The sequence below is a fragment of the Pangasianodon hypophthalmus genome, chromosome 30, assembly GCF_027358585.1.
Source record: "Pangasianodon hypophthalmus isolate fPanHyp1 chromosome 30, fPanHyp1.pri, whole genome shotgun sequence".
NCBI lineage: Eukaryota > Metazoa > Chordata > Actinopteri > Siluriformes > Pangasiidae > Pangasianodon > Pangasianodon hypophthalmus.
The window spans coordinates 979,465-1,115,215 of NC_069739.1; the positions used below are offsets into that span (position 1 = coordinate 979,465).

The 135,751-nt window shown below is 42.1% G+C and overlaps 16 protein-coding genes and 1 long non-coding RNA gene across 17 annotated transcripts; all 17 read right to left on the minus strand.

Annotated features, from left to right (window-relative positions):
• Positions 1–4,027: 4,027 nt before the first annotated feature.
• LOC128317888 (trace amine-associated receptor 13c-like) lies at positions 4,028–5,020 on the minus strand. Its single transcript, XM_053231876.1, has one exon. It carries the CDS (start codon positions 5,018–5,020, stop codon positions 4,028–4,030), a length of 993 nt encoding a protein of 330 aa, XP_053087851.1.
• A 9,654-nt stretch (positions 5,021–14,674) lies between these two features.
• On the minus strand, positions 14,675–15,667 carry LOC113543377 (trace amine-associated receptor 13c-like). Its single transcript, XM_026941540.3, has one exon. The coding sequence runs from the start codon at positions 15,665–15,667 to the stop codon at positions 14,675–14,677; it is 993 nt and encodes a 330-aa protein (XP_026797341.3).
• Positions 15,668–22,849: 7,182 nt separating this feature from the next.
• On the minus strand, positions 22,850–24,158 carry LOC128317882 (uncharacterized). The gene is made up of 3 exons (XR_008301311.1): positions 23,967–24,158; positions 23,792–23,864; positions 22,850–23,701 (listed from the first exon to the last, which is right to left on the minus strand). It is a non-coding gene; the product is annotated as an uncharacterized LOC128317882 (long non-coding RNA).
• Positions 24,159–28,108: 3,950 nt separating this feature from the next.
• Positions 28,109–29,146, minus strand: LOC117596624 (trace amine-associated receptor 13c-like). The gene has a single exon (XM_034302168.2). The coding sequence runs from the start codon at positions 29,099–29,101 to the stop codon at positions 28,109–28,111; it is 993 nt and encodes a 330-aa protein (XP_034158059.2). The 5' UTR covers positions 29,102–29,146.
• A 3,326-nt stretch (positions 29,147–32,472) lies between these two features.
• Positions 32,473–33,465, minus strand: LOC128317886 (trace amine-associated receptor 13c-like). Its single transcript, XM_053231874.1, has one exon. The coding sequence runs from the start codon at positions 33,463–33,465 to the stop codon at positions 32,473–32,475; it is 993 nt and encodes a 330-aa protein (XP_053087849.1).
• Positions 33,466–39,225: 5,760 nt separating this feature from the next.
• LOC117596631 (trace amine-associated receptor 13c-like) lies at positions 39,226–40,218 on the minus strand. Its single transcript, XM_034302176.1, has one exon. The coding sequence runs from the start codon at positions 40,216–40,218 to the stop codon at positions 39,226–39,228; it is 993 nt and encodes a 330-aa protein (XP_034158067.1).
• Positions 40,219–49,980: 9,762 nt separating this feature from the next.
• On the minus strand, positions 49,981–51,046 carry LOC113535117 (trace amine-associated receptor 13c-like). The gene has a single exon (XM_026928292.3). The coding sequence runs from the start codon at positions 51,044–51,046 to the stop codon at positions 50,054–50,056; it is 993 nt and encodes a 330-aa protein (XP_026784093.3). The 3' UTR covers positions 49,981–50,053.
• Positions 51,047–54,223: 3,177 nt separating this feature from the next.
• LOC113535915 (trace amine-associated receptor 13c-like) lies at positions 54,224–55,216 on the minus strand. The gene has a single exon (XM_026929489.3). It carries the CDS (start codon positions 55,214–55,216, stop codon positions 54,224–54,226), a length of 993 nt encoding a protein of 330 aa, XP_026785290.2.
• A 5,060-nt stretch (positions 55,217–60,276) lies between these two features.
• LOC117596637 (trace amine-associated receptor 13c-like) lies at positions 60,277–61,306 on the minus strand. The gene has a single exon (XM_034302191.2). It carries the CDS (start codon positions 61,267–61,269, stop codon positions 60,277–60,279), a length of 993 nt encoding a protein of 330 aa, XP_034158082.2. The 5' UTR covers positions 61,270–61,306.
• Positions 61,307–67,582: 6,276 nt separating this feature from the next.
• On the minus strand, positions 67,583–68,575 carry LOC113535171 (trace amine-associated receptor 13c-like). The gene has a single exon (XM_026928372.2). The coding sequence runs from the start codon at positions 68,573–68,575 to the stop codon at positions 67,583–67,585; it is 993 nt and encodes a 330-aa protein (XP_026784173.1).
• Positions 68,576–75,696: 7,121 nt separating this feature from the next.
• LOC117596633 (trace amine-associated receptor 7f-like) lies at positions 75,697–76,834 on the minus strand. Its single transcript, XM_034302180.2, has one exon. The coding sequence runs from the start codon at positions 76,832–76,834 to the stop codon at positions 75,842–75,844; it is 993 nt and encodes a 330-aa protein (XP_034158071.1). The 3' UTR covers positions 75,697–75,841.
• An 18,426-nt stretch (positions 76,835–95,260) lies between these two features.
• Positions 95,261–96,253, minus strand: LOC117596527 (trace amine-associated receptor 13c-like). The gene has a single exon (XM_034301855.2). The coding sequence runs from the start codon at positions 96,251–96,253 to the stop codon at positions 95,261–95,263; it is 993 nt and encodes a 330-aa protein (XP_034157746.2).
• Positions 96,254–99,191: 2,938 nt separating this feature from the next.
• Positions 99,192–100,184, minus strand: LOC113535597 (trace amine-associated receptor 13c-like). Its single transcript, XM_026929036.3, has one exon. It carries the CDS (start codon positions 100,182–100,184, stop codon positions 99,192–99,194), a length of 993 nt encoding a protein of 330 aa, XP_026784837.3.
• An 8,076-nt stretch (positions 100,185–108,260) lies between these two features.
• LOC128317883 (trace amine-associated receptor 13c-like) lies at positions 108,261–109,253 on the minus strand. The gene has a single exon (XM_053231869.1). It carries the CDS (start codon positions 109,251–109,253, stop codon positions 108,261–108,263), a length of 993 nt encoding a protein of 330 aa, XP_053087844.1.
• A 2,127-nt stretch (positions 109,254–111,380) lies between these two features.
• LOC113533619 (trace amine-associated receptor 13c-like) lies at positions 111,381–112,373 on the minus strand. The gene has a single exon (XM_026925880.3). It carries the CDS (start codon positions 112,371–112,373, stop codon positions 111,381–111,383), a length of 993 nt encoding a protein of 330 aa, XP_026781681.3.
• A 2,027-nt stretch (positions 112,374–114,400) lies between these two features.
• Positions 114,401–115,393, minus strand: LOC113533612 (trace amine-associated receptor 13c-like). The gene has a single exon (XM_026925869.2). The coding sequence runs from the start codon at positions 115,391–115,393 to the stop codon at positions 114,401–114,403; it is 993 nt and encodes a 330-aa protein (XP_026781670.2).
• A 4,813-nt stretch (positions 115,394–120,206) lies between these two features.
• Positions 120,207–121,257, minus strand: LOC117596528 (trace amine-associated receptor 13c-like). The gene has a single exon (XM_034301856.2). The coding sequence runs from the start codon at positions 121,197–121,199 to the stop codon at positions 120,207–120,209; it is 993 nt and encodes a 330-aa protein (XP_034157747.2). The 5' UTR covers positions 121,200–121,257.
• Positions 121,258–135,751: the final 14,494 nt, after the last annotated feature.

Consider the following 135,751-nt stretch of genomic DNA (forward strand, 5'->3'; position numbering starts at 1 on the left):
CCAAAACATTTCTCCAGCTACAGTAAAGGAACATGTTGTTACATGTTGACACTATAAGACACAGTATGATTATCATAAATAGGAACTGTTGATGGGATATAATCTCAATCCTATTTGTTGTTGGTAGTTCAGCGGTTAAGACCTTGGCCTATTGATTAGAAGGTTGTGAGTTCAAATCCCAGCACTACCAAGCTACCAATGGTGGGCCCTTAAGCAAGGCCCTTAACCCTCAACTGCTCAGTTATATAAAAGAGATAAATGTAAACTACTCTGGATAAGGATGTTGGCCAAATGTTGTGTTTTATTCTGTCAAGTGGACAGAACCCTGCCCCTTCCCCTTGCTTATATTCTCTTCACTGGACTCGTGGAGTGCCCTTGCTTTCTGTCAAGGTAAGTGGGGAATGTTTTGAGTTCCCTAATATTAAATAAAATCTATCAATGTATGGTCGACCTAGTTAACATTAGATAAGTACATAGATAACATTATACAACAGAGACCGGTGAAGCAATTTGATTGGACAAGCAGTGTTCCAAGACATATGCAGATATAACAACACTGGTATATTTCTGGTGCACACACGTACAGTAAGATATAAACTGCAGGAAATACAGATCTCTCTGGATTGGAGAAAGGCACACAGTGATCAGATTGGTTTAATTCCTTCAGGTTCGTGAATCCAGTGTTTACAACTACAGTTTAATGAAACAACTTAGTACAAATTAATGGTCCAAGTAGTTAACATTGGAATTTCTCTGATGTTTTTTTAGAAATTGACCCTCAATTTTGATTGATGCTTTAATACATATGATGTTGGAACAAATGGCACAGAAGTGTGTTTGCTCCTTCTATTATAAAAAACTTCAAATTTCTACATATTAACCTGTCATCCCAATCGGAGTGGAAAAGGAACCAACAACCAGGTAAACTCCTCTTGCGTTTGAATGTCCTGTGTCACTCGATATAAACTGTCTTTAATAATTGAAAAACAGGGGTGGGAGAGTGCAGCATTAGGCTGAATTTGCTGACCATCGACTAGTCTCTCTTGGTTGAAGGAGTGCCTGAGGCTCTCATTGCACAACTGCCCCAAGGGGAAATCCTCAAGGGAAATCCCCACCAAGAGAGGAAGAGCAGAGCTCCCCCTGCTCTTGATGTCCCCCTGACAGGGAGCTGACGTCGACAGCCCCAGGACCGCCTCCCCAGCCAATGCTGAACGCATCCAACGCCGTTTCCTACAACTGCAGGACCCATCCACAAACATTTCTTTCACTAATGCTCGGAACCACTCCCAGAAGTGAATAATGACTGGCACTAGCGGATATTGACGAACATTCCCACGCACACACCTCACCGTCACCAAACGTGCCTTTCCCAATGCCTCACCTTGAACCAAGCATTGATGGATTGAGGTCTGGTTACAGCCTGAATCCACCAATGCATGATATGTACCCCCTTGAACACTCACCGGTATGCGGTACGTCCCGGTTCGATCACGGGGCAGAAGTCTTGGTTTTGCCCGGGCTCCCTGCAGCGCCAGCACACAGGCCCAGACCTTTATCCCACACCTGCAGCCCTGGATTCACCCACCTGGGGGAGAGAGGAGACAGACACAGGGGGAGAGGAAGGGGAATGGGTTTCGGGGGAATTAGCCCCCATTTTCATGGGGCTGGCACAGAGAAAGGGCGAAAAGGTGGGAGAGAGACACGAGAGCGAGAGAGAGAGATGGAGAAGGGAGGGGCTCACCTGCTCCTGGATACGCTGCCATGTGGTTCGCTGCCAGCTGGATGGCCTCTTCGAGAGATGCCAGTCAGTGGCACTGGACCCACTACGCCATCCCTTCCGGAAGTTGGGTGACAAACTGCTCCAGCACCACGAGGTCGATCCCATCCCCCCAGCAGGTGTCCCGGAGTTTCTGGGTGAACGCGAATGGGTGGCGGATCTCACGAAAGGTCAGCATCCGGAAGCGCTGATGGTGATGTTCTGGGGTGCAGCCGACCCGTTGCAACAGCCTGTTTCAGGTCCGAGTAGACCAGCATGTTGGCGACTGGCAGCTGCTGGGCCGTGAGTTGGGCTTCACCCGTCAGGAGCGGCAACAGACGGGCTGCACACTGATCCTCGGGCCAGCCCCACGCCACTGCGGAGCACTCATACAGTTCCAAAAACACTTCCTGATTGTCCTGTGGTACCATCTTGGTCAGGGCGGCGTGGCTCCACAGCTGCGGTGCCAAGCTGCTGGACCAGGCCCTGGAGCACCTCCCGATCCACTGCCTTGATATTGAGCAGCTCCGTGAGTCACTGCTCCTGGTCTCGGTGCAGCTGGAGAACGGCCTGATGCTGGGTCTGGTGGAGTCTGGCGAGAGAGGAGATGATGTCGGCCAGTGGTGAGGGCGCCATGATGGCATCTTCCTCAAGTATCCCGGGTTTCAGCACCAGCGTAACAATCTCACAGGTTCGGGAGGAAATGAGGAAGCAGGAGGCAGGCTTAGAACAACTGAGGTGATTTATTCTCAATTTTTTCTTGCGCTTTCAGCAGTCTATTTAAGTTCCACATGCACACATATACCCACATGCACATGGCTCTGTGTTGGTTCATGCTCTCTCTCTCTCTCGAAGCACTCATCTCTCTCTCTTATCCTCGCCCCCACTCACTGCAACACAGAATACTTGCTGGTCAAATTCCCCACAGATGTGCATTCTTCACCACTCACCTTCTCCGGCTCCGCCCTCCATTCACAAATTGACAATTGACCACACCCCTGCTTGTCAACAGTTAGGTACTAACAAACCAAAGATCCCCAAGAGAACTTGCCACAACAACAGCTTCTTCCTGTGTGCTATCAACCTCATTAACCAAGACCAATGATGTTTTCTGGATTATCGACTCATACTTATTTAAGCTGGGCAGTTTATCACCTAACTTATTAATACTATATTTATTAGATACAACAATAATGGGTGGGCTACAATAACTAGTGCAATACCAATGCCTGCGCTGAATGCACAGCACATACTATTTGGACACTATCTCAAAGAATGTACCTACAGATGTCTCACGCTATGTTGTACTTTACAATCAAGCAAAATCAAAACCAGAATAACCATGCACAGGATTAAGGCTTGGTAATGTCAGGTGAGCAAACGCTGAGCGCTACTTTGTGAAGTGTGTGTGTTTGTGTGAGTCCTATTTATGTGATGGTGAGTGATTAGCAACAGGTAACTTAGTAGTGATGCTACTAAGAAAGTGAACAAGGTTCAAGTATTATTGCTGTACCCTTTCTGTACACACTTTATCTTGGGTCACACCAAGGTTTCATTGCCACCTAACCATGCTTTCTTTCTTAAAGCCAGTAACTTGTCTTACAGATTTGCTGTTTTGGTGTTGAAGAAGATAATACAGTTTAAAATCATGTAATTGTTACATTTTTCCTGAGCAGCTCAAACACACTGCCTGGTGAATAAATCCCTGATGCAAATATTCACTACAGAAGCATTCAAAAATCTATCCAGAAGCTATTTAAATCTATTTAAATATTTTGGAAACTAATTGACTCTATCTAAGTTAGGCCATACTGATTTTAAGTTAAAGGTTATTTTTCTAACTTTTCCGAATTCATACTTTATCTTTTTTATTTTAATGTCACTTGCACATTTGTCATATTTATGATTTAAATTAGGCCAAAGGGTTTTTCCCCCATTCATACTTTTAATGTCACATGCACATTGCAGTCATAATATGAAAGTTTTAAAACTTTTATAAAACGTGCAAACTGTATTTGTAATGCAGTGTCAGAAATCACAGGCATTCACTAAGCATTCTCATCTGCCTTTAAAACGCCTTAATATGCCTAAATATCTGTACAACACAGTAGATTTGATTTATGAAGATGAGATGTCTTCGTATGTGAATGCAGTAGTAAAATTATTCACTAGCATTGAAAAATAAATATAATTTTACTACTGCTTCTTTGTTATCTAAAAAAAAAAAAGAAATATTTAGGCACATCATCAGAAGGAGTGAAGAAAGGCTATTTATGAAAGAACATTTATTAATGCAGAGCCTGTTTGGAATATTTGCAGAGTTATAATTAATTTAATGCACCTCCTAAAGCACGGGTACAACAAAGCATATATAATTGGATTAATGGTGGAATTAAGAAAACACACAATCACAAGTTTCTGAAATGTTTTTGTCTGTATTTCAATAACATTACCTAATAAACTGTAAATAAAATATGGAAGTATACACATCAGAAACACAGAGACTAAAATACCGAGGACTTTAGCTGCTTTTCTCTCAGATTTCATTGAGTGTGAGGTGATTTTCTGTGTTTTAGACTGTGTGTGATTATTAAGCTCTCTGATAGCAGTGACATGTTTCTTAGCAATCATAAAAACTAGAGTATACAATATGATAATGACAGAAAGTGGAAATATAAATGAATATATAAGGTCAATTACAGACCAAACCTCATTCAGAAAGAGAAAACACTCTCCAGGACACATTACAAAACCCTTGAAGTTTCCACTGAAATACAAGAGTGCCAAGTTATAGGCCACCACCACACACCAGTCAAAAACAATTACAATACAAGTGATCCTTACAGACACTCTGTTCATGTAGAGAAAGGGGTTTGAGAGAGCCAAATACCGATCCACAGCAATGAGAGCGATATTATAGCTGGACGAGACTGTGAGGAAACCAGTAATCAAACAAAAACTGGTACAGAAAGCTCTCCCCAAAATCCAGCAAGACTCAATAGTCCAGATTAACATCGGCGGCATTACAAAAGCACCAATGAAGAAATCCGACACAGCCAGAGAGAGCACGAGCATGTTTGTTGGTGTGTGAAGCTGCTTGAAGTGAAAAACAGAGATGATGACAACCATATTTCCACACATTGTAAGTAGAATCACAGCAGCTGAACACACATACAGTAAGATATAAACTGCAGGAGATACAGATCTCTCTGGACAGGAGAAATGCTCACAGTGATCAGACTGGTTAAACTCCGTCAGGTTCATGAATACAGTGTTTCTCTAATGTCTACAGAGTTTCAAGAAATACCTCATATTTTGGATGCTAACATTGTCACAATCAAATGACTTATGGCTCAAATGGCTCTGGTGGTTTTATAGTTTAAAAATTAGTCACGCCCCCTGAGTTTGAGTGGCAGCATATGAATACATATGATGTCATGCCATGTTGGAACAAAAGACCTAGTACTTACTAGTGAAAGAGTTAAACCTGTCATTATGCAAACTTGTGTGTAGCAAAGTCTCAATTAAATATCAACACAAAGTTTTTATGTTGAGAACCTGCCCTCTGGATAAAGAATAAGTGTAAAAATGGGTAATTAAACATTTTCAGAATAAATTATGATTCCATATTAATTGTGTGTCGCTGTCTCTTCATGGCTTGGACCCAAAAAAATTTCTCCAGCTACAGTAAAGGAACATGTTGTTACATGTTGACACTATATGACACAGTATGATTATCATAAATAGGAACTGTTGATGGGATATAATCTCAATCCTATTTGTTGTTGGTAGCTCAGCAGTTAAGACCTTGGCCTATTGATTGGACGGTTGTGAGTTCAAATCCCAGCACTACCAAGCTGCCAATGGTGGGCCCCTAAGCAAGGCCCTTAATCCTCAACTGCTCAGTTATATAAATGTAAACTGCTCTGGATAAGGATGTTGTGTTCTATTCTGTCAAGCTAAAGTTGTCTTTTAGTCACTTACTAACATGGACAAAGTGCAAGTAGGGATGTGTCATTCAACATCTCACAACACAGTGGTATTGTCTGGCTTTAGGGAAACTTAAAATGTCCTGTCCCATTTCTTATGACTTGTACAGGTGTTATGAACTATCTACTATTAACTAAGACTTCCTGAAAGCCCTGGTCCTTCCCCTAGCTTACAGTCTCTTCATTGGACTCGTGGAGTGCCCTTGCTTTCTGTCAAGGTAAGTGGGGAATGTTTTGAGTTCCCTAATATTAAACAAAATCTATCAATGTATGGTCGACCTAGCTAACATTAGATAAGTACATAGATAACATTATACAACAGTTTCCGGTCCACCAATTTGATTGGACAAGCAGTGTTCCAAGATATATGCAGATATAACAACACTGGTATATTTCTGGTGCACACACGTACAGTAAGATATAAACTGCAGGAAATACAGATCTCTCTGGATTGGAGAAAGGCACACAGTGATCAGATTGGTTTAACTCCATCAGGTTCGTGAATCCAGTGTTTACAACTACAGTTTAATGAAACAACTTAGTACAAATTAATGGTCCAAGTAGTTAACATTGGAATTTCTCTGATGTTTTTATAGAAATTGATCACAGCATCAATTTTGATTGATGCCTTAATACATATGATGTCATTCCTTGTTGGAACAAATGGCACAGAAGTGTGTTTGCTCCTTCTATTATAAAAAACTTTTTAAACATATTAACCTGTGCAAAGAAACAAACATACCAAAATTTGTTACATTTTTGTTGAAGCAGCATCACTACAAAGACCACAAACAGATGTAACAGCATCACTCAGAGCAGAGCTTTCTCTTTAATAAAGATCCACAACTACTGGGACCTTTAGCAGGGCCCTTAAACCTTGCAGTAGTGTTGAATAAATACATCAGCCAAATGGGTAAAAGTAAATGTAATGAAGGGTCAGACTGGACATGCTGGATAGCAGAACACTGGTCAAACTCACAGCCATCATACTCAACCAATCCCACCCATTTCATGGCACAATCAGTGCACAGAGGAGGACACTGAGTTACAAGTTTTAGTCAAGCACAGCATTAGCTCCTCCAGCTGAACTTGGATACTTGCACTGCTCTGTATTTTGCCTATATGAATAGTCGCATACACTGTCACTTAACTTGTTTCACAGTAATTACAGTAAAGTTACTGACTCTTGATGAGACATATGCCACAATAAACATAAAATGTAAAAGGTTATCATCCAGAAGGGTTCACTTCTAATTTTCTTAAAAGGGAAAAATTCTTGACTCTTGACAGGTTAAATCTGAATGCAGTTAACCATCTTCCCAACATAATCACCACAATTCAGTGAGTGCTGTATAATAGCAAATGTTGTGCATTCAGTAAACAATGATTCTCAAGCGCAATCACCAACTACAAAAGTAGAACCAGCCATGTTCAACCCTCACAACTCCCATACTTGTTTTTGACCTAAACAAATTCTACTGCCAATATGAACAACAATATCCAATATTCAAATAACAACCCCTTGTCCTCCCTTTCCTTTCTTTAGCCTGTTCCCTGCATCTTCAGGTCCCTGTAGTTACCCCATATCTCTGATATCTCTCTTAGTTCCCCAGATTCACAACCCAGCACCTCTGTGAACGGCCATGACACCTCTCATCTCTGAGGTCCAAGTCTGCAAAATTTTCAATAAACAAAATGTTAGGAAAGCTGCAAGACTAGATAGAGTATCACCAGGTATACTAAACACTGTGCCAACCAACTGGCCCCTGTTTTCACCACCATATTTAACCTTAGGAATATGTACCATTCCTACCTGCTTTAAGACGTCAATAATTGTTCAACAGCCTGAGTTGCCTTAACATGCCTTAAAATGCCTTAACATGACTAAATATCTGTACAACACTGTAGATTTGATTTACAAATATGAGATGTGTCTTCACATGTGAATGCTGTATAGAAAATTATTCACAAGCATTGAAAAATAAATATAATTTTACTACTGCTTCTTTGTTATCACAAAAAAAAAAGAAACATCTTTCCTCTCAGAAACATATGGTTACCTGGTTGGGTGGCATGATCAGAAATTTTCTGGCTCTGTGTCCTTGCTCTGGCAGTTGATGGGACTGAGCAGGTAGCTGATGAGCTTCTTAGCAGTACAGATTACTTGTTGTAATAGTGTAACAATCTCACGGGTTCGGGCAGAAATGAGGAAGCAGGAGGCAGGCTTAGAACAACTCAGAGGCGATTTAATCTCATTTTTTTGTCCGGTTTCAGTGGTGTATTTAAGTTCCACACACACATACACCTGCACGCATATGGCTCTGTGCTGGTTCGTGCTCTCTCTCTCAAGGTGCTCATCTGTCTCTCTTTTACCCTCGCCCCTGCTCACTGCAACACAGAATACTCGTTAGTCAAATTTCCCGCATTCCTTACCACTCACCTTCTACGGCTACGCCGTCCATTCACAAATCGGTGCTCGACCATGCCATCGCTTCCACATACCCCCACTGGCAGACTCAGGCCGGGGAGCCATGCGGCTTGCCGCCGACTCCCCCCCGCAGAGAGAGGAAATCCACCACAGCCATCTGCACCCCCCAGGCCTGTGGACCACCTCGAACTTAAATGGCTGAAGTGCCAGACACCAACGAGTGATTCGCACGTTGGCATCCTTCATGCAGTGGAGCCACTGGAGCGGAGCGTGGTCCGAACAGATGGTGAAAGCCCATCCCAAAAGATAGTATCGGATGGTGAGGACAGCCCACTTGATGGCCAGACACTCCTTCTCTATCGTGCTGTATTTGTGTCTCACGCCGAGAGCTTGCGGCTGATGTACAGCACGGGGCACTCCTCTCCCTCCACCACCTGGGACAACACAGCCCCCATCCCTCTGTCCGATGCGTCCATCTTCAAAATAAAAGGGAGAGAGAAGTCAGGAGAATGCAAAAGTGGTCTGCCACAGACTGCAGCTTTTACCTGAGTGAAAGCCTGCTGGCACGGCTCTGTCCACCGGACCGGATTTGGTACTCCCTTTTTAGTGAGATCAGTCAGCGGGCTGGATATGTCCGAATAGTTAGGCACAAACCTACAATAATAGCCAGCCGGCCCTAGAAACTGTCTCAGCTCCGTTTTGTCTTGGGTCTCGGGCAGGCTGCAATCGCTGCTGTCTTGTCAATTTGGGGGCGTACCTGCCCATGACCCAAGTGGAAGCCCAGATACCGTACTTCCACCCATCCAATCGCACACTTCTTTGGGTTCGCCGTGAGTCCCGCTCATCTCAGCGATCTTAGGACAGCCCTCAGGTGCTGCATGTGCCACTGCCAATCATTACTGTAGATAATATCATCCAAACAAGCAGCGGCATAAGCAGCATGCTGGCAGAGGATTCTGTCCATGAGTCACTAGAATGTCGCGGAGGCTCGAAACAACCCAAAAGGAAGAGTCATGACTTGGTGTAACCCAATCGGAGTGGAAAAGGCTGTTTTTTTTCATGAGATTTTGGAGTCAAGGGGATCTGCCAATATCCCTTTGTCAAATCCAGTGTCAAATAAAAGCAAGCCGCACCTAACCAATCAAGCAGTTTGTCAATGCGAGGCATTGGGTATGCATCAAACATAGACAGCATTGACTTTTCTAAAGTCCACACAAAACCAGACAGTCCCATCAGCCTTGGGCACCAAAACCACTGAGCTGCTCCAGTCACTGTGGGACTCCTCGAGTACTCCCATGTTGAGCATAGCTTTGAGTTCCTCCTGAACCACATTTTTTCTTGTGTTCGGGCAGACAATAGGGGCAGCTGCGTACTACTACTCCTGGAGTTGTCTCTACGTGGTGCTCTATGAAATCACTGTGACCGAGGAGAAGCAAGAACACATCGGAAAACTCCACTTGCAATTTTGTAACGTCCGTGATTTGGGACGGAGAGAGGTGGTCTCCGTAAGGGACCAGGGTGGATTGAGCTGCCGTTTTTAGAGTTACTTCTGATCCTAGCTCCTTCCTCTCCAAAACAACCATCGCCAAATCCATAGGAACCTCCAGCCTCCCTCCACGGTCTAAGGGGTTAAGGGGGTACACCTGCCACGCATCATCTCTATCCATTCGCCTTACTTCATAGTCGACATCCACAACCAGTCATGTGACCTCAAAGGGCCTTTGCCACTTGGCAAGTAATTTCGAACTCAACGCAGGTAGTACAACGAGCACTTTATCTCCTGGTGCAACCTCCCATAGCCGAGTACCCCTGTTATACAGATTAACGTTCTTAATTAACGGTGTAGCAAATTCTCCTGTGTTATATGGCTTAAAGTGTGGAGTTTTGCTCTCAGGTCAAGAACATACTGAATTTCATTTTTACTGATGGAATGTCTCTCTTCCCAGTTTTCCAGAATCACATCGAGCACGCCGTGAGGCTTCTGCCCTTAGAATAACTCGCCGGGTAAAACCCCATGGAGGCTTGCGGGACCTCTCGTTCTGCAAATAACAGGGGGTCTAGCCACTTATCCCAGTTTCACACATCATCGTGAATAAACTTACAAATGATGTTTTTCAACGTTTGATTGAAACATGAATTACATGCAGAGATGTTCTGCAGAGGCCCTGCTTCCGGGTATCGCATTGCATAGTTCACTAGAACCACTACAAAGCGATTCCCTTGTGTAGTTCACTCTAATGGCCTGATGAGGTCCATGCCAATTGTTTTGAAGGGGACCTCAATTAATGGGAGTGGGCGCAAGGGTGGATGGCCGGCGGATTCCCCAGCTGACATTCGCAACATGCCATGCACCATCTGCAAACATTGCCGCGAATGCCCAGCCAATAGAAGCAGGTCATGAGACGGTCCAGCGTTTTATCCTGTCCTAAGTGCCCCACCATCGGATTATGGTGAGCTGCCTGGAATAATAATCCCTGACGGCTCTTCGGAACCAACAACTAGGTAAACTCCTCTTGTGTTTGAGTGTCCTGCGTCACTCGATATAACCTGTCTTTAATAGTCGAAAAATAGGGGTGGGAGTGCGCAGCATTAGACTGAATTTGCTGACCATCAATTACTCTCCCTTGGTCGAAGGTGTGCTTGAGGCTCTCATTGCACGGCTGCTCCAAGGGGAAATCCTCAAGGGAAATCCCCACCAACAAAGGAGGAGCAGAGCTACCCCTGCTCTCAATGTCCCCCTGACGTGCAGCTGACGTTGACGGCCTCGGCACCGCCTCCCCAGCCAATGCTGAACACATCCCACACTGTTTCCCACTACTGCAGGACCCATCCACAAACATTTATTTCGCTAATGCTCAGAACCCTGGCCAATTAGTTGCCAGCATTATTGGATGGGTGAGGCGAGGACTAACCCGCCACCTATACTCTATTTTTGGTCCCAGAAATGAATAAGGACTGGCACAAGCGGATATTCATGAACATCCCTGTGCACACACCTCACCTTCATCAAATGTGCCTTTCCCAATGCCTCACCTTGAACCAAGCATTGATGGATTGAGGTCTGGTTACAGCCTGAATCCACCAATGCGTGATATGTACCCCCTTGAACACTCACTGGTATGCGGTACGTCCTGGCTCGATTGGGGGTTGCCTACGGCGCATCAGGGATCCGGACCAATGCCCGCACATCCATCACGGGGCAGTGGTCTTGGGTATGCCAGGGCTCCCTGCAGCGCCAGCACACAGGCCCAGACCTTACTCCCACACCTGCGTCCCCGGATTCACCCACCTGGGGGAGAGAGGAGACAGACACAGGGGGAGAGGAAGGAGAAGGGAAAGCACAGGTTTGGGAAATGGGTTTCGGGTTTAGGGTGAATTAGCCCCCATTTTCGTGGAGCTGGCACAGAGAAAGGGAGAGAAGGTGGGAGAGAGACACGAGAGCGAGAGAGAGAGATGGAGAAGGGAGGGGCTCACCTGCTCCTGGATACGCTGCCATGTGGTCCTCTGCCAGCTGGACGGACTCTTTGAGAGATGCCAGTCAGTGCCACTGGACCCACTATGCCATCCCTTCCGGAAGTTGGGCGACGAACTGCTCCACGAGGTTGATCCCACCACCCCAGCAGGTGTCCCGGAGTTTCTGGGTCAATGCGAATGGGTGGCGGATCTCACGGAAGGTCAGCATCCATAAGTGCTGATGGTGATGTTCTGGGGTGCAGCCAACCTGTTACAAAACAGCCCATTTCAGTTCCGTGTAGACCAGCATGTTGGCGACTGGCAGCTGCTGGGCCGTGAGTTGGGCTTCACCTGTCAGGAGCGGCAACAGACTAATACGGGCTGCACACACTGATCCTCGGGCCAGCCCCACGCCACTGTGGAGCACTCATACAGTTCCAAAACCGCTTTCCGATCGTCCTGTGGTCCCATCTTGGTCAGGGCGGCGTGGCTCCACAGCTGTGGTCCCAACCTGCCGGACCAGGCCCTGGAGCACCTGCCGATCCACTGCCTTGATGTTGAGCAGCTCTGTGATTCACTGCTCTTGGTCTCAGTGTATCCCGGGTTTCAGCACCAGCGTAACAATCTCACGGGTTTGGGAGGAAATGAGGAAGCAGGAAGCAGGAGGCAGGCTTAGAACAACTCAGGGGTGATTAATTCTCAATTTTTTTCTTGTGCTTTCAGCGGTCTATTTAAGTTCCACACACACATATACACCCACATGCACATGGCTCTGTGTTGGTTCGTGCTCTCTCTCTCTCTCGAAGCACTCATCTCTCTCTCTTATCCTCGCCCCCACTCACTGCAACACAGAATACTTGTTGGTCAAATTCCCCACAGATGTGCATTCTTCACCACTCACCTTCTCTGGCTCCGCCTTCCATTCACAAATCGACAATTGAACACACTCCCGCTTGTCAACAGGCAGGTACTAACAAACCAAAGATCCCCAAGAGAACTTGCCACAACAACAGCTTCTTCCTGTGTGCTATCAACCTCATCAACCAAGACCAATGATGTTTTCTGGGTTATCGACTCATACTTATTTAAGCTGGGCAGTTTATCACCTAACTTATTAACACTATATTTATTAGATAAAACAATAATGGGTGGGCTACAATAACTAGTGCAATACCAATGCCTGTGCTGAATGCACAGCACATACTATTTGGACACTATCTCAAAGAATGTACCTACAGATTGTTTTTCACTCATAAAATCTGATCTGTCTCATGCTGTGTTGTACTTTACAATCAAGCAAGATCAAAATAAGAATAACAATGCACGGGATAATGTCAGGTGAGCAAACACTGAGCGCTACTTTGTGAAGTGTGTGTGTGTGTGTGTGTGTGAGTGTGTGTGTGAGACCTATTTATGTGATGGTGAGTGATTAGGAACAGGTAGCTGAGTTCAATTCTGGAGTGGAAGTGATGCTACTAAGAAACAGTGTAGTTTATCACCTAATGTATTAATACTATATTTATTAGATAAAACATTCATATCTGGAATATACGTGTTATTGTTTTGCACTTGTAAAGTCTAATCTGTCGCTGTATCTGTATGTTCACTTGTTGTACGTTAGATGTCTACAGCAGCAATCACACCAAGAGAAATTCTGATACATATCTGTGGATCTCTGATCACATAATTTATTGGCGAATAAAGTGTGTTCTGATTCTGATAAGTAGTGTGAGCAAAGGGGAAGTGTTTTTTTTTTTTCTTCCAGCACTCTGTCTCTAAGCTTTTTCCATGGTATGGTATGGTATGGCTGTAATTTCTGTCTGCCATGTGGGGTTTGAAAAGCCATCTGTCATTTAGCACTCTGTTATTTGGTTGATTTTTTTTAAGGGCACACGTCATTTAAGGCAACCTTAAAGCATTTGGCAATCATGGAATCTAGCCATAGTTCTAGATTCGCTTTCACCATCACCCTTTGAACCTTTGGAGGTTTTAGCCCTCTGCTGTTAAAAAAAATCTGTTCTGATACTCATGCTGATATCTACTAAGCAAGTAAGCAGGCTTCAAGTGTTATCTGTGTACCCCTTCTGTACACACTTTATCTTGGGTCACACCAAGGTTACACTGCCACCTTACCATGCTTTCCTTCCTAAAGTTAGTGATTCGTCCATACTGATTCTGTTTCAGTGGTTATTTTTAAAATTTTTCCTAACTCATACTTTATCTTTTTATTTTAATGTAACATGCATATTAGTCATATTTATGATTTAAATTAGGCCAAAGGGCTTTTCCTCTATACATACTTTTAATGTCACATGCACATTGCAGTCATAATATGAAAGTTTTAAGACTTTTATAAAATGTGCAAACTGTATTTGTAATGCAATGTCAGAAAACACAGGCATTCACTCAGCATTCTCATCTGCCTTTAAAATGCCTTAATATGCCTAAATATCTGTACAACACTATAGATTTGTTTTACGAAGATGAGGTGTCTTCGCATGTGAATGCAGTAGTAAAATTATTCACTAGCATTGAAAAATAAATATATTTTTACTATTGCTTCTTTGTTATTTCATAATTGTGTCTGTAGGAGAGATTACATGTTAAGAGAGAAAAGAAATTGTAAATTTCAAAACTCTTAAATTATAATAGTAATCTATTTTCCAATTTTAACATCAACTGTTTAAAAAATAACTTATTCATTTATTGTGATAAGTCTTTTTCTTTTGAAAACCTGTTTGTATTTGGCCTATATATGTTAATCCGTACAATTCTTGACATTCACTGTATGTTATTATGTAATATGATACAGTATAATATATATATAATATTGAGGGGCGATTTGATTTGTTACAGAAGTTTAAATTATATATAATATAATAGCAATATTGGGCCATGTGATCAGAAGAAGCAAAAAAGTTTATCAATGATAGAACATTTATTAATGCAGAGTTCAGTGGGAATATTTGCAGAATTATTACAGCAATATAATATATAATATAACAGCAATATTTAGGCACATTATCAGAAGGTATGAAAAAAGGTTTTTCATGAAAGAACATTTATTAATGCAGAGTCTGTTTGGAATATTCGCAGAGTTATACTTAATTTAATGCACCTCCTAAACCACGGGTAAAACAGAGCATAAATAAGCGGATTAATGGTGGAATTAAGACAAGCCACAACCACAAGTTTCTGAATTGTTTCTGTCGGTATTTCAATAACATTACCTAACAAACCGTAAATAACATATGGAAGTAAACAGATCAGAAACACAGACACTAAAATGCCGAGGACTTTAGCTGCTTTTCGCTCAGATTTCATTGAGTGTGAGGTGATTTTCTGTGTTTTGGGCTGTGTGTGATTATTAAGCTCTCTGATAGCAGTGGCATGTTTCTTAGCAATCACAAAAACTAGAGTATACAATATGATTATGACAGAGAGTGGAAATATAAATGATACAACATAATCAATTACAGTCCAAACCTCATTGAAAAAGAGAAAACACTCTCCAGGACACATTACAGAACTTGTGAAGTTTCCATTGAAATATATGAGTGCCAAGATGTAGGCCCCCAGCAGAGACCAGTCAAAAACAATTACAATACAAGTGATCCTCACAGAGACACTGTTCATGTAGAGAAAGGGGTTTGAGAGAGCCAAATACCGATCCACAGCAATCAGAGCGATATTATAGATTGATATGTTTATGAGGAAACCACTAATCAACCAAAAGATGGTGCAGAAACCTCTCCCAAAAATCCAGCATGTTTCAATAGTCCAGATTAACACTGGTGGCATTACAAAAACGCCAACAAGGAAATCCGACACAGCCAGAGAGAGCACGAGCGTGTTGGTCGGTGTGTGAAGCTGCTTGAAGTGTAAAACAGAGATGATGACAAGCAGATTTCCACACACTGTTAGCAGAACCACAGCAGCTGAACACATGTACAGTAAGATATAAACTGCAGGAGATACAGATCTCTCTGGACAGGAGAAATGCTCACAGTGTTCAGTCTGATTAAACTCGATCAGGTTCATGAATACAGCATTTCTCTAATGTCTACAGAGTATAAAGTAAACTAGTAACAGTAAAAAGTCATAATCAAATGATGTATGGCTCAAACAGCAGTAGTGCTTTTATAGTTCAGAAATTGAACACGCCCCACTAATTTGAGTGACAGCATAATACATATGATGTCATGCCTTGTTGGAACAAAAGGCCTAATCTAAATATCAACAGAGTGTCTCCTGATGTGCTCTTGACGGGACAGATGGGATGCCTTTGCTTTGTGTCAGGGTAAATGGAGAATATTTTAAGATCATTAATACGAAATCAAATCCATCCATGTATGTTCAGTGTAGTGAACATTAGACAACTATATAGCTAGCATCAGTTAATTATATTTATTAGGAATGCCACCAAAAAAACAAAACTTCTCACAAAATGGTCAAAAACAGAAAAGATAAGAAGGATGAAGATGTTGACCTAATAAGGTTAAACAGACTTACAGTGTAGTGCCAAATCTAACAAGTAGTATTAATGGTGATGATAATTACAAAATGAATAAACATGCCTTTTTTTCCCTACACTGTTCAGTTGTCAGACACATTTAAACACAGTAAGAGAACCGTGAAAAATGTTGGCCATGGCAGGAACTGTACCCAGTCCTTCTGGTTATCAGAGAACAGAATGTTCTCAGGAAGCAGCCGATCTCCTGGTTGACTCTTTCCACCTGCCCATTGGCTTGTGGGTGGTATCCTGTGGTCAAGTTTACTGTTACCCCAGTTTGTCCATGAAGCTGGCCCAGACTCAAGAGTTGAACTGAGTGCCTCTGTAAATGACAATGTCCTCTGGAATCCCAAAGTACTGGACCATGTGGTTAAAGAGGAGCTCAGGGTGTGGCAAAGGCTGTTGGCAGGCCTGGCAGCCGAATGAGGCATAGCGATTTTGAGAATCAATCAATGATAACCAGGATGACGGTGTGACCGTGGCATTTGGGGAGGTTGCAGGTGAGATAGTGTGATTATAAGTCATTCCATTTCTATGAAATCATTCCACTTGTATGAGATTTTGCTTGCATTAACAACATGAGGTTGTTTTGTCGGGCCTAAAGGGTTTGTAACTGGCTTTATGGAAAAGACAGGGCCTGTAAGAAAGAATTATTTGAATTTAACTGGTTTCCTAGACCTGACAGAGTGGTTTTGTTCCTTTCATGTTCATACTAGGCTGATTCCTCAATTGCTGCTGGGGTCATATTAAACTCTCCTCAATTAGCAATCTACACAGTTTCTGGTTCCGTACCTCATGTCTACATTGCTAAGAAACATGGGACATGGCAAAATTCAGATGCATGTGTGGCGGGTGAGTGCAGTACAGGTTTTAACACAAGCCCAAGTTCATCTACTTATAGAAGATTCGACTACGCCACCTGGGGGATTTTCACCCAGGAAATAGAGATAAACCCTAAAGATTATTATTAGGTCACACAGGTTCGCTTCTCTTATAAAAAAAAAAAAGGTAGGCAGGAAACGTAGGGATCGTATAAAAATACAAAATTTATTCACAATGAATTCAACAAGATAGAAAAATTGCTTAAAATAATCACAATGATAAGGGGCCACTCCTAGCAGCTCACTCTCAAATGACAGTCCAATAAACAAAGACAGACCAACCTACAGGGCTGAGGTTACCCACAGGAGTGATCACCAGCCCTATTTATCCAAAAAAACACACACCCCACCGTGCACTCAGATCACACACCCAAACACTTCAAAAGTGCCACACGGCAAACGTTGACGCAGCCACCACCACCCGTGGAACCCCAGCTTCTGAAAGAAAATCAAAAACAAAATAGATAAATCTTATAACAGAAATGAAATTACAATATACAAATATTCAAAAAAAGGAAGAAAAACAAACTCAATTCAAACTACGAGGAAAACAGGACTCGTAAGTCTGTATGCCAGCTCCAATAATCAAATAGACGATCCTCCGCCCCGAGATAAAACAAAGAAATTAAATAAACGAAAAATAAAAAAAAGAAGAAACCAAACAGCAGCAGCAATCCCCTTTTATTAGTTGCGAGGTAACAGCGTTCTTGCAGCGCGGTAGCAAAAACGACAGAGCGGCAACAATAATCGCCCAGAATGAAAGGGAGAATCCTGTGGCAAATACGAACAACAAAACAGTGTTACTAATTACATGATCACCCACTAAAATACCCCACTCGTAACCACATGCAAAACACTTACCAACAAGGACAAATGTGCTTTATGATCTGTTCACAGGCCAGGATACACAGCCTTCATATAACCCGCTGCTAAACTAAAGTACAGGGAACTGCACATTACTCAATCCGACCGCCAAACTGTCAAGCCCCGAGCGAAGCTAGATCCGTTTGCTACAAAACAGCTTTAACTCACATACCTGAAAGGAGGGCAGTCATCAACTCCACTTTTTGAAGCAACCGAAGGAGACACGCACAGATGAAAAGACAAGCTAGGATGCAACAAACAAATCATTAATGCCACATGAACAGTAATTGGAAGGGTCAGCGAGCTGCTACCTGCTAACAGCACATACCTGAAACCACCGTCAATAAACAGAAAGGGGAGGATCCGGACGTGACGCATCACAGGCTGCAACCAACCCGCTCTAAAATAGGAAGCACTCATCACTAATTGGTGGTCACAAGTGTCAATCACCACCACTTACCTCATTCATACTGTCACAGTCCACCCCCAGCTTCTGCATCGTCGCCCTGACGATGAACTAAACAAAAACCTACCCTCTAAACTTTCAGTCCCAAGGACGGAACCAAGCAACAGCTGTACTACCCACTATACTAGACACTGTACCAGCCCCCAATGATCGTGGGAGATGATGTACATTAGAGTGCTGCCCAGCCGTACTCCTTCCAGTCCTCCTCACCACACTCTCACCCTTCACGGCAGAACTTAAAGGAGGATTCATTAACGGCTGCCCATGCACCTCTGCCTCAGGAATTTCTTCTACTCCCTGGGCTTCACCAGACCCCTGAGGGACAGACTGGTCAATACTCCAAGGTGCTTGCCCACTACTAACCTGTGGTGTTTCAGGCACCAAGACAAACAAATCTCCCTCCTCCAACTCCTCTTCCCGAGGCCGCACAGATTCCACTAAGGGAATGTCCTGCAATAGGGGGGAGGGGTTCCTGCCAATCTGAGGTTTCAGCAAGGATCGGTGCACATGTTTTAACTTACCTAAATCTGTGGTGGGGGCAATAGTATACACCACACCCCCTTCCTTGGGTACCTTCACGATCTGATACACCACTGAGCTCCACAGGTCGTGGATTTTATGTCGACCTCTCACACTATAGTCGCGGAGATATACCAACTGACCCTCCTTCAGTGGTGATTCTCGTACCTGCAGATCATGCCTGGCCTTTCGGCGATCGGCCGCGGCCCCCAACCGCTCACGAACACCCTCAAAAGCCACCTGCAACCGATCCTGATGCTCCAGGACCCACCGATGAACACTACCGGCCAGTGGCTCCTCGACTCTACCAAGCAGGAAGTCGACTGGAAGTCTAGGCTCCTGCCCGAACATCAAAAAATAAGGGCATTCCCCTGTAGCTTGATGAGGAGTAGTGTTATAGGCAAAGAGTAGCTGGGGAAGACAAGATGGCCAATCCCCCTTCTTTGACACAGGCAAGGTGTGCAAAAGATTATGCAACGTTCGGTTGAAACGTTCGCACTAGCCGTTTCCAGCAGGGTGGTATGGAGTAGTGCGCGACTTCTCAACTCCGTACAAGCAACACAGCTGCTGAATGAGGGCTGACTCAAAATTACTGCCTTGGTCCGAATGGATACGACCAGGCACCCCAAATTTACAGAACCATTCAACCACAAGAACCTGTGCCACCGTCTCAGCTTGTTGGTTTCTGGTAGGTACAGCCTAGGTGTATTTGGAGAAAATATCGGTCATGACCAACACATTCTCAAAACCAGAACGTCAGGGCTCCAACACAGTGAAATCCAAGGCCAGAATCTCATTTGGCCGTGCAGCCAACAGATGTCCCATGAAGCTAACAGGGGCGGACGGAACACCCTTGGCACACTGGCACCTCTCACACTCATGGCACCAGCGGGCAATATCCGAGGACATCCCCGGCCAATAACATCGCTGCCCCACCAACTGAGTGGTGCGCTCGACCCCCTGGTGCCCATGCTGTTGGTGCAGTTGTGTCAACACCTCCGACTTCATGGCTGCCGGCAATAGCACTTGGAGGACCTCCTCTCCACCATCCGGGCGAAACACCCGATGATAAAGCACCCCCTCGTTCTCCACCAGGCGATCCCACTGCCGAAACAAAATCACAGCAGACCGGGAGAGTTTCTTATGCTCCTCAGAGCTGGGTGGCGATTTCCACCTCCAAAACACCAACAGCTCCCCGATAACTGAATCGGCTCGCTGCTGAGAACACATATCACTGATTGAATAACCAGGAAATTATACAATTTGGTTCACCTGAGTCACCAATCCACCTTGGGCAGCGTGAGGCAATGCAACTGGAACAGCTGCACCCGGGCACAAATCCTGAACTTCTTCCACCACAGGGAGATTTTGGCGTGACAAGGCATCAGCATTGCGGTTGCTCTTACCTGACCTATATTTAAGCTCAAAATCAAAGGCTGCCAACTGGGCAGCCCAGCACTGTTCCATGGCACCTAACTTAGCTGAGGTCAGGTAGCTAAGAGGATTATTATCTGTGTAGACTACACACTTATGCCCCAGTAGGTATTCCCGGAACTTCTCAGTCATGGCCCACTTGAGAGCAAGAAACTCCAGCTTCATCGAACCGTAGTTAGATGTATTGCGCTCAGCGGGCCTAAGACCTCGGCTACCATAAGCTATGGGACGCACCTTACCTTGTTGCTCTTGTGAAAGAACTGCCCCTAGTCCCCCATGACTGGCGTCCACCTCCAAGATAAAAGGAAGTGAAAAGTCGGCATAGGCGAGCACAGGGGCTGTGGTAAGTCTACTCTTTAACTCTTCAAAGCTACTCTGACATCCAGTAGACCAGGCTTCAGCAAACTCACGGGACCCATACTTTGACTGCTTCGGGGTTGCCAGCTCCGCCACCAGCCTGTGAAGGGGAGCAGCTAGCCTCGCAAACCCCTCCACAAAACGTCTGTAGTAGCTAGCAAACCCCAAAAATGACCGCAACCCCGCAACACTGGTTGGCCGAGGCCACTGTGAAATTGCCTCAATCTTACCTGGGTCGGTGGAGACCCCTTCTGATGAAATCACATGACCCAAGTACTGCACTTCCCATTTAAAGAAGGCACACTTGGACAACTTGGCCTTCAAACCTTCCCTAAGTAACCGGCTTAAGACTACCTCCATCCGAGCTAGGTGTTGATCAACTGAAGAGGAAAACACAACAATGTCATCCAGGTACAAGAGAAGAGACTGGCACTGTTGGTCCCCAAACAACCGTTCCATTAAATGTTGGAAGGTGCTGGGGGCGTTGCAAAGCCCAAACGGCATCCTGTTCCATTCAAAGAGCCCGAACGGAGTACAAGAAGCAGTCTTGGGTCTATCTGCCTCACTAACAGGGACCTGATTGTACCTGCTGGCAAGGTCCATGGTAGAAAACCAACGGGCCCCTGCCAGCGAGTCTAGTGTCTCCTCAATAAAGGGTAGAGGGAAGGCATCCTTCCTGGTCTTAGAATTTAAATGACGGTAGTCTACACACTTGCGTAGGCTACCGTCCTTCTTTTTGACCAGGACGATGGGCGAAGCATAAGGGCTACAGCTCTCTCTAATTATCTGGGCCTCAAGCAGTTGGTTAATGTGTGCCTTCACTACCTCATACTCAGAGGGAGGAATGCGCCTATACCGCTGCCGCACAGGGACCTCATCTAGCAAGGGAATGTCATGGGAAATGAGATGAGTGCATCCCAAATCCCCATCGTGTATAGAAAACACAGACGAATACTTATCCAGTAACGCCCTCACCTTACCTTGTTCTTCCAATGACAACACAGACAAATCAATAGCCCTGATCTGTTGTTGTACAGACGGGAACGCCTGCATAACTTGTGTACTCACCCTAGCCGAAACCACCTGAACTTCAGTGACCTCTGGGGGTAAGCTAACCACATAAACATGGTTGACAGTGCCTACGACCGTGCTAGCATACATCACTACATCTATCGTGCCCACATTAACCACAGGCACATAGGCTGTACCACGGTCCACCTGTACTAGAGCAGGAAATGCCAACAACCCTGCTGGAAGACCAGAATCTAGTGGCTCAAACAATACTGTACCACTCGAGTACTGTGCAGAGCACATTATGGCAACCAATTTCATGGTGCCCCCGGGATGTGACACGCCCGGCGTCCACGCACTTTAACTCGACCCCCCTGATCCGAGACTGGTTCCAGATTCAAGATGATGGCAATGTTGTAAGGCCTGGAAAACAGAAACAGGGGCCTGTGATACAACAGGTAAATCAAGTCGTGCCATGCTGGCCAAAGAGCTCTCGGTAGCAGCGGCTCAGGACATTCATTCCCAAGACTCCAGGAACCTGAGCACACAAACCACCTGGAGGATCTCTGACCACCAGCACTTCGCAACCTAAGACCACTCGCCCACAAAGCTGTACATCAAGCTCTAAATAGCCGATATAAGGAATAGAGAGGCCATTCGCGGCCCGGAGCTGTAACTAATAGCACGACCTAAGCTGTTCCTGACCCCAAGACCCAAAATTCGTCAAGAAACAACTCTCTGTAATGGTGGACACCATAGAACCAGTGTCCACCAGGCAAGGTACATTGATCCCACCCATACACACGTCAAGTTGCGGACACGATGACATAAAATGAGACATAAAATCTGCATCAGTTAGAACACCAGAGCCTGTCTTTTCCCCAACCAAGCCGTGGCCCTGCAGCTTGGCGGGAACTAGTTTTCCTGTGACTGTGACTGCACACCCCTTGTTAAAGCTGAATCTGCACGCGCTGATGGAAAACGAGAAGGTCTCCGCTCCATAATTACAAACCACACAATCACTTACCACCACTGATGAAAATACAAGACTCAGAGGGTCTACTCTTCACACCAACCCACAAAGTGAAAAACTGCTGCTGTCCAGTTTCTGCAAAAGAGAATAGAATACAGAATATCCAAAACACAAAACCAACACATACGATACCCACGTCTCTGCACTACACAATAGAGAATCCTGCCGACTATGCCAGAATGTGGCGGAGTGAGTGCAGTACAGGTTTTAACACAAGCCCAAGTTCATCTACTTATAGAAGATTCGACTACGCCACCTGGGGGATTTTCACCCAGGAAATAGAGATAAACCCTAAAGATTATTATTAGGTCACACAGGTTCGCTTCTCTTATAAAAAAAAAAAAGGTAGGCAGGAAACGTAGGGATCGTATAAAAATACAAAATTTATTCACAATGAATTCAACAAGATAGAAAAATTGCTTAAAATAATCACAATGATAAGGGGCCACTCCTAGCAGCTCACTCTCAAATGACAGTCCAATAAACAAAGACAGACCAACCTACAGGGCTGAGGTTACCCACAGGAGTGATCACCAGCCCTATTTATCCAAAAAAACACACTTCCACACACCCCGCCGTGCACTCAGATCACACACCCAAACACTTCAAAAGTGTCACACGGCAAACGTTGACGCAGCCACCACCACCCGTGGAACCCCAGCTCCTGAAAGAAAATCAAAAACAAAATAGATAAATCTTATAACAGAAATGAAATTACAATATACAAATATTCAAAAAAAGGAAGAAAAACAAACTCAATTCAAACTACGAGGAAAACAGGACTCGTAAGTCTGTACGCCAGCTCCAATAATCAAATAGACGATCCTCCGCCCCGAGATAAAACAAAGAAATTAAATAAACGAAAAATAAAAAAAAGAAGAAACCAGACAGCAGCAGCAATCCCCTTTTATTAGTTGCGAGGTAACAGCGTTCTTGCAGCGCGGTAGCAAAAACGACAGCGCGGCAACAATAATCGCCCAGAACGAAAGGGAGAATCCTGCGGCAAATACGAACAACAAAACAGTGTTACTAATTACATGATCACCCACTAAAATACCCCACTCGTAACCACATGCAAGACACTTACCAACGAGGACAAATGTGCTTTATGATCCGTTCACAGACCAGGATACACAGCCTTCATATAACCCGCTGCTAAACTAAAGTACAGGGAACTGCACATTACTCAATCCGACCGCCAAACTGTCAAGCCCCGAGCGAAGCTAGATCCGTTTGCTACAAAACGGCTTTAACTCACATACCTGAAAGGAGGGCAGTCATCAACTCCACTATTTGAAGCAACCGAAGGAGACACGCACAGATGAAAAGACAAGCTAGGATGCAACAAACAAATCATTAATGCCACATGAACAGTAATTGGAAGGGTCAGCGAGCTGCTACCTGCTAACAGCACATACCTGAAACCACCGTCAATAAACAGAAAGGGGAGGATCCGGACGTGACGCATCACAGGCTGCAACCAACCCGCTCTAAAATAGGAAGCACTCATCACTAATTGGTGGTCACAAGTGTCAATCACCACCACTTACCTCATTCATACTGTCACACATGGGTTGCTTTCCTGGAACAAAGGCAGGATTGGAAACCTATAGGTAAAGTAGAATACTCACCAAAAACTGGTGCCAATAGATATCTGTTAAATAAGTCGGTTATTGTAAGTAGATCACAGCATTTTGTTAATGCTCCTGGGAAACAGAAACTTACTACTATTCCTCAGCATTTTAATGCTATTGATACTTCCACATAATACCCTTTACTTGCTGAAGTTCCTCTGTGTCTTTGGGCAAAGGATGAGTTTGATGTGGGATGGATGATGGGAGCAACAACTCTTGTCAGGCGTCCCCAGTAAATAGCCTGCTACATCCTGTCTGGAGGTCTTCAAGGATGTGGCATTTTTTACAAGATCTGATGCTAGCATAAAATTGTGCTTTTACCTCTACCCCAATAGTGCCTAACTTGGTGAGATTCATACTGTCTACAGTTTTTAAAGAAATACCACAAATCACAATCAAATGACTTATGGCTCAAATGGTGGTTTTATAGTTTAAAAATTACTCACACCCCCTGAGTTTGAGTGGCAGTGTATGAATACATACTGTATGATGTAATGTCATGTTGGAACAAAAGGACTAGTACTTACTAGTGAAAGAGTTAAACCTGTCATTATGCAAACTTGTGTGTAACAAAGTCTCAATTAAATATCAACACAAAGTTTTTATGTTGAGAACCTGCCCTCTGGATAAAGAATAAGTGTAAAAATGGGTAATAAAACATTTTCAGAATAAATCATAATTCCATATTGATTGTGTGTCCCTGTCTCTTCATGGCTTTGTCCCAAAAAATTTCTCCAGCTACAGTAAAGGAACATGTTATATTTAGACACACTATAAGATACAGTATGATTATCATAAATAGGAACTGTTGATGGGATATAATCTCAATACTATTCGTTGTTGGTAGTTCAGCGGTTATGACAGAGGAATTTCAGCATCAGAGGATATCTGTAATGATACAGAATTTCCAACACTGCTTAGGTATTACATGTAGTTTCATGTAGTTTTATTCTGTCAAGCTAAATTCTTCTTTGAGTCACTTGCCCTACCCTACTCACCTTAGTACTGGTGAGTATCCTATCTCATGTTAACTCTGGAGAAGCCTATCTCATGTGAACTCTGGAATAAGAAGGAGACCACCTGATTGAGATGTTTGGTACCAGAGCGCAAATGGCATTGCACCTGCCTGCTACCATTTATTTTGTAGGTGGTGAGTCCACAGCATGGCCCGACTGGGTTGTGTGGGTGGCTAGGTCACCAGTGCCTAAACCCAACAAAAAGGGGGGGTGGTCTCCAGGATGGACACACAAATTTTATCCAATTGTTATTACTCAGCACTTTTTCCCATTTCTCCATAGTTTTCATGTCCCAGTCAGTGTCACAGAATGGAGATGAAGGAGGATGAAAGTGCAGATTAGTTTATTGAATGTGACAAAACATGAAACACAAGGATTCGGAAACAAAACAAGGATTAGAGTGGCAAGACAACAACATGAACATGACATGAGTAAATACAATGATACTGACAACAGAAGAAAAAAGCTAGACACTGAGTTCTGTACAAGACATTACTTAAATACTAGTACTCATTAAACATAAATGTGAATCAAGTGCAAACAGTCATGTGACGTATCATGATCATGTGAGCTACAGTGGCTGACAGGAGTCGTAGTCCTGTGCTGTATTCAGTAGATAATGGTCACAAGGTGTTGCTACATAAATTGCAGTTGGTTTCTCAAGACTGGAAATACTTCAGCCATATTCTTTCCCCCGTAGGTGGTAGGTGTTTAGGCCTAGATCGAATTGCAGCAATTATTTCATTGCCAAGACCCAAGATGAAGCAACAGATGATGACTCTATTGGGCATGGCTGGCTACTACCACATGTGGATAGCTGAATATGCTGAAATTGTTCAACCATTGTAAGACTTAGCTCATGGACTATTCTGTCAGAGCCACTATCAAGCAGCACTGTTGCACCACAAGGGTGCGTACTCTCTCCTATACTATAATCATTACAGCCCACTCACTCTATTAACTGCTAGAGCAAGGACACAGGGCCAAAAAAATTGTTATTGAAAACCCATCTGGGTAGCCACCTGTTTCAGAAGCTGCGAATAGGCAGGCACTACTGAACCAAGAGAACTCATCACCACAACAGCTTCTTCCCATTAACTATCAACCTCATCAATCAAGACCAGTAATATTTTCTGGGCTCTCGACTCATACTTACCCAAGCTGTGCAGTTTATCACCTAATGTATTAATACTATATTTATTAGATACAACATTCATATCTGGAATATACGTGTTATTGTTTTGCACTTGTAAAGTCTAATCTGTCTCTGTATCTGTATGTTCACTTGTGGCATCGTTCAATGTTTACAGGATAATTGTTGACACTATGTTGTACGTTAGATGTCTACAGCAGCAATCACACCAAGAGAAATTCTGATACATATTTGTGGATCTCTGATCACATAATTTATTGGCGAATAAAGTGTGTTCTGATTCTGATAAGTAGTGTGAGCAAAGGGGAAGTGTTTTTTTTTTTTCTTCCAGCACTCTGTCTCTAAGCTTTTTCCATGGTATGGTATGGTATGGCTGTAATTTCTGTCTGCCATGTGGGGTTTGAAAAGCCATCTGTCATTTAGCACTCTGTTATTTGGTTGATTTTTTTTAAGGGCACACGTCATTTAAGGCAACCTTAAAGCATTTGGCAATCATGGAATCTAGCCATAGTTCTAGATTCGCTTTCACCATCACCCTTTGAACCTTTGGAGGTTTTAGCCCTCTGCTGTTAAAATAAATCTGTTCTGATACTCATGCTGATATCTACTAAGCAAGTAAGCAGGCTTCAAGTGTTATCTGTGTACCCCTTCTGTACACACTTTATCTTGGGTCACACCAAGGTTAAACTGCCACCTTACCATGCTTTCCTTCCTAAAGTTAGTGATTCGTCCATACTGATTCTGTGTCAGTGGTTATTTTTAAAATTTTTCCTAACTCATACTTTATCTTTTTATTTTAATGTAACTTGCATATTAGTCATATTTATGATTTAAATTAAGCCAAAGGGCTTTTCCTCTATACATACTTTTAATGTCACATGCACATTGCAGTCATAATATGAAAGTTTTAAGACTTTTATAAAATGTGCAAACTGTATTTGTAATGCAGTGTCAGAAAACACAGGCATTCACTAAGCATTCTCATCTGCCTTTAAAATGCCTTAATATGCCTAAATATCTGTACAACACTATATATTTGATTTACGAAGATGAGTAGTAAAAGTAGTAAAATTATTCACTAGCATTGAAAAATAAATATATTTTTACTATTGCTTCTTTGTTATTTCATAATTGTGACTGTAGGAGAGATTACATGTTAAGAGAGAAAAGAAATTGTAAATTTCAAAACTCTTAAATTATAATAGTAATCTATTTTCCAATTTTAACATCAATATTTTAAAAAATCACAATAAATGAATAAGTTATAAGTCTTTTTCTTTTGAAAACCTGTTTGTATTTGGCCTATATATGTTAATCCGTACAATTCTTGACATTCACTGTATGTTATTATGTAATATAATACAGTATAATATATATATAATATTGAGGGGCGATTTGATTTGTTACAGAATTTTAAATTATATATAATATAATAGCAATATTGGGCCATGTGATCAGAAGAAGAAAAAAAGTTTATCAATGAAAGAACATTTATTAATGTAGAGTTCAGTGGGAATATTTGCAGAATTATTACAGCAATATAATATATAATATAACAGCAATATTTAGGCACATTATCAGAAGGTATGAAAAAAGGCTTTTCATGAAAGAACATTTATTAATGCAGAGTCTGTTTGGAATATTCGCAGAGTTATAATTAATTTAATACACTTCCTAAACCACGGGTAAAACAGAGCATAAATAAGCGGATTAATGGTGGAATTAAGACAAAACAAGATTGAGACTTCTTGAAATGTTTCTGTCTGTATTTCAATAACATCACCTAACAAACTATAAATAAAATATGGAAGTAAACATGCCAAAAACACAGACACTAAAATGCCGAGGACTTTAGCTGCTTTTCTCTCAGATTTCATCGAGTGTGAGGTGATTTTCTGTGTTTTAGGCCGTGTGTGATTATTAAGCTCTCTGATAGCAGCGGCATGTTTCTTAGCAATCACAAAAACTCGAGTATACAATATGATTATGAGAGAAAGTGGAAATATAAATGAATATACAAGATCAATTACAGACCAAACCTCATTCAGAGAGAGAAAACACTCTCCAGGGCACATTACAGAACTTGTGAAGTTTCCATTGAAATATATGAGTGCTAAGTTATAGGCCACCACCAGAGACCAGTCAAAAACAATTACAAAGCGAGTGATCCTCACAGAGACACTGTTCATGTAGAGAAAGGGGTTTGAGAGAGCCAAATACCGATCCACAGCAATCAGAGCGATATTATAGACTGATAGGATTGTGAGGAAACCACTAATCAACCAAAAGATGGTGCAGAAACCTCTCCCAAAAATCCAGCATGTTTCAATAGTCCAGATTAACATTGGCGGCATTACAAAAACGCCAACAAGGAAATCCGACACAGCCAGAGAGAGCACGAGCGTGTTGGTCGGTATGTGAAGCTGCTTGAAGTGTAAAACAGAGATGATGACAAGCAGATTTCCACACACTGTTAGCAGAACCACAGCAGCTGAACACACGTACAGTAAGATATAAACTGCAGGAGATACAGATCTTTCTGGACAGGAGAAATGCACACAGCGATCAGACTGATTAAACTCCGTCAGGTTCATGAATACAGCATTTCTCTAATGTCTACAGAGTATAAAGTAAACCAGTAACAGTAAAAAGTCATGATCAAATGATGTATGGCTCAAACAGCAGTAGTGCTTTTATAGTTCAGAAATTGAACACGCCCCACTAATTTGAGTGACAGCATAATACATATGATGTCGTGCCTTGTTGGAACAAAAGGCCTAAACTAAATATCAACAGAGTGTCTCCTGATGTGCTCTTGACGGGACAGATGGGACACGTGGGATGCCTTTGCTTTGTGTCAGGGAAAATGGAGAATATTTTAAGATCATTAATACGAAATCAAATCCATCCATGTATGTTCAATGTAGTGAACATTAGACACGTATATAGCTAACATCAGTTAATTATATTTATTAGGAATGCCACCAAAAAAACAAAACTTCTCACAAAATGGTCAAAAACAGAAAAGGTAAGAAGGATGAAGATGTTGACCTAAAAAGGTTAAATAGACTTACAGTGTAGTGCCAAATCTAACAAGTAGTATTAATGGTGATGATAATTACAAAATGAATAAACATGCCTTTTTTTCCCTACACTGTTCAGTTGTCAGACACATTTAAACACAGTAAGAGAACCGTGAAAAATGTTGGCCATGGCAGGAACTGGGCCCAGTCCTTCTGGTTATCAGAGAACAGAATGTTCTCAGGAAGCAGCCGATCTCCTGGTTGACTCTTTCCACCTGCCCATTGGCTTGTGGGTGGTAACCTGTGGTCAAGTTTACTGTTACCCCAGTTTGTCCATGAAGCTGGCCCAGACTCAAGAGTTGAACTGAGTGCCTCTGTAAATGACAATGTCCTCTGGAATCCCAAAGTACTGGACCATGTGGTTAAAGAGGAGCTCAGGGTGTGGCAAAGGCTGTTGGCAGGCCTGGCAGCAGAATGAGGCATAGCGATTTTGAGAATCAATCAATGATAACCAGGATGACGGTGTGACCGTGGCATTTGGGGAGGTTGCAGGTGAGATAGTGTGATTATAAGTCATTCCATTTCTATGAATGAGATTTTTTTTTCTATTGTATGAGATTTTGCTTGCATTAACAACATGAGGTTGTTTTGTCGGGCCTAAAGGGTTTGTAACTGGCTTTATGGAAAAGACAGGGCCTGTAAGAAAGAATTATTTGAATTTAACTGGTTTCCTAGACCTGACAGAGTGGTTTTGTTCCTTTCATGTTCATACTAGGCTGATTCCTCAATTGCTGCTGGGGTCATATTAAACTCTCCTCAATTAGCAATCTACACAGTTTCTGGTTCCGTACCTCATGTCTACATTGCTAAGAAACAAGGGACATGGCAACATTCAGATGCATGTGTGGCGGGTGAGTGCAGTACAGGTTTTAACACAAGCCCAAGTTCATCTACTTATAGAAGATTCGACTACGCCACCTGGGGGATTTTCACCCAGGAAATAGAGATAAACCCTAAAGATTATTATTAGGTCACACAGGTTCGCTTCTCTTATAAAAAAAAAAAAGGTAGGCAGGAAACGTAGGGATCGTATAAAAATACAAAATTTATTCACAATGAATTCAACAAGATAGAAAAATTGCTTAAAATAATCACAATGATAAGGGGCCACTCCTAGCAGCTCACTCTCAAATGACAGTCCAATAAACAAAGACAGACCAACCTACAGGGCTGAGGTTACCCACAGGAGTGATCACCAGCCCTATTTATCCAAAAAAACACACTTCCACACACCCCGCCGTGCACTCAGATCACACACCCAAACACTTCAAAAGTGTCACACGGCAAACGTTGACAAACAACAAACAAATCATTAATGCCACATGAACAGTAATTGGAAGGGTCAGCGAGCTGCTACCTGCTAACAGCACATACCTGAAACCACCGTCAATAAACAGAAAGGGGAGGATCCGGACGTGACACATCACAGGCTGCAACCAACCCGCTCTAAAATAGGAAGCACTCATCACTAATTGGTGGTCACAAGTGTCAATCACCACCACTTACCTCATTCATACTGTCACACATGGGTTGCTTTCCTGGAACAAAGGCAGGATTGGAAACCTATAGGTAAAGTAGAATACTCACCAAAAACTGGTGCCAATAGATATCCGTTAAATAAATCAGTTATTCTAAGTAGATCACAGCATTTTGTTAATGCTCCTGGGAAACAGAAACTTACTACTATTCCTCAGCATTTTAATGCTATTGATACTTCCACATAATACCCTTTACTTGCTGAAGTTCCTCTGTGTCTTTGGGCAAAGGATGAGTTTGATGTGGGATGGATGAAGGGAGCAACAACTCTTGTCAGGCCTCCCCAGTAAATAGCCTGCTACGTCCTGTCTGGAGGTCTTCAAGGATTTGGCATTTTTTACAAGATCTGACGCTAGCAAAAAATTGTGCTTTCACCTCTACCCAAATAGTGCCTAATTCAACCAATACATTATTTTCACTACTGGCAAATGGGGCCTGATTTTCAGTTATTGATGTAGCTAAGGCTTTTTTTCAGCATTTCTGTATACCTTGCTTGACAATTTTGGTTTTCCTTTACCTTCTGTGGGAAATGATGGACATGGACAGTTATGCCACAAGGCTACATAGAGCCACCCACTATCTTTTCAGATGTATTAACTAGAAAGCTCAAGTGTTTCAACCCCAAAAATGGCAGTGTTGATTATCTCTTACTGTGTTCATTCACTAAAAGAGCCTGTGAGGAAGACAAACTGCATTTGCTCTGTTATACAGCAGATAATGGTCACAAGGTGGCGCCAAATAAATTGCAGTTGGTTATTCAAGAGTTGAAAAACTTTGGGCATATTCTCTCCCCCACGGTTGGTGTTTAGGCCTAGATCGAATTGCAGCAATTATTTCATTACCAAAACCCAAGATGAAGCAACAGATGATGACTTTATTGGGCATGGCATCTACTAAGCAAGTCAGTGACTCATCTTACAGTTTCGCTATTTTGGAGTTGAAGAAGATGATACTGTAGTACTGACATTTGTCATATTTATGATTTAAATTAGGCCAAAAGGGTTTTCCCCTATACATACTTTTAATGTCACATGCACATTGCAGTCATGACATGAAACTTTTAAGACTTTTATAAAACATGCAAACTGTATTTGTAATGCAATGTCAGAAAACACAGGCATTCACTCAGCATTCTCATCTGCCTTTAAAATGCCTTAATCTGCCTAAATATCTGTACAACACAGTAGATTTAATTTACAAAGATGAGATGTATCTTCACATGTGAATGCTGTACAGAAAATTATTCACTAGCATTGAAAAATAAATATAATTTTACTACTGCTGCTTTGTTATCTCAAAAAAAGAAACATTTAGGCACATCATCAAAAGGAGTGAAGAAAGGCTATTTATGAAACAACATTTATTAATGCAGAGTCTGTTTGAAATATTTGCAGAGTTATAATTAATTTAATGCACCTCCTAAACCACGGGTAAAACAAAGCATAAATAAGCGGATTAATGGTGGAATTAAGATAACACACAATCACAAGTTTCTGAAATGTTTTTGTCTGTATTTCAATAACATTACCTAACAAACTGTAAAGAAAATATGGAAGTAAACACATCAGAAACACAGACACTAAAATGCCGAGGACTTTAGCTGCTTTTCTCTCAGATTTCATTGAGTGTGAGGTGATTTTCTGTGTTTTAGGCTGTGTGTGATTATTAAGCTCTCTGATAGCAGTGGCATGTTTCCTAGCAATCACAAAAACTAGAGTATACAATATGATTATGACAGAGAGTGGAAATATAAATGAATATATAAGGTTTGTTACAGCCCAAAAGTGATTGAAAAAGAGAAAACACTCTCCAGGGCACATTACAAAAGTCATGACGTTTCCATTGAAATATGTGAGCGCTAAGATATAGGCCACCACCACACCCCAGTCAAAAAGAATTACAATACAAGTGATCCTTACAGACACTCTGTTCATGTAGAGAAAGGGGTTTGAGAGAGCCAAATACCGATCCACAGCAATCAGAGCGATATTATAGATGGACGAGATTGTGAGGAAACCACCAATCAACCAAAAACTGGAACAGAAACTTCTCCCAAAAATCCAGCATGACTCATTAGTCCAGATTAACACTGGTGGCATTACAAAAGCACCAATGAAGAAATCCGAAACAGCCAGAGAGAGCACGAGCATGTTGGTTGGTGTGTGAAGCTGCTTGAAGTGAAAAACAGAGATGATGACAACCATATTTCCACACATTGTTAGAAGAACCACAGCAGCTGAACACATGTACAGTAAGATATAAACTGCAGGAGATTGAGATCTCTCTGGACAGGAGAAATGCTCACAGCGATCAGACTGGTTAAACTCTGTCAGGTTCATACTGTCTACAGTTTTTAAAGAAATACCACAAATCACAATCAAATGACTTATGGCTCAAATGGCTCTGGTGGTTTTATAGTTTAAAAATTAGTCACGCCCCCTGAGTTTGAGTGGCAGCGTATGAATATATATGATGTCATGCCATGTTGGAACAAAAGGCCTAGTACTTACTATTGAAAGAGTTAAACCTGACATTATGCAAACTTATGTGTAACAAAGTCTCAAATAAATATCAACACAAAGTTCTTATGCAGAGAATCTGCCCTCTGGATAAAGAATAAGTGTAAAAATGGGTAAAAAAAAACATTTTCAGAATAAATCATAATTCCATATTGAGTGTGTCCCCCTGTCTCTTCATGGTTTTGTCCCAAAAATTTCTCCAGCTACAGTAAATGAATGTTATATTTAGACACACTATATGACACAGTATGATTATCATAAATAGGAACTGTTGATTGGATATAATCTCAATACTATTTAGTACAGTCGCATAGCAATTTCAGCATCAGAGGCCATCTGTAATGATACACAAGCAGTGTTGGAAATTCCGTATTACATGTAGTTACATGTAGTTTTATTCTGTCAAGCTAAATTCCTCTTTTAGTCACTTGCCCTACCATGGCCAAAGTGCAAGTAGGGGTGTGTCATTCAAAATCTGACAATGCAGTGGTATTGTCTGGCTTTAATTGATACTTTAAAAAAGTCTTGTTCCATTTCTTATGACTTGTGCAGGTGTTATGAACTCTGATATTAACTGACACTTCCTGAAACTCCTGCCCCTTCTTACATTCTTTTGACTGGCCTTGTGGGGTGCCCTTGCTTTCTGTCAAGTTAAGTGGGGAATGTTTTGAGTTTCACTAATATTAAATAAAATCTATCAATGTACGTTTGACCTAGCGAGCATTAGATAAGTACATAGATAACATATTACAACAGTTATCAGTAAATTACAGTAAAGTTATCAGGTTTTTGCACTGTTCATACACATCATCTACATATTCATATACATCCGCATAATTTAAATATTACTTTTGCACTTGCACTGTTGGTCATATACATATTGCGTCTCACAATCAAAGGCCTTCTCCAAATTACAAATATTTCAAACTCCCATAGTAACATCAGCCACAGAGACAGATTGCAAAGCACCAGAGATTTCTGGCTTTCCACCATGAAGGATGGGCATTTCCACTATTTTTCCAAATGTTAGGCTCTCAGCTTCGGACTGGAGAGTATGCCCATACCCATCTGGAAGCCAATCTCATGTGAACTCTGGAATAAGAAGGAGACCACCTGATTGAGATGTTTGGTACCAGAGCCCAAATGGCATTGCACCTGCCTGCTACCATTTATTTTGTAGGTGGTGAGTCCACAGCATGGCCCGACTGGGTTGTGTGGGTGGCTAGGTCACCAGTGCCTAAACCCAACAAAAAGGGGGGGTGGTCTCCAGGATGGACACACAAATTTTATCCAATTGTTATTTTGCTTTTTGCTGTTTCTCCATAGTTTTCATGTCCTAGTCGGTGAATTAGTTTATTGAATGTGACAAAACATGAAACACAAGGATTGGGAAACAAAACAAGGATTAGAGAGACAAGACAACAACATGAACATGACATGAGTAAATACAATGATACCAACAACAGAAGAAAAAAGCTAGACACTGAGTTCTGTACAAGACATTACTTAAATACTAGTACTCATTAAACATAAATGTGAATCAGGTGCAAACAGTCATGTGACGTGTCATGATCATTTGAGGTGCAGTGGCTGATAGAAGTCGTAGTCCTGTGCCCTGTTAGGCTCAACCGTAACAGAATCCCCCCTTTAATGCATGGCTCCTGAAGCTCGATATGCCCTCAAGAGGAGGTCCTGGGCAAACAAACCTGAATTCTCTTGGTTTTTGGAGGCCCTTGGGTTGATGAAGTGTGGGCTTGAGAAGCAACATACTCCACTAAGCAGTGAGGGAGAGTGATCTCCTCTGCATAGCTAAGGGGTGGCACGATGTCAAATCTGGAGCATGAGAGCGGAGCGACATCCACTGTGAAGCCAGAGTGGGGAGCAAATACCAAGTGGTACCAGAGGGGGGAGTGACGTCCAGTGCGGAGCATGAGGCGGGAGTGATGTTCTCCGTGAAACAAGGGGAAGGAGCGATATCCTCAGGGTAGCAAGGAGGCGGAGTGACAGCCTTGGCCAAGAAAGGAGGCAGAGTCACATCTGAAGCAGAGCAAGGAGGCAGAGCGATGTCCTCTGTGGAGCAGGAAGGCGGAGAGATGTCCAAAGTGGAGCTGATTGGTGTAGTGATGTCCGAAGTGGAGAAGGGAGATGGAGTGACGCCCATGGCGAGGCCGTGAGCTGTAATAGTGTCCTCTGTGGGGCAGAGGGGTAGAGAGATGTCCTCAGCCGAGCAACGAGGCAGGATGACGTCCTCAGTGGGGCAGGGAGGGTGGGAGATAGTTCCAGCCTGTTCGGGTGCCCCCTCCTCAAAAAACTTGGCTTGGAGTACATGGCTTTGAGCCATTCCAGTGTGGTGCTGACCCAATCTACCTTCCCTTCCTGTTGCTCCCATGTCAGGTGGTTCCTCTTCAGGAGTTCCTGATGGCCCGTGAAAAAATATGCTGCATCCATGGTAAGGTCAGGCTTTCTATCAAGGAATGGAAATGGAGGCAGATGCAAGTTCAGATTAGTTTACTGAGTGTGACAAAATATGAAACACAAGGACTGGGAAACAAAACAAGGATTAGCAAGGCAAGACAACGTGATGGTAATGTTCAACTTGGAGAAAAGGGTTTATCATTACTTTAAAACAACCGCAGATGCACACTGCTCCATTCTTTTTCACCACCGGGACTATTGGAGTTGCCCACTTGCTATACTTCAGTTTATGCTCAAGTTTCAGTGATACGTTTGCTTCACTGCTTTTCAGCACACCAAACTCCATAGAGAACACTACAGTGTGTTTCTGTTACACATCATCTAGTTTACTCATTTGTACTACCCTTATCTCCTTCCAGTTCAATCTGATTTGGTGTAACCACTCTCTGCCAAACAGTGGTGGATATTCACCCTTCATGACATACAGTGGGAGTACAGCAGTTTGCTTGTTTATTTTCACTTGTACATTGATGACTCCTTGGGTACACAACACTTCACCCATGTATGTTCTCAAGACAATGTTCGTAGGCCACAGAGGTAAGTGGTTCAGTGCGGCTATATACTTTTCTGCTGAAATCAACAAGACTGCTGCACCAGTGTCTAGTTCCATGTCTAGAAGAATTCCCTCAATTTCAGGTTTTACTGTGATGAGCGTGTTTTCCCCTGCTTGTGATACTTTATGCAGAGCAATAACACTAAGCAACATTTCCTCAAGTCTTCAATGCTATTCACCACAGCAAAATTCTTGAACCATTCAAAGTAGGTCTTCTGTTTTTCTCTGTGTTTTCATCAAAGGCTTCAATGTGTCCAATGGCAGCCATCATGTTGAGCTTGTTTTTTTTTTTTTTTTTAGCTTTCGAATGATGACTGTGGTGAGCCACAGTACTCACTCTGGTAGGTCCAAAATTAAATTAGACACCTCTTCGCCAATTATGTTACGTCTTCTCTAACATAACCTTTAGAAAATAAAGCATTTAATGCCTATGTTTCATAATGTGAATCAGACACATTTGAAATTCATTAGAACTCTCTGCTGTACTGAGTTGTGTACTGGAACCACAAAGGCCATAGTGTCACCTGTAGGTGTTTTGAGGTAACAGCAATTAGTGATAAGGTTAAGCAATACATAACAGTTTTTGACAATAGCTCACCCATGGAAAATAATGTTTTTGCATTGATTTCAGCATATGCTTTTACCATTGGTGTTTACTCATGATGAGACCTACGCCACTTTAAACATAAAATGTGAAAGGATGTCGTCCAGAGGTGTTCACTTCTAACTTTCATAAAGGGGAGAAATTCTCAACTCTACACAAGTTAAAACTGAATTTAGTTAACCATCTGCCCAACATAATCAGCACTATTCAGTAAATGCTGTATGATAGCAAACAGTGTGCATTCAAACTAACTGCACTAAGACATCAATAATGTTCCGGTTCCCAAAAAGATGTCTATCCTCAGTGATTACTGCAGAGTAGCCCTTCCATCAGTGATCATGAAATCTGGTGTTATCATTTTTAAACTAAAAAAACACAACTACTCAGCATTGGTGAACCAAAAGAGTGCATGCTCTCTCCAATACTAGACTTACTGTACTGCATATCAATGACTGCATCAAATGACTGAATTTCTGTCCACGCCTCATATAAAGGATAATAATGAGTCTGCATATCATAGGGGAGTAGCATGACTTGCAGCATGGTTTGCAAACAGTAACCTTGTGATTCACCTTGTGACAATAAGCTTGTGCAAACAATAACATCACTGTGGTTCCCCTACTCCTCTTCGCTGTCCAAGAAACTACTGTATTACAATGAGTAATCTGTATTGCTGAGAAGATCTTTGGATGCCAGGTCAGTCTCATCAACCACCAGAGCAAGGACACAGAGCACAGTAAGAGAAATACTAATACATATCTGTGGATCTCTCTCTTTATTGGTAAATAAAGAGTGCTCTGATTCTGACATGTAGTGTGAGCAAAGGGGGACTGTTTTATTTCCAGCACTCTTTTTGTTGGATAAGGACTAAACTTTTTCCAGTCGTATGTTATGGCTGTCATTTTTGTATGCAATGCAGCATTTCAAAAGATTTCTGCCAGACAGCACTTTCTTGTAGGTTGGGCACACGTCATTTAAGCCAAACTCAAAGCATTTGGGCCCGATCGTGGGATCTAGCCATGGTTCTAGATTCGCTGTCACCATCACCATTTGAACACCACACCCTTTGTCACTAAAATAAATCTGTTCTGACACTTATGCTGACATCTACTAAGCAAGTGAGCAAGTTTCAAGTGTTATCTGTGTATCCCTTCTGTACACACTTTCTTGGGTCACACCAAGGTTACATTGCCACCTTACCATGCTTTCCTTCCTAAAGTCAGTGACTCATCTTACAGTTTCAGTGTTTTGGAGTTGAAGAAATTAATACGGTTTAAAATCATGTAATTGTTACATTTTTCCTGAGCAGCTCGAACAGACTGCCTGGTGAATACATCCCACATGCAAATATTCACTAAAGAAGTATTCAAAAAATCTATCCAGAAGCTATTTAAATCTTTTGTAAGTTAATTGACTCTATCTAAGTTAGGCCATACTGATGTTGAGTCAAATGTTATTTTTCCCCCAATTCAAACTTTATATTTTTGTTTTCAGGTCAAAGGTACATTACATTCATTTTTATGATTATCAGTTAGGCCATACTGATGTTGATGAAGTTTTTTTCCCCCATTCATACTTTTAATGTCACATGCACATTAGAGTCATAATATCAAAGTTTTAAGACTTAATAACATGCAAACTGTATTATTAATAAATTTGTAAATGACAAAACTAAGAATACTATAACTTAGAATAGTGGTCCTTGTTACAATTTTAACACCAATTGTTAAAGAAAAAAATCACAATAAAAGCAAAAATGAATCTTTTCGTTTTGAATACCTGTTTGTCTTTGGCCGATATGTCAATTGATTAATTAATTATTACAATTCCTGCCATTCACTGTTTTCAATTATTTTTTTTACTTATTTAATAAAATTAATTTAATTCACTTTTAGCTTCGGTAACAAATCAAATTCATACCATATATTAAAGTAGTGAAAAAGGCTATTCATGTAAGAATGTTTATTAATGCAGAGTCTGTTTGGAATATTTGCAGAGTTATAATTAATTTAATGCACCTCCTAAACCACGGGTAAAACAGAGCATAAATAAGTGGATTAATGGTGGAATTAAGATGAAGCATGATAAAGACTTTCTGAAATAATTCGGCTGGCAATTCAATAACATCACCTATTAAACTGCAAATAAAATATGGAAGTAAACACATCAGAAACACAGACACTAAAATGCCAAGTACTTTAGCTGCTTTTCTCTCAGATTTCATTGAGTGTGAGGTGATTTTCTGTGTTTTAGGCTGTGTGTGATTATTAAGCTCTCTGATAGCAGTGGCATGTCTCTTAGCAATCACAAAAACTTGAGTATACAATATGATAATGACAGAGAGTGGAAATATAAATGAATATATAAGGTCAATAACAGACGAAACCTCGTTCAGAAAGATAACACACTCTCCAGGACACATGACAGAGCTCATGAAGTTTCCATTAAAATACAAAAGTATTAAATTATAGGCCACCACCACACACCAGTTAAAAATAATTACAACTTGAATTACCCTCACAGAGACTCTGTTCATGTAGAGAAAGGGGTTTGAGAGAGCCAAATACCGATCCACAGCAATCAGAACAATATGATATATGGATAAAGTCATCAGCAGGGAGGCAGTCATCATAACACACATGCAGAAATGTGTCCCCAAAATCCAGCATGACTCAATCGCCCAGATTAAAATTGACGGCATGGCTAAAGAGCCGATGAGGAAATCCGATACAGCCAGAGAGAGCACGAGTATGTTGGTCGGTGTGTGAAGCTGCTTGAAGTGAAAAACAGAGATGATGACAAGCAGATTTCCACACACTGTTAGAAGAACCACGGCAGCTGAACACACATACAGTAAGATATAAACTGCAGGAGATACAGATCTCTCTGGACAGGAGAAATGCTCACAGCGATCAGATTGGTTAAACTCCATCAGGTTCATGAAAACAGCATTTTGTTAAGGTCTACAGAGTTCAAGCAAATATTAGATGCTACCACTGTAAAACATGTAATCTGTAAAAAGTCACAATCAAATGACTTCTGGCTCAAGCAGACCTGGTGCTTTAATAGTTGAGAAATGGATCACGCCTCTATAGATATGATGTCATGCCTTACTGGAACAAAAGGCCTAGTAGGTACTGGCCAGTAAATGAAACCTGATATTATGCAAACTTATATGTAACAAGGCCTTTACTAAAAATCAACACAAAGCACTTATGCTGTGAAATACTGCCCTATGGATCAAGAATAAGTTTAGAAAAGGGTGATGAAAAGACATTTTCTGAATAAACAATGCTGCCTTAGTAGGTGAGTGTCCGTGTCTCTTCATAGCTTTGGCCCAAACTGAAATACTATCATATGAGATTATAAAAAAAAAAATCACCTACAGTAAAGGAACATGTGATATTTAAACAAACTATATGATATAGTATGATTATCACAAATAGGAACTGTTCATAGGATATTATCTCAACACTATTTAGTATTGTACTATTATAGTTTTTTTTCTGTTAAGCTAAATTCTTCTTTTAGTCACTTGCCCCAACATGGACAATATGCAAGTGAGTGTGTGTCATTCAAAATCTGACAATGCAGTGGTATTGTCTGACATTAAGTGAAACCTAAAAAGTCTTGTCACATTTCTTAGGACTTGTGCAGGTGTTATGAGCTATGTGACATTAACTGACACTTCCTGGAAGTCCTGCCCCTTTCCCCTAGCTTACATTCTCTTGATTGGACTTTTGGGGTACCCTCGCTTTCTGTCAGGGTAAGTGGGGAATGTTTTGAGTTCACTAATATTAAATACATTCTAAATAAAATCTATATTTTAAATAAAGTTAATGTATTTTTGTTTTAGTTAACATTAGATAAGTATATAGAAAACATTATACAACAGGTAGCTCTGGTCAACTAATTTAATCGGACAAGCAGCGTTCCATGAATGCGGATATTTATTATAACAGCACTGTTATATTTCACTGTTTATCACTCTGCTACTCTGTGTTCACTTCACAAATTCCAACTCTAGCAATAGTTTCTTACATTGAAGCTATTGCTACACTTACTAGAGGCCTCCAGTCAGTCAGCTCTGGCAAGCTGTGGCCTTTTTTGGAAACTATTTTCACTGATTGACCAAAAATAGACAAAATATTTGGCCATACTGTGTCTGAAATGACAGTTACTCTTATGAATTTTTTGTTTCTAGAATTGTTGTATAAAAAACAATATCACACTCACCATTGTGCTGTTGTAATTAATATCAGGACAGTTGTGATTTACCTACAGTCAACTCACAGTTGTGCTGATATTCACTACAACAGCACTCCTACTTGTGCAATAATATTTAATTAGTAAATTACATTTATAGGGATGCCACTGACAGTGGTCAAAAAGGAGGATGATTTTCGACATAAAAAGAATAAATAGGGTTACACTGAAGTGCCCAATCTAATACTTGACAAAAAATACTAATGTGGAGTAGGTTTTCTGCAGCAGTGTCTAGCTCCATGTCTAGAAGAATTCCCTCAATTTCAGGTTTTACTGTGATGAGTGTGTTTTCCCCTGCTTGTGACACTTTATGCAGATCAATAACACTAAGTAACATTTCCTCACGTCTTCAATGCCATTCACCACAGCAAAATTCTTGAACCATTCAAAGTAGGTCTTCTGTTTTTCTCTGTTTTCATCAAAGGCTTCAATGTGTCCAATGGCAGCCATCATGTTGAGCTTGGTTTTTTTTTTTTTAGCTTTCGAATGATGACTGTGGTGAGCCACAGTACTCACTCTGGTAGGTCCAAAATTAATTTAGACACCTCTTCGCCAATTATGTTACGTCTTCTCTAACATAACCTTTAGAAAATAAAGCATTTAATGCCTATGTTTCATAATGTGAATCAGACACATTTGAGATTCATTAGAACTCTCTGCTGTACTGAGTTGTGTACTGGAACCACAAAGGCCATAGTGTCACCTGTAGGTGTTTTGAGGTAACAGCAATTAGTGATAAGTTTAACCAATACATAAGAGTGTTGACAATAGCTCACCCATGGAAAATAATTTTTTTGCATTGATTTCAGCATATGCTTTTACCATTGGTGTTTACTCACGATGAGATCTACGCCACTTTAAACATAAAATGTGAAAGGATGTCGTCCAGAGGTTTTCACTTCTAACTTTCATAAAGGGGAGAACTTCTCAACTCTTGACAAGTTAAAACTGAATTTAGTTAACCAGCTGCCCAACATATTCATGTCAGGAAAACACCAGGCGGATTCAAATGTGAGTTCGGTGACACTTTAATGAGATAGCGAGAAAACAAACAGACTGAGTACTGTGAGAAGAAAATCGTGGGTGCAGTGGTGGCAGGTATCCTTGGTGGCACTCAGCTGCAACGAGGAATAAACGGTCCGATAGTCCTGGCAAGACGACGGTAATCCACCAGAGTGCAGGTACCCGGGAAACAGAGCAACTGCGGAAACTGTAGAGAGCACAGACATGAAACACAACGAACTGACAAAAACAGGACAAACACTGAGGCTTAAATAGAGCCATAAATGAGTGGCAGCTGAAACAAATTAACTAATTAGCGGTAGTACATAAAACGGCCAGAAGAGGCCAGTGAACCCATGAACCGTGACAGTACCCCTTCTCCTAGGAGCGTCTCTCGGTGCTACCAGGAGAGCTTACCCGTCGATTGTAATCATCGATAAGGGAGTGATCCAATATGTCCCTGGCCAGGACCCAACTTCTCTCCTCCGGAACGTAACCTTCCCAGTCCACCAGATACTGAAACAGGGTGGATTCTCCTGTACGCTGGAGGAAGTTTGAGGCGGACTGCCACTGGGTTAAGAATTTTAGTGACAATAAATGGGCCAATGAATTTGGGAGCCAATTTACTAGATAAGGAGCAAAGCAGAATATCTTTACTAGAAAGCCACACTTTTTGACCAACAACATAGACGGGAGGCTTCAACCGGTGGCGATCAGCCTGAGCCTTGGTGCGCGCACCCACCCGGAGAAGCGTCTGACAAGCAGTTCCGGCGGCACTTCTGGAGGAAGGCGTGGGCAGAGGGGACCGTGACTTTGGATTCCAGGCTGGGAAAAATAGGTGGCTGGTACACCCTAAGCTACACTCAAACGGAGAGAGGCCCGTGGATGATGCTGGCAATGAATTGTGCACGTACTCCACCCAAGAGAGCTTTTGGCTCCAAGACGATGGGCTCTGTGAAACCAAACATCTCGAGATCCTGGTTGGCTTGCTCGGTCTGCCTGTTGCTCTGAGGATGGAAACCAGAAGAAAGACTAACACGTCGCCCCCAGTAGCTGACAAAATTCTCTCGAAAATTTGGAAACGAACTGGGGACCCCTGTCAGAAACCACATCTGTCGGGAGGCCATGAATGTGAAAGACGTGGTCAACGACAGCAACCGCAATCTCCCTGTCAGAAGGCAATTTGGGCAGGGAATAAAATGGGCCGCCTTCGAGAACCGGTCCACCACGGTCAAAACCACCGTGTTACCCTGGGACAGAGGTAGGGCAGACATGAAATCTAGCGCTATATGGGACCAGGGTCTAGAAGGGACAGACAGCGGTTGAAGGAGACCCTTTGGGGGACGATTGGAAGTCTTACAACTAGCACAGAACGAACAGGCCAAAACAAAATCCCCCAATGTCACGAGCCATCAAAGGCCACCAGAACCGTTGGCGGTACGATTAATCCCCGAATGACAAGCGACCTTAGAACAGTGGCCCCAGCGGATGACGTCTGACCTTAAAATCTCCGGCACAAATAACCGACTCGGTGGACACCCAGACGGAGGCATTACCCCTTGTAAGGCCGTGCGGACCTTAGACTCAATCTCCCAAGTGATGGTGGAAACCACAAGTCTCTCGGGTAAAATATGCTCGGGAGTGGTCTGCCGATCGGGACGATCAAAAATGCGGGACAAGGCATCGGGCTTGATGTTTTTGGAGCCCGGACGGTACGAGATGGAAAAGACGAAAAGACCGAAAAAAAGAGCCCACCGAGCCTGCCTGGAGTTGAGATGTTTGGCCTACCTGATGTATTCAAGGTTCTTATGATCTGTCCAGACGATAAAAGGCACCCCCGAGCCCTCCAACCAATGACGCCACTCCTCCAAGGCCAACTTAATCGCCAACAGTTTTCTATTACCAATGTCATAATTCTGTTCGGCGAGGGACAGACGATGAGAAAAAAAGGCGCACAGATGCATCTTGCCGTCTGCGGAGGAGTGCTGGGACAGAACCGCGCCCACCCCCACCTCCGAAGCGTCGACCTCCACCACAAACTGACGCAAAGGGTCGGGGGCAATAAGAATAGGGGCCTAAACAAAGCGGCTCTTGAGATTGGTAAACGCAGCGTGGGCTGCGCTAGACCACTTGAACGCAGTCTTGGTGGAGGTCAAGGCGGTCAGAGGGGTGTCTAGTTGGCTGAAGTCGTGAATAAAACGCAGGTAAAAATTGGCGAACCCCAGAAACCTCTGCAGGGCTTTGCGGGAGTCAGGGGTCGGCCAATCCACCACAGCCTTGATCTTATCGGGATCCATGCGTACCCCCTCGGACGAAACGATGAACCCCAGAAACGGGACTGACTGTGCATGAAAAACGCATTTCGCCTTGACAAAAAGCCCATTGTCGAGCAGCCGAAGGAGCACTTGCCTGACGTGCTGACCATGTTCCTGGAGAGAGGAGGAAAAAATCAATATGTCATCAAGGTATACATATATGAACTTATCAACCATATCTCTCAGCACGTCATTCACGAGTACCTGGAAAACCGCCGGAGCGTTGGACAGGCCAAATGGCATAACCAGGTATTCGAAATGCCCCCTGGGGGTATTAAAGGTGGTTTTCCACTCATCCCCCTCCCTTATGCGAACCAGATGATAGGCGTTGCGCAGGTCCAGTTTGGTGAAAAAAGACGCCCCCTGCAAGCGCTCGAAAGCTGAAGACATCAGCGGCAAGGGATAAATGTTCCTTACCGTGATGCTGTTCAGTCCCCGATAATCAATACACGGCCGCACAGAGCCATCTTTTTTCTCCACAAAAAAGAACCCTGCACCTGCGGGGAAGAGGAACGACAGATGAGTCTGGCTGCCAAAGAATCAGAAAAATATTTCTCCATGGCCTCTCTCTCTGGGACAGAAAGCGAGTAAAGTTTGCCTTTAGGCGGAGACTTGCCTGGCACTAAATCTATGGCACAGTCATAGGGACGTGCAGAGGAAGAGAAGCAGCCCGAGATTTACTGAACACTCCCTTCAGGTCCACGTACTCCTTAGACACATTAGACAGATCCACCGACTCCTTCTGGAAAACAGAACTAAACACAGACGAACAGGCAGACACAAGACAATTAGCATGACAATGTTCACTCCACGATAAGACTGTGAGGGTTATGGAGTGTAAGCCAGGGGTGACCTAAGACAACTGGAGCGAGCGGGGAGTCAGCGAATAGGAAGCATATTTCTTCAAAGTGATTCCCCGACGTGATGAGAGTTAACGGACCGGTGGTGTGAGTGATAGTGGAGAGAGTTTGGCCATTGAGAGCGCAGACAGAAATGGGCTGGTTAAGCATTGACACAGGCAGGTGAAGTTGGTGAGCAGTTACCTTCTGCTCCAGAGCCAAACTGGGAGGAGAGTGGTGGAAGGGGCTTTACCCGCAGACACCCCACCCGACAGTAACCTCTGACCTACTGCCGGGCAGTGGCTTTTAACGGGCAGACCGAGGCAATGTGTCCCGCCCCTCCACAGGAGATACACAGTCCTCTCGTCTCGATCCTTCACCTCCCGGGATAGCCGAGCTCTGCCCACCTGCATGGGCTCCGGATCATGCTGACCGCATCGCTGGAGAAAGGAACAGGGAGATCCGTGGCAACCGGAACTGCGCGTCGTAACGCCCATTGTTCCTGCTGCTGTAGGCGCGCGTCCACCCGAATGGCCAGAGCGATAAGCCCATCCAGGGTCGTTGGGAGTTCCGGCATGAAGATCTCCTTCTGGACGCGGTCTGCCAGCCCATGCAGGAACATATCCCACTGCGCCTCCTCGTTCCAATTGCACTCCGCCGCCAGGGTGCGGAACTCGATGGAGTAATCCGAAACAGAGAGATCGCCTTGATGTAAGTCGGCCAGCCTCCGAGCCGCTTCGCGTCCCGTCACAGCACGATCAAAGACTCCTCGGCAAGCGCTTGGAACGAGGAACAGCACGGATGTTGGTTCTCCCGTACCGCCGTCCCCCACAAAGCTGCCTTCCCAGACAGCAGCGTCAATACCAGAGCCACCTTAGATGGCTCGGTAGAAAAGGTCTGGGGTTGGAGCGAGAAAAACAACGAGCACCTAGTGAGAAAGGCTCGGCAGAGACGCGGCTCACCAGAGTATGAGGCGGGAGGTGGTAGGCGTGGCTCGTGTTGAGTTGTAAGCGGCGATTGAGGGGGTAAGCGCGGGGGAGCTGGCGCAGTGGGTGAAGTTGCCGGCTCGGTTCTCAGAAGTTGAACCTGGGCAGTGAGCTCGGACACCTGCGCCACCAAGGCTTGCACCGCACGACGCGTAGCAACCATCTGCTCTTCTTGTCTGTCTAGACGTGCGGAAATTGTAGAGAGCACAGACATGAAACACAACGAACTGACAAAGACAGGACAAACACTGAGGCTTAAATAGAGCCGTAAATGAGTGGCAGCTGAAACAAATGAACTAATTAGCGGTAGTACATAAAATGGCCAGAAGAGGCCGGTGAACCCGTGAACCGTGACAAATCACCACTATTCAGTAAATACTGTATGATTGCAAACGGTATGCATTCAATAACCAATGATTCTCAAACTGTCTGGTGCTCATTCTGCACAAAAGGAGAAGCAGCCATGTTCAACACTTACAACCTCCATTCTTGCTAATGACCTGAACATTCTACTGCTGATTTGAATGATAAAATGCAATACTCAAATAATAACCCTTTGTCCACCCTTTCTTTTCTTGGGCCTTTTCACTGCGTCTTCAGGTGCCTGTAGTTACTGCATATCCCTAACATCTCTCTGAGTTCCCCAGATTCAAAACACATCACCTCTGTGAGTGACCATGACACCTCTCATCTATGAGGTGCAGGTCTACAAAATTTTCAACAACCAGAATGTTGGGAAAGCTGCAAGGCCAGACAGACTATCACCAGGAACACTAAACACTGTGCCAGCCAATTGGCCCCTGTTTTCACCACCATATTTAACCCTTCCTTGGGAATATGTACCATTCCTAACTGCATTAAGACATCAATAATTGTTCCAGTTCCCAAAAAGATAACATGCATTGCATCCTAGATTATCTGGATAATACTGGTGTCTATGCCAGAGTCCTTTTTGTGGACTTCAAGTTTGCCTTCAATACTATTGTCTCTGAACAACTGCATGCTAAGCTTCAGTTTGATGTGCCACCTGGAATCTGTCAGGGGATTATTGACATCCTGACAATCACAAGACAATTGTGTGTATCTCACCTATGTCAGGTGGCAAAGATGGCAACAGGTGCGGTGAATGCTTTTATTAAAAATAAGCCTGGCAGGCACAAACAAATCCAAAGTACAGTATCAACGGCAAAATCCAGGAACATGCAGGGTCAGACGATGTACAAACAGGTTTTCAGAGGGCAAAACTAAGATCAGAAATGGAGAAAACATATGAGGGTCAAAACCAGAAAAAAAAAACAAAAGTGAAAGGGTTTGGTATGTCACATGTGAACAGAGTTGAATGAATACTTTGGAAAGTATTTGTGTTGGGATTGTGCTTATGTAGTGTGGTGGTGATTGAGTTCAGGTGTGCACGATCAGTAATCAGGGGAACTTTAGTGTATGAACCGGGAGCTGGAATCCATTGTAGCCATGTTGGTAGTCGGAGGTGCATTCTAGGAAATGGAGTCAGATGCTGAATTTGGCATTGACATGACAACCTATTCTGTCAGAGCCGCCATCAATCAGCATTGGTGAACCAAAAGAGTGCATGCTTTCTCCAATACCAGACTTACTGTACTGCATATCAATGACTGCATCAAATGACTGCATTTCTGTCCACGCCTCTTATAAAGGATAATAATGAGTCTGCATATCATAGGGGAGTAGCATGACTTGCAGCATGGTTTGCAAACAATAATCTTGTGATTCACCTTGTGACAATAACCTTGTGCAAACAATTTCCCTACTCCTCTTCGCTGTCCAAGAAACTACTGTATTACAATGAGTAATCTGTACTGCTGAGATCTTTGGATGCCCGGTCAGTCTCATCAACCACCAGAGCAAGGACACAGAGCACAGTAAGAGAAATACTAATACATATCTGTGGATCTCTCTCTTTATTGGCAAATAAAGAGTGTTCTGATTCTGACATGTAGTGTGAGCAAAGGGGACTGTTTTATTTCCAGCACTCTTTTTGTTGGATAAGGACTAAACTTTTTCCAGTCGTATGGTATGGCTGTCATTTTTGTATGCAATGCAGCATTTCAAAAGATTTCTGCCAGACAGCACTTTCTTGTAGGTTGGGCACACGTCATTTAAGCCAAACTCAAAGCATTTGGGCCCGATCGTGGGATCTAGCCATGGTTCTAGATTCGCTGTCACCATCACCATTTGAACCTTTGGAGGTTTTAGCCCTTTGTCACTAAAATAAATCTGTTCTGACACTTATGCTGACATCTACTAAGCAAGTGAGCAAGTTTCAAGTGTTATCTGTGTATCCCTTCTGTACACACTTTCTTGGGTCACACCAAGGTTACATTGCCACCTTACCATGCTTTCCTTCCTAAAGTCAGTGACTCATCTTACAGTTTCAGTGTTTTGGAGTTGAAGAAATTAATACGGTTTAAAATCATGTAATTGTTACATTTTTCCTGAGCAGCTCGAACAGACTGCCTGGTGAATACATCCCACATGCAAATATTCACTAAAGAAGTATTCAAAAAATCTATCCAGAAGCTATTTAAATCTTTTGTAAGTTAATTGACTCTATCTAAGTTAGGCCATACTGATGTTGAGTCAAATGTTATTTTTCCCCCAATTCAAACTTTATATTTTTGTTTTCAGGTCAAAGGTACATTACATTCATTTTTATGATTATCAGTTAGGCCATACTGATGTTGATGAAGTTTTTTTCCCCCATTCATACTTTTAATGTCACATGCACATTAGAGTCATAATATCAAAGTTTTAAGACTTAATAACATGCAAACTGTATTATTAATAAAGTGTCCAAAAAATGAAGTCATTCACACAGCATTCTTATCTGTCCTTCAGAAAATGCCTCAATATACCTGGATATCTGTACAACACTGTAAATGTGACAATTTACAAAGATGAGATGTCTTTGCATCTGAATGCTGTTCAGAAAATTATTCATTAACATTAAACAATAAAAATCATTTTAGTATTGTTTTTTTTTTATGATCTCATAATTGTGTCTACAGAAGAGACTACATGTTAAGAGAGAAATAAATTTGTAAATGACAAAACTAAGAATACTATAACTTAAAATTGTAACAAGGACCACTATTCTAACACCAAATGTTAAAGAAAAAAATCACAATAAAAGCAAAAATGAATCTTTTCGTTTTGAATACCTGTTTGTCTTTGGCCGATATATGTCAATTGATTAATTAATTATTACAATTCCTGCCATTCATTGTTTTCAATTATTTTTTTTACTTATTTAATAAAATTAATTTAATTCACTTTTAGCTTCGGTAACAAATCAAATTCCTACCATATATTAAAGTAGTGAAAAAGGCTATTCATGTAAGAATGTTTATTAATGCAGAGTCTGTTTGGAATATTTGCAGAGTTATAATTAATTTAATGCACCTCCTAAACCACGGGTAAAACAGAGCATAAATAAGTGGATTAATGGTGGAATTAAGATGAAGCATGATAAAGACTTTCTGAAATAATCCGGCTGGCAATTCAATAACATCACCTATTAAACTGTAAATAAAATATGGAAGTAAACACATCAGAAACACAGACACTAAAATGCCGAGAACTTTAGCTGCTTTTCTCTCAGATTTCATTGAGTGTGAGGTGATTTTCTGTGTTTTTGGCTGTGTGTGATTATTAAGCTCTCTGATAGCAGTGGCATGTTTCTTAGCAATCACAAAAACTTGAGTATACAATATGATAATGACAGAGAGTGGAAATATAAATGAATATATAAGGTCAATTACAGACCAAACCTCATTCAGAAAGATAACACACTCTCCAGGACACATGACAGAGCTCATGAAGTTTCCATTAAAATACAAAAGTATTAAATTATAGGCCACCACCACACACCAGTTAAAAATAATTACAACTTGAATTACCCTCACAGAGACTCTGTTCATGTAGAGAAAGGGGTTTGAGAGAGCCAAATACCGATCCACAGCAATCAGAACAATATGATATATGGATAAAGTCATCAGCAGGGAGGCAGTCATCATAACACACATGCAGAAATGTGTCCCCAAAATCCAGCATAACTCAATCGCCCAGATTAAAATTGACGGCATCGCTAAAGAGCCGATGAGGAAATCCGACACAGCCAGAGAGAGCACGAGCATGTTGGTTGGTGTGTGAAGCTGCTTGAAGTGAAAAACAGAGATGATGACAAGCAGATTTCCACACACTGTTAGAAGAACCACAGCAGCTGAACACACGTACAGTAAGATATAAACTGCAGGAGATACAGATCTCTCTGGACAGGAGAAATGCTCACAGCGATCAGATTGGTTAAACTCCATCAGGTTCATGAAAACAGCATTTTGTTAAGGTCTACAGAGTTCAAGCAAATATTAGATGCTACCACTGTAAAACATGTAATCTGTAAAAAGTCACAATCAAATGACTTCTGGCTCAAGCAGACCTGGTGCTTTAATAGTTGAGAAATGGATCACGCCTCTATAGATATGATGTCATGCCTTACTGGAACAAAAGGCCTAGTAGGTACTGGCCAGTAAATGAAACCTGATATTATGCAAACTTATATGTAACAAGGCCTTTACTAAAAATCAACACAAAGCACTTATGCTGCGAAATACTGCCCTATGGATCAAGAATAAGTTTAGAAAAGGGTGATGAAAAGACATTTTCTGAATAAACAATGATGAATATATACTAATGCCTTAGTAGGTGAGTGTCCATGTCTCTTCATAGCTTTGGCCCAAACTGAAATACTATCAAATGAGATTATAAAAAAAAAAATCACCTACAGTAAAGGAACATGTGATATTTAAACAAACTATATGATATAGTATGATTATCACAAATAGGAACTGTTCATAGGATATTATATCAACACATGTAAAACACAATATAGAAAACATTATACAACAGGTAGCTCTGGTCAACTAATTTAATCGGACAAGCAGTGTTCCATGAATGCGGATATTTATTATAACAGCACTGTTATATTTCACTGTTTATCACTCTGCTACTCTGTGTTCACTTCACAAATTCCAACTCTAGCAACAGTTTCTTACATTGAAGCTATTGCTACACTTACTAGAGGCCTTCAGTCAGTCAGCTCTGTCTAGCTGTGGCTTTTTTTGGAAACTATTTTCACTGATTGACCAAAAATAGACAAAATATTTGGCCATACTGTGTCTGAAATGACAGTTACTCTTATTAATTTTTTGTTTCTAGAATTGTTGTATAAAAAAACAATATCACACTCAGTATTGTGCTGTTGTAATTAATATCAGCACGGTTGTGATTTACCTACAGCCAACTCACAGTTGTGCTGATATTCACTACAACAGCATTCATGTTTGTGCAATATTACTTAATTAGTAAATTAGATTTATAGGGATGCCACTGACAATGGTCAAAAAGGAGGATGATTTTCGACATAAAAAGAATAAATAGGCTTGTACTGAAGTGCCCAATCTAATACTTGACAAAAAATACTAATGTGGAGTAGGTTTTTTACCTCTAACCATTATGAGAAGTTTCTTACATGACAGTTTGGTGACAAATGATTTGTTTACCCCTTTTCCAATGAGTGTAAGTACTAACCTACCAACATGCACTAACCTCTGCCCTGGCCACAGAGACTTTCACTGTGCAAGAATATAAAGCTTTTCTTGACAGTGTTGTAGGAGGTTTTTGATTCTCTGATACAATACACCTGGTCTCCACCGTGTGCCTTAGCTAACATGAAGACATTGCTAGCCTGTTTGCCTGGACCGCATGCCTGCCATTATCACATGCATCATTTTGTGGTTTTTTTTTTGTGGTGGTTAATGTTTTGTTTTACTTGATTTGATTTATTAAGTGAACGAGCTATATGCTGAAAAGTGCTCAAAATCAAGAAAAAATAAAAAGAAAAGAAAAACAAAGCTCCACAAAAATGTCTCCTCCCTGAGTGCTCCTGCACACACAGACACACACTGCGTTCTACAGTGTTATTATTTGACTAGTAGACTAGTTGGTTAGGAAATGCCAAACCCGTCTCCAGTTTCTCGTAGAAACGTGCATGTGGCTAAAACCTCTAGAACAGAGATCAACTAAACACCAGGAAACAAAATCAATTGATGATCCACTTCTCACTCTCAGCATAGAACTTCCAGTGGTCCCTCTCTCCATAAAGCTGCATGAGCCAAATCTCAATTAGAGGCATCATCCCAACCAACCTTAGCCTTTTATACAATGTACATTACATTTAATCTGCGTTACCTGTCTCTTGTGAGCACCAAAATCAGTAAATACACATGGTCAGGGGTGTGTGGAAATAAACACACACTGTCATGCACAAGCAAATATTGATAAATCACACCCTCTGCATAGAAATGTGTGTAAAGTAAACTATGAGTACAAAGGGCCGGTAAATGAGACTCAAAAATTCAACAATGCTGTTTTGTAATTTGTAATAAAATGTTGATCCATGCACAAGATTTCTGCATGAAAATGTCAAGAATTTGCATTAGCTCACACTGAGTGGTGTTGAAGGATGTATCGAAACAACACACAAAGCTCTGTACTGTTACATATATGTAACATGTGATATGTGAAATTTAAACACTGTGGAAAAACTTCCCATAAAATCTTCGCATCATCAGTGCAAAATCACACATACACATACGTATGTGTTGTTTAGACACAAAATATTAATGTACTTTATTAATATGAATTTGTCATTATTTAAAAGTGAATTGTGCCTAAATAGCATTTTTACGACATTGTATCAAATTTGTGTTGCTCACGAATTTTCATGCATGACAAAATTTTGGTTTTAATATATTATATTTTAATATATTGTTAGTACTACATGTATAGCAGTCACACCAATAAAACACATTAAACTGATATTTACAATGACAGATCAGAGCACATGGATAAAGAGAAGATGTGATGATGATGATGACGGTGATGGAAACTGATTCTTTTTTTTTTAGAAATAGATGATAATGTACAGTATGTATTAATGTATAAATAATGCACTAATTGATCCACATTTTTCTTCATGCCATTTTGACAATTCACTTAAAACCGGTGAAACATTTAAATGGAAACAGATCTACTGCCTTTAAATTAGTATACCAGTAATTAATATACACATATTCATATCACAATATAGGCATAATTGGAATATAACTGATTTGAACCAGCATTATTTTTAGTCAGTTTTCACTGAAGTTGAATTTTTACTTTGGCAGATTTTTTCACCACGATTGATTCAGTTAAATGTTGATGTGTGTATATTAATATGTATGTCAATATTCATATATACACAGGCCTTATTACATGTTATTAAAATGCCCAAACAATTCATTAGAGGTACTTCAGGTTTAAAATGAGAATTTTCCATGCACCTTGGGTCATGTGTTTTTCCCCTAGGTCTTTAACTGAGTGAATATTTGATCCTTGGATTATACAAAGGAACAAAGATGTGATCATCCTGGCTGATGACAAACACATACAAAACACATTCATGAAAGAACATTTATTAATGCAGAGTCTGTTTGGAATATTTGCAATGTTATAGTTAATTTAATGCACCTTCTAAACCACGGATAAAACAGAGCATAAATAACAGGATTAATGGTGGAGTTTAGATAAATCAAGATCACAACTTTCTGCAAAGATTCTGCCTGTATTTCAATAACATCACCTAATAAACTGTTAATAAAATATGGAAGTAAACACACCAGAAACACAGACACTAAAATGCCAAGGACTTTAGCTGCTTTTCTCTCAGATTTCATTGAGTGTGAGGTGATTTTCTGAGTTTTAGGCCGTGTGTGATTATTAAGCTCTCTGATAGCAGTGGCATGTTTCCTAGCAATCACAAAAACTAGAGTATAAAATATGATTATGACAGAAAGTGGAAAAATAAACGACACTGCAAAGTCAATTACAAACAAAATCTCATCCAAAATGACTACACATTCTATAGGACAGATTACAGAACTCGCAAAGCTTCCATTGAAATAATAGAGTGCTGTGTTATACACCAGACACACACACCAGTTAGAACAAATCACAATGCACATAGTCCTTCTAGAGATTGTGTTTGTGTAGAGAAAGGGGTTTGAGAGAGCCAAATACCGATCCACAGCGATCAGAGCGACATTATACATGGACAGGGTTGTGAGAACAAAAGAAATGATTATCAAACAGATGCAGTACCCCGTATCAAAAATCCAGCATGACTCGACTGTTGAAATTAACACCGGCGGCATCACTAAAGCGCCAATAAGGAAATCCGACACCGCGAGAGAGAGCACGAGCATGTTGGTCGGTGTGTGAAGTTGCTTGAAGTGAAAAACAGAGATGATGACGAGCATATTTCCACACACTGTTAGAAGAACCACAACAGCTGAACACACGTACAGTAAGATATAAACTGCAGGAGACACAGATCTCTCTGGACAGGAGAAATGCTCACAGTGATCAGATTGGTTAAACTCCGTCAGGTTCATGAATACAGTGTTTACGTCTACAGTCTAATAAAACAAAACGAATTCATTCAGTACAAATAAGTAGTGGAGTTTCTTGGATGTTTTTATAGTTAAGAAAATGATCCCACCCCCAATTTTGATTGACACCTTAATACATATGATGACGCCTTGTTGCAACAAAAAGCATAGAAGTGTGTTTCCACCTATTATTATACAAATGTAAAATTTCCACAAATTAACCCATGCAGAGATTAGTGCATGTTGGTAGGTTAGTACTTACACTCATTGGAAAAGGGGTAAACAAATCATTTGTCACCAAACTGTCATGTAAGAAACTTCTCGTGATGGTTAGAGGCAAAGAACTCTCCAAAGATCTTTGCAACAAGATTGTCGAACAGCATAGCAACGGCGCTGGTCAATGCTGGATTTAACCACTCCTAAATGTTCCTGTAAATGACACTGGAGCCATTATCTGCAAATATTATTACAAATATCTGGTCTATATTTCATGTGAATAGCTGCATTGGAAATATGTTTTGAACACTCTTTTGCTCTCTGAAAACACTGATCTGAAAAAGGTTTCTGTTTTTGTGAGGCTTTACTTTTGCAAGAGAGCCTTTTCTTACGGCAACACGCTCTTATATTTAATAGTTCACGTAGACAATATTATAGTTAGAGAAGGGCTATATGATTACTGCTTGTGTACAAACACAGCCTCTCCTCTACTCTGCTGTTAGTATTCTCAATTTTCCTAAATACAGTCTGAGGGAATGCTTATTTATCAGTCCTATGTCCAGGAATTGTACAGAACACCTTATTTTTGCTGAAATCTAATGAAGCTGGAATACCGAGACTTAACACAGAAATGCATGACCAGAAATTTATGACTCAAAGAGAAAAAAGGGAAATGGGAAGGGAATTCCACTAATCATAATGAAAATATGGGGGCAGTCATGGCCTAATGGAGTCTCGGACTTGACTAGTCTCAGGTCCGGCAGGGATTGTAGGTGGGGGAGTGAATGACAAGCGCTCTCTTCCACCCTCAATACCACGACTGAGGTGAGACCCTTGAGCAAGGCACCGAACCCCCAACTGCTCCCCGGGCACCGCAGCAAAAAAGGCTGCCCACTGCTCCGTGTGTGTGTGTTCACGGTGTGTGAGTTCACTACTGTGTGTGTGCACTTGGATGGGTTAAATGCAGAGCACAAATTCCGAGTATGGGTCACCATACTTGGCTACATGTCACTTCACTTCACTATATTAATATAAACATTAATATTACTATAAATTAAGATCAGTTCTCAGGTCCTATTAAGTATGGAAAATACAACCGAAATTTACTTGATCTGTCGTCAGGGAGGAATGAACTCTGTCCAGTTACACAATCTAAGTCGCACAGTGATTATGTGAGACACTGTAGACTTCACTTTGCTATGCACAACTCTTGCAGGGCTAAATGAATACAAAATCATCTTTTCTTCAAGGTAAGCCTCATATACTATTGCAAACAGATCATACAGCCTCAGGTATTCAGATAGATCTGGGAAAAATAAAGGCATAAATATGCCGTCTCTTCCTTCACACGTTGCTCTGTGTGACACTTGCTCTAGTCAGGACAAGAATGAGGATGCAGGAGGCAGGCTCGCAACGACTCAAAAGGTGCTTTCTTTTTTATCTTTTGCTTTTGCTTTTCAGCTGTTTTATTTTACATAGATACATGCACACACACGGCTCTATGCTGGTTGGCTCTCTCTCGAGGCTCTTGTCTCTCCCATTTTTATCCTTGCCACAGCTCACTGCAACACAGAATCCTCGTTAATACAATTCCTCTCAGGTGTGCAACCCTTACCACTCACCTTCTCTGGTTCCACCCTCCATTCACAAACCAGTGCTCGACCATGCCTCCGCTTCCACATACCCCCACCGCTGGACTCAGGCTGGGCCTGCCACCGACTCCTCCCCCCACTGAGCGAGGAAATCTGCCACAGCCATCTGCACCCCTGGCCTGTGGACCACCTCGAATTTAAAAGGCTGAAGTGCCAGATACCAACGGGTGATCCGCATGTTGGCATCTTTCATGCACTGGAGCCACTGGAGCGGGGTGTGGTCCAAAAAGAGGGTGAAGGAAACCCTGCAAAGATCTGGTACTCCCTTTTTAGTGACATTAGTTTAGTCAGGGGGCTGGTGACATCCAAATAATTAGGCATGAACCTAAGATGATGTCCCAGAACAGTCCCAGAAACTGTCTCACCTCCTTTTTGGTCGTGGGCCTTGGGCAGGCCGCAATTGTTGCTGTCTTATCCATTTGGGGACACACTTGCCCATGACCCATGTGGACACCCAGATACCATAATTCCACCCTGCCCAATCACACACTTCCTTGGGTTTGATGTGAGCCCGCCCGCCCCAGCAATATCAGAACAGCCCACAGATGCTGTATGTGCTGCTGCCAATAATTGCTGTAGATAATAAGGTCATCCAGATAGGCAGCGGCATATGCAGCGTGAATCCACCAAGGCATGCTATGTACTACCTTGGACACTCACTGGTATGTGCTACGTCCCAGCTCGATTGGGCGTGGGCTGTACCACACCGGGGATCCGGACCCAAGCCACCATCTCCACCATGTGGCATTGGTCCTGGAAATGCCTGGGAGGGGTACAAGAGTGAAAGAGAGAGAAAGGAGAAGGGAGGGGCTTGCCAGCCCCCAGATACACCAAGTCGTCCTCAGCCAGCTGGACCGCCTCATTCAGTGAGGCCGGTCGGTTGCACTGGACCCGTTCTGCCATCCCCTCTGGTTGTTGGGAGATGAACTGCTCCAGTACCATGATGTCGATGACTCCATCAGCGCCACGCTCCTTTGCCAGCAGCCACCTTTGGGCAGAGTCCCGGAGCTGCAAACAGGTAGCCGCTCTCAGTGCAAGTGTTGATGATGCTGTTTAGTGTTCCTGCCGACCCGTTGCAATATTGCCCACTGCAGGTCTGGATACTCCAGCAGGTTCACCACCAGAAGCTGTTGGGTCGCATGCTGGCCTTCCCCATCTTGGCCAGTGAGATGTGGACCGGGGTGGAGGCGGTCTCTAGGCCCACTGCTGGAGTCCTGGCAAACTGTACCAGGCTCCAGAACACCTATTGGTCCTCTGACTGGGCTTGGAGCAGGACCTTGAAGCACTGCTCCAGCTCTGTCCACAGCTCAAGGAGGGCCTGGTGTTGAGTTTGGAGGATGCCAGTGAGGGACTTGACGATCTCAGCTAAGGGTGAGGACTCCATGACGGTGAATCTATCCAAGGTTCCCGGTTTCGGGCAAAAGTGTGACACTTGCTCTGGTCGGGACGAGAATGAAGATATGGGAGGCAGGCTTGGAACAACTCAAAAGTTGCTTTATTCTTTATCTCTCTGTTTTACTCTGTTCTGTGATCACTCTATTTTTCCTCATAGGCAGCAATGTGCCATTTGGTGCAGACACACTAGCTCACCTGTGGATAAACATCTTTACTGACCTTCTGCCCACCATAATCAACACTATTCAAGGTGCTGTATGACAGCAAATGGTGTGCATTCAATAAATAGTATGTCCAGAGAGGGACTGTTTTCTTCTAATATTCTGTCATTTTTTGGGATAAGAACAAATTTTTACTATTAAGGTGAAGCTCTCATTTCTGCAAACCATGTGGGGTTATAATGAACTTCTGTCAGTCAGCACTGATGTAAGACAGCAGCAGTGATGTAAGACAGCAGTAAGACAGCTGTTTCTGTACCTTTCATTTCCTTTGGCTCTGTTCATGTAACCCTGTGCAGTTTGAATGTTACACGTTTACACTTACAGAATGAAAGCCGTTAGAAAAAACAGTCAGCTTTTTCCCCCATGTAAATGTTCACTATATAAATACTCAACAATTTATCCAGAGGCTATTTAAATCTTCTGCAACATAACTGACTGAGTTTAAATTAGGCCAAACTGATGCTGATGCAATGGACATTTTTAATAAACTGCGGCCTACAGACATGGCCTCCTCAGACTGCGCTACCCAGAACCCACCACCATTGACACGTTCACAGGACTATTGAACACACTCACCTGTTCCCAATCACACACACACTTTAAAAGTGAGACTTTCATTCACAAGAATTTGCGAAGCAAACGCTCAGTTTTGCATCTGCCTCTGACATTTACTAAGCCTTATTTTCCTGTGTTTGTTATCGCCGTTTTGACTTTGCCTTTCTTGGTTCTTCGAGTTTTGTCTTCGCTCTGTTTATGCTGATATAATGCCTCGCCTGACCCACTCCTGTTAAGTGACATTGATATTGCCTCTCGATTTGGATTTGTCTGCTTACCTGTTTCAGTAAATATACAGTCTACTGTGTTTGAATCCATCTCACCCTTGGTCATTGTGACACATACTTTATCATTGTATTTTAAGGTCACATGCATGTTATTCATAATAAGAAAGTCTGAAGACTCAATAACATGCAAATTGTATTATGCAATATTACAGTATGTCTTATGAATGCAATGTCAGATAAACAGACTGAATGATTCACTCAGCATCCTCATCTGCCTTTGTTCATTTTACAAAAAAAAATCATTAACATTGCAAAATAAATATAATTTTACAATTGCTTCTTTTATTAGCTCATAAAGGTGTCTACAGCAGAGATTACATATTAACAGCGAAATAAAGTTTTAAATAACAAAACAGAAATATAATATCAATATAGAAGTCCACATTACAATTTTAAATAAAGTGCAATATCTGTCATATGTCTGTTGGATTTATATATGCTAGTCTGTAGTATTCCTGACATTCCCCTTATGATATCTATCTGTATTTCTAATTATTTAATTCTTTTTATAAGCTTCTGTAGCAAATATAATTTCAGCATCTATACAACAATTAGTTATATCTTATAGCATTGTATTATAATTAATTGAAAACCAAATATTTCTATTATATAATACATTACAGTATATATTATATTGCGGTTGATTTGTTATAGGAGTTGAAGTGATATATAATACAATAGCAGTATTTGGGCACATCATCAAGGGAGTGAATGAAGGAGTGGAAAAAAAAGACTTTTCATGAAAGAACATTTATTAATGCAGAGTCTGTTTGGAATATTTGCAGAGTTATAATTAATTTAATGCTCCTCCTAAACCATGCGTAACACAGAGCATAAATAACTGGATTAATGGTGGAATTAAGACAAAGTATGAGCAAAACTTTCTTAACTGTGTCTGCCTGCATTTCAAAAGCATTGCCCAATAAACTGCAAATAAAATACGGAAGTAAACACATCAGAAACACAGATACTAAAATTCCGAGAATTTTAGCTGCTTTTGTCTCAGATTTCATAGAGACTGACGTGATTTTTTGTGTTTTAGTCCGAGTGTGATTATTAAGCTCTCTGATAGCAGTGGCATGTTTCTTAGCAATCACAAAAACCAGAGTATAAAATATGATTATGACAGAAAGTGGAAATATAAACGACACTACAAGATCAATTATAATCCAAACCTGATTCAGAAAGAGAAAACACTCTCCAGGACACATTACAAAATTCATGAAGCTTCCATTGAAATAGCAGAGTGTTGCATTATACACTAGACATACACACCAGTTAGAATAAACCACAATGCACATAGTCCTCCTAGAGATTGTGTTTATGTAGAGAAAAGGGTTTGAGAGAGCCAAATACCGATCCACAGCGATCAGAGCAATATTATAGATGGACAAGATTGTGAGGAAACTACCAATCAACAAAAAACAGATGCAGAAACCTCTCCCAAAAATCCAGCATGATTCGATCATCCAGCTTAACATTGACGGCATCAGTAAAGCGCCAACTAGAAAATCCGACAAAGCCAGAGAGAGCACGAGTGTGTTTGTTGGTGTGTGAAGTTGCTTGAAGTGAAAAACAGAGACAATGACAAGCAGATTTCCACACACTGTTAGCAGAACCAGAGCAGCTGCACAGATGTACAGTAAGAAATAAACTGCAGGAGATGCAGATCTCTCTGGACAGGAGAAATGCACACAGCGATCAGATTGGTTAAACTCTGCCAGGTTCATGAATACAGCGTTTCACTAATGTCTACAGAGTTTTAAAACGTGGCTCATACAGCTCCGGCCCTTTTATAGTTTAGAAATTGATCACGCCCCCAAAGTTTGAGTGACAGCATTATACATATGATGCCATGCTTTGTTGGAAAAAAAGCCTGGTTGTTCTGGTCAGAGAATTAATTCTCTGTAAAGATTTGTCTGTAACACTGCCTCAACTAAACATCAACACAAAGTGCTTATGCTTTGGATAAAGAGTAAGTGTGAAAAAGGATGATGAAAAAAATATTCCGAATAAATCATGATGGTATTGTGAGTGTGTCCATGTGTCTTCATGGTTTTGTCCTAAACTACCATGCTACCATATGAAATTGTATCAAAAAGTACACCACATATTATGGTAAAGTGTGGTGATATTTTAACATGCTATATGACTCATTATCATTATCAGACAGGAACTGTTGACAGGATATAATCTCTATTTAGTACAGTAGCATAGCGATTTCAGCATCAGAGACCATCTGTAATTATACAGAAATTATAAATTGTGAGTTACATGTACATCTGGCTCCCCTACCAGCATGGATGCAAGGCAGTCACTTCTGCCATGGTGCTGAAGTGGACTGGGCTTTGGTTGTGAGTCTGATGGCAGACTGGATTCCTGAGTCCATGCAGATAATGCATGATTATTTCTCACTTGTGTGTGATTAAAGGCAGTTTACTTATGTGTTCTTTGTTTGTTCTTTCAGTAATGCTGCAGCCCAGAGAGAGAGACAGAGAGACAGCAGAGCTTGTTGAGAACCCACGCACCCCTTCAGAGCATGATTAAATTCAAATTGAACTGGAACTTGAACGTAATGAACCATGATTGGCTTAATGTTTTGGTCTCAGGTAATTTGATTTATTAAGTGGAAAGTGTGCATGCTGAAAACACAGAGTGGAAATAAAGAAAAATAAAAAGAAAAGAAAAATCAAGCTCCAAAGAAATTCATCTGTCTCTTCCTGCACACCTACACACAATGGGTTCTACAGTAGTGCTGAAACCCAGGAGGAGGTACCAGACACTGCCATGGAAACTGCTCCTCTTTGCCAACTCATTACATCCCTTGCCAGCCTCCATCAGACACAACATTAAACCCTCCTTAACTTGCACTGCAAACAACAGCAGCGATTTGAAGCCATTGCTCAGGAGCAGGCTGAGAACTGATGGGTGGCCCAAATGCTGCTGCAACCCATGGCTTCTACATCTGTAGCCCCTCCATCTATGGCTGCTCCAGTTGGGCCGGTCATAACACTGATGTGGTGGCTTTCATGGAGCTCTTCGAGCACATGGCAGCTGCATAGGGATGCAGCTCACTACGTGGTTAAGGTAGGCCCAGCTTGCCACCCAGCAGCTGCCACTATGCGTATAGCTGAATTACCATAGCATTAAAAGTGAGTTACTGTAACAGGTAGGCCAGACTCCAGAAGAACATTGATAGTGCTTCTGGTCCCTGACCCTCATGGAGGTTGGCTGCCTGTTTATCTTTTCACGTTGGTGGCCCAAATGCTGCTGCGACCCACGCCTTCTCCATCTGTAGCCCCTCCATCTATGGCTGCTCCGGTTGGGCGGGTCATAACACTGATCTGGTGGCTTTCATGGAGCTCTTCGAGCACATGGCAGCTGCATAGGGATGCAGCTCACTACGTGGTTAAGGTAGGCCCAGCTTGCCACCCAGCAGCTGCCACTATGTGTATAGCTGAATTACCATAGCATTAAAAGTGAGTTACTGTAACAGGTAGGCCAGACTCCAGAAGAACATTGATAGTGCTTCTGGTCCCTGACCCTCATGGAGGTTGGCTGCCTGTTTATCTTTTCACGTTGGTGGCCCAAATGCTGCTGCGACCCACGACTTCTCCATCTGTAGCCCCTCCATCTATGGCTGCTCCGGTTGGGCCGGTCATAACACTGATCTGGTGGCTTTCATGGAGCTCTTCGAGCACATGGCAGCTGCATAGGGATGCAGCTCACTACGTGGTTAAGGTAGGCCCAGCTTGCCACCCAGCAGCTGCCACTATGTGTATAGCTGAATTACCATAGCATTAAAAGTGAGTTACTGTAACAGGTAGGCCAGACTCCAGAAGAACATTGATAGTGCTTCTGGTCCCTGACCCTCATGCAGGTTGGCTGCCTGTTTATCTTTTCACGTAACCACTCAAGGACTTGGTGGTGGATGCTGGCAGAGGAAAGGAACGCCAAAGGAATACTTTATCTGGTACTGGTAGAACAGTTCATCTCATGGCTGGCAACCAGAACAATGAAGTGGGTCCAATGCCATCATGAGATGTTTCTTGCATGACAGGTTGGTGACAAAAGGTTTGCTTTCTTGCATTCAGAGGTGGGTACCCCTTTTTCATAGAATGGAAGTACTGAGCAAGTGCACTTGTCCCGCAGATTCTAATTAGCTAATTCAGTTGCTTTTCCCCCCTGTTATTCCACTTCATTACACATAATTTTTTATGGATTGGAGTATTACGAGTAGTCTGGTCTACATTTCATGTGAATGTGGTCTTTTATGGATGTGCCCTAGGTTTGTTTTGTGTTTAGATTGTTCCATTTCTCCCAGAACAATTTTTCATTAATGTAATCTTAAATTTCTCTGATTGTAGTGCTGTTGTTTTGTGGTTGTATGTGTTTTTGGTTTGATGTCTGAGTTTCTTTCTTGTAGCTTTACTTTCTTTATCAAACCCTTTTTGAATTTTGAATCTTTGTTTGATTTTTGTTTTACACGAGTTTGCTTTAGTTTAGTTTAAATTTTGCTACTATCAGGCAAGGTCGAGTGGGCACATTGTTGGACCGAAGAGTGTTTGCATAAAGTTTTCTTTTTGCCGATGCGATGTACCCTGGCGAAAGCAATGTCCTGCAGTGTCTCCTCTGGAATGTTAAATTAATTTTTCACTGATGTTTTTGAATAGCTTCTCTGGGTCTTCATAGTTGATTTCTTGTATGCTTTTGAATATGAGATTATCTTGCATAAATCTAGATTGAAGGTCCAGTATCGAGTTTCAGTTTCTTTGAGATGCAGGGATCGCAGTAGTTCCTGGACATCTGTTTCTTTTTAGCAGCTGGAGGTTGGCTTAGTTTGTCAGCCGGGGTCTTTGTCCCGGCTGATGAATCTGGTGTGGGACTGCTAGTAAGCAGCGCTGGTGTCTCAGTGTTGGATAGTGATTCCATAGTTTTCATTGTTTTGGGCATCAGGCAAGTTAATTTAGATTTCGTCTCTTTCTCAGTCAATGTTTGGTTATATACTTCCTTGCAAATGTAAATATCTTGCACTTTTAGAAGTATTGTTTATGCTAATTGTTAAATGAGAAGTCTCACTGAGCTACTCCGTGGCCACAGGGTTGTCGCGTTAGAGTGATGTCATTACATTCCCTGATATCCGTCCACCCCCTGTTCTATTAATTTGTTTCAGTTCAGTTAAATTTTATTTATATAGTGCTTTTAATAATGGACACTATCACAAAAATTGAAATTTATAAAATATAAATAAAATGTATCCCTAAAGAGCAAGCCTGAGGTGAACGTGAAGAGAGGAAGAAACCTTGAGAGGAACCAGATTCAAAAGGGAACCCATCCTCTTCTGGGTGACACCGGATAGTGTGATTATAAATAATTTCTCTTCTCTAATTGTACACTATAGAGTCAAGCAGTGCTAAAAGCTTTTGGTTGAGCTTCACCATAGGGTGCCCACTGCCACAGGGCATTGTTGAAGAAGGTATCTTGTCCCTGTGGACTCTGACCTTGTAGGTTGTGCTTTGCATGGCTTTGATCTCTTGGACTATGATTTGTTGAGCTGGTCTTTCCTTGGTTGGGCTTCCACATGGTGTTTGTTGTAAGGCTTGTGTCCCTCCTGTCTAAGTGGTTAGTGGAGTGTGTGGTAGTTGTTGGTTATATTTGGTCTTGTGTTTCTCTAGATCTGATCACCACTGATTGTCCCACCCACACACTTCTTTGTTCTTAAGTAATAAAAGTGAGTTATTCCATCCGTAACTGTTTCCTTTGTGTCTATTACCTGAATGTTCACTATCACTACCTTGTTGTCTCAGCATTAAGTAAATAGTTGGTTTGACCTGAATTTGTAAATATTCAAATGTGTTTTTGTGCCAATACTGAAGACTTCATCTATAAGAAATTAAGAATCAATTAACAACCTGTTAATCATAAATGTCTACACCCAGTGATGACTGATAAGCAGAATAAAAAGCAAAGAAAGCAAACAGGGTCTCTCTCTTTTTAAACATGTAGACCTGCTGTCAGATAACCATGAACCAAGAACAATAGTGTTGAAGTCAAGCTTCATCAGTGTTTGGAAATGAATCTGGTTTCTACTTGCATCGTTTTGCTGGTGGTTTCACCAGATGTTCAGTTGTATGTTCAGACAGCGAATGCAGACACACTGATGACATTCTGGTGAAGGCTTTTGACATTGTGCCTTGTACATAGTGCACACCAGAATATTTAGTAGCGATTGTGCTGTTCGTATTGGAGTAAAAGCTTCAACAAGCTTCCACAACTATCAACCCCTCTCTGAAAGACCTGAGTGATATCAAACTTTTGGCAGTAGGACACCTAGGCCAGGATGCAGGGAGGCTCACCACCAAATCTGGTATCTAGCCAGGCACATGCAAGACAACCATTGCCCCTGTAATTTATTCTTTGTGCCCCGGTGGATATTTGGGTATCCTAGAGAAAAAAGAAAAAAGGACAGGCTTCAGAAACTAAAAAAAAAAAACACACAGCCAATTGGATTGGTATGTTTCTTACCACTCACAAAACTATATATGATTTTGACAGAACATGCAATATAAACATTACTACAAGATCAGTTATGAACCAGTGATTACTCACAGAGAGGAAGCACTATCCAGGACACGTTACAAAACTCACAAAAGTTACAGAATCTAACTTGTGCAGTGATTATCTGAGCCACTGTGCACTTCACCCTGCTATGTGCAACTCATGTGCAGGACCTCATAATTGCAGATACAGATCTCTTCTTTAAGGCAGACCCCAAAAATATAGAATGTATTCTTCAACCTCAGGGTTGGGAAAAATATAGCTACAAATATAAAGGGATTTGGGAAAATTATAACTTCATAGATCTCTCCATGTTGCATGGAAACACAAACTTTGCTCTGTTTTTCTCATAGACAGTGATGCAAAATTGGGTGCGGACACACCAGATTGCCGGTGGAAAAACATGTTCTACACTGATTTCAATGACTTGTCTTACAATTTGACTATTGAAGTTGATGGCTTTTCTTCACCTTTGGTTCTCTTTGGCACTGTTTATGAAGACCTATTTTGGCTTGAAATGCAATGAAAGCATTTAGGATAAGCAGCTTTTTTGTGTAATAGGCTGTTTCATAAGAAGATAATACAGTTTAAAAAAAACGATTGTGACATTTTTCATGAGTTGCTCTAATAATTTGGCTAGTGAATAATTCTCCCATACCAATGATCACTATATAACTATATATAAACTCAACAGTTTATCCAGAAGCTTGTTAACTCTTCTGTAATAGGATTGATTGGATTTGAATTAGGCCACGCTGTTGTTGATGCAATGGTTATTTTTTTCCTTCCATTTATACGTTATCATTGTATTTTAAGGTCACATGTATGTTATTCATAATAAGAAAGTTTGAAGACTTAATAACATGCAAACTGTATTATGGAATATTACAGTATGTTGTACAGTATGTAATGTCAGATAAACAGACTGAGTGATTCACTCAGCATCCTCATCTGCCTTTGTTCATTTTACAAAAAAAATCATTAACATTCAAAATAAATATAATTTTACTATTGCTTCTTTATTAGCTCAAAGTTGTCTACAGCAGAGATTACATAATAATAGTGAAATAAAGTTTTAAATAACAAAACACAAAATATAATAACATTGTAGTCCACATTACAATTTTAGCATTAAATATAAAATAAAAATCACCAAAAGTACAAATGAATGTACTTTGTTGGTCTTATATATGCTAATTTGTACTATTCTTGATATTACCCATATAATGTATATCTGTATTTGTAACAATTTAATTCGTATTTTAAGCTTGTGTAGCAAATAAAATTTCCATCATCTACATAATAAATAGTTATATTTTATTCCATTGTATTATAGATAATTGAAAACCAAACATTTCTATTATATAATACAGTACAGTATACATTATATTGGGGGTTGATTTGTTACAGAAGTTCAAATGAAATATTATATAATATAATAGCAGTATTTGGGAACATCATGAAAATGAGTGAAAAAAAGACTTTTCATGAAAGAACATTTATTAATGCAGAGTCTATTTGAAATATTTGCAGAGTTATAATTAATTTAAAGCACTTCCTAAACCACGGGTAAAACAGAGCATAAATAACAGGATTAATGGTGGAATTAAGAGTAAGCATGGTCATAACTTTCTGAATAGTTTCTATCTGTGGTTCAATAATATCACTTAACAAACTGTAAATAAAATATGGAAGTAAACACATCAGAAACACAGAAACTAAAATGCCGAGGACTTTAGCTGCTTTTCTCTCAGATTTCATCGAGTATGATGTGATTTTTTGCGTTTTAGGCCGTGTGTGATTATTAAGCTCTCTGATAGCAGAGGCATGTTTCTTAGCAATCACAAAAACTCGAGTATACAATATGATTATGACAGAGAGTGGAAATATAAATGAAAATACGAGATCAATTACAGACCAAACCTCATTCAGAATGTAAAAACACTCTCCAGGACACATTACAGAACTTGTGAAGTTTCCATTGAAATAACAGATCAGTGAGCTATACACTAGACATACACACCAGTTAGAAGAAACCACAGTGCACATAGTCCTCCTAGAGATTGTGTTTATGTAGAGAAAAGGGTTTGAGAGAGCCAAATACCGATCCATAGCGATCAGAGCGATATTATAGATGGATACGATCATTAGGAAACCAGTAGCCAACAAAAAGCAGATGCAGAAACCTCTCGCAAAAATCCAGCATGATTCGATCATCCAGATTAACACCGGCGGCATCACTAAAGTGCCAACGAGGAAATCCGACACAGCCAGAGAGAACACAAGCATGTTGGTCGGTGTGTGAAGCTGCTTGAAGTGAAAAACAGAGACAATGACAAGCAGATTTCCACACACTGTTAGCAGAACCACAGCAGCTGAACACACGTACAGTAAGATATAAACTGCAGGAGATACAGATCTCTCTGGACAGGAGAAATGCTCACAGCGATCAGACTGATTAAACTCCGTCAGGTTCATGCATGCAGCATTTCTCTAATGTCTACAGAGTTTAAAGAAATATTTCATAAACTGGATGCTACTATTGTAGAACTGTAAAATATAACAATCAAAGGAATTATGGCTCAAACAGCTCAGCTCACTTTTATAGTTTAGAAATTGATCACGCCCCACGAGTTTGAGTGACAGCATTATACATATGACGTCATCCCTGGTTTGGGGGGGTGGGGCGTTTTGGGGGGTTGGGGTTACAAGCCATAGAGATTTAATCCTGTGTGTGCACTGGTATGTAACAGTGCTTCAAATAAACATTAACACAAAGTGCAAAGTGTACAATAGGGCCTTTCGCACCGCTTTAATTCCAGAACTAAATTTCTGGGCGATTTTGCGCGAACTATTTCCCAGTACCGTTTAAAGGGCTGCATTCGCACCACAGTGGGCACTAGGAAGTGACATAAGCCGGTCGACAGTGACGTCATTTGTGAGCGGCGTTAAACAACGGAAACAAAGAAGAACAACGTAAACAACCGGAGGATGGAGGACGCTGTGATCGGAACTGTGTTTTTGCTGTGTCTCGCGTCCATCTATCGCTGTTCTCCATACTTGTGAAATAAGTTGACACTACAGTATGTTTATACGTGTTTTAAATCATGGCGGGCGAGGGCGTTTTTGTACGTGTTTGGCCAATCAACGTCTACTTACATCACGGATAGTACCAGTTGTGCTGGTTAGACCCTGCTCCGGAGTAGGAGCTAATTTGGTTCTCAAAAAAAAGGCAGTCGGTACTAAAATCGCACCCAGTTCTGGAGGTGCGAAAACGCCAAAAAGTGGGTCGTTCCACAATTAGTTCAGGTACTATGAAAAGGTTCCCGCGGTGCGAAAGGCCCTAATGTGACAGTGTTCATTGTTAAAAAGTACTATACAAATGAAAACTGAATAAAGAATACATGTGAAAAAGGGTGATGAAAACAAATGTGGGTGAAATACAGCCAGTTTAGCAACTTTATTTGAAAAATGGCGCTAAGGACAAATCTAGTGACTTTACGCAGACGTTAGCGACTGTCCTGCAAAAACACATTGCTTTTTCTAGTCAGCCAAAATCACAGCTGTGCTGATATTCACTACAACAGCACTCATGATTGTGCAATATTACTTAATTAGTAAATTACATTTATAGGGATGCCACTGACAAAGGTCAAAAAGGAGGATGATTTTCGACATAAAAAGAAAAAATAGGCTTACACTGAAGTGCCCAATCTAATACTTGACAAATAATACTGATGTGGATGATGAGTAGAAAATGAATAAATATGCTTGAGGGTTTTTGTTTTTTTGCTCTCCTGCGCCTGTTGATGCTCTGACGCATTCGAACACTTTGAGCAGCAACAGAATTGTGAAGATGTCAGGGACGTGGACATTAAACAACCTATTTGTGAAAGGATTATATTAGCTTGAGATGCATTGCACTGTGCAGCCCCGGCCACAGAGACTTTCACTGTGCAAGAATATAAAGCTTTTCTTGACAGTGTTGAAGGAGGTTTTTGATTCTCTGATACAATACACCTGGTCTCCACCGTGTGCCTTAGCTAACATGAAGACATTGCTAGCATGTTTGCCTGGACCGCATGCCTGCCATTATCACATGCATCATTTTGCTGGTGGTTAGTGTTTTGTATTACTTGATTTGATTTATTAAGTGAAAGAAGTACATGCTGAAAAGAGCTCAAAATCAAGAAAAAAAAGAAAAAGAAAAGAAAAACAAAACTCCACAAAAATTGGCGTGCATCCTCCCTGAGGGCTCCTGCACACACAGACACACACTGCGTTCTACAGTGTTATTATTTGACTAGTAGACTAGTTGGTTGGGAAATGCCAAACCAGGAACCAAAATCAATTGATGATCCACTTCTCACTCAGTATAGAACTTCCAGTGGTCCCTCTCTCCATAAAGCTGCATGAGCCAAATCTTAATAAGAGGCATCATCATATTAAAAATTCAACAACGCTGTTGTAACGTCACCACCGGCACCTGCCCGCCAGAGGGAGCCCTCGCCTGAGTTTTGACTCCACCCTTGAGAAACACTTCCGGGGTTTTCAGGGACATTTAAGCAGCGCGTTCACCACACGAGGACGCGAAGTATTGTTTTCGGGACATTACTGAGCGTTTTCTTTCGCCTTGTTTACGGTTTTCTTCATGTGTATGACCCTGGTTTGTTTTTCAGATTTCTGCCTTTGCTTTGCGATTTTGTATTGTATTTTCTCGCTGATTGACTTCCTGGTTTTTCGGACTTTTGCTCTCGTTTCCTGATTGTGTTTTCTGCCTGCCGTTTCGGATTAATCTGCTTTCATCTCTGCTGATGGATCCTACATAATCCGCCTCGGACGAGGCGTTACAGAATACTTCGCCGTCTTTGGATCCAGCAGAGCGAGCAAGTTTCCAGGCGGTGGTGGCCCGCCAAGGCACCATCATTCGTGCGTATCAGGAGCAACTCGAGGCGCTATAGGCCGCCCACGAACAGCTCCAGCAAGCATCGGCGAGCCCCGCTACGGTCACCGCGCCGATGCACGGCGAATCGGCCCGGATGGCGCTCCCAGCAAAATTTGGCGGCTCCGCGGAACACTGCTGAGGATTTCTTCGGCAATGTGCGAATTTCTTCGCGTTTCAACCCCTGGCATACCGAGAGGACAACACCAAGTGTGCCTTCCTCCTGTCTCTGCTCACGGGGAGAGCACTGGACTGGGCCTCGGCCGTCTGGGACACCGACCCCCAGGTAAAAACCTCCTTTGCTTACTTCTCTGGGCTAATCTGTGATGTATTTGAATACCCAGCAGGGGGGCGTGACGTGGCTGTTCAACTTTTGGAGTTACGTCAAGGCACCGAACCGGCGGCTGATTACGCTGTAAAATTTCGTACCCTAGCGGCCCAAAGTGGGTGGAATGATCCTGCTCTGCTAGCGGTATTTCGGGAGGGATTACGGCCGGCTTTACAGGCCGAGTTGGCCTGCCACAGCACGGACGTCACACTGTCTGAATATATTACCAAGGCGATTCGTCTGGACAACCTCCTCCACCAACAACGACGCGTGTCTCACCCACACTATGAATCCCGGGTTCGGGAGGACCACAGCAGACCACGGGAGGAGGGGCCGGAGCCTATGCAGCTGGGCGGCACCAGAGTCTCTCAGGACGAGCGTCAACGTCGGGTACGCCGAAACCTCTGCTTCTACTGCGGGGGAGCTGGCCACCGGGTTAGCAACTGTCCCGAGAACCCGTCTACCTCCAAGGTGAAAAGCGATTTCGTATCTTCCTGTATGACACTGAAAGTGACTGTGCATTACACTCAGGGCACTATTGTGGTTCCAGCGCTAGTGGATTCCGTCAACCTTATTGACCAACAGCTTGCAGAGGACCTTCACCTCCCCACACTGCCATGCGAACCCCCCTTGCGAGTGACGGCTGTCGACAATCGTCCCATCAGGGGAGGCCTCATCACCCATCAAACCCATCCGCTCACCCTACAGGTTGGCCTACTTCACTACGAGGAGACAGCATTTTACATCATCCCCACTCCTTCGAATCCCATCATCTTGGGTTTTCCCTGGCTGCAACTCCATAACCCCATCGTGTCCTGGAAGGAGGGGGAATTAGTTAGCTGGTCACCCCACTGCCAAAATCACTGTCTTTGCAGGGTCCAGTCACTGCCATGTCTCGCGACCTCCACTGAAAGCCCTGACACACCAACGAACATCTCCATACCTCATGAATACCAGCATCTTCGAGAGGTGTTCAGTGAAGAGAGAGCCAGACAGCTCCCTCCCCACCGCCCATGGGACTGTGCGATCGAGCTGCTACCCAACGCAATACCCCATAAGAGTAAGATTTACCCCCTTTCTCTCCCCGAGACCAAGGCAATGGAGGAATATGTCAAAGAAGCCCTAGCTCCATGGGTTACATCCGACCCTCCACTTCTCCTGCTGCAGCAGGATTCTTCTTCGTTGAAAAAAAGGCGGGGGCCTGCGGCCATGCATCGATTACAGGGGACTGAATGCGTTAACGGTCCAATACCCCTACCCTCTCCCACTGGTACCAGCAGCCTTGGAACAGCTCAGGGAGGCTCAGATATTCACAAAACTGGACCTGCACAGCGCGTACAATTTAATAAGGATCAAAGAGGGGGACGAGTGGAAGACTGCGTTCCACACCACCAGGGGGCACTATGAATATCTCGTGATGCCATATGGACTAACCAACGCGCCAGCAGTATTTCAGTTATTCATTAACGAAATTTTCAGGGATGTACACCATCACTACGTCATCGCCTACATCGACGTCATACTTATCTACTCGTCCACCTATGACGAACACATCCACCACATCAGAACAGTCCTCACCCAGCTGCTGAAACATCAGTTATACGTCAAGGCCGCAAAATGCAAATTCCACCGAGACTCTATCACCTTTCTGGGTTACAGCAGCCCGGAGCTGATACTACCACCCACCACAGTACTCACACCGATCAGGTGGGACATCATGGAAGAGATCCAGCGGGCCCAGGGCAACGAACCCCCACCATCAGCCTGCCCACCCACGAAACTCTTCGTACCTACCTCCCTACATCCGAGAGTAATGCAATGGGTCCACGAGGCGCACAGCTCCGGCCACCCCGGTATCCGGCACACCACAGCCCTGATTAGCAACCAATTTTGGTGGCCCGCACTGGCACAAGATGTAGAGGAGTACGTGGGAACGTGCAGAACCTGTGCGCAGTCTCGAACCAGCCGCCAGCTCCCCATGGGTTTGTTAGAACCCCTGCCCATTCCCAGGCGTTTCTGGTCTCACATGGCCATAGATTTTGTGACCGACCTCCCTAGTTCGGCAGGATACACCACGATCCTAGTAGCCATCGACAGGTTCTCTAAGCCCTGCCGACTGGTCCCTCTCAAAGGCCTACCCACAGCCATGGAAACAGCGACGACAGTATTTCACCACATTTTTCGTAACTACGGCCTTCCTGAAGATATCGTGTCCGATCGGGGCCCGCAGTTCACGTCCAGAGTCTGGAGAGCCTTTTGCACCCATTTAGGGGTCAACATAAGCCTCAGTTCTGGGTACCATCCACAGTCTAATGGACAGACCGAGCATTTAAACCAGGAAATCAGCAGGTACCTCCGCTCCTACTGCAGTCGGGAACAACAGCGCTGGAGTGAGTTTCTCCCGTGGGCAGAGTATGCCCAAAACTCCCTCATCCACTCATCCACAGGACTCACTCCATTCCAGTGTATTCTGGGGTATCAACCTCCACTGTTTCCCTGGTCAGGAGAACCTTCTGACGTTCCTGCCGTAGATGACTGGGTCCGCCACAGCCAGGAGGTCTGGGAAAGCACCCATGTCCGCCTGCAACGAGCCATACGACGTCAAAGGATACAGGCGGACCGTCGCAGACGCCCACATCCCAGGTTCCAGGTGGGCCAAAGGGTCTGGTTATCTACACAAAATCTCAGAATGAGGCTACCCTGCTGCAGGCTGAGCCTGCGATTCATTGGCCCCTTCCGCATCGTCCGCCAAATGAACCCAGTGACTTACCAACTGCAACTCCCTGCCTCGTATCAAATCTCCCCCACCTTCCACGTGTCCCTGCTCAAACCAGCACGCCCCCACCTGGACAATTCGACCACAGAGAATGATCCACCGCCACCGCTCGATATTGACGGGGCCCCAGCCTACAGGGTGAGCTCACTCCTCAACTCTCGCCTCCATGGTAACCAGTTACAGTATCTGGTGGACTGGGAGGGGTACGGACCTGAGGAACGTTCCTGGGTAAATGCGGATGACATCCTGGACCCCTCTTTAGTAGAGGATTTCCATCGCCTCCACCCCAATCGGCCCGCTCCGCGACCCCGGGGCCGTCCACGTCGTAGAACACCAGGAGGTGTTCCTAGAGGGGGGGGCTCTGTAACGTCACCATCAGCACCTGCCCGCCAGAGGGAGCCCTCGTCTGAGTTTTGACTCCACCCTTGAGAAACACTTCCGGGGTTTTCAGGGACATTTAAACAGCGCGTCACCACACGAGGACGCGAAGTACTGTTTTCGGGACATTACTGAGCGTTTTCTTTTGCCTTGTTTACGGTTTTCTTCATGTGTATGACCCTGGTTTGTTTTTCGGATTTCTGCCTTTGCTTTGCGATTTTGTATTGTATTTTCTCGCTGATTGACTTCCTGGTTTTTCGGACTTTTGCTCTCGTTTCCTGATTGTGTTTTCTGCCTGCCGTTTCGGATTAATCTGCTTTCATCTCTGCTGATGGATCCTACACAATCCGCCTCGGACGAGGCGTTACAGCTGTAGTGTACTTTGTAATAAAATGTTTATCCATGCAAAGGTTTTCTGTATGAAAATGTAAAGAAATTGCATTTAGGATATACTGAAACAACACACAAAACCTCTGTACTGTTACAGATAAATATGTGAAATTTAAACACTGTGGAAAATGTTCCTGTAAAAACTTCACAATATCAGTGCAAAATCACACATACATACACGTATGTGTAATTTAGACACAAAGTGTACCTTATTAATATGAATTTGTGTTTCTCATGAATTTTCATGCATGACAAAATTTTGGTTCTAATATATAACATATTAATATATTGTTAATACTACCTGTATAGCAGTTACATCAGTAAAGCACATTAAACTCAGATTCATAGTGACAGATCAAAACACATGGATAAAGATATGATGATGACGGTGAAACTGTTTTTTTTTTTTTTAAAGAAATATTATAATGCACTAACTGATCTGCATTTTCTCTTCATGCCATTTTGACAATTCTCTTAAATCTGGTTAAACACTTAAATGGAAACATATCTACATCCTTTAAATTAGGATACAGCTAATTAATTTGCACACATTCATATCACAATATAGGCATAATTGTAATATAACTGATCTGAACCAGCATTATTTTTTAGTCAGTTTTCACTGAAGTTGAATTTTTACTTTGGAAGACTTTTACACCACGATTGATTCAGTTAAATGTTGATGTGTGTATATTAATACGTATGTCAATATTCATATATACACAGGCCTTATTACATGTTATTAAAATGCCCAAACAATTCATCAGGGGTACTTCAGGTTTAAAATGAGAATGAGGACTTTTCCATGCACCTTGGGTCATGTGTTTTTCCCCTAGGTCATTAACTGAGTGAACATTTGATCCTTGGATTATAAAAAAAAAGACAAAGATGTGATCATCCTGGCTCATGACAAACACATACAAAACATATTCATGAAAGAACATTTATTAATGCAGAGTCTGATTGGAATATTTGGAATGTTATAGTTAATTTAATGCACCTTCTAAACCACGGGTAAAAGAGAGCATAAATAACAGGATTAATGGTGGAGTTTAGATAAATCAAGATCACGACTTTCTGAAAAGATTCTGTCTGTAGTTCAATAACATCACCTAATACACTGTATATAAAATACGGAAGTAAACACACTAGAAACACAGACACTAAAATGCCGAGGACTTTAGCTGCTTTTCTCTCAGATTTCATCGACTGTGAGGTGATTTTCTGAGTTTTAGGCCGTGTGTGATTATTAAGCTCTCTGATAGCAGTGGCATGTTTCTTAGCAATAAAAAAAACTAGAGTATACAATATGATTATGACAGAAAGTGGAAAAATAAATGATACTGCAAAGTCAATTACAAACAAAACCTCATCCAGAATGACTGCACATTCTCCAGGACACATTACAGAACTCGCAAAGCTTCCATTGAAATAATAGAGTGCTGTGTTATACACCAGACACACACACCAGTTAGAACAAATCACAATGCACATAGTCCTTCTAGAGATTGTGTTTGTGTAGAGAAAGGGGTTTGAGAGAGCCAAGTACCGATCCACAGAGATCAGAGCGACATTATATATGGACAGGGTTGCGAGAATAAAAGAAGTGATCATCAAACAGATGCAGTACCCCGTATCAAAAATCCAGCATGCCTCGATCGTCCAGATTAACACCGGCGGCATCACTAAAGCGCCAATAAGGAAATCCGACACCGCGAGAGAGAGCACGAGCATGTTGGTCGGCGTGTGAAGCTGCTTGAAGTGAAAAACAGAGATGATGACGAGCATATTTCCACACACTGTTAGAAGAACCACAGCAGCTGAACACACGTACAGTAAGATATAAACTGCAGGAGATACAGATCTCTCTGGACAGGAGAAATGCTCACAGCGATCAGATTGGTTAAACTCCGTCAGGTTCATGAATACAGTGTTTACGTCTACAGTCTAATAAAACAACTCAGACGAATTCATTCAGTGCAAATAAGTAGTGGAGTTTCTTGGATGTTTTTATAGTTAAGAAAATGATCCCACCCCCAATTTTGATTGACACCTTAATACATATGATGACGCCTTGTTGCAACAAAAAGCATAGAAGTGTGTTTCCACCTGTTATTATACAAATGCAAAATTTCCACAAATTAACCCATACAGAGGTTAGTGCATGTTGGTAGGTTAGTACTTACACTCATTGGAAAAGGGGTAAACAAATCATTTGTCACCAAACTGTCATGTACGAAACTTCTCATGATGGTTAGAGGCAAAGAACTCTCCAAAGATCTTTGCAACAAGATTGTTGAACAGCATAGCAACGGCGCTGGTCAATGCTGGATTTAACCACTCCTAAATGTTCCTGTAAATGACACTGGAGCCATTATCTGCAAATATTATTACAAATATCCGGTCTATATTTCATGTGAATAGCTGCATTAGAAATATGTTTTGAACACTCTTTTGCTCTCTGAAAACACTGATCTGAAACAGGTTTCTGTTTTTGTCAGGTTTTACTCTTGCAAGAGAGCCTTTTCTTACGGCAACACGCTCTTATATTTAATAGTTCACGTAGACAATATTATAGTTAGAGAAGGGCTATATGATTACTGCTTGTGTACAAACACAGCCTCTCCTCTACTCTGCTGTTAGTATTCTCAATTTTCCTAAATACAGTCTGAGGGAATGCTTATTTATCAGTCCTATGTCCAGGAATTGTACAGAACACCTTATTTTTGCTGAAATCTAATGAAGCTGGAATACAGAGACTTAACACAGAAATGCATGACCAGAAATTTATGACTCAAAGAGGAAAAAAAGGGAAATGGGAAGGGAATTCCACTAATCATAATAAAAATATTAATGCAAACATTAATATTACTATAAATTAAGATCACACAGTATGGAAAATACAACTGTATTTTCCTTGATCAGTCGTCAGGGAGGAATTAACTCTGTCCAGTTGCACAGTCTAACTCACACAGTTATAAAGATAGGAAAATTAAAGGCATAAATATGCCATCTCTTCCTGCACACCAACAAACACTTTGCTCTGTTTTTCCTCATAGACAGTGCCATGTGCCATTTGGTGCAGACACACTAGCTCACCTGTGGATAAACATCTTTATTGACCTTCTGCCCAACATAATCAACACTATTCAAGGTGCTGTATGATAGCAAATGGTGTGCATTCGATAAATAGTATGTCCAGAGAGGGACTGTTTTCTTCTAATATCCTGTCTTTTTTTTCGGATAAGAACAAATTTTTACTATTAAGGTGAAGCTATCATTTCTGCAAACCATGTGGGGTTATAATGAACTTCTGTCAGTCAGCATTGATGTAAGACAGCAGTTGATAAATTTGAAGTGTACATTACATTTAAGCCAATTTCAGTGGTCCCATCAGGGGAGTTATTCATGGCCCTAGGTACAAATTTGCCATCATGTTTTGAACTCTCGGAGAGTGTCTTCTGCAAAAAAAAAAAATGTTTTGCTACACATCCTGGCATCTACTAAGCAACATAGCAAGCTTCAAGCATTATCACATACTTTCTGTATGCATTTTATCTTAACCCAAGGTTTCATTGCTGCCTAACCATTCTTTCGAGCCTATAGTCAGTGACCAATGTTAGAGTCTCAATGTTTTGGAGTTGATGACTTTTCTGTACCCTTCTTTCCCTTTGGCTCTGTTCATGTAACCCTGTGCAGTTTGAATGTTACATGTTTACACTTACGGAATGAAAGCCGTTTTTTTTTTGTGTGTCTTGGGCTTTTTCCTCATAGAAGAAAATACAGTTTTATAATCACATGTTTACAAAATATTTATTCAGTTGTTCTAACACACTGCCTGGGGAATAATTCCCCATGTAAATGTTCACTATATAAATACTCAACAATTTATCCAGAGGCTATTTAAATCTTCTGCAACATAACTGACTGAGTTTAAATTACGCCATACTGATGTTGATGCAATTTTTTTTCCCCTTCTCCTTTCATATTGTCAGGTCAACTTTGTCTGTGAACTCAGTTCCCCAGAATAAACTGAGGCCTACAGACATGGCCTCCTCAGATTACGCTACCCAAACGCTAAAATTAACATTGCAAAATAAATATAATTTTACTATTGCTTCTTTATTATCTCATAAAGTTGTCTAGAGCAGAGATTACATATTAACAGTGAAATAAAGTTTTAAATAACAAAACAAAAATATAATATCATTATAGAAGTCCACATTACAATTTTAACATTAAATATAATGCAATATCTGTCATATTCTCTGTTGGACTTATATATGCTAGTTCGTAGTATTCCTGACATTCCCGTTATGATATCTATCTGTATTTCTAATTATTTAATTCTTTTTATAAGCTTCTGTAGCAAATATAATTTCAGCATCTATATAACAAATAGTTATAGTATTTTATGGCATTGTATTATAATTAATTGAAAACCAAATATTTCTATTATATAATACATTACAGTATATATTATATTGCGGTTGATTGTTATAGGAGTTGAAGTGATATATTATACAATAGCAGTATTTGGGCACAACATCAGAAGGAGTCGAAAAAAAAGACTTTTCACGAAAGAACATTTATTAATGCAGAGTCTGTTTGGAATATTTGCAAAGTTATAATTAAATTAATGCTCCTTCTAAACCATGCGTAACACAGAGCATAAATAAATGGATTAATGGTGGAATTAAGACAAAAAGTATGAGCAAAACTTTCTTAACTGTGTCTGCCTGCATTTCAAAAGCATTGCCCAATAAACTGCAAATAAAATATGGAAGTAAACACATCAGAAACACAGATACTAAAATTCCAAGAATTTTAGCTGCTTTTGTCTCAGATGTCATAGAGACTGATGTGATTTTTGTTACAGATACTGTTACAGATAAATATGTGAAATTTAAACACTGTGGAAAATGTTCCTGTAAAAACTTCACAATATCAGTGCAAAATCACACATACATACACATATGTGTAATTTAGACACAAAGTGTACCTTATTAATATGAATTTGTGTTTCTCATGAATTTTCATGCATGACAAAATTTTGGTTCTAATATATAACATATTAATATATTGTTAATACTACCTGTATAGCAGTTACATCAGTAAAGCACATTAAACTCAGATTCATAGTGACAGATCAAAACACATGGATAAAGATATGATGATGACGGTGAAACTGTTTTTTTTTTTTTTTTAAAGAAATATTATAATGCACTAACTGATCTGCATTTTCTCTTCATGCCATTTTGACAATTCTCTTAAATCTGGTTAAACACTTAAATGGAAACATATCTACATCCTTTAAATTAGGATACAGCTAATTAATTTGCACACATTCATATCACAATATAGGCATAATTGTAATATAACTGATCTGAACCAGCATTATTTTTTAGTCAGTTTTCACTGAAGTTGAATTTTTACTTTGGAAGACTTTTACACCACGATTGATTCAGTTAAATGTTGATGTGTGTATATTAATATGTATGTCAATATTCATATATACACAGGCCTTATTACATGTTATTAAAATGCCCAAACAATTCATCAGGGGTACTTCAGGTTTAAAATGAGAATGAGGACTTTTCCATGCACCTTGGGTCATGTGTTTTTCCCCTAGGTCATTAACTGAGTGAACATTTGATCCTTGGATTATAAAAAAAAAGACAAAGATGTGATCATCCTGGCTCATGACAAACACATACAAAACATATTCATGAAAGAACATTTATTAATGCAGAGTCTGATTGGAATATTTGGAATGTTATAGTTAATTTAATGCACCTTCTAAACCACGGGTAAAAGAGAGCATAAATAACAGGATTAATGGTGGAGTTTAGATAAATCAAGATCACGACTTTCTGAAAAGATTCTGTCTGTAGTTCAATAACATCACCTAATACACTGTATATAAAATACGGAAGTAAACACACTAGAAACACAGACACTAAAATGCCGAGGACTTTAGCTGCTTTTCTCTCAGATTTCATCGACTGTGAGGTGATTTTCTGAGTTTTAGTCCGTGTGTGATTATTAAGCTCTCTGGTAGCAGTGGCATGTTTCTTAGCAATCACAAAAAACAGTGTATAAAATATGATTATGACAGAAAGTGGAAATATAAACGACACTACAAGATCAATTACAGTCCAAACCTCATCCAGAAAGAGAAAATACTCTCCAGGACACATTACAAAATTCATGAAGCTTCCATTGAAATAGCAGAGTGTTGCATTAGACTTACACACCAATTCAATTCAATTCAATTTTATGTGTATAGCGCTTTTAACAATGAACATTGTTTCAAAGCAGCTTTACAGATCATAAGAAACAAAAAGCATGCAAACAGAAACATGCAAACAGTCCTAGATGTTAGACAAAATTATCCCTAGTCAGCAAGCCTGAGGCGACTGAGGCGACTGTGGCAAGGAAAAACTCCCTTAGATGATATGAGGAGGAAACCTTGAGAGGAACCAGACTCAAAAGGGAACCCATCCTCATTTGGGTGACACTGGAGAGTGTGATATGAACAATGTCCTTTCTGCATTTATTTATGGTCATGTAGAATTTTATGTGTATATTAATTTGGAGGTTGTTGTCTTCCTCAAAGTCCGCATAGGGTTGGCAGCGTTGCTTTGAATATCCAAATCCTCACGAGGCAGAAACCAGCTGGAGCAAGTCCATCTCTGGATGCCTCAGGAGCCTCGTAGGGTTGGCCTCTGTCTACTGGTGCTGGCACAATCTCTATGTGCCTCGGGATGGGTAGAAGGGAAACAAGTGGAAAGGAATTAGCGTAGCTGCTGTTCATAATATTAGTAAGCCCTAAATCATAATGTGCAATTAATCAGATGTACTGAATATTTAAGACATTTAAGAAAAAGAAAGCAAAACACAGCAAACCATTAACTCAAATATATGTAAATGTGTTTGTGTTGTCATGTGCAGCCTGAATTAATGTCAGGGGATGAAACAGAGTGGATATGTTTGTGTGTATGAAAGTCCTGTATGCTAATAGCATGCGTGTGCACCCACATCGCCTCAGCAGGGGTTTAGGGAGGAAGAATGAGGTAAGTTGCAGTGTGTGTGTTAAGCAATAGGGCCAGGTCACATCACCTCCCTTCTCTCCAGGCCGCGAACTGAATGGGAACCGAGACAGGTAGTCGGCTTTCTTGTTTTGGGGACCAGGCCGATGTCTGATTTTAAATTTGTAAGGCTGTAGGGAGAGGTACCGTCTGGTCACCCGAGAGTTGTGATCCTTCATGGTATGGATCCACGTCAGCACTCGGTGATCGGTTTCCAGGATAAACTCCCTTCCTAGCAGGTAATATCTGAGGCTCTCCAGTGCCCACTTGATTGCCAGGCATTCTTTCTCTATTGTGGAGTACCGGGTTTCTTTTGGTAGCAGCTTCCTGCTCAGGTATGCAATAGGCCTCTCTTCTCCTGCATCTTCCTGGGTCAGGACTGCCCCAATTCCCACAGCCGAAGCATCCACCTGGACAATGAACCTCTTGGTGAAGTCTGGACTTTTGAGGACCGGGCCAGAACACATCCGCTCCTTCAGGGTGTTGAAAGCCACTCTTCAGTCCAGGTAATCAGGTTTCTCACCATTTTGCATAGCAAGTTGGTCAATGGGACAGCAGTTGTAGAGAAGTTGGGGACGAAATGCCTATACCACCCCCACCAGTCCCAGGAATGAGCAAATCTCCTTCTTTGTTGTTGGTCTTGGGGTGTGTCGAACCGCCTCTACTTTATCCACTTGAGGTTTCAGCTCTCCGTTCCCCGGGCTGTACCCAAGGTAATTTGTCTCCAACTTCGCCCGTTCACATTTTGCCACATTTAAGGTTAGGCCAGCTTGTTTGATCTTTTGCAGGGTTACTTTTAGGTGTCTCAAATGGTCTTCCCAGCTTGCACTGTGGATGACAACGTCGTCCAGGTATGCAGCAGACCACTCTTCACAGCCTCTGAGGACTTGGTCCATTAATCGTTGGAAGGTTGCCGGTGCTCCAGGCAGCCCAAAAGGCAAAACAGTGAACCAGTATAGCCCCAGTGGAGTCTTGAATGAAGTGTACAGTTTGGACATCTCTTCTAGGGGCACTTGCCAGTATCCTTTGCAAAGGTCCAAGGTAGTGATTTACTTAGCTTGGCCAATCCTCTCTAAAAGGTGATCAATACGTGGCATCTGGTATGCGTCGAATCGAGACTGAGCATTCTGCTTTCTGAAGTCAATGCAGATACGCAGCGTCTCATCTCTTTTTGGGACTATCACGATTGGGCTACTCCATTCACTGTCAGAGGGTTCTATAACTCCCAACTCCAGCATTGTTACAATCTCCGCTTTTAGAGGCACCAGCAGTCTCTCAGGGATTCTATACGGCCACTGCCGATGAGGTGTTGCATCAAGGAGCTGGATTCTGTGATGTACCAGTTTAGTCCACCCAGTCCTCTGACAGAACAACATGGGGTACTGGTTAAGGAGATCTTGCAGCTCAGCCTGTTTGAATTCCTCCAAGTGATGCAGATTGACACTTGATGGCTGTGTTGGCCCTTTTGGTTGTGATTCTAGGTTATCCTCATCTTTGTCCTCATTGACTTTACAGACCATCAGTGATGTCTTTGGTTTGCTGGGTGGCTCTTTCTACTCTTTAAGCAGATTAATGTGGTAGATTTGTGATGCCTTGCCTTTGTCTGGATGATGAATTTCATATGTAACTGGCCCGGTCTTGCGAACAACACTGTAGGGTCCCTGCCACTTCATTAACAGCTTGTTCATTGTTGTTGGGAGCAGTAATAATACCTTTTGTCCGGGTTGCAGTTCTCGGGATACCAGGTCTTTTGTGCTTTTTGCGCCTGCCGAAGATTCTCTTGGGCCATCTCCTGGTACCTCTCGAGGCGGTCTCTCATCTCCAAGATGTACAGGACAATGTCTTTCTCTGTCTTTGTTGCCTTATCCGAGGCTGCGGCCTCCCAGCTCTTCCGCAGGAGGTCTAGCGGGCCTTGGACCTGCCATCCATACAGAAGCTCAAATGGGGAAAAGCCCGTCGATGCTTGGGGTACCTCCCTGTAGATGAACAGCAAAAATGGCAGCCACTTGTCCCAGTCCCTTCCAGTATCAGATACAAACTTGCGAAGCATGTTCTTTAGTGTTTGATTAAACCTTTCCGCTAGTCTGTCAGTTTGTGGGTGATAAGGGCTGGTCTTGATTGCAGTAATTCCTAGCTGCCAATGTAAAAGCTTCATCAGCTGTGACGTGAAGTTAGTCCCCTGGTCTGTGAGGATTTCCTCTGGTATCCCCACCCTAAAGAACAGCTGGACGAGAGCATTGATAATCTTGGGTGTAGTAATGGACCGAAGAGGAAACGCCTCAGGATACCTTGTTGCATAATTGCTGATGACCAGGATGTATTGAGGCACGGCACTGCTCTTCTCCAGGGGTCCCATAATGTCCATGGCGATATGCTGGAAAGGGACAGATATCACAGATAGAGAACGTAAGGGTGACTTATCCTGTCGACGCACAGCACTGTTTTTTTGGCATGTGGGGCATCAGTGTACATGGAGGGCCAAATAAATTGTGAGCTTATGCGAGCATATGTTTTATGAAGTGCCATATGATCTGCCCAGGGAATACTGTGTGCTAGGTGTAAAACAATGGGACGGCAACATGTAGGTACAACCAAATGAGTGAATCCAGGGGTTTGCATATACAATACACCATTAATGACTACATACTTTTTCCCATACAAGTCAGCTTGGTTTCCCTTAAACGCTTTATCAAACAGTAGTTTTAAGGATACATCAGCTCTCTGTAATTCTGCAATATTCTCTGGGACCTTCCAGCCATGAACTTCAAGACCCTCAGTTTGGATCTTAGGAGCCAGGGCACAGAGACCTTTCTCTAGTCGTCATTGATTGTAACAGTTTCGTAAGCACTGGCAAATCTCTCCCCAAAATCACGTCAGCAGGTAAACCATCCACAATAGCCACATTCAATATATAAGTCTGATCTTGTACACATACATTAACATCTGTCTTAGGGTACTGCTTTACATTCCCATGAACACATTGTACAGTGACCAGCTTAACAAGTGGAACATGTGGCATATGACTTCTTTTAAGTAATGATACAGAGCTACCAGTGTCCAACAGAGCATTTAAACATTGTCCATTTACAGTCACTTGAACATATTGTGTCTTATGCGCATTGTCCACATCAATGTCCTCCTGTCTTGGAACATAGCAAAATCCAGTTAGTTTGGATTTACGAACTGGACATACTGTCACTTTGTGGCCTGGTTGTTGACAATAAAAACAGACAAGTCTTTTTTCAGGAGCTACTTTCTGTCCATGAGTTACGTTTAAGCCGCCCTGAGGTTCCTCAAAGCCGCTAGGAGCATTTTTAGAGTTACCTTTCATGGGTTGAGAGCGCTGACTTCCACGGTGAGCATTGATGTACTGCTGAGCCAGTTTTGCAGCATCAAGTCCAGTGGTGGGCTCATGTTCCTTCACCCACACTCTGATCTCATGTGGAAGAACACAGAGTAGCTGTTCTAGGACAATCGTCTCGCCGATTTCCTCCTTTGTATGCAGCTCAGGCCTCACCCAACGACGGTACAAGTTCTGCAACCAATGGTAGGTCTCAGTCTGTGATTCTCCAGCTGGAGTAAAAGCAGCATGGAACTGCTGATGATAGGTCTCTGGAGAGATGTTGAATTTCTCCAGCAGAGCCTCCTTTAGGTCGGTGTAGATCTCTGCTCTGTCCTCATCCATAGCCAGATGAGCCTCCAGCGCTGGCCCGGTTAACAGTGGAACAAGACGATAACTCCACTCATTCTCTGGCCACCTCCAGGTTCTAGCAAGATGCTCAAACCGACGCAAGAAGTTCTCAATGTCTTCCTCCTGCTGGAAGCCTGGTCGGGAGATCCTCCTCTCTCTCCTCCTCAGTAGAGTCGACCAAGTCCCAGGCAACATCCTTCTCAGCCATAGCTTTGGTCTGGGAGCGAAGCCCTGCCCTTGGCTTCCTACCTCTCGTCACCGTCTTGCGAGTAGCCATCCCACTTCTGACAACAAATGTGGGGCAGTGGTTTCACAGACTCCTGAAAAAACCCACACCAGGGGAAAAGGGGAAGAATGATGGCAATACTCACCGAAATAGTATAGTGCAAGATGATGATTTATTTACAGTGCTCGAGAGGTGATCCAGTAGGGGAAAAAAAAACCCAAAGCTATATACAAAGTTACAAACAGACAAACAAACAAACAAACAGACAAACAAAAAATACTTAACTCTATATACAATAATTTATACTCCAACAAATATTGCTCACGGCACAACAGTTGCACGCTTGCTCGAAAACAACGACCAACTTACCAACCACACCACACACTGGTTTGGGGCTCTCTTTTAAACTCTAAGACCTGCCCCTCTTTGGATTAAACCAAATAACAGGGAAGGTACAGGGTAAATAGGCACATATTTTACAATAATACACCCATATCATACATAACCATCTTTATATCTTTACACTATAAAATAAAACATTATACACAATAATAGCAAATAAAGATATAACGTAAACATAAAAACATTTCACGATTGCCCTATGGGACACAGGGAAATCATCCAGCCGGCAGATATATATATCAAACGTGATTCCAATCTGTGAATTACCACTTATGAGGCAAGTCGAATGCAGCATAACTGCTGAGCCACAACCATTTCTAGCATCTTAGAGATAAAGATAAGTGAGATATTGGCCTATAGTTTGACAATTGACAAGGGTCAAGATCGGGACTTTTAATCAGGGACTTGATGACTGCTAGTTTAAAGGGTTTTGGTACATAGTCTGTGCTAAGGGAGAATTTTGTTATTTTCGATATAGGTTCGGATGCTTCTGGTAGTATTTGTTGGCATAAATATTTAGCTAAGGCATCTAGAACACAAGTTGATATTTTTGAAGAAAATAATTAGTGAAATTAGTTTGGGCGATTGGATTGGATTGACAGATTCTAATCTCTCTACTGATGAGGTTATACTGTTTTCCATATATTTATTAAATTGTGTGACTTGGCAGATGCATACTGAGTTGAGATGAGCAAAGAGGCAAAGCTTCTGGGTAATGCATTGCTTAATCCACTAAAACTAACACAAAGCAATGCCCTTTGTGCACACTGAATATGAAGTATACCCCCTTGAGTACTATCTAGTACTCAGTATGTCGACTGCAGATCAGGGGAGGGCCATGGGACCACAGAGATCTGAAGCACTTGTCCAACATCACTCCACGGACACTCTGCTTGGAATTGTCTCAGTTCTAGCTTGACAGACTCCCAGGCCCTGTTACAGCTCTCCGGGCCTCTGTAGCACCCTGGGGAAAAGGAAAAAGAGAAAAAGTAATGTTAGATGAGTTGGGGAGGCTGTGTGCTTGACTCCAGCATGCCACTTCTCTTCCCAGCATCCATATCTGGCTCCCCTACCAGCATCTGTGCAGGAAATGCCTATACAGGAGGTGGGGCTGCTGGATGCAAGGCAGCTGTGGCTGGTGGCAGTCACTTCTGCCATGGTGCTCAAGTGGGCTGGGCTTTGGTTGTGAGCTTGATGGCACACTGGGTACCTGAGTCCACGCACGCAGACATGTGAGCCTCTGCCGCCTGGATGGTTTCAGTAAGCCTGGTTTGTTGGAACTGGACCCACCCAGACATTCCCCCCGGCAGCTGGGCGATGAAATAGTCTAGTGCCATCATCCCTGAATGTCATTATTGCCAGTGAGAAGGAACTTAGGGAGAGGCTTGGAGTTAAGGAGGAGGAAGAGGCCATGATGGTGGCTCAGTCCGCAGCTTGGTCCTCCACAATTTTCTTGAGGATTAAATGCTGTTGTTGCTGCAGACCCATGAGAATGTGATACTGCTGGTCCTGCATTTGGCCAGGAAGTGGATTATCTGCATCATGAGATTTGGCTCCATGTCAGCAAGGCTGTTCTGCACTGATCTCCCAGGTTTTTGGTACCAGTGCAGCAGATTTCAGCTGTCAATGGAAGAACTCAATGAACTCAGGTAGTGGTTGGATATGTGCTTTTTATTCCTAAAACAAACAAAATAACAGAACGAAAAGAACTGGGGCTTGGCTGCTTTCCAGCAGCTCACTCTGGCTCACTTGTTCACCCATACACACACATACACACCCACACACGCCCATACACACACATCACTCTGGCTTGGAGAGAGGAGAAGTGACAAAAAGCCTGTTAATATAGCCCACATACAAATAAGCAACATGTGTGCCAGGTTAATCGCACGCTTTCCAATGCAGACTCCTGCTAAACCAAGTTTGCAGCAGCAGGGGTGTATTTGAGCATTGGCTTCGCAAAGGGAGGAAGCGGGTTGAACTGGCAGATAATGCATGATTATTTCTCACTTGTGCGTGATTAAAGGCAGTTTACTTATATGTTCTTTGTTTGTTCTTTCAGTAATGATGCAGCCCAGAGAGAGACAGAGAGACAGCAGAGCTTGTTGAGAACCCACGCACCCCTTCAGAGCATGATTAAATTCAAATTGAACTGGAACTTGAACATAATGAGCCATGATTGGCTTTGTGTTTTGGTTTCAGTTAATTTGATTTATTAAGTGGAAAGGGTGCATGCTGAAAACACAGAGAGGAAATAAAGAAACATAAAAAGAAAAGAAAAATCAAGCTCCAAAGAAATTCACCTGTCTCCTCCTGCACACAGACACAATGGGTTCTACAGTGGTGCTGAAACCCAGGAGGAGGCATCAGACACTGCCATGGAAGCTGCTCCTCTTAGCCAACTCATTAAGTCCGTTGCCAGCCTCCATCAGACACAACATTAAACCCTCCTTAACTTGCACTGCAAACAACAGCAGCGGTTTGAAGCCATCGCTCAGGAGCAGGCCGAGAACTGATGGGTGGCCCAAATGCTGCTGCAACCCATGGCTTCTCCATCTGTAGCCCCTCCATCTATGGCTGCTTCAGCTCACTATGTGGTTAAGGTAGGCCCATCTTGCCACCCAGCAGCTGCCACCATGTGTGTAGCTGAATTACCATAGCATAAAAAGGGAGTTCCCCTTCAGGAACTCGAGCTGCGTCGAAACGCTATGGGAACGCCTTCAGCATGACCGCGCTCTGAATAGCATGTGTAATCAGTCCAATGGATGGGCGAGACATCACGGGCGGGGTGACGTAGCGACCCAGAAGCATAAAAGCCAGAGCGGCAAACGCCGCGCTAGCTTTCTGTCATTCAGCAAGCGCTCTGTGTGATATTGTCTGTCTATTGTTTGTCTTTCTGTGTTGTCTGCGGCATGCCTAAGGCCAAGGACAAAACGAAACTGAAACGGGGCGAGAGTGGACAGCGTTTTAGGCTGTGTGTTCCTCCCTGCCTACGTTTTATTACCGGCGGGGATACACACAGTCTTTGCGTTGTCTGCTTGGGAGTGGAGCACGCAGAGTCGTTTGCCGCTGCGTGTGTTCGCTCCCGGAAGGCTATCTTCGAGGAGGGAGCCTTCACTCGGGTGCCTCGCGGTGCCGGCCCTGCTTCTGCCGAGGCAGAGTGGCGGTTGCGCTCGTGGGGCTCGCAGATGGATCTGGCGGAGGGAATGGAGACGGGCGAGTCCTTTTCTCCTTCCTCACTCTCCTTCCTCACCCTCCCTCAGGGCTGGACCAGACTGGCTACAGGGCGATGCCCAGGGTTGAACAGATGCTAGCTAGCTATCTGTCCCCTGGTGCGGCATCGTCCCTGAAGGCTCCGGCGCTGCCCACCAAGCCGCTGCGGACCACCTCAGCGCTGGTGGGCAAGGCGTACACGGCAGCGGGTCAGGCTGGTGCATGTCTGCACACCATGGTGGTGTTACAGGCGTACCAGGCCGACCTGCTCGAAGAGCTGGATGAGCACAGGGAGATGCCATCTGAGCAAGTGACGGAGCTCAGGCGGGCCGCTGATCTTTCTCTCCGCGCCACCAAGGAGACCGCCCATGCTATCGGCCGGTCTATGGCAGTCCTGGTGGTGGCGGAGAGACACCTCTGGCTGACCCTGTCCGACATGGAAAAGAGGAACAGGGTCGTTCTTATGGACGGGGCGGGGCGCTGGTGCTCTCTGCTCTGCGCTCTCTGCTCTGTTCGGCGACGCTGTTAGCTCCGTCGTCGACAGGTTCCAGCAGGCTCGTACACAGGCGGCGGCGTTCCAGCGGTTTCTCCCTCGCCGCTCTCTGGCTTGTGGGGCTGCTGGGTGGGGGCAGCCCCCTCCATGTACTGCCTCCTCTCACAGGGAGGCACAGAAACAAAGCATTGCCTCCTGTGCTCCCCTGCGACCCTGTTCACTGCCCAGTTGGTACAGGAGCTGCCCTGTGGAGGAGGGCGGACCAATTGCTCGTATGCTTTGGTCCCCCGAAGAGGGGTCTTCCTACTACCAAGCAGACCCTCAGCCGGTGGATTGTGGAGGCCATTTCCCTGGCTTATGAGTCCTCTGGTCTCCCCTCACCCTTGGGGGTCAAGGCTCACTCTACCCGAGGTGTGGCGGCCCCGAAGGCCTTTCTCGCAGGTGTGTCCATACAGGACATCTGCAACGCGGCGGGTTGGTCCACGCCCCTGACGTTTGCCAGGTTCTACGGCCTGTATATGCGAGCCACTCCTGCCTCTTCTGTCCTTTTGCCTTGAGCTGTGCCCTTTCCACACTAGGCAGGGATTTGTAAGTCTGGCGGCGTGGGCATACACGTTCCCATAGCGTTTCGACGCAGCTTGAGTTCCTGAAGGGGAACGTCTCCAGGTAACGCATGTAACCATGGTTCACCGAGGGAACGAGACGCTGCGTCTCAGTGGCACACTTCCGGCATCCCTGCTGTGCATGCCTCATTTCTCAGAAGCTAGCGCGGCGTTTGGACTGATTACACATGTTTTCAGAGCACGGTCACACTCAAGGCGTTCCCATAGAGTTTCGACGCAGCGTCTCGTTCCCTCGGGGAACCATGGTTACATCAGTAACCTGGAGACATTATTGCAACATGTAGGCCAGACTCCAGAAGAACATTGCCAGTGCTACTGGTCCCTGACCCTCATGGAGGTCGGCTGCCTGTTTATCTTTTCACACAGCAGCTCAAGGACTTGGTGGTGGATGCTGGCAGAGGAAAGGAACGCCAAAGGAATTCTTTATCTGGTGGTGGTCGAACAGTTCATCGCATGACTGCCAACCAGAACAATGGAGGGGGTCCGATGCCATCAATTGGCACCCCTCACTGACACCATCCAGCTAGCTGAGGATCAACTGGTTGCGTCCACAGCAGAAGGCATCCCTTCTTTTCCTCTCTCTCTCCTCCTTCCCTTCTCTGCCCCCAAGTTCCAACTCCCCAGGACTGAGGTGCCAGTGCCAGGGCCCCAGGGTGGAACCATCCGCACCCACCAGGAATGGGGCTGGTTTCCTGGTGCTGTGGGGATTCCAGGTCTTTCCGGGATCAGTGTACTGTCATGGAGGTAGAAGGTGGATCCGGATCCCTAATGCACCTCAAGTCTCCCCCGATCGAGCAGGAACATACTGTATACCTTCGAGTATACAGAGAGTACACATCAGGCCTTGGTGAACTTGGGTTGTAACCAGACCTCAGTCCACCAAACTCTGATTCAAGGCGGGGTGCTGGGAAATGTGTGACAGGTGAAGGTGAGGTGTGTGTACAGGGATGTTTACGCATATCTACTGATGCAAGTCATTATTTAATTCTGAGGCAAAAGCATAGAGTAGAGCTGGTGGTTAGTCCCAGCCTCAACTATCCACTAATTCTTGGGACAAGTTGGCCAGGGTTTCAAGCATTAGTGTGAGAAATGTTTGTGGATGTGCTCTGCAGTACCAAGGTACGGTGTGGAATATGAACAGCATTGGATGGGGAGGTGGTGATGGGCAGTCAACATCAGCTCTGCGTCAGGGAGACATTCCAACACCTTTATTTTCTTCCTATGGAGCTAACTGAGAGACTCCTTTGCAGTAGTTTTAGATCGTTGTCCTGCTGGAAGGTCCACTCATGTGTCATCCTCATTATCCTGGTGGATGGAAACAGATTCTTTTCAAGAATTTCCTGGGAAATTGCTCCATTCATCTTCCCTTTAATAATTTGGATTCTGCCACTATCATGAGAAGAAAAACGGCAACATACCATGATGCTTCCACCTTCGTACTTCACTGTTGGTATGGTATTTCTAGGGTCATATACAGAGCCATTTCCCCTCCAAACATGGCACATTGTATTGTTGCTGAGAAGTTTGATTTTTGTCACGTTTGCCCACACTACATTCTTGCAGTAATCTACAGACTTCTCCAAATGTTCTGTAGCAAACTTCAAACACACTTCAACAACCTTTTTCATCAGTAATGGAGTCTCTTCTGGGGTGATCGTGAATGGAGATTCTGGCAGTGGAGTGCATTGCCTATTGTTTTCTCTGTGATGATTGTACCCGCTGCTTCCAGGTCTTTCTGGATTTTTTTTGAGTGGCCCTTTGCTCTTGGGCTTCTCTTCTGGCTAACATTTTGACAGCCCAGTAAGAAATATGGAACCATGGCATTCAGACTAAATAGGCCTCTTGGCTCTGGAGCAATGCACTTTCCCATCTGCCATAACGAATTTTTGCTGGAGGTGTGGGTCAATGTTGGTCATATCCTTATCTCCATAGACTCTGCTGCATCAGGGTATAAGTACTGCCTGTGTCAAGGATCTCTTTCACTTCCTTCCCACTAACTGTCAGCGGCACCTGGAGTAGGAAGGGTGTAATGAGTCTGGAGTCATGAGGCTTTGTGACGGTCACCCCGGCAAGATCTCTGGGACCTCAGCTTTAGCCTTTAGCACTCCCGTCAACAGTGTTACTATTTACATTGTGCTCATTTGTGAAGTCCATTTTTTTTTTCTTTTTAATAACACAAAGTAAAAAGATACCCCAAACGGGCCACCACTCTGTAACAACACCAAATAAACACCAAATAAGTTCAGTAGTTGTAGTGTGTTATATAAAAAGTATAGTCACCAAATATTTAAACTATGCCCTCCAAACCCACCGGGTCCAATAATCTCACTGGCAAATGCCTTCATGATCCAAAAAGTAAAAGGAAAAATAGTCCCACAAGTATTCCTCAGCAGTGATCTCCACAGGTAACCGTGACAGAAATCCACTAGTGTTTTGTCGTAAACAGCTGAGCACACTTTCCTTTGTTGTCTCCCCTCCCATTTAAAACCACTTCCATAAACAACCATGTTGGCATGTAATGACGTGGCATGACGCAGTGACCTGATTAAGACTCATGATAGCATGATAGCATAAGCACGAGACCAAACACTTGGCGAAGGCAGTATACAACAAGTAACAAGTTACATGTGGCAAATTACATTAATTCCGCACATGTATAAAATGTGACAGTATGTTGTGGTGCAACAAATATACCATCCCTCTAACCAAGAGAATGCAACTAATTTTGCTATCTTGGCTCCTTGCTGTGGATGGCAGTGGCATCATTACAATTCAATCTCAAAATCTCTAAACAATAGGCTGAGTAATTTTCTATTGCACTACTCAGGTTCCCAGATTTGTTAACTACAGCTGCAAAGATAATTCCCTTGGAGCTTCTGAAATAAAGAAAATTTTTAGAAGTGGGTTATTGGCCTGTGACTAAATCCCAATTACCATAGACAGAAATCTGTCCTTGACCCTGTGAGAGGGGGACAGTCTCTAACTCTCTGGAGACATGAGGCTTTCCTCAAAGAAGGGGTTTGTCTGGGAGCGGTTCCCCAGTAGATAGAAATAGTGACTACAGATGCCACAGAGGCACAAAAGCTGTGTGAAACCAAGAAACCAAGAGTGCCAACCACCTGGCACTGAGGGCAGTCTATCTGGCATCTACACATTTAGATCATTTATCAGATGTCCTTATCCAGAGCGACTTAGAGAAGTGGTTTGTCTCTATATCATTATGCTTGTTTACTAGGTCAGAGTCTAAGAGTACCATCAGCCTGAAAACCCTGTTGGGGAGGTTAGTATAGTATGAAAAGCACAAGACTATGATTATAGTGAAAAATACAAGATGATAAAGTTTTTAAAATAAATTATGAATGAATAGGCGGGTCTTTAGTCATGATTTGAAGACTGCCAGTGACTCCCAGGGGGAGTTCATATGACTACCTTACATTTTTTTTACATTTATGGCATTTGGCAGATGCCCTTATCCAGAGCGAACCTACCTGGGTGCTAGGACAGAAAAGAGTCTGGATGCATGTCTTTCTTGTACCTTGACAAATGGTGAGTTCAGTTGAGCCATGCTACAGGTTTGATAAGAGTGTGGAGTAGACTGGGTGTAGTAAGTGTCTTAAGGTAGAGACTGAACAAGCACCTGAGTGGCCTGAATCAAGTTAGCAATATGAGGCAAACAGCATGGTTGGTTGCCCAAGGTTGCTTGCAGTGACAGATGGTGAGATAGAGATCATAAGGTTGACATCTCCAGGGATGTATAGCAGCTCAGTCTTGCTGGGAATTAGTTTCAGCTGATGAGCTGTCATCCACGAGATGTCTGCCAGAAATGATAAGATCTGTGCAGAAATGCGAGTGCCTGAGAGGGGAACGTTGAGTGTCATCAGTATAGAAGGGGTATGAAAACCCATGTGATGATCACTGAGAATTCGAGTATAGAGGGAGAACAGAAGAGGATACCCTAAGGTTCACCAATGTACGCAAGCTCCTTCACCATGATGAGGTCTCTGTCCATCACCCTTTGAACCTTTTAGAGTGTCTTTCACTGAAAAACTGTTTTGCTACTCATTCTGAGTGCCCCATAGCTGACTTGCTAAGCAAGTGAGCAAGCTTTAACCATTATTAGCTTACCACTTTTTGTGTCTTTTAAAATGGGTCTACAGCAGAGCTTACAGGAGAAATAACATTTTTTAAAAATATTTAGAATGGTGGGACGTTATAATTTTAACAGTAAATCAAAGTAAAAGCACAAATTAATCTTTTTTAATTTTTGCAATCCTGTTTGTCTTTGGCCTATACATGTTAAATTTGCAGTATTTTGGACATGCCCCATGTTCATCAGATCTTTTTTATTTATATTTAATTTTTTATTTTGAGCTTCTGTAACAAATTACATCTGCACAAAAAATATGTTTTATTTATCGCTTTACATATAATAGTAAACCAAATAAGGTTTAATATAACATAAAATAATAACCAATAAAATAAATATTATATTGATAGTAGGAATTTGATTTGTTACAAAAGGCTAGAATATATGCAATATACTGTTAGAACTGTCACATAACATAACAGCAATATTTGGGCACATCATCAGAAGCAGTAAAAAAGGCTATTCATGAAAGAACATTTATTAATGCAGAGTCTGTTTGGAATATTTGCAGAGTTATAATTAATTTAAAACACCTCCTAAACCACGGGTAAAACAGAGCATAAATAAACGGATTAATGGTGGAATTAAGATGAACAACAACCAAAACTTTCAGTAATGTTTTTGTCTGTAGTTCAATAACATCACCTAATAAAGTGTAAATAAAATATGGAAGTAAACACACCATAAACACAGACACTAAAATACAGAGGACTTTAGCTGCTTTTCTCTCAGATTTCATTGACTGTGAGGTGATTTTCTGTGTTTTAGGCCGTGTGTGATTGTTAAGCTCTCTGATAGCAGTGGCATGTTTCTTAGCAATCACAAAAACTCGAGTATACAATATGATTATGACAGAAAGTGGAAATATAAATGAATATACAAGATCAATTACAGACCAAACCTCATTCAGAGAGAGAAAACACTCTCCAGGACACATTACAGAACTCTTGAAGGTTCCATTAAAATAATAGAATGTTATGCTATATGCCAGACACACACACCAGTTACAATAAACCACAATGCACATAGTCCTCCTCGAGATTTTGCTTGTGTAGAGAAACGGGTTTGAGAGAGCCAAATACCGATCCACAGAGATCAAAGCAATATTATAGATGGAAACAATCATGAGAAATCCACCAATTAGCCAAAAACTGATGCATAAATCTCTCCCAAAAGTCCAGCAGGACTCTACTGTCCAGATTAATATTGATGGCATCACTAAAGCACCAAAGAGAAAGTCTGATACAGCCAGAGAGAGCACCAGCATGTTGGTTGGTGTGTGAAGCTGCTTGAAGTGACAAACAGAGATGATGACGAGCATATTTCCACACACTGTTAGCAGAATCACAGCAAATCCAAACATGTACAGTGACATATAAATTGCAGGAGATACAGATCTCTCTGGACAGGAGAAATGCACACAGCGATCAGATTGGTTAAAGTCTGTCAGGTTCATGAATACAGTAGAGTTTAAAGAAACACTTCATATTGAATGCATTATACCACTGTAAAACAGTAACTGTAAAAAATCGTAATCAAATGTCTTATGATTCAAGAAGCTGTGGTGCTTTTATAGTATAGAAATTGATCACACCTCCTTAGTTTGAGTGACAGCATGATAAATACTTGTGATGTCATGCCTTGTTGGAACAGAAGGCCTACTAGTTACTGGTGAGAGAATTGAAACTGTTGTTATGCAAAATTGTGAGTAACAAATTGAATAGCAATGAATAACAACTTGAATAGCAATTCAAAGTGCTTATGTCAGTTTTCACAGGGAGTCCAGACTTTAAACATGGTTAGAAATGTACTGTATACTTTTACAGGGTAAAAATGCCAATGCCACAATATGACAAGAAAACCTAGACTGCTGATAATACATCAGTATTAAGATGCTTAACAGCCCATGCTTTGATACAAAACACAAGTACAAATTCTTATCACACACTCAAACCTTAAAAAAAAAAAAAAAACCTCACTCACTCGATGTCTGCATCAGAGCACATGGCACCGAGAGCATCACAGTGTAGCGCAATCATTTTCAGTTTGAGTCAGACTGAACAGTTTTTAACTCACTGTTAAAAGAGCTGCAGGCAACGCATCTTGGTGTGGAATCCCTGAGGACCTTGGCCTTCCATTCATTCTGGCATTCGCATGCGGGGTCTCTTTCGAAGGCCAGGTGAACCAGCTGCCTTATGTGTATGGTGTATGGACCGACAGTGGACAGTGAAGACATTCCTCAATACTGAAAATGAATTTTCACACATCACAAGAATGACTCTTATTCTGAAATGGATGGCCAGAGTATTGGTGTAAAACTACTTGATTAGGTCTCTCATTTCCAAGATCATCTGAAGGCTGAAGTTGTGTTCCACTCACACCCAATCCCACGTAAACCATTGACATTGGCAGGGCTCCAGCTGCAGGGTTAACATTAATGTTAGCTTGGACTTGCATAATGATTTTGTCCCCTCATCCCCCTACCCCCCCAACGTGTCTTTCTTCCAACTCCAAGCTGAACATCTCTTTATTTTTGTCTGTTGAATTTCCTTTAACATTAAGCCACTTTCTTATATCCATCATTGATCACCATACATTACTAGCTAATGCTAGCTCCCAAAATTTTATGTGCGGCGTGCTTAACCTTGATCTTCACGGGTCATCCTTAATCTTGTAGTTATTTGAGAGATTTGATGGTCTTCTTCTATATTTGGCTGCTAAATCACAATTAAACTATGTGCCAAAGCAGGGTTTATCTGTCTAATCTCAAATGTAAACACAAATGCAAAACACACATTTTTTTCATTTCATTAGAAAATTTACTTTGTTAGATGGAGGGTGCAACATTGCACAGGTGGGTGGGTACGGGTGGGGCGGGGGGCACAAGATGTGCCATGGGGTGGACATCGCACCCCAATGCCCCCCCCCCAGCGATGGGCCCGCCAGTACTGCACTACTGATCAGCAGGTCATAAATTCAAATCCGAGCAACACACTTGGGCCCTTGAGTAAGACTTAACCCTCAACTGCTCAGCTGTATCCTGTCTCAACTGTAAGTTGCTTTGGATAAACACATCATCCAAATGAAGTAAAGATGTAAAAATAATGTTTAAAAAAATGCAGTGTGTAAAGTTAAATTGCGCTTGTATGGGTCGATGTTCTCAATAACTAATCACTAGAGGTGTAAAGATATATTGCGGCACGATTCTTCCTGATGCAAAAATTTCACAATGTGCAGAGGGCCTAATCCTAAACCCATAAAATATATAGAGAGCACACTGAGCCCAATAACCCGACAACTGCTGTGACATTTTACCTGGCCATGAATATAATACCCATTAAAATGATATAAAACATGGGTTTTAAGCAACTGATAAAAAAATGTTTGATCCTCTTTAAGACCGTGTAGCAAAGATTCTTTTAACACTGCCATTCCTCAGGTATACAGAGAATGCTGAGAGAAGTGCAATTAAAACAAAAACAGTGAAACAGGAACAGCTTATTTAAAACAATATTTAATAAAAAATTTAAACCAGCTCTGCTTATATATTTAGTATTTAGACATATTTAAATGCTCCCTCTAGTATTTAAGTCAATCTTCACTTACCTCTGACAGACTAAAGCCACAGGCACAAGAAACCTGGCCAAGGGTGCCAAATCATTCCATCCATTTGGGACAACAGATTTATTCAGGCAGGAAGTTTTCAGCAAAACCAAGGCTAGTGGCCTCCCTCCTCATCAGTCACGCTGTTGAGGACATGGCCGGTGCTATGCCTCCTGACAACCATATCTATCGCCTCTCAGCCACTTGGAGAGTGTCTTTCACTGAAAAACTGTTTTACTACTCATTCTGACATCTGCTAAGCAAGTGAGCAAGCTTTAACCATTATTAACTTATCACTTTTTGTGTACTGTAAAATGGTTCTACAGCAGAGATTACAGGAGAAATAACATTTTTTTAAAATTCCAATATGGAATTTCGAATTGTGAGACATGTTATAATTTTAACAGTAAATCAAAGTAAAAGCACAAATTAATCTTTTTTTAATTTTTGCAATCCTGTTTGTCTTTGGCCTATACATGTTAAATTTGCAGTATTGTGGACATTCCCCATATTCATCAGATCTTTTTTATTAACTGTAATTTTTTACTTTGAGCTTCCATAACAAATCACATTTCCACAAAAATATATACATGTATTATGTATTGCTTTATATATAATAGTAAACCAAATATTGGTTTTATATAACATAATAATCGATAAAGTAGATAGATATTATATTGATAGTAGGAATTTGATGTGTTACAGAAGGCTAGAATTTTTGTAATATACTATTACAACTGTCACATAATATAATAGCAATATATCGACACAGAAGCAGTAAAAAAGGCTATTCATGAAAGAATCTTTATTAATGCAGAGTCTGTTTGGAATATTTGCAGAGTTATAATTAATTTAAAACACCTCCTAAACCACGGGTAAAACAGAGCATAAATAACCGGATTAATGGTGGAATTAAGATGAACCACAACCAAAACTTTCAGTAATGTTTCTGTCTGTAGTTCAATAATATCACCTAATAAACTGTAAATAAAATACGGAAGTAAACACACCATAAACACAGACACTAAAATGCCAAGGACTTTAGCTGCTTTTCTCTCAGATTTCATTGAGTGTGAGGTGATTTTCTGTGTTTTAGGCCGTGTGTGATTGTTAAGCTCTCTGATAGCAATGGCATGTTTCTTAGCAATCAAAAAAACACGAGTATACAATATGATTATGACAGAACAGGGAAATATAAATGAATATATAAGGTCAATAACAGACCAAACCTCATTCAGCAAGAAAAAACACTCTCCAGGACACATTACAAAACTCTTGAAGGTTCCATTAAAATAATAGAATGTTATATTGTAAGCCAGACACACACACCAGTTACAATAAACCACAATGCACATAGTCCTCCTCGAGATTTTGCTTGTGTAGAGAAAGGGGTTTGAGAGAGCCAAATACCGATCCACAGAGATCAAAGCAATATTATAGAAGGATACGATCATGAGAAAACCACCAATTAGCAAAAAACTGATGCAGAAATCTCTCCCAAGAGTCCAGCATGACTCAATTGTCCAGATTAATATTGATGGCATCACTAAAGCGCCAGAGAGAAAGTCTGACACAGCCAGAGAGAGCACGAGCATGTTGGTCGGTGTGTGAAGCTGCTTGAAGTGACAAACAGAGATGATGACGAGCATATTTCCACACACTGTTAGAAGAATCACAGCAGCTGAACACACATACAGTAAGATATAAACTTCAGAAGGTACAGATCTCTCTGGACAGGAGAAATGTACACAGCGATCAGATTGGTTAAAGTCCGTCAGGTTCATGAATACAGTAGAGTTTAAAGAAATACCTCATATATTAGATGCATTGGACCACTGTAAAACAGTAACTGTAAAAAATAATAATCAAATGTCTTATGATTCAAGCAGCTGTGGTGCTTTTATAGTATAGGAATTGATCACTCCCCCTTAGTTTGAGTGACAGCATGATAAATACTTGTGATGTCATGCCTTGTTGGAACAGAAGGCCTACTAGTTACTGGTGAGAGAATTGAAACTGTTATTATGCAAAATTGTGTGTAACAAAGCCTCAAGTGAATATCAATTCAAAGTGCTTATGGTCAGTTTTCACAGGAGATCTGGCCTTTAAACATGGTTAGAAATGTATTGTATACTTTTACAGGCTAAAAATGTCAATGCCACAATATTCAACTCAATTCAATTCAATTTTATTTGTATAGCACTTTTAACAATGGACATTGTTACAATATGACAAGAAAACCTAGACTGCTGATAATACATCAGTATTAAGATGCTTAACAACCCATGCTTTGATACAACAACACATTACAAATTCTAATCACACACTTGAACCTTAAAAAAAAAACCTCACTCACTCGATGTCTGTCAGGAAAACACCAGGTGGATTCAAGTGCGAGTTTGGTGACACTTTAATGAGATAGTGAGAAAACAAACAGACTGAGTACTGTGAGTGGAAAACTGTGGGTGCAGTGGTGGAAGGTTTCCTTGGTGGCACTCAGCTGCAACGAAGAATAAACAGTCCAGTAGTCCTGGCAAGACGACGGTAATCCACCAGAGTGGAGGGAACCGGGAAACAGAGCAATTGCGGAAACTGTAGAGAACACAGACATGAAAACAACGAATTGACAAAGACAGGACAAACACTGAGGCTTAAATAGAGCCGTAAATGAGTGGCAGCTGAAACAAATGAACTAATTAGCGGTAGTACATAAAACGGCCAGAAGAAGCCGGTGAACCCATGAACCGTGACAGTACCCCTCCTCGTAGGAGCGCCTCTCGGCGCTACCAGGAGAGCTTACCCGTCGATTGTAATCATCGATAAGGGAATGATGCAATATCCATAATGCGGTTAACCGAATAAGCACGTTCCCCATCTAGACGCGGGGTGTGTGTGTGTGTTGGGAAAGGGGGCTGGCGGATTAATAGGAGAGGTGGACTGCCACTGGGCTAAGAATTTTAGTGACAATGAATGGGCCAATGAATTTGGGAGCCAATTTACTAGATATGGAGAGAGGCTTCGACCGGTGGCGATCAGCCTGAGCCTTTGTGCACGCACCCACCCGGAGAAGCGTCTGACGAGCAGTTCTCCAGGTGCGGCGGCACTTCTGGAGGAAGGCGTGGGCAGAGGGGACCGCGACTTTGGATTCCAGGCTAGGAAAAATAGGTGGCTGGTACCCTAAGCTACACTCTAACGGAGAGAGGCCCGTGGATGACACTGGAAATGAATTATGCGCGTACTCCACCCAAGAGAGCTGTTGACTCCAAGAGGATGGGTTCTGTGAAACCAAACATCATAACACCCGCTCGAGATCTTGGTTGGCTCGCTCGGTCTGCCCGTTGCTCTGAGGATGGAAACCAGAAGAAAGACTAACACTTGCCCCCAGTAGCCGACAAAATTCTCTCCAAAATTTGGAAACAAACTGGGGACCCCTGTCAGAAACCACATCTGTCGGGAGGCCATGAATGTGAAAGACGTGGTCAATGACAGTAACCGCCGTCTCCCTGGCAGAAGGCAATTTAGGCAGGGAATAAAATGGGCCGCCTTCGAGAACTGGTCCACCATGGTCAAAACTACCATGTTACCCTGGGACGGAGGTAGGGCAGACACGAAATCTAGCGCTATGTGGGACCAGGGTCTAGAAGGGACAGACAGCGGTTGAAGGAGACCCTCCGGGGGAGGACTGGAAGTCTTACACCTAGCACAGACCGAACAGGCCAAAACAAAATCCCGAATGTCACGAGCCATCAAAGGCCACCAGAACCGTTGTTTGACCAAAAAGGTGGTACGATTAATCCCCGGATGACATGCGATCTTAGAACAGTGGCTCCAGTGGATGACGGTGGGCACCCGGAAGGAGGCGTTACCCCTTGTAAGGCTGTGCGGACCTTAGACTCAATCTCCCAAGTGATGGTGGAGACCACAAGTCTCTCAGGTAAAATAAGCTTGGGAGTGGTCTGCCAATCAGGACGATCAAAAACGCGGGACAAGGCATCGGGCTTGATGTTTTTGGAGCCCGTACGGTACGAGATGGAAAAGACGAAACGACCGAAAAAAAGAGCCCACCGAGCCTGCCTGGAGTTGAGACGTTTGGCCGACCTGATGTATCCAAGGTTCTTATGATCCGTCCAGACGATAAAAGGCACTCCCGAGCCCTCCAACCAATGACACCACTCCTCCAAGGCCAATTTAATCACCAACAGCTCTCTATTACCAATGTCACAATTCTGTTCGGCGAGGGACAGACGATGAGAAAAAAAGGCGCACGGATGCATCTTGCCATCTGCGGAGGAGTGCTGGGACAGAACCACGTCCACCCCCACCTCTGAAGTGTCGACCTCCACCACAAACTGACGCAAAGGGTCGGGGGCAATGAGAATAGGGGCCTAAACAAAGCGGCTCTTGAGGTTGGTAAACGCAGTGTGGGCTGCGCTACACCAGCTGAACGCAGTCTTGGTGGAGGTCAAGGCAGTCAGAGAGGCAGCTAGTTGGCTGATGTTGCGAATGAAATTCCGTTAAAAATTGGCGAACCCCAGAAACCTCTGCAGGGCTTTGCGGGAGTCAGGGGTCGGCCAATCCACCACAGCCTTTATCTTATCGGGATCCATGCGCACCCCCTCGGACGAAACGATGAACCCCAGAAACGGGACTGACTGTGCATGAAAAACGCATTTCTCCGCCTTGACAAAAAGCCCATTCTCGAGCAGCCGAAGGAGCACTCGCCAGACGTGCTGAACATGTTCCTGGAGAGAGGAGGAAAAAATCATTATGTCATTCAGGTAGACACATATGAACTGATCAACCATATCTCTCAGTACGTCATTCACGAGTGCCTGGAAAACCGCCGGAGCGTTGGACAGGCCAAATAGCATAACCAGGTATTCGAAATGCACCCTGGGGGTATTAAAGGTGGTTTTCCACTCATCCCCCTCCCTTATGCGAACCAGATGATAGGCGTTGCGCAGGTTCAGTTTGGTGAAAAAAGACGCCCATTGCAACCGCTTGAAAGCTGAAGACATCAGCGGCAAGGGATAAGTGTTCCTTACCGTGATGCTGTTCAGTCCCCGATAATCAATACACGGCCGCACAGAGCCATCTTTTTTCTCCACAAAAAAGAACCCTGCACCTGCGGGGAAGAGGAACAACAGATGAGTCTGAAATATATTTCTCCATGGCCTCTCTCTCTGGGACAGAAAGCGAGTAAAGCTTGCTGTTAGGCAGAGACTTACCTGGCAATAAATCTATGGCACAGTCATAGGGACGGTGCGGAGGGAGAGAAGCAGCCCGAGACTTACTGAACACTCCCTTCAGGTCCATGTACTCCTTGGGCACGTTAGACAGATCCACCGACTCCTTTTGGAAAACAGAACTAGACACAGACGAACAGGCAGACACAAGACAGTTAGCATGACAATGTTCGCTCCACTATAAGACTGTATTGGAATGCCAATCAATGTGAGGGTTATGGAGTGTAAGCCAGGGGTGACCTAAGACAACTGGAGCAAGCGGGGAGTCAGCGAGTAGGAAGCATATTTCTTCAGAGTGATTCCCCGACGTGATGAGAGTTAACGGACCAGTGGTGTGAGTGATAGTGGAGAGAGTTTGGCCATTGAGAGTGCTGACAGTAATGGGCTAGTTAAGAGTGAGGCAGGTGAAGTTGGTGAGCAAACTGAATGTCCATGAAGTTACCTTCTGCTCCAGAGTCCAAAAGGGCTTGACTGGGATGAAGAGTGCTTCCCCGTTGCAGCCGAACCGGGAGGAGAGTGGTGGAAGAGGCTTTACTCGCATACACCCCACCCGACAGTAACCTCTGACCTACCGCCGGGCAGTGGCTTTTAACGGGCAGACCGAGGCAATGTGTCCCGCCCCTCCGCAGAAGAGACACAATCCTCTTGTCTGACGTGCAGGGAACCAGGAAACAGAGCAACTGCAGAAACTGTAGAGAACACAGACATGAAAACAACGAACTGACAAAGACAGGACAAACACTGAGGCTTAAATAGAGCCGTAAATGAGTGGCAGCTCAAACAAATGAATTAATTAGCGGTAGTACATTAAACGGCCAGAAGAGTCCAGTGAACCCATGAACCGTGACGATGTCTACATCAGAGCACATGGCACAGAGAGCATCACAGCGTAGCACAAGCATTTCAGTTTGAGTCAGAGTGAACAGTTTTTACCTCCCTGTTAAAAGAGCTGTAGGAAACGTGTCTCAGTGTGGAATCCCTGAAGACCTTGGCCTTCCATTCATTCTGGCATTCGCATGCAGGGTCTCTTTCAAAGGCCAGATGAACCAGCCATGCCTAATGTGTAGGGTGCATGGACTGATAGTGGTCAGTGAAGATATTCCTCAATATTGAGAATGAAATTTTCACACATCACAAGAATGACACTTGTTCTGAAACGGATGGCCAGAGTATTGCTGTAGAACTATTTGATTAGGTCTCTCATTTCCAAGATCATCCGGAGGCTGAAATTGTGTTCCACTCACACCCAATCCCGCGTAAACCAATGACATCGGCAGGGCTCCAGCTGCAGGGTTAACATTAATGTTAGCTTGGCCTTCCGTCATGATTTTGTCCCCTCATCCCCCTACCCCCCCAACGTGTCTTTCTTCCAACTCCAAGCTGAACGTCTCTTTATTTTTGTCTGTTGAATTTCCTTTAACATTAAGCCACTTTCTTATATCCATCATTCAACACCATACATTACTAGCTAATGCTAGCTCCCAAAATTTTATGTGCGAAGTGCTTAACCTTTATCTTCGTGGGTCCTTAATCCTTAATCCTTAATCTTTTAGTTATATGAGAGATTTGATGGTCTTCTCCTATATTAGGCTGCTAAATCACAATTAAACTATGTGCCAAAGCAGGTTTTATCTGTCTAATCTCAAATGTAAACACAAATGTAAAACACACATTTTTTGTCATTTCATTAGAAAATTTATTTTGTTAGATGGAGGGTGCAACATTGCACAGGTGGGTGGGTACGGGTGGGGCGGGGTGGGACGGATGTGCCATGGGGTGGACATCGCACCCCAATGCCCCCCCCAGGGATGGGCCCGCCAGTACTGGACTACTGATCAGCAGGTCATGAATTCAAATCCGAGCAACACACTTGGGCATTTGAGTAAGACTTAACCCTCAACTGCTCAGCTGTATCCTGTCTCAACTGTAAGTTGCTTTGGATAAACGCATCATCCAAATGAGGTAAAGACATAAAAATAATGTTAAAAAAAAAAGTTAAAAAAAATGCAGTGTGTAAAGTTAAATTGCGCTTGTATGGGTCGATGGTTCTCAATGACTAATCACTAGGAGTGTAAAGATATATCGCGGCACGATGCATCGTGATGCAAAAATTTCAGCGGTGCAGAGGTCCTACTCCTAAACTCATAAAATATATAGAGAGCACACTGAGCCCAATAACCTGACAACTGCTGTGACATTTTACCTGGCCATGAATATAATACCCATTAAAATGGTATAAAACATGGGTTTTAAGCAACTGATAAAAAAAAATGTTTGATCCTCTTTAAGACCGTGTGGCAAAGATTCTTTTAACACTGCCATTCCTCAGGTATACAGAGAATGCTGAGAGAAGTGCAATTAAAACCAAAACAATGAAACAGGAACAGCTTATTTAAAACAATATTTAATAAAAAATTTAAACCAGCTCTGCTTATGTATTTAGTATTTAGACATATTTAAATACTCCCTCTAGTATTTAAGTGTAGTCCTCAACCTCCACTTACCTCTGACAGACTAAAGCCTCAGGCACAAGAAACCTGGTCAAGGGTGCCAAATCATTCCATCCATTTGGGACAACAGATTTATTCAGGCTAACAAGGTATTCCATCCATTATTGAGAGCACTAGTGGGAACCAAGACCTTGTGGCCTGTTTGTGGAATATTGTGCAATGTTGGCAGGTTAGGCATTTTCTTTATGGCTATTCATTGTTTAAATTTATTTTAAGCTTGGGGATTGGATAGTTAGCACATATGGCATTGTCTGCAATCGCACATATAAGGGGAGGTATGTGCTGCCTAGGTGTGTACTACAGGTAGAGTACCCACTCCTGTGTTGTCACCTGACTTACTGTCTGTGTCTCCGCATTGTGGTCTCGTGACCTCTTTGTTGCTTGGACTATTGGTATTGCATTGTGAATAGGTGAGGCATTGTTTGGGTTGAGCTTCCTCGTTTTTGCTGTCATAGGTAGGCCTGAAGGTGTTCAAGATCCCTTTCTGTCCATACTGTGCAATAGATCATGCCAGTAATTTCTCATTTGTTGTCACAGCTTAAAGCCGGTGTAGTGGCTGCTTTTTGGAATCAGTGCTGTGCATTGTGCATGCTTGACTTGCTGTCCACTATTTTAGACCGGACACTTTATTGGCTGGCTTCCTGGCTCTTAATGTTGGGAATTTCCTGCACTGTGAATGCTGCTGGAGTTGCCTCTATTCCAGGGTCCCAGTAGAGGTCCTAATTGTTCTCCAGGTGGTGCCCCAGAAATTGCCAGAGTTCAAGCAACAATGAACTTAACAATAATCTAAATGACATAAATGTAAACGTGGGGTTGGGCTGTTTTCTTTGAATGGTTTGATCATGAAAAGTGTTTGTGTTTTTTCCCATACATATTATTTATCATTTTCTTTATTGTGTGTTTAAATATCAATTTATTCTTTTTTTTGTATGCTTTTTATTTTGAAGTGTCTGTGCTGAGCCCCACGATGGTTCGTATAATTAATGTAGAGTGATATTGATGTAACTGTTACATCAGGTAACACCAAGCGGCCTAAAAACACGGCTGCCGATTTCAACTCCCAGACAACAGAGAGGCCTACAAATACGGCAGCCAAGGACTACAACACCCAATCACCACAGAGACTGTCACGTTCATGTTCAGCATCTTACTGATCATACACACCTGTACACAATTACAGCCACACAGTATTTAAGGACACATGAATACAGCATTTCTCTAATGTCTACAGAGTTTAAAGCGATAACTCATATATCGGATACGACCATTGTCAAACATTAACTGTAAAAAGTCATAATCGAATGACTTATTCTTCATGAGCAGGTGCTCAAAGTGGCTTATTGACTGGGCTTGAATCAAGATGTCCTCACTGAACTGGCATGAGGCGATGACCAAGCATCCCACCTCTGTGGAAATACCCCCAGAATATCAGGACCTCAAAGGAGTTTTCAGCAAAACCAAGGCTAGTGGCCTCCCTCCTCATCGGTCACGCTATTGAGGTCATGGCCGGTGCTATGCCTCCTGACAACCATATCTATCGCCTCTCAGCCACTTGGAGAGTGTCTTTCACTGAAAAACTGTTTTACTACTCATTCTGACATCTGCTAAGCAAGTGAGCAAGCTTTAACCAATATTAGCTTACCCCTTTTTGTGTACTGTAAAATGGGTCTACAGAAGAGATTACGGGAGAAATAACATGTTATTTTAATTCCATTATGTAAATTTGAATTGTCAGACATGTTATAGTTTTAACAATAAATCAAAGTAAAAGCACAAATTAATCGTTTTTCATTTTTGCAATCCTATTTGTCTTTGGCCTATACATGTTAAATTTGCAGTATTGTGGACATTCCCCATATTCATCAGATCTTTTTGCTTCTGTAACAAATCACATTTCCACAAAAATCTTTTATTTATTGCTTAATATTTAATAGTAAACCAAATATTGGTTTTATATAACATAATAATCATTAAAGTAGATATTATATTGATAGTAGGAATTTGATTTGTTGCAGAAGGCTAGAATTTTTGTAATATACTGTTACAACTGTCACATAATATAATAGCAATATTTGGAGACATCAGAAGCAGTAAAAAAGGCTATTCATGAAAGAACATTTATTAATGCAGAGTCTGTTTGGAATATTTGCAGAGTTATAATTAATTTGATACACCTCCTAAACCACGGGTAAAACAGAGCATAAATAAACGGATTAATGGTCGAATTAAGATAACCCAAAATCAGGAATTTTTGAATACTTTCTGCCTGTAGTTCAATAATATCACCTAATAAAATGTAAATAAAATATGGAAGTAAACACACCATAAACACAGACACTAAAATGCCAAGGACTTTAGCTGCTTTTCTCTCAGATTTCATTGAGTGTGAGGTGATTTTCTGTGTTTTAGGCCGTGTGTGATTATTAAGCTCTCTGATAGCAGTGGCATGTTTCTTAGCAATCACAAAAACCCGAGTATACAATATGATTATGACAGAAAGTGGAAATACAAACGTTACTACAAGGTCAATAACAGACCAAACCTCATTCAGCATGAAAAAACACTCTCCAGGACACATTACAAAACTCTTGAAGCTTCCATTAAAATAACAGAATGTTACATTATAAGCCAGACACACACACCAGTTGCAATAAACCACAATGCACATAGTCCTCCTTGAGATTGTGTTTGTGTAGAGAAATGGGTTTGAGAGAGCCAAATACCGATCCACAGAGATCAAAGCAATATTATAGATGGATATGATTATGAGAAAGCCACCAATTAGCCAAAAACTGATGCAGAAAACTCTCCCAAAAATCCAGCAGGACTCAATTGTCCAGATTAATATTGATGGCATCACTAAAGCGCCAAAGAGAAAGTCTGACACAGCCAGAGAGAGCACGAGCATGTTGGTCGGTGTGTGAAGCTGCTTGAAGTGAAAAACAGAGATGATGACAAGCAGATTTCCACACACTGTTAGCAGAACCACAGCAGCTGAACACACGTACAGTAAGATATAAACTGCAGGAGACACAGATCTCTCTGGACAGGAGAAATGCACACAGCGATCAGATTGGTTAAAGTCCGTCAGGTTCATGAATACAGTAGAGTTTAAAGAAATACCTCATATATTGGATGCACTGGACCACTGTAAAACAATAACTGTAAAAAATCGTAATCAAATGTCTTATGATTCAAGCAGCTGTGGTGCTTTTATAGTACAGAAATTGATCACTCCTCCTTAGTTTGAGTGACAGCATGATAAATACTTGTGATGTCATGCCTTGTTGGAACAGAAGGCCTACTAGTTACTGATGAGAGAATTGAAACTGTTATTATGCAAAATTGTGTGTAACAAAGCCTCAAGTGAATATCAATTCAAAGTGCTTATGCTAAAAAAACCAGCCCAATGGATAAAGAATAAGTGTTAAAAGGATGACAAAACCACATTTTCAAAATAAATCTGAATTTCTAAAAGTCAAAAATGATTATCATAAATAGGATATGTTGACAGGATATTGTCTTTAATTTAGTTCACATACACTACTTAGTGCAGCAGCATAGTGATTTGAGCATCAAAGGCTCCATAATGATTAAGAAATTCTAACGCTGCTGTGTATTGCATGTTGTGCATTATTCTGTTACGCTAATTCCTACTTTCACTCGTTTGCCCTGACAAGGACAGAGTCGAACTGGGGTGTGGCATTCAAAATGGCAAACCCTCAGTGATTTTTTTTTTCTTTAAGTAAAACCTTAAACATTATGTCCTGTTTCTAATAATTTGCCTCTTTTCAGGGTCCCAGTAGAGGTCCTAATTGTTCTCCAGGTGGTGCCCCAGAAATTGCCAGAGTTCAAGCAACAATGAACTTAACAATAATCTAAATGACATAAATGTAAACGTGGGGTTGGGCTGTTTTCTTTGAATGGTTTGATCATGAAAAGTGTTTGTGTTTTTTCCCATACATATTATTTATCATTTTCTTTATTGTGTGTTTAAATATCAATTTATTCTTTTTTGTATGCTTTTTATTTTGGAGTGTCTGTGCTGAGCCCCACGATGGTTCGTATAATTAATGTAGAGTGATATTGATGTAACTGTTACATCATTGCTGGAAACGGTGCTGCTTTCCACATCAGGTAACACCAAGCGGCCTAAAAACACGGCTGCAGATTTCAACTCCCAGACAACAGAGCGGCCTACAAATACGGCAGCCAAGGACTACAACACCCAATCACCACAGAGACTGTCACGTTCATGTTCAGCATCTTACTGATCATACACACCTGTACACAATTACAGCCACACAGTATTTAAGGACACATGAATACAGCATTTCTCTAATGTCTACAGAGTTTAAAGCGATAACTCATATATCGGATACGACCATTGTCAAACATTAACTGTAAAAAGTCATAATCGAATGACTTATTCTTCATGAGCAGGTGCTCAAAGTGGCTTATTGACTGGGCTTGAATCAAGATGTCCTCACTGAACTGGCATGAGGCGATGACCAAGCATCCCACCTCTGTGGAAATACCCCCAGAATATCAGGACCTCAAAGGAGTTTTCAGCAAAACCAAGGCTAGTGGCCTCCCTCCTCATCGGTCACGCTATTGAGGTCATGGCCGGTGCTATGCCTCCTGACAACCATATCTATCGCCTCTCAGCCACTTGGAGAGTGTCTTTCACTGAAAAACTGTTTTACTACTCATTCTGACATCTGCTAAGCAAGTGAGCAAGCTTTAACCAATATTAGCTTACCCCTTTTTGTGTACTGTAAAATGGGTCTACAGAAGAGATTACGGGAGAAATAACATGTTATTTTAATTCCATTATGTAAATTTGAATTGTCAGACATGTTATAGTTTTAACAATAAATCAAAGTAAAAGCACAAATTAATCGTTTTTCATTTTTGCAATCCTATTTGTCTTTGGCCTATACATGTTAAATTTGCAGTATTGTGGACATTCCCCATATTCATCAGATCTTTTTGCTTCTGTAACAAATCACATTTCCACAAAAATCTTTTATTTATTGCTTAATATTTAATAGTAAACCAAATATTGGTTTTATATAACATAATAATCATTAAAGTAGATATTATATTGATAGTAGGAATTTGATTTGTTGCAGAAGGCTAGAATTTTTGTAATATACTGTTACAACTGTCACATAATATAATAGCAATATTTGGAGACATCAGAAGCAGTAAAAAAGGCTATTCATGAAAGAACATTTATTAATGCAGAGTCTGTTTGGAATATTTGCAGAGTTATAATTAATTTGATACACCTCCTAAACCACGGGTAAAACAGAGCATAAATAAACGGATTAATGGTCGAATTAAGATAACCCAAAATCAGGAATTTTTGAATACTTTCTGCCTGTAGTTCAATAATATCACCTAATAAAATGTAAATAAAATATGGAAGTAAACACACCATAAACACAGACACTAAAATGCCAAGGACTTTAGCTGCTTTTCTCTCAGATTTCATTGAGTGTGAGGTGATTTTCTGTGTTTTAGGCCGTGTGTGATTATTAAGCTCTCTGATAGCAGTGGCATGTTTCTTAGCAATCACAAAAACCCGAGTATACAATATGATTATGACAGAAAGTGGAAATACAAACGTTACTACAAGGTCAATAACAGACCAAACCTCATTCAGCATGAAAAAACACTCTCCAGGACACATTACAAAACTCTTGAAGCTTCCATTAAAATAACAGAATGTTACATTATAAGCCAGACACACACACCAGTTGCAATAAACCACAATGCACATAGTCCTCCTTGAGATTGTGTTTGTGTAGAGAAATGGGTTTGAGAGAGCCAAATACCGATCCACAGAGATCAAAGCAATATTATAGATGGATATGATTATGAGAAAGCCACCAATTAGCCAAAAACTGATGCAGAAAACTTTCCCAAAAATCCAGCAGGACTCAATTGTCCAGATTAATATTGATGGCATCACTAAAGCGCCAAAGAGAAAGTCTGACACAGCCAGAGAGAGCACGAGCATGTTGGTCGGTGTGTGAAGCTGCTTGAAGTGAAAAACAGAGATGATGACAAGCAGATTTCCACACACTGTTAGCAGAACCACAGCAGCTGAACACACGTACAGTAAGATATAAACTGCAGGAGACACAGATCTCTCTGGACAGGAGAAATGCACACAGCGATCAGATTGGTTAAAGTCCGTCAGGTTCATGAATACAGTAGAGTTTAAAGAAATACCTCATATATTGGATGCACTGGACCACTGTAAAACAATAACTGTAAAAAATCGTAATCAAATGTCTTATGATTCAAGCAGCTGTGGTGCTTTTATAGTACAGAAATTGATCACTCCTCCTTAGTTTGAGTGACAGCATGATAAATACTTGTGATGTCATGCCTTGTTGGAACAGAAGGCCTACTAGTTACTGATGAGAGAATTGAAACTGTTATTATGCAAAATTGTGTGTAACAAAGCCTCAAGTGAATATCAATTCAAAGTGCTTATGCTAAAAAAACCAGCCCAATGGATAAAGAATATGTGTTAAAAGGATGACAAAACCACATTTTCAAAATAAATCTGAATTTCTAAAAGTCAAAAATGATTATCATAAATAGGATATGTTGACAGGATATTGTCTTTAATTTAGTTCACATACACTACTTAGTGCAGCAGCATAGTGATTTGAGCATCAAAGGCTCCATAATGATTAAGAAATTCTAACGCTGCTGTGTATTGCATGTTGTGCATTATTCTGTTACGCTAATTCCTACTTTCACTCGTTTGCCCTGACAAGGACAGAGTCGAACTGGGGTGTGGCATTCAAAATGGCAAACCCTCAGTGATTTTTTTTTTCTTTAAGTAAAACCTTAAACATTATGTCCTGTTTCTAATAATTTGCCTCTTTTCAGGGTCCCAGTAGAGGTCCTAATTGTTCTCCAGGTGGTGCCCCAGAAATTGCCAGAGTTCAAGCAACAATGAACTTAACAATAATCTAAATGACATAAATGTAAACGTGGGGTTGGGCTGTTTTCTTTGAATGGTTTGATCATGAAAAGTGTTTGTGTTTTTTCCCATACATATTATTTATCATTTTCTTTATTGTGTGTTTAAATATCAATTTATTCTTTTTTTTGTATGCTTTTTATTTTGGAGTGTCTGTGCTGAGCCCCACGATGGTTCGTATAATTAATGTAGAGTGATATTGATGTAACTGTTACATCATTGCTGGAAACGGTGCTGCTTTCCACATCAGGTAACACCAAGCGGCCTAAAAACACGGCTGCAGATTTCAACTCCCAGACAACAGAGCGGCCTACAAATACGGCAGCCAAGGACTACAACACCCAATCACCACAGAGACTGTCACGTTCATGTTCAGCATCTTACTGATCATACACACCTGTACACAATTACAGCCACACAGTATTTAAGGACACATGAATACAGCATTTCTCTAATGTCTACAGAGTTTAAAGCGATAACTCATATATCGGATACGACCATTGTCAAACATTAACTGTAAAAAGTCATAATCGAATGACTTATTCTTCATGAGCAGGTGCTCAAAGTGGCTTATTGACTGGGCTTGAATCAAGATGTCCTCACTGAACTGGCATGAGGCGATGACCAAGCATCCCACCTCTGTGGAAATACCCCCAGAATATCAGGACCTCAAAGGAGTTTTCAGCAAAACCAAGGCTAGTGGCCTCCCTCCTCATCAGTCACGCTATTGAGGTCATGGCCGGTGCTATGCCTCCTGACAACCATATCTATCGCCTCTCAGCCACTTGGAGAGTGTCTTTCACTGAAAAACTGTTTTACTACTCATTCTGACATCTGCTAAGCAAGTGAGCAAGCTTTAACCAATATTAGCTTACCCCTTTTTGTGTACTGTAAAATGGGTCTACAGAAGAGATTACGGGAGAAATAACAAGTTATTTTAATTCCATTATGTAATTTAGAATTGTCAGACATGTTATAGTTTTAACAATTTTTTTTATTTGAGCTTCTGTAACAAATCACATTTCCACAAAAAATCTTTTATTAACTGCTTTACATATAATAGTAAACCAAATATTGGTTTTATATAACATAATAATCGATAAAGTAGATACGGTATTGATAGTAGGAATTTGATTTGTTACAGAAGGCTAGAATTTTTGTAATATACTGTTACACAACTGTCACATAATATAATAGCAATATTTGGACACATCAGAAGCAGTAAAAAAGGCTACTCATGAAAGAACATTTATTAATGCAGAGTCTGTTTGGAATATTTGCAGAGTTATAATTAATTTGATACACCTCCTAAACCACGGGTAAAACAATGCATAAATAAAGGGATTAATGGTCGAATTAAGACAAGCCACAACCATGAGTTTAGGAATAGTTTCTGTCTGCAGTTCAATAACATCGCCTAATAAACTGTAAATAAAATATGGAAGTAAACACACCATAAAAACAGACACTAAAATGCCAAGGACTTTAGCTGCTTTTCTCTCAGATTTCATTGAGTGTGAGGTGATTTTCTGTGTTTTAGGCCGTGTGTAATTATTTAGCTCTCTGATAGCAATGGCATGTTTCTTAGCAATCACAAAGACCCGAGTATACAATATGATTATGACAGAACATGGAAACATAAACGTTACTACAAGGTCAATAACAGACCAAACCTCATTCAGCATGAAAAAACACTCTCCAGGACACATTAGAGAACTCTTGAAGCTTCCATTAAAATAACAGAATGTTACATTATAAGCCAGACACACACACCAGTTGCAATAAACCACAATGCACATAGTCCTCCTCGAGATTGTGTTTGTGTAGAGAAATGGGATTGAGAGAGCCAAATACCGATCCACAGAGATCAAAGCAATATTATAGATGGATATGATTATGAGAAAGCCACCAATTAGCAAAAAACTGATGCAGAAATCTCTCCCAAAAATCCAGCAGGACTCAATTGTCCAGATTAATATTGACGGCATCACTAAAGTGCCAAAGAGAAAGTCTGACACAGCCAGAGAAAGCACAAGTGTGTTGGTCGGTGTGTGAAGCTGCTTGAAGTGACAAACAGAGATGATGACAAGCAGATTTCCACACACTGTTAGCAGAACCACAGCAGCTGAACACACGTACAGTAAGATATAAACTGCAGGAGATACAGATGTCTCTGGACAGGAGAAATGCACACAGCGATCAGATTGGTTAAAGTCCGTCAGGTTCATGAATACAGCTTTTCTCTAACGTATACAGAGTGTAAAGAAATACCTCATATATTGGATGCATTGGACCATTGTAAAACAGTAACTGTAAAAAAAAAATCATAATCAAAAGTCTTATGCAGCTGTGGTGCTTTTATAGTATAGAAATTGATCACACCCCCTTAGTTTGAGAGACAGCAGGATAGATACTTGTGATGTCATGCCTTGTTGGAACAGAAGGCCTACTAGTTACTGGTGAGAGAATTGAAATTGTTATTATGCAAAATTGTGTGTAACAAAGCCTCAAGTGAATATCAATTCAAAGTGCTTATGCTAAGAAAACCAGCCCTATGGATAAAGAATAAGTGTTAAAAAGAAGACAAAACCACACTTTCAAAATAAACCTGAATTTCTGAGTTGACAGGATATTGTCTTTAATTTAGTTCACATAAAATGCCAATGCCACAATATGACAAGAAAACCTAGACTGCTGATAATACATCAGTATTAAGATGCTTAACAGCCCATGCTTTGATACAAAACACATTAAAAATTCTAATCACACACACAAACCTTAAAAAAAAATAAAGCCTCACTCACTCGAGGTCTGCATCAGAGCACATGGCACAGAGAGCATCACAGCATAGCACAAGCATTTTCAGTTTGAGTCAGACTGAACAGTTTTTAACTCACTGTTAAAAGAGCTGCAGGCAACGCGTCTCGGTGTGGAATCCCTGAGGACCTTGGCCTTCCATTCATTCTGGCATTCGCATGCAAGGTCTCTTTCGAAGGCCAGGTGAACCAGCTGCGCCTTATGTGTATGGTGCATGGACCGACAGTGGACAGTGAAGACATTCCTCAATACTGAGAATGAATTTTCACACATCACAAGAATGACTCTTGCTCTGAAACGGACGGCCAGAGTCCAAGACGGCCTTTATCTTCGTGGTCATCCTTACTCTTGTAGATATATGAGAGATTTGATGGTCTTCTTCTATATTAGGCTGCTAAATCGCAACTAAATTATGTGCCAAAGCAGGTTTTATCTATTCAATTCACTTCAATTTTATTTGTATAGCACTTTTAACAATGGACATTGTCACAAAGCAGCTTTACAGAAATAAATGGATTAAAAAAATATATTGTAAATATGTGAATTTATCCCTAATGAGCAAGCTAGAGGTGACGGTGGTGAGGAAAAACTCCCTGAGACAATATGAGGAAGAAACCTTGAGAGGAACCAGACTCAAAAGGGAACTCATCCTCATCTGGGTGCAATGGATAATGCAATTATAAATAAATCCCTTCTATTATTGTGTACTATATGGACAAATAGTGCAAATGTGCAACCAGTAAATTCATCACAGTTTTCGCAAGAAGTCCAGTTGGTTAAAATCTATCCACTGTCCACTGATGGAGTCCTAAGTACGAAGGTGCTTGTGGGAACTGCAGCCCCAAAGCCACCAAAGCAATCACAGTCCGAAGCCAATACAGTACAGCTCCCCATATGTGATCCCCAAGCCATCTCCACAGCCCCCAGGTGGCACCATCCGCGGCAATCCAAACGGTTCTTCAGGCCGTCCATATGGGGCCACCCCCAGCAGCAGCGAGCAAACTCAACCAATGAGAACTTCAACCAGAAGTAGGGCATCAGGATGGGTCAGGCAGGTCCGGAGAGCAGAAGGAGTCAGGATCACTGACATCTCAGAAGTAGCATGTGTAGCTTGAGAGAGAGAGAGAGAGAGAGAGAGATGGAGAGAGAGGGAGAGATTGTTAGGTAATCTTTTGTCCACTAATGGTTAAGGACAATGTGACAATGTAGTTTGCATGCAGAGATTATCTGTATAATATCAAATGTAAACACAAATACAAAACACACATTTTTTCATTTTGTTAGAAAATTCATTTTGTTGGATGGAGGGTGCAACATTGCACAGGTGAGTGGGTACGGGCAGGGGGGTGGACATCGCACCCCAATGCCCCCCCCAGAGATGGGCCCGCCAGTACTGGACTACTGATCAGCAGGTCATGAATTCAAATCCGAGCAACACACTTGGGCCCTTGAGTAAGACTTAACCCTCAACTGCTTAGCTGTATCCTGTCTCAACTGTAAGTCACTTTGGATAAACACATCATCCAAATGAAGTAAAGATGTAAAAATAGTGTTTAAAAAAATGCAGTGTGTAAAGTTAAATTGCGCTTGTATGGGTCGATGGTTCTCAATGACTAATCACTAGGAGTGTAAAGATATATCGCGGCACGATGCTTCGTGATGCAAAAATTTCACAATGTGCAGAGGTCCTACTCCTAAACTCATAAAATATATAGAGAGCACACTGAGCCCAATAACTCGATGGCTGCTGTGACATTTTACCTGGCCATGAATATAATACCCATTAAAATGATATAAAACGTGGGTTTTAAGCAACTGATAAAAAAAATTTTGATCCTCTTTAAGACCGTGTGGCAAAGATTCTTTTAACACTGCCATTCCTCAGGTATACAGAGAATGCTGAGAGAAGTGCAATTAAAACCAAAACAATGAAACAGGAACAGCTTATTTAAAACAATATTTAATAAAAAATTTAAACCAGCTCTGCTTATATATTTAGTATTTAGACAAATTTAAATATTTCCTCTAGTATTTAAGTGTAGTCCTCAACCTTCACTTACCTCTGACAGACTAAAGCCTCAGGCACAAGAAACCTGGTCAAGGGTGCCAAATCATTCCATCCATTTGGGACAACAGATTTATTCAGGCTAACAAGGTATTCCATCCATTATTGAGAGCACTAGTGGGAACCAAGACCTTGTGGCCTGTTTGTGGAATATTGTGCAATGTTGGCAGGTTAGGCATTTTCTTTATGGCTATTCATTGTTTAAATTTATTTTAAGCTTGGGGATTGGATAGTTAGCACATATGGCATTGTCTGCAATCGCACATATAAGGGGAGGTATGTGCTGCCTAGGTGTGTACTACAGGTAGAGTACCCACTCCTGTGTTGTCACCTGACTTACTGTCTGTGTCTCCGCATTGTGGTCTCGTGACCTCTTTGTTGCTTGGACTATTGGTATTGCATTGTGAATAGGTGAGGCATTGTTTGGGTTGAGCTTCCTCGTTTTTGCTGTCATAGGTAGGCCTGAAGGTGTTCAAGATCCCTTTCTGTCCATACTTTGCAATAGATCATGCCAGTAATTTCTCGTTTGTTGTCACAGCTTATAGCCGGTGTAGTGGCTGCTTTTTTGGAATCAGTGCTGTGCATTGTGCATGCTTGACTTGCTGTCCACTATTTTAGACCGGACACTTTATTGGCTGGCTTCCTGGCTCTTCATGTTGGGAATTTCCTGCACTGTGAATGCTGCTGGAGTTGCCTCTATTCCAGGGTCCCAGTAGAGGTCCTAATTGTTCTCCAGGTGGTGCCCCAGAAATTGCCAGAGTTCAAGCAACAATGAACTTAACAATAATCTAAATGACATAAATGTAAACGTGGGGTTGGGCTGTTTTCTTTGAATGGTTTGATCATGAAAAGTGTTTGTGTTTTTTCCCATACATATTATTTATCATTTTCTTTATTGTGTGTTTAAATATCAATTTATTCTTTTTTGTATGCTTTTTATTTTGGAGTGTCTGTGCTGAGCCCCACGATGGTTCATATAATTAATGTAGAGTGATATTGATGTAACTGTTACATCATTGCTGGAAACGGTGCTGCTTTCCACATCAGGTAACACCAAGCAGCCTAAAAACACGGCTGCCGATTTCAACTCCCAGACAACAGAGAGGCCTACAAATACGGCAGCCAAGGACTACAACACCCAATCACCACAGAGACTGTCACGTTCATGTTCAGCATCTTACTGATCATACACACCTGTACACAATTACAGCCACACAGTATTTAAGGACACATGAATACAGCATTTCTCTAATGTCTACAGAGTTTAAAGCGATAACTCATATATCGGATACGACCATTGTCAAACATTAACTGTAAAAAGTCATAATCGAATGACTTATTCTTCATGAGCAGGTGCTCAAAGTGGCTTATTGACTGGGCTTGAATCAAGATGTCCTCACTGAACTGGCATGAGGCGATGACCAAGCATCCCACCTCTGTGGAAATACCCCCAGAATATCAGGACCTCAAAGGAGTTTTCAGCAAAACCAAGGCTAGTGGCCTCCCTCCTCATCGGTCACGCTATTGAGGTCATGGCCGGTGCTATGCCTCCTGACAACCATATCTATCGCCTCTCAGCCACTTGGAGAGTGTCTTTCACTGAAAAACTGTTTTACTACTCATTCTGACATCTGCTAAGCAAGTGAGCAAGCTTTAACCAATATTAGCTTACCCCTTTTTGTGTACTGTAAAATGGGTCTACAGAAGAGATTACGAGAGAAATAACATGTTATTTTAATTCCATTATGTAATTTAGAATTGTCAGACATGTTATAGTTTTAACAATAAATCAAAGTAAAAGCACAAATTAATCGTTTTTAATTTTTGCAATCTTATTTGTCTTCGGCCTCTACATGTTAAATTTGCAGTATTGTGGACATTCCCCATATTCATCAGATCTTTTTTATTAAATTTTTTTTTTTATTTGAGCTTCTGTAACAAATCACATTTCCACAAAAAATCTTTTATTAACTGCTTTACATATAATAGTAAACCAAATATTGGTTTTATATAACATAATAATCGATAAAGTAGATATGATATTGATAGTAGGAATTTGATTTGTTACAGAAGGCTAGAATTTTTGTAATATACTGTTACAACTGTCACATAATATAATAGCAATATTTGGACACATCAGAAGCAGTAAAAAAGGCTATTCATGAAAGAACATTTATTAATGCAGAGTCTGTTTGGAATATTTGCAGAGTTATAATTAATTTGATACACCTCCTAAACCACGGGTAAAACAGAGCATAAATAAACGGATTAATGGTCGAATTAAGATAACCCACAATCATCACTTTTTGAATAGTTTCTGTCTGCAGTTCAATAATATCACCTAATAAACTGTAAATAAAATACGGAAGTAAACATGCCAAAAACACAGACACTAAAATGCCAAGGACTTTAGCTGCTTTTCTCTCAGATTTCATTGAGTGTGAGGTGATTTTCTGTGTTTTAGGCCGTGTGTGATTGTTAAGCTCTCTGATAGCAGTGGCATGTTTCTTAGCAATCACAAAAACTCGAGTATACAATATGATTATGACAGAAAGTGGAAATACAAACGTTACTACAAGGTCAATAACAGACCAAACCTTATTCAGAATGTACAAACACTCTCCAGGACACATTACAAAACTCTTGAAGCTTCCATTAAAATAACAGAATGTTATATTATAAGCCAGACACACACACCAGTTGCAATAAACCACAATGCACATAGTCCTCCAAGAGAATGTATTTGTGTAGAGAAATGGGATTGAGAGAGCCAAATACCGATCCACAGAGATCAAAGCAATATTATAGATGGATATGATCATGAGAAAGCCACCAATTAGCCAAAAACTGATGCAGAAATCTTTCCCAAAAATCCAGCATGACTCAACTGTCCAGATTAATATTGACGGCATCACTAAAGCGCCAAAGAGAAAGTCCGACACAGCCAGAGAAAGCACGAGCATGTTGGTTGGTGTGTGAAGCTGCTTGAAGTGAAAAACAGAGATGATGACAAGCAGATTTCCACACACTGTTAGAAGAATCACAGCAAATCCACACATGTACAGTAAGATATAAACTCCAGGAGATACAGATCTCTCTGGACAGGAGAAATGCTCACAGCGATCAGATTGGTTAAACTCCGTCAGGTTCATGAATACAGCTTTTCTCTAATGTCTACAGAGTTTAAACAAATACCTCATATATTGGATGCATTGGACCATTGTAAAACAGTAACTGTAAAAAATCATAATCAAATGTCTTATGCAGCTGTGGTGCTTTTATAGTGTAGAAATTGATCACTCCCCCTTAGTTTGAGAGACAGCAGGATAGATACTTGTGATGTCATGCCTTGTTGGAACAGAAGGCCTACTAGTTACTTGTGAGAGAATTGAAACTGTTATTATTTGTGTGTAACAAAGCCTCAAGTGAATATCAATTTAAAGTGCTTATGCTAAGAAAACCAGCCCAATGGATAAAGAATAAGTGTTAAAAGGATGACAAAACCACATTTTCAAAATAAATCTGAATTTCTAAAAATTAAAAATGATTATCATCAATAGGATATGTTGACAGGATATTGTCTTTAATTTAGTTCACATACACTACTTAGTGCAGCAGCATAGTGATTTGAGCATCAAAGGCTCCGCAATAATAAAGAAATTATAACACTGCTGTTTATTGCATGTTGTGCATTATTCTGTTACACTAATTCCTACTTTCACTCGTTTGCCCTGAGAAGCACAGAGTGGAAGTGGGGTGTGGCATTCAAAATGGCAAACCCTCAGTGACATTTTTTCCTTTAAGTAAAACCTTAGGACATAAATTTTATTTTCAATAATTTGGTTTCTTCAAGTACATCAAGGCATCTTTCACACTTGTTTTTGTAATTTTTAAACCTTTTGACTTCAAAAAGCATCCTTATGACAGCTACAATCTAGTAATTTTTTTAAGCTGCGCTCAACATAGCATAGTTAACATTAATGTTAGCTTGGCCTTTGGTCATGATTTTGTCCCCTCATCCCCCTACCCCCCAACCTGTCTTTCTTCCAACTCCAAGCTGGATGTCTCTTTATTTTTGTCTGTTGAATTTCCTCTAACATTAAGCCACTTTCTTATATCCATCATTCATCACCATACATTACTAGCTAATGCTAGCTCCCAAAATTTTATGTGTGGCGTGCTTAGCCGTTAACCTTGCAGGTCATCCTTAATCTTTTAGTTATACAAGAGATTTGATGGTCTTCTGTCTAAATTAGGCTGCTAAATCACAATTAAATTATGCACCAATGTATAATATCAAATGTAATCACAAATTCAAAACATATTTTTTCATTTTGTTAGAATGTATTTTGTCAGATGGAGGGTGCAACATTGCATAGGTAGGTGGGTAAGGGCAGCCGTGGGTGGCAATATGTGCCATTAGGTGAGCATTGCACCCTAATGCTCCCCCCCAGCGATGGGCCCGCCAATACTAGACTACTGATCAGCAGGTCGTAAAATCAAGTCTGAGCAACACACTTGGGCCCTTGAGTAAGACTTAACCCTCAACTGCTCAGCTGTATCCTGTCTCAACTGTAAGTCACTTTGGATAAACGCATCATCCAAATGAGGTAAAAATGTAAAAATAATGTTTAAAAAATGCAGTGGCAGTGGCATTCTTTGCCCAGTGGCAAAACTGTCCCTGGCTGAATGAAATTATGACATAGGCAACAGAGAACTCCTGACAGTGAAGTTAGCTTCGGAGTAGTGGCATCACTGGCTGGAAGGGGCCCCAACACCCAATTGTGATATACACAAACCATAAAACTCTCAAATATTTCAAGAGACTCAACTCATGTCAGGACAGGTGGACCTTGTTCTTCTCAAGGTTTGAATACCCCCTCTCTTTCTACCCAGGGTCTAAGAACACCATAGCTGATTCTCTCTCATTCCTGTACCGAGCCCCTCCCAAAGAGGACACCAGCCTGTTTTGTAGAAGCACTAATCTGTGAAGGAAATTGAGAATAAACAAGGCCTAAGAATCCCCAGTCAATGTCCAGCAGGGATAAAATCTGTGCCCCCTTAAATGAGGAGTAAACTCATCACCTGGGCACACACCTCACCTGCCACCGGACACCCACAAAGCACTCCAGCTCATCCAAGGAAAATACTGGTGGCCCCACATGCTCACCGATATCGAATTTATCTTTTCATGCACTATGTTTGCCCAATCCAAGGTATCCAGGGCCCTACCTACGGGTAAACTCCTTCAGTGCCCATACCACAAGAACTACGGTCTCAGATTACCATAGACTTTGTCACAGACTTACCAAGTTCCCAAGGTAACTCAGTCATTATGGTGGTCATCAATCGGTTCTCTAAGTCCCTCTGTCTGATTTCCTTTCCCAGTCTCACCTCGACCTTCGAAACTGCTGAACTCCTCTTCAACCATGTATTCAGATACTATGGGATTCCTGAAGACGTAATAAGTCACTGGGCCCCAGTGGAGTTAGGAGTTTAGAAAGCCGTTATTTGCCAGTGCCATTGTTATGTTGCTCAGCAATCTTCTTGCATAGATCTTGGGAGAGCTCTTTGCCTCTACCCATCATAAGATGTTTCTTGCATGACAATTTGGTGACATATGATTTGTTTACTTGCATTCAGAGAATGAATTTTCCAAAGAGTGTAAGTTCAACCTACCAACATTCACTAACCAGCTGATCCTAATTAGCACAGATAGGAGAACTTATTAGTGGACTCAGCTGGTTTAATGTTTTTTCTTACTGTGTTTAATACTTTTTTCCTGTCAGTCTACTTTATTGATATTAACTTGATTGGAACATTATGATTTCTGTACTTTTATTGAGTTAATATCAATGTCTGGTCTACATTTAATGTGAATATCTGTATTGCAAATACATTATAAATTAAAAAAAAATTGTTGACATGTTGAACAATTTCCCCCACTATATAGTATTAAAAGACCATCCAGCATATTCGTAACACTTGTATAAATTCTACTTGTAATTTGTACTTTGTATGACATGAATATTTTTTAATCCATTGTGCTTCCACAAAACCTCTGCTTTTTTCTCCAGTATAAGTGATTTGTAAACATTTAATATGTTCCTTTATCTTAAACTTTATCCTAACCTTTATCATGTACCATTATCTTAATCTTAGGTAGTGTCTGGCTACTGGATGTGTACCATTCATGTGTGCTTACATGGTGAATTTCTGTCTCTTTTAAAAACTTCACATTTATCTTATGTGTATCACATAGGCGATTGCTTAGAGACTACATGGGAATCCAGCTTTTCCTAAAATTTCATTAAATTACAGCAGTGAAATGTTTACCAAAGTGTCTGTATTATTCATCAGTGTTGGAGGAATTAAAAATTTTAGAGAATCAGATGATCAAATATCTCACTGCAATATTGCACTGTTCATTCCATGATGGTGTCGGTGACGTTGGCTGCTATCACGACTGCTCCGACAACACTTTGTTTTTGTTTATTCTTTGCACTTTCTCTTACTTTAACCCCTTTTTCTCTTCACCACGGCTACTATCAGTTATCAAAGAAAGACTCTTATTTCTATTTGTTTACAATTCACCCACCTATTGCCATTTTAACACTGGATCCATTCTGACCAAGCGAGATCCCATGGAAGAACAAAAGACACGACTTTTGTCTTGGAGGAACAGGCTGAGGGCTCGTGCACACTGTGCTCCCCTGCCTAGCATCCTGCTAGCCAACATCTAGTCTCTGGAGAACAAGCTCGACGACCTCAGGGCCAGGGTTAAGTTCCAGAGGGACATTTGGGACTGCAAAGTCTTCTGCTTCCCCCGAGACATGGCTGAACCCAGCGGTACAGGACCACGCCATCCAGCCAGCCGAGTTTTTCTTGGTTTACCACATGGACAGAACAATGGAGCTGGGGAAGTCAAGGGGAGGTGGAGTGCATCTGATGGTAAACAGCAGCTGGTGTGACAGCGAAAGCATTGTTTCTCCTACATGTTCCTGCATATGTGACAGTATGAATGAGGTAAGTGGTGGTGATTGACACTTGTGACCACCAATCAGTGACTGCCCTCCTTTCAGTTTAGCAGCAGGTTATATGAAGGCTGTGTATCCTGGCCTGTGAACGGATCATAAAGCACATTGATTCTTGTTGCAGCGCTGATAATCGCAACTAATAAAAGGGGATTTCTGCTGCTGTCTGGTTTCTTTTTATTTTATTTTATTTATTTGTTTTATCTCGGGGTGGAGAATCGTCTATTTGATTATTGGAGCTGGCGTACAGACTATGCAGTTGCTCCCTACGAGTCCTGTTTTCCTCCTAGTTTGGCTGCTTCAAGGCTGCTTAAACGTTTGCCATGGGACATGTTTGGGTGTGTGATCTGAGTGCACGGTGGGGTGTGTGGAAGTGTGCTTTTGGATAAATAGGGCTGGTGATCACTCCTGTGGGTAACCTCAGCCCTGTAGGTTGGTCTATTTTTGTTTATTGAACTGTCATTTGAGAGCGAGCTGCTAGGAGTGGCACTTTATCATTGTGACTATTTTAAGCAATTTTTCTATCTTGTTGAATTCATTGTGAATAAATTTTGTATTTTTATACGATATCTACATTTCCTGCCTACCTTTTTTTTTTTTTTTTTTGAGAAGTGATCCTGTGTGACCTAATAATAAACTTTGGGGTTTATTTCTATTTCCTGGGTGAAAATCCCCCAGGTGGCATAGTCGAATTTTCTACAAGTAGATGAACTTGGGCTTGTGGTCTGCAACTCGACGTGTGTATGGGAGGGGTCAATGTACCTTGCCTGGCAGACACTGGTTCTATGGTGTCCACCATACAGAGAGTTGTTTTTTGATGAATTTTGGGTCTTGGGGTCAGGAACAGCTTAGGTCGTGCCATTGGTTACAGCTCCGGGCCGTGAATGGCCTCTCAATTCCTTATATCGGCTATTTAGAGCTTGATGTACAGCTTTGTGGGCGAGTGGTCTTATGTTGCGAAGTGCTGGTGGTCAGAGATCCTCCGGGTGGTTTGTGTGCTCAGGTTCCTGGGGTCCTGGGAATGAATGTCCTGAGCCGCTGCTACCGGGAGCTCTTTGGCCAGCATGGCATGGGTCTGTTTGATTTACCTGTTGTGTCACAGGCACCTAATTCTGTTTTCCAGGCCTTACAATATTGCCATCACATTGAAGTCCAGCCAGTCTCGGATCGGGGGGTCGAGTTAAAGTGCGTGGATGCTGGGCATGTCGCATTCTGGGGGCACCATGAAATTGGTTGACGTAACGTGCTCTGCACAGTACTCGAGTGGTACAGTATTGTTTGAGCCACTAGATTCTGGTCTTCCAGCAGGTTAGTTGGCATCTCCTGCTCTAGTACAGGTGGACCGTGGTACAGCCTATCTGCCTGTGGTTAATGTGGGCACGATAGATGTAGTGATGTATGCTAGCACAGTTGTAGGCACTGTCAACCATGTTTATGTGGTTAGCTTACCCCCAGAGGTCACTGAAGTTCAGGTGGTTTCGGCTAGGGTGAGTACACAAGTTATGCAGGTGTTCCCGTCTGTACAACAACAGATCAGGGCTATTGATTTGTCTGTGTTGTCATTGGAAGAACAAGGTAAGGTGAGGGCATTACTGGATAAGTATTCTCCTGTGTTTTCTATACACGATGGGGATTTGGGATGTACAAGTCTCATTTCCCATGATATGCCCTTGCTAGATGAGGTCCCTGTGTGGCAGCGGTATAGGCACATTCCTCCTTCTGAGTATGAGGTAGTGAAGGCACACCAACTGCTTGAGGCCCAGGTAATTAGAGAGAGCTGCAGCCCTTATGCTTCGCCCATCGTCCTGGTCAAAAAGAAGGACGGTAGCCTACGCATGTGTGTAGACTACCGTCATTTAAATTCTAAGTCCAGGAAGGATGCCTTTCCCCTACCCCGTATTGAGGAGACACTGGACTCTCTGGCAGGGGCACGTTGGTTTTCTACCATGGACCTTGCCAGCAGGTACAATCAGGTCCCTGTTAGTGAGGCAGATAGACCCAAGACTGCTTTTTGTACTCCGTTCGGGCTCTTTGAATGGAACAGGATGCCGTTTGGGCTTTGCAACGCCCCCAGCACCTTCCAACAATTAATGGAACGGTTGTTATTCAACGCATTTGAAGTTCTTTATTCTAACATAACATACGTACCCACTAAAAATAAGTCTACCCAGGTGATTCCAGTAATTATTATTTACAGACCCCCAGGGCCATATTCTGAATTCCTGTGTGAATTTGCGGATTTCATCTCTAACCTGGTTGTTTCTTTAGACAAGGCATTAATTGTTGGAGACTTTAATATTCATTTTGATAATCCAGATGACCCTCTGAGAACAGCAGTTGTGTCCATTCTAGATTCTGTAGGGGTTAATCAGAATGTAATAGGACCCACCCATAGTGGTGGTCACACTCTTGATTTAATACTAACATTCGGATTAAATATAGAAAATATAGTCTCATGTCCACAGTCTGAAGCTATCTCAGATCATTACCTCATCTCATTTAAAATGTGTATTAATCATAGTATATGCACCTTGCCACGTCACCGTGTCAAACGTACGTTCACGTCAACAACTGCACAGAGTTTTATCAGTAATCTCCCAGATTTATCAACCATGATTGGATCACCGTCTGATCCCGAAGAACTTGACCAGGCAACTGAATGTTTAGAATCAACGTTCTGCAACTCACTAGATAAGGTAGCTCCACTTAAAAGAAAAATAATTAGGGAGAAAAAGCTAGCACCCTGGTATAGCGATCACACACGAACTTTAAAACAGACCACTCGAAAACTAGAACGTAAATGGCGTCAAACTAACTTGGTAGTATTTCAAATAGCATGGAAGGAGAGCCTATTGAGCTATAAGAAAGCTCTTAGTGCTGCTAGATCAATGTATCTCTCCACCCTAATTGAAGATAACAGAAATAATCCTAGATTCTTATTTAATACTGTAGCAAAATTAACTAGGAATAAGACCACAATAGAAACACGCACACAATCATTATATAGCAGCGATGACTTCATGAATTTTTTCAATGGTAAAATTGAAAATATCAGGCTAGAAATTCAGACTATTAATTTAAAACCGGACAGTTCTATAACTAACCCTGTAGATGATAATATGATAATATTAGATAAACAACTACAACGCTTTAGTCCCCTTGAAGAGACTGAACTAATTTCACTAATTTCATCATCAAAATCATCAACCTGTATGCTAGATCCTTTACCTACTTGTTTCCTCAAACAGATAATTCCTGAAACAATCAAACCTCTTTTAAAGATAATCAATTCTTCCCTTAGCATTGGCTATGTACCTAAATCTTTTAAATTAGCAGTTATCAAGCCCCTGATTAAAAAACCTGACCTCAATCCCTGTCAACTGTCCAACTACAGGCCAATATCAAACCTCCCCTTTATTTCCAAGGTCCTTGAAAAGGTTGTAGCACAGCAGCTATGCTCATACTTACATAGGAATAACATTCATGAAATGTATCAGTCAGGATTTAGGCCTCATCATAGCACAGAGACAGCACTGGTAAAAGTTGTAAATGACTTACTACTGGCCTCTGATCAGGGTTGTGTCTCCTTGCTGGTGCTGCTTGACCTTAGTGCAGCTTTTGATACCATTGATCATGCTATTCTCCTCAATAGACTAGAAAATGTAGTAGGCATTAAGGGAACAGCCCTTTCCTGGCTCAGGTCTTATTTGACTGATCGTTATCAGTTTGTAAACGTAAATGGTGACTTCTCTTCTCATGCTAAGGTAAAGTTTGGTGTTCCGCAAGGCTCTGTTTTAGGCCCACTGCTCTTTTCTTTATATATGCTACCTCTGGGCAAAATTATTCGTAAGCATGGTATTAGCTTCCACTGTTACGCTGATGACACACAGTTGTATGTTTCAGCAAAGCCAGATGACAGACACCAGCTTAATAAAGTTGAGGAATGTGTAAAAGACATTAGAAACTGGATGCTTATTAACTTTCTCTTACTTAATTCTGACAAGACAGAAGTACTTGTACTAGGACCACATGCAGCTAGAAGTAAGCTTTCTGATTACATAATAACTCTGGATGACCTTTCTGTTTCATCATGTGCAGCAGTAAAAGACCTTGGTGTGATTATCGACTCTAGTCTTTCTTTTGAAGCTCATGTAGATAATATAACTAGGATTGCTTTCTTTCATCTCAGAAATATTGCTAAAATAAGAAATATATTGTCACTACACGATGCAGAAAAATTAGTTCATGCTTTTGTTACCTCTAGGTTGGATTATTGTAATGCCTTACTGTCTGGATGTTCCAGTAGATGCATAAACAAGCTCCAGTTAGTCCAGAATGCAGCAGCGAGAGTCCTTACTAGAACCAGAAGATATGACCACATCACCCCTATCTTATCCACACTGCATTGGCTCCCAATCAAATTTCGTATTGATTATAAAATACTACTATTGACCTATAAAGCACTAAATGGTCTCGCGCCACAGTACCTGAGCGAACTTTTGGTCTTTTATGATCCGTCACGCCTACTCAGATCAAAAGATGCAGGCTATTTGTTGGTACCTCGAATAATGCGGGCTACAGCTGGGGGTAGAGCTTTCTCATACAAAGCCCCACAGTTATGGAACAGCCTTCCACTTAGTGTTCGGGGCTCAGACACAGTCTCAGTGTTTAAGTCTAGGCTGAAAACATATTTGTTTAGTCAAGCCTTTTGTGAATAGTTTTCTTAGGTACAGGGGCAGGTCTGGAGGGTTTCACAGGCATAGAGTGTTGTGGTGAAATGGGATGTTTGGATGCTGTCGCCCCCCCACTCTCACACGTTCACTCAGGTTTGTCGACGGTGGAGTGGCTGGCTGCCTTATGTCCCAGGGTGCCCTCATGTCTGTGTTAGCTTCTGGCTCTCCCTTTCAGTTATGCTGTCATAGCTAGTCTTGCCGGAGTCCCTGCTTGCACTCTGCATGCAAAGTACATCGTGCTTAACCATTAGAGGACAAAAGCTCACCTAACAATCTCTTCCTTTCTCTCCATCTCTCTCTCTTCCTCACTCTCTGTCGAGCTACACATGCTACTTCTGAGATGCCAGTGATGCCAGTGATCCTGACCCCTTCTGCTCCTCCTCGCTGCCTGACCCATCCTGATGCCCTACTTCTGGTTGGAGTTCTCATCGGTTGAGTTCGCTTGCTGCTGCTGGGGGTGGCCCCATATGGACTGCCTGAAGAACTGTTTGGATTGCTGGGGATGGTGCCACCTGGGGGCTGTGGAGATGGCTTGGGGATCACATATGGGGAGCTGTACTGTAATGGCTTGGGACTGCGATTGCTGTAGTGGCTTTGGGGCTGCAGTTGCCACGAGCAGCTTCGTACTCAGGACTCCATCAGTGGACAGTGGATAGATTTTAACCAGCCGGACCTCTTGCAAATACTGTGATGAATTTATTGGTTGCACAATTGCACTATTTGTCCATATAGTACACAATAGAAGGGATTTATTTATAATTGCACTATCCGTTGCACCCAGATGAGGATGGGTTCCCTTTTGAGCCTGGTTCCTCTCAAGGTTTCTTCCTCATATCATCTCGGGGAGTTTTTCCTTGCCACCGTCGCCACTGGCTTGCTCATTAGGGATAAATTCACAGTGATAAATTTAAATATTTACAATATATTTTTGTGAATCCATTTATTTCTGTAAAGCTGCTTTGTGACAATGTCCATTGTTAAAAGCGCTATACAAATAAAATTGAATTGAATTGAATTGAATTGTTTGGGGACCAACAGTGCCAGTCTCTTCTCTTGTACCTGGATGACATTGTTTTCCTCTTCAGTTGATCAACACCTAGCTCGGATGGAGGTAGTCTTAAGCCGGTTACTCAGGGAAGGTTTGAAGGCCAAGTTGTCCAAGTGTGCCTTCTTTAAACGTGAAGTGCAGACCCAGGTAAGATTGAGGCAGTTTCACATTGGCCTCGGCTAACCAGGGTTGCAGGGTTGCGGTCATTTTTGGGGTTTGCTAGCTACTACCGACATTTTGTGGAGGGGTTTGCGAGGTTAGCTGCTCCCCTCCACAGGTTGGTGGCGGAGCTAGAAACCCCGAAGCGGTCAAAGTATGGGTCCCGTGAGTTTGCTGAAGCCTCGTCTACTGAGTGCCAGAGTAGCTTTGAGGAGTTAAAGGGTAGACTTACCACAGCCCCCGTGATCGCCTATGCTGACTTTTCACTTCCTTTTATCTTGGAGATGGACGCCATGGGGGGCTAGGGGCAGTTCTCTCACAAGAGCAACAAGGTAAGGTACGTCCCATAGCTTATGGTAGCCGAGGTCTTAGGCCCACTGAGCGCAACACAGCTAACTACGGTTCTATGAAGCTGGAGTTTCTTGCGCTCAAGTGGGCCATGACTGAGAAGTTCTGGGAATACCTACTGAGGTGTAAGTGTGTAGTCTACACCGATAATAACCCTCTTAGCTACCTGACCTCAGCCAAGTTAGGTGCCATGGAACAGCGCTGGGCTGCCCAGTTGGCAGCCTTTGACTTTGAGCTTAAATATAGATCAGGTAAGAGCAACCGCAATGCTGATGCCTTGTCATGCCAAAATCTCCCTGCGGTGGAAGAAGTTCAGGATTTGTGCCCGGGTGCAGCTGTTGCAGTTGCGTTGCGTCAAGCCACTCAAGGTGGATTGGTGACTCAGGTAAATCAAATTGTATCATTTCCTTGCTATTCCATCAGTGATATGTGTGCTCAGCAGCAGGCCGATTCAGTTATTGGGGAGCTGTTGGTGTTTTGGAGGCGGAAATCGCGGCCCAGCTCTGAGGAGCGTAAGAAACTCTCCAGGTCTGCTGTGATTTTGTTCTGGCAGTGGGATTGCCTGGTGGAGAACAAGGGGGTGCTTTATCATCAGGTGTTTCACCCGGATGGTGGAGAGGAGGTCCTCCAAATGCTATTGCCGGCGGCCATGAAGTCGGAGGTGTTGACGCAACTGCACCAACAGCACGGGCACCAGGGGGTGGAGCGCACCACTCAGCTTGTACCACACTCCCGCCACACATACACAACCTGGAGCTCCTGATCCTTAGATATCGCCCTTGCTACCTTCCTCAGGAATTTACCTCAGTCATAGTCAGTGCCGTTTATGTTCCACCTCAGGTGGAGTTCCACCTCAGATGGACATGGACACTGCTTTATGTGAACTACATGAGGCTCTCACTCATCAACAGACTCATCGCCAGGACGCTGTGCTCATTGTGGCAAGGGACTTTAACAGTGCCATCCTCATACACAAAGTGCCAAACTTCCACCAGCAAATCGCCTGCCCCACCAGGGGTGAAAGGATACTGTAGCATTGCTACACTCCAAAGACAGCTACAAGGCACAGTCTCAACTAATGCTTGGAAAATCAGACCACACGGCCATCTTCCTCATGCCTAGATACAAACAAAGGCTGGGGCTCACCACTGGGAATATGGACGAGTACAAGGCTGCATACTACAAAATCAGCAGAGTGGTGAAGGAGGCGAAGCGGTGCTACGGGAGGAAAATAGAGTCACAGTTCCAACAAGGTGGCTCTAGGAGCCTGTGGAGCAGGAATGAGAACAATAAAAGACTATAAAGCACCACCCTGCAGAATAGTGACTGTGGACGCTTCTCTGCCAGAGGAGTTGAACACTTTTTACACTCACTTTGAAGCTGCAGCCAATAGCTATAATGGCACTAGAGGCGCTAACAACTCTACTAGTGGTAACAGTGCTAACATTGCTAAGAGTGTTAATGGCAGCATGCATGCAGAGAGTATCAAATCGCGGAACACTTTCACCATCTCGGAGCACGAGGTGAGAAAGGCTTTCAGGAAAATAAACACCAGGAAGGCAGCAGGACTAGATGGCATCTCCGGTCATGTCCTTAGAGCCTGCACTGACTGGCCAGCACTGGTGTTCACAGAGATATTCAACCTATGCTTCACCACATGCTTCAAACAGTCTATTGTTGATCCTGTCCCAAAGAAACCCCAGCCTGCCTGCCTCAACAACTATCACCCAGTAGCCCTGACCTCAGCTGTGATGAAGTACTTTGAAAGGCTGGTCAGAGACTTCATCATCTCTTCATTACCCAACACCCTGTACCTGTTACATTTTGCATACAGTCCCAATCGCTTTACCAAGGACGCCGTCACATACCTCCTACACACAGCCCTGAGCCATTTGGACACCAGGAAGGGAAATCATGTTAAAATACTGTTTGTTGACTACAGTTCAGGATTTAACACTATAATTCACTCCAAACTCACCACCAACTTGGAGGACCTGGGACTTGTCAGTGGCTCTCCAACTTCCTCATGGACAGACCACATGCAGTATGGGAGGGCAGACATCTCTCACCCTCCCTCACCCTCAGCACTGGAGCCCCCAGCATTGTGTCCATAGCCCCCTGCTCTACTCATTGTATACTTAAGACTGTATGGCCCCTTCCAACTCTACTACCATTTTCAAGTTTGCTGACGACAGTGTGGTGGAGAGCGTGATCTCTGATAACGATGAGAAGGCCTACCTGGAGGAGATTAAAAGCCTGGAGAACTGGTGCCAGGAGAACAACCTCCTCCTGAACATCAGCACGACAAAGGAGTTGATAGTGCACTTCAGCACAAAGCAGGAGAGGAGCTACCATCCCCCATGATCAACGAGACCCCAGTGGAGAGAGTGGACAATTTCCTGTACCTTGGTGTTCACATCACACAGGACCTGTCATGGTCCTGTCACATTAACATACTGGTGAAGAAGGCCAGGCAGTGTCTTTACCACCTTAGACGCTTACGAGATTTTGAACTGCTAAGGAACTTTAACAATCCGAACAATGGACTCTTATCTCTGTTGATGTCAGGGAAGTGCTTCCGCTCCCTGAAAGCCAACACAGAAAGAATGAGGACAAACTTCTTCCCACAGGCCATTTGGGCCCTGAACCAGGAAAACACCAAGGACTAGAGCTTAGACTCGCTTTCACAACACCCACCACCTACATTACTTAATACATCTTCTATTCATTCATCTTCAGTAATCACCAGTGATTGTATATATGAGTTCTCAACATGACACCATTCACTCTCATTGTGCGTTCTTGAAGCCTTTTTGGGGTTTAAATGGGAGTCGCCATCTTGCAAAACTTGGAGGCAGGGTCTGCAATGTAGAGGCATGGAGCCAGTGCTTGTGCAGTAAATACCACCCGACAGCAGTGGGTCCACCTTTCACCCTGCCCGCAGAAGCTTACGTGCATGTGCATGATGATTTATCAAATAAACTATTTACAAATAAATGGCGATTAGGCTAATTCAAAGTGGTAAGTACAGTGTTAAGTAATATTTAAAATGTTTAACTGTATCATCTGTTACAACCCCAATTAGTCTAGGGGTACGTGGGGAATAACACGTATTGGATTATTAAAATATGAGTGGTGTGCAGGTAATCACGGACCAGTGACCAGAAGTGCAAAAACAAGCCACGTGATTTATTTATCAATATACAAGTGAAGTGTGTAGTGTCGGGTGAGAGTGGTTATATTTACAACTATTTACAGTAATACAGAGAAGGACACAAAAGGGGAAAAAGGGACGCGAGCGGCACCAAAGCAAAGAAATGAACAAAACAAAACCAATCTACCTATTTAGCCCTCTAACCTAACTACAAACAAAGATAGAAAGTAAATCTTCAGCGTCCAGGACGCTCTAACTACCTATACTAACTAGCCAAACCAAAAGTACAGAGGGTGGTGCTCGCTCCTAACCTAGTGTGTCTAATACAAACGGACCTCCTGCGTGCTGCACCATGTATGTCACGTGACGTATTTACCTGTCCCCTTTTCCCCAACACAAACAAAGTCAAAACTAGGGTAACAAACAACAAATTTACCATACAAACACGTGACTATCGCAAAGCGGGGAAACATGGAACAAATGACATACAAGGACAAACACAGTAAGGCAGCGTAACTCAACACAGAACAAACAGAGACACAACAGCGTTTTAGTTTAACGTAACCAGGACAACAACGACTTCTTCTGAATGAATGGGAGCGGGTTTTAAATAGGCGGGGTCAGAGGTTGATTGGATGTCACGGTCGATGACATCAGCGGGGTTAATTGAGACAGACAGGAATGTTATCCAATGGGGCGACTGCTGCAGAGAGAGAGAGAAAGAGAGGGAGGGCGAGAGAAAAGGGGGAGAGAACAAAACACAAAAAACACGCGAACATACCCCAGAACGTAACACATCATATAATTTATAATACTGACACCCGCAGTAAGTTACCCATCTTAATGGAGAAGTGTTCTTTGATGCTCAGCTCATTCTGTCAGTGCAGTTTGTTTAAAAATGAGATTCCCTAGCGACCATCTAGTAAGACTACCTCAAATACAAAAGCAACCAGCGATCAACATGTGAAACCATGTGGGATACCATAGCAACCACCTAGCAACATCCTACATTTTCTCCATTGTTAACAGGTTTATAAATGTATGTTCATATACAGTATGTGCATTTACAAGCACATGTGTGCTCCCTATCCAGAGGTTACGTTGCCTTAATATTCCATGCTCTACCATCCCCTCCTTAACTCCCTACCCACCTCACATTATAACAGAGCTGCAAGAATAAGTTTGTGATCCTTTAAAACATACGTGGATTATTGTATTACTCATAACC

Bases quoted from the DNA above. Each gene is read 5' to 3' on its own strand.
- LOC117596528 (XM_034301856.2), bottom strand. From the start codon at position 121,199: ATGAACCTGACGGAGTTTAACCAATCTGATCGCTGTGAGCATTTCTCC.
- LOC113535117 (XM_026928292.3), bottom strand. From the start codon at position 51,046: ATGAACCTGATGGAGTTTAACCAATCTGATCGCTGTGAGCATTTCTCC.
- LOC117596631 (XM_034302176.1), bottom strand. From the start codon at position 40,218: ATGAACCTGATGGAGTTTAACCAATCTGATCGCTGTGAGCATTTCTCC.
- LOC113533612 (XM_026925869.2), bottom strand. From the start codon at position 115,393: ATGAACCTGACGGACTTTAACCAATCTGATCGCTGTGTGCATTTCTCC.
- LOC117596637 (XM_034302191.2), bottom strand. From the start codon at position 61,269: ATGAACCTGGCAGAGTTTAACCAATCTGATCGCTGTGTGCATTTCTCC.
- LOC128317883 (XM_053231869.1), bottom strand. From the start codon at position 109,253: ATGAACCTGACGGACTTTAACCAATCTGATCGCTGTGTGCATTTCTCC.
- LOC113535597 (XM_026929036.3), bottom strand. From the start codon at position 100,184: ATGAACCTGACGGACTTTAACCAATCTGATCGCTGTGTACATTTCTCC.
- LOC117596624 (XM_034302168.2), bottom strand. From the start codon at position 29,101: ATGAACCTGACGGAGTTTAATCAGTCTGATCGCTGTGTGCATTTCTCC.
- LOC113543377 (XM_026941540.3), bottom strand. From the start codon at position 15,667: ATGAACCTGATCGAGTTTAATCAGACTGAACACTGTGAGCATTTCTCC.
- LOC117596527 (XM_034301855.2), bottom strand. From the start codon at position 96,253: ATGAACCTGACAGACTTTAACCAATCTGATCGCTGTGTGCATTTCTCC.
- LOC113533619 (XM_026925880.3), bottom strand. From the start codon at position 112,373: ATGAACCTGACGGACTTTAACCAATCTGATCGCTGTGTGCATTTCTCC.
- LOC128317888 (XM_053231876.1), bottom strand. From the start codon at position 5,020: ATGAACCTGACGGAGTTTAACCAGTCTGATCACTGTGAGCATTTCTCC.
- LOC113535915 (XM_026929489.3), bottom strand. From the start codon at position 55,216: ATGAACCTGACGGAGTTTAACCAATCTGATCACTGTGAGCATTTCTCC.
- LOC117596633 (XM_034302180.2), bottom strand. From the start codon at position 76,834: ATGAACCTGACGGAGTTTAACCAATCTGATCGCTGTGAGCATTTCTCC.
- LOC113535171 (XM_026928372.2), bottom strand. From the start codon at position 68,575: ATGAACCTGACGGAGTTTAATCAGTCTGATCGCTGTGAGCATTTCTCC.
- LOC128317886 (XM_053231874.1), bottom strand. From the start codon at position 33,465: ATGAACCTGACAGAGTTTAACCAGTCTGATCGCTGTGAGCATTTCTCC.